Consider the following 144,179-nt stretch of genomic DNA (forward strand, 5'->3'; position numbering starts at 1 on the left):
GCGCGGCCGGGGCGGGGAGGGCGCGGCCTGGGCATGGGCGAGCTCGGTAGGCGCGGGCAGGGGCTGCCGGGCATGGAGAAGATGGCCGGCAACGAGGAAGGAGATGGCCGAAGAAGGGGAAGCTAGGCACAGAGCTGCAGCGTGCGGGAGAGGAAGAGGAACCTGGCAACTGATACCATGTTGGATAAGTGAGCAACTGTCTATTACTGAGGGCCAGTGGCCAGTACATATACAGACCAGATGTGGTAAAGAGCAGAAAAGCCCCTTATACAATGGGAATGTACACAATGAACTATACACATCTAACAGCAACGACATGTGGTGCAGCTGATGCGTGGGTGTGCTTAGGCGGGAAAGGAAATAGTCCCTCCGTCCCATAATATAAGAGCATTTTTGGCACTAGTGTGCCAAAAATGCTCTTATATTATGGGACGGAGGGAGTAACAACCTTGAAAACACGTTCAAGGGCCGCTGCATCAGGTGGGTTGTACCCATTGTAGATATCACCCATTGTCGTCTTCAGAGATTGCCTCTGTTGAGCTTCTTCTTGGAAGCTTCAGAATTTTGCTTTTGTGTGTGGATTAACAACTTGGTTTTTCAAAGAAAGCATGACAAACTCGAGAACCTTTGTACATTTTACATTTACTCGCTACTGAGTTCTCCGTGATGATAATTTGCTCGCCTAATCAATTGCACATTGTTGATGCACAAATTACAGTGTCAAAAATGTAGTGTTTTGCCATAGGAATTATTTTTACCAGAGTTTGTAAGTTGTATATATGATAGGATCAAGGTAAGGTGGACAAGGATTAGGTTTTCTCCAAAAAAAAATCAAACATAGTTATTACAAGACCTGAAGAAAACTGAAAGAGAAATCTGGTGTAAATTAACATATGCTTTTAAATCAACTATGTTGGTCTTATTCCATTCATCGAGTATGGACATTGTAACCGGCCAGAGTGTGATTCACGTATGAAATTGTCATCTATCATACATTGCTGCTGCTCATACTGGTATTGTACATGATTTTTGCCCATAGGATACATGGTTGCTGCCCCAGACGCAAGTAAGTACAAAGTGTTCAGGGTTGTAACAGCTTCACATGTGAATTGGTGTAGACTGAATTGAGATATTCAATGTATGTTGTTGAAGAATGCATGAACAAGAGAAAAAGTAATCTTCAAGGGCAGGACACAACATTGTCAATATGGTTTCTGTGTACTGCAAGGAAATGGAGGAGAGCCTGATGCAATGGTGAACCACTGCGTCAAAGAAAACCAAAACTGTGATAAAAAACTGAAAATTCACTGCCAAACATTTCGATTTTAGCAGCAGCAACCTAAGGCAGCATTTTCCTTATGCGCACGTGCCCCAGGCGATAAGCCGCAGCTGGAAGATCAACATCACCATGGCAGACACATCAGCAGGAAGAGTTCACACGATTAACCCCGACAGGTTCCACTACATGGAGGAGCATCAACCACGTTACATGCCACAACATATATATAACTGAAGAACCTACATACTGCGTAACAGGATAATTTGAGCGCCGACCACATCAAAATAGAAGAAGTTCCCCACACTAAATAGCCATGCCTGCCTCTCAGCAACCCGAATTTAACACTTAATACCTGCAGAACAATCAATGTCATCTCAGTCAAACATTTGTAATTCTCACCCACAGAATAGCAAAATTTGTCTGATCCCCCCAAAAAAAACATTAACTCTGCCGTAGTCCAAATTATACGGAAAAAAATCCAAAGCTCAATCATCCCAGTATTATTAGACAAAATAATACAAACAGAAAACAACAATAAGAGAGCATTTAGTTTGTACTGGTACCCATTTGATGACATATTTTAGAGATTCTTGCTATATAAACTACATATGATCGCTGTAGAAACTGAATGATCAGTGTGACTAGGTGCTTATGATCTGAGGCAAAAAACAGAACTTCGAGATTGTCAACTCAGCCCGGATTTACTTTGTGTGCCAAGCGCATATGAGAAGCTCAGAATACAATGCAAAAATGTCTGGTATCTCTACTGAAAGGTATGCTTTAGAAATATAAGAATAGACCATATGCAGCATGTAAACTGAGTAACCAAGTTAATAAAAGATATACAAAAATATAAAATTACCTAAGTAGAGCACATTAGCAGATCTTGTGTGATCACAGTTCCAGATCCACTGCTTTCCACCCAACTCCCCTGACTACAACCGAAAGAAGCCCAGAAACAAATGAAAATAAAGATAAGTTGAGTCAACGAAGAAGGCATGCATATGTGCAAACCACTAGATACTCATCTAACTAGAGTATGGGAAACTAGCTTTTGTGCCAAGGATAGTAAACGAAGCCACGTCTATTGCAAGGTCCGGAAAAATAAATGGTGGGACTTTTATGAGGGAGCATGTACCAGTTATGACCAAACGAAACAAAATATGCACGGATTGAGAAACCTGACTTACCAAACAAACATTATATAGTTATGTGCGAAACTAATGAACTAGTCTACGTTTGGATAAAAATTAAAGTGCATGTATAACAAATTGATGATTATCACCCACCAAAAAAAAATGAATTGACAATTAGTATCAAGATCGCTCAAGATAAATTAAATCTTGCAAGGAAACATAGTGAATGAGAATCCCTAACAAGCTTTAAGCTTCTAGATGTGCCAGGTGATAAACTATTCACATAGCAAATGGTTTCACTATATATGTTCTCTTACTACAGTTGTTGCCAGTTTCCAATTGTTAGAAACCCTCGGAGGAAAATATCATTACAAGCACAAAATCATAGTTAGCATTTAGCTTGTGCAATGTAGACAGGGAGCCATTACCTTTTTTCGATAAAGGACTTTTCATTGAATAGATATATCGAGGTGATACAATCGTATTGAAAGAAAGCCCGGCCTCTGCATAGGTAGATGCACACAGCCAAAAAGTCCAGAGCACCCTAAAACTAAAATAATTCGATACAATGCCAAGCAATAAAACGTGTCCATCCTAAGAAACGGTAGATCCTATCCGTAAATCACACCGCCATCCATGTGGGTAGAAAACCTCCCTGGCCGTACGCTCCAGCCGTGTAGACGCCATCATAAAAAGGTCCCTGTCCTCCGGCTTCTGCAGGAAAGACCACGTATGGAGCCATCGTGTACAAATATGGATAACCTGCATAGGAGATAAGAAACATTTATTGTTAAAAACCACATCATTCCTGGTAAGCCACATTGCCCAGCATAAGGCCGCCGCTCCCGCAAGAATATGTGCAGAAAATTGTTTATCAATACCCCACAACCAGTTGCCGAACATATTTCGTGCACTACGTGGTGGGTATAAATTGGAAGCTACTTGGACCATGGCCCAAACTGCCCGAGCGAACTTGCACTCAAAAAATAAGTGTTTGATAGTCTCGTCATGTTGGCAAAAGACACATGTCTTGGACCCGTGCCAGTTTCGTCGTGTGAGGTTATCTCTAGTTAGAATGACTCCTTTGTTTAGAAACCAAAGGAATATCTTCACTCTTAGAGGGATTTTTAGCTTCCATAATTTTCTATTATCAACTGGAACATCACAATGGACTATTGCATCATACATGGATTTGACCGAAAATTTGCCATTCTGATGCAAATTCCATCGAAAAGTGTCCGGCTCATCTGACAATTGAATGTCCTCCAGACGAGTGAGTAATTCATTCCATGCTGTCAGGCGAGTGCCCAAAAGATCCCTACGAAAAGAAATGTCGGGGTTTTCTTGTCCTAAGACTTGTTTGATCGTGACGAATTTATGTCTAACAATCTGGTACAAGCTCGGATATTGCACCATTAGTGAGTTGTTCCCTAGCCAGGTATCTTCCCAGAAACGAACCTGAGAACCGTCCCTAACCGAGAAGGTCCCAAATTGAAAGAAGAATTCCTTGGCCTTCATGACACCACTCCAAAAATGTGAATCCCCAGGTTTCCAATGTAGTTGAGAAATGGCATTGGATCCCACATACTTATTGCGAATGATTTCCTGCCATACTCCATTCTCAGTGAGTAGTTTATAAACCCACTTACTGAGAAGAGAGATATTTTTAATCTCAAGGTCTTGGATTCCCAGGCCCCCCTAACTTTTAGGTCTGCATAATACGCTCCACCTAGCAAGTCGATATTTCTTTGTTTCGTTATCACACTGCCAAAAAAATCTGGATCTAAAGTAATCTAGCCGCTGTAGAACCCCTTTCGGCAGGTGGAAGAATGACAACATATATAAAACCATGTTGCTTAGGACGGAATAGATCAAGATCAGTCGGCCCCCATAAGACAAGAGTTTGGCCTTCCAACTGGCTAATCGTTTCTCAAGTCTCTCTTCCACATGCCTCCACACTCAGCGATAGTTAACCGCCGATAGTGTATGGAAATATCCAGATACCGAATCGGAAACTGCCCAAGCTGGCATCCAAAAATCTCGGCATATTCGGGTGCTGATTCTGCAGCATTGCCAAAGCAAAAAAGTTCGCTTTATGAAAATTAATTTTGAAGCCTGAAAGTTCCTCAAAAGCACATAAGAGCTGTTGGGTTTCGTAGTAATTTCAAAATTTCCTACGCTCACGCAAGATCATGTGATGCATAGCAACGAGGGGGAGAGTGTTGTCTACGTACCCAACGCAGACCGACTGCGGAAGCGATGACACGACGTAGAGGAAGTAGTCGTAGGTCTTCACGATCCAACCGATCAAGCACCGAAACTACGGCACCTCCGAGTTCGAGCACACGTTCAGCTCGATGACGATCCCCGGACTCCGATCCAGCAAAGTGTCGGGGAAGAGTTCCGTCAGCACGACGGCGTGGTGACGATCTTGATGAACTACAGCAGCAGGGCTTCGCCTAAACTCCGCTACAGTATTATCGAGGTATATGGTGGCAGGGGGCACCGCACACAGCTAAGGAATAGATCACGTGGATCAACTTGTGTGTCTAGAGGTGTCCCCTGCCTCCGTATATAAAGGAGGAGAGGAGGGGAGGCTGGCCGGCCAAGGGAGGAGGCGCAGGAGAGTCCTACTCCCTCTGGGAGTAGGATTCCCCCTCCAATCCTAGTCCAACTAGGATTCCTCGGAGGGGAAGGGAGAGAGGGGGGGCCGGCCACCTTCTCCTAGTCCTAATAGGACTAGGGGAGGGGGAAGAGGCGCAGCCACCTTGGGCTGCCCCTTTCTCCTTTCCACTAAGGCCCATGAAGGCCCATATGGCTCCCGGGGGGTTCCGGTAACCCTCCCGGTAACCCGGTAAAATCCCGATTTCACCCGGAACACTTCCAATGTCCAAACATAGGCTTCCAATATATCAATCTTTACGTCTCGACCATTTCGAGACTCCTCGTCATGTCCGTGATCACATCCGGGACTCCGAACAACCTTCGGTACATCAAAATGCATAAACTCATAATATAACTGTCATCGTAACCTTAAGCGTGCGGACCCTACGGGTTCGAGAACAATGTAGACATGACCGAGACACGTCTCCGGTCAATAACCAATAGCGGGACCTGGATGCCCATATTGGCTCCTACATATTCTACGAAGATCTTTATCGGTCAGACCGCATAAGAACATACGTTGTTCCCTTTGTCATCGGTATGTTACTTGCCCGAGATTCGATCGTCGGTATCCAATACCTAGTTCAATCTCGTTACCGGCAAGTCTCTTTACTCGTTCTGTAATACATCATCTCACAACTAACATATTAGTTGCAATGCTTGCAAGGCTTATGTGATGTGTATTGCCGAGAGGGCCCAGAGATACCTCTCCGACAATCGGAGTGACAAATCCTAATCTCAAAATACGCCAACCCAACATCTACCTTTGGAGACACCTGTAATGCTCCTTTATAATCACTCAGTTACGTTGTGACGTTTGGTAGCACCCAAAGTGTTCCTCAGGCAAACGGGAGTTGCATAATCTCATAGTCATAGGAACATGTATAAGTCATGAAGAAAGCAGTAGCAACATACTAAACGATCGTGTGCTAAGCTAATGGAATAGGTCATGTCAATCAGATCATTCAACTAATGATGTGACCTCGTTAATCAAATAACAACTCATTGTTCATGGTTAGGAAACATAACCATCTTTGATTAACGAGCTAGTCAAGTAGAGGCATACTAGTGACACTTTGTTTGTCTATGTATTCACACATGTATTATGTTTCCGGTTAATACAATTCTAGCATGAATAATAAACATTTATCATGATTATAAGGAAATAAATAATAACTTTATTATTGCCTCTAGGGCATATTTCCTTCAGTCTCCCACTTGCACTAGAGTCAATAATCTAGATTACACTATAATGATTCTAACACCCATGGAGCTTTGGTGCTGATCATGTTTTGCTCGTGGAAGAGGCTTAGTCAACGGGTCTGCAACATTCAGATCCGTATGTATCTTGCAAATCTCTATGTCTCCCACCTGGACTAGATCCCGGATGGAGTTGAAGCGTCTCTTGATGTGTTTGGTCCTTTTGTGAAATCTGGATTCCTTTGCCAAGGCAATTGCACCAGTATTGTCACAAAAGATTTTCATCGGACCCGATGCATTAGGTATGACACCTAGATCGGATATGAACTCCTTCATCCAGACTCCTTCGTTTGCTGCTTCCGAAGCAGCTATGTACTCCGCTTCACATGTAGATCCCGCTACGACGCTTTGTTTAGAACTGCACCAACTGACAGCTCCACCGTTTAATGTAAACACGTATCCGGTTTGCGATTTAGAATCGTCCGGATCAGTGTCAAAGCTTGCATCAACGTAACCTTTTACGGTGAGCTCTTTGTCACCTCCATATACGAGAAACATATCCTTAGTCCTTTTCAGGTATCTAAGGATGTTCTTGACCGCTGTCCAGTGATCCACTCCTGGATTACTTTGGTACCTCCCTGCTAAACTTATAGCAAGGCACACATCAGGTCTGGTACACAGCATTGCATACATGATAGATCCTATGGCTGATGCATAGGGAACATCTTTCATATTCTCTCTATCTTCTGCAGTGGTCGGGCATTGAGTCTTACTCAACTTCACACCTTGTAACACAGGCAAGAACCCTTTCTTTGCTTGATCCATTTTGAACTTCTTCAAAATTTTGTCAAGGTATGTGCTTTGTGAAAGTCCAATTAAGCGTCTTGATCTATCTCTATAGATCTTAATGCCTAATATGTAAGCAGCTTCACAGAGGTCTTTCATTGAAAAACTTTTATTCAAGTATCCCTTTATGCTATCCAGAAATTCTATATCATTTCCAATCAGCAATATGTCATCCACATATAATATCAGAAATGCTACAAAGCTCCCACTCACTTTCTTGTAAATACAGGCTTCTCCGAAAGTCTGTATAAAACCAAATGCTTTGATCACACTATCAAAGCGTTTATTCCAACTCCGAGAGGCTTGCACCAGTCCATAAATGGATCGCTGGAGCTTGCACACTTTGTTAGCTCCCTTTGGATCGACAAAACCTTCCGGTTGCATCATATACAACTCTTCTTCCAGAAATCCATTCAGGAATGCAGTTTTGACATCCATCTGCCAAATTTCATAATCATAAAATGCGGCAATCGCTAACATGATTCGGACGGACTTAAGCATCGCTACGGGTGAGAAGGTCTCATCGTAGTCAATCCCTTGAACTTGCCGAAAACCTTTTGCGACAAGTCGAGCTTTGTAGACAGTAACATTACCATCAGCGTCAGTCTTCTTCTTAAAGATCCATTTATTTTCAATTGCTTGCCGATCATCGGGCAAGTCAACCAAAGTCCATACTTTGTTCTCATACATGGATCCCATCTCAGATTTCATGGTTTCAAGCCACTTTGCGGAATCTGGGCTCACCATCGCTTCTTCATAGTTCGTAGGTTCATCATGATCTAGTAGCATGACTTCCAGAACAGGATTACCGTACCACTCTGGTGCGGATCTTACTCTGGTTGATCTACGAAGTTCAGTAGTTTCTTGATCTGAAGTTTCATGATCATTATCACTAGTTTCCTCACTGACTGGTGTAGGTGTCACTGAAACAGTTTTCTGTGATGAACTACTTTCCAGTAAGGGAGTAGGTACAGTTACCTCGTCAAGTTCTACTTTCCTCCCACTCACTTCTTTCGAGAGAAACTCCTTCTCTAGAAAGGATCCATTCTTAGCAACGAATGTCTTGCCTTCGGATCTGTGATAGAAGGTGTACCCAACAGTTTCCTTTGGGTATCCTATGAAGACACATTTCTCCAATTTGGGTTCGAGCTTATCAGGTTGAAGCTTTTTCACATAAGCATCGCAGCCCCAAACTTTAAGAAACGACAACTTTGGTTTCTTGCCAAACCACAGTTCATAAGGCGTCGTCTCAACGGATTTTGATGGTGCCCTATTTAACGTGAATGCGGCCGTCTCTAGAGCATAACCCCAAAACGATAGCGGTAAATCAGTAAGAGACATCATAGATCGCACCATATCTAGTAAAGTACGATTACGACGTTCGGACACACCATTACGCTGTGGTGTTCCGGGTGGCGTGAGTTGCGGAACTATTCCACAGTTTTTCAAATGTACACCAAACTCGTAACTCAAATATTCTCCTCCACGATCAGATCGTAGAAACTTTATTTTCTTGTTACGGTGATTTTCAACTTCACTCTGAAATTCTTTGAACTTTTCAAATGTTTCAGACTTATGTTTCATTAAGTAGACATACCCATATCTGCTTAAATCATCTGTGAAGGTGAGAAAATAACGATATCCGCCACGAGCCTCAATATTCATCGGACCGCACACATCGGTATGTATGATTTCCAACAAATCTGTTGCTCTCTCCATAGTCCCGGAGAACGGTGTTTTGGTCATCTTGCCCATGAGGCACGGTTCGCAAGTACCAAGCGATTCATAATCAAGTGGTTCCAAAAGTCCATCAGTATGGAGTTTCTTCATGCGCTTTACACCGATATGACCTAAACGACAGTGCCACAAATAAGTTGCACTTTCATTATAAACTCTGCATCTTTTGGTTTCAACATTATGAATATGTGTATTACTACTATCGAGATCCAATAAGAATAGACCACTCTTCAAGGGTGCATGACCATAAAAGATATTACTCATATAAATAGAACAACCATTATTCTCTGATTTAAATGAATAACCGTCTCGCATTAAACAAGATCCAGATATAATGTTCATGCTCAACGCTGGCACCAAATAACAATTATTTAGGTCTAATATTAATCCCGAAGGTAGATGTAGAGGTAGCGTGCCGACTGCGATCACATCGACTTTGGAACCGTTTCTCACGCGCATCGTCACCTCGTCCTTTGCCAGTGCCCGCTTATTCCGTAGTCCCTGTTTCGAGTTGCAAATATTAGCAACAGAACCAGTATCAAATACACAGGTGCTACTGCGAGCTCTAGTAAGGTACACATCAATAACATGTATATCACATATACCTTTGTTCACCTTGCCATCCTTCTTATCCGCCAAATACTTGGGGCAGTTCCGCTTCCAATGACCAGTCTGCTTGCAGTAGAAGCACTCAGTTTCAGGCTTAGGTCCATACTTGGGTTTCTTCTCTTGAGCAGCAACTTGCTTGTCGTTCTTCTTGAAGTTCCCTTCTTCTTCCCTTTGCCCCTTTTCTTGAAACTAGTGGTTTTGTTAACCATCAACACTTGACGCTCCTTCTTGATTTCTACCTCCGCAGCTTTCAGCATTGCGAAGAGCTCGGGAATAGTCTTGTTCATCCCTTGCATATTATAGTTCATCACGAAGCTCTTGTAGCTTGGTGGCAGTGATTGGAGAATTCTGTCGATGACGCAATCATCCGGAAGATTAACTCCCAATTGAATCAAGTGATTATTATACCCAGACATTTTGAGTATATGCTCACTGACAGAACTGTTCTCCTCCATCTTGCAGCTATAGAACTTATTGGAGACTTCATATCTCTCAATCCGGGCATTTGCTTGAAATATTAACTTCAACTCCTGGAACATCTCATATGCTCCATGACGTTCAAAACGTCGTTGAAGTCCCGATTCTAAGCCGTAAAGCATGGCACACTGAACTATCGAGTAGTCATCAGCTTTGCTCTGCCAGACGTTCATAACATCTGGCGTTGCTCCAGCAGCAGGCCTGGCACCCAGTGGTGCTTCCAGGACGTAATTCTTCTGAGCAGCAATGAGGATAATCCTCAAGTTACGGACCCAGTCCGTGTAATTGCTACCATCATCTTTCAACTTTGCTTTCTCAAGGAACGCATTAAAATTCAACGGAACAACAGCACGAGCCATCTATCTACAATCAATATAAACAAGCAAGATACTATCAGGTACTAAGTTCATGATAAATTTAAGTTCAATTAATCATATTACTTAAGAACTCCCACTTAGATAGACATCCCTCTAATCTTCTAAGTGATTACGTGATCCAAATCAACTAAACCATGACCGATCATCACATGAGATGGAGTAGTTTTCAATGGTGAACATCGTTTATGTTGATCATATCTACTATATGATTCACGCTCGACCTTTCGGTCTCCGTGTTCCGAGGCCATATCTGCATATGCTAGGCTCGTCAAGTTTAACCTGAGTATTCTGCGTGTGCAAAAACTGGCTTGCACCCGTTGTAGATGGACGTAGAGCTTATCACACCCGATCATCACGTGGTGTCTGGGCACGACGAACTTTGGCAACGGTGCATACTCAGGGAGAACACTTCTTGATAATTTAGTGAGAGATCATCTTATAATGCTACCGTCAATCAAAGCAAGATAAGATGCATAAAAAGATAAACATCACATGCAATCAATATAAGTGATATGATATGGCCATCATCATCTTGTGCTTGTGATCTCCATCTCCGAAGCACCGTCATGATCACCATCGTCACCGGCGCGACACCTTGATCTCCATCGTAGCATCGTTGTCGTCTTGCCAATCTTATGCTTCCACGACTATCACTACCGTTTAGTAATATTACATCGCGATTGCATTGCATACAATAAAACGACAACCATATGGCTCCTACTAGTTGCCGATAACTTGGTTACAAAACATGATCATCTCATACAATAAAATTCAGCATCATGCCTTGACCATATCACATCACAACATGCCCTGCAAAAACAAGTTAGACGTCCTCTACTTTGTTGTTGCATGTTTTACGTGGCTGCTACGGGCTTAAGTAAGAACCAATCTCACCTACGCATCAAAACCACAACGATAGTTTGTCAAATAGACTCCGTTTTAACCTTCTCAAGGACCGGGCGTAGCCATACTTGGTTCAACTAAAGTTGGAGAGACAGTCGCCCGCAAGCCATCTATGTGCAAAGCACGTCGAGGGAACCGGTCTCGCGTAAGCATACGCGTAAGGTTGGTCCGGGTCGTCTCGTCCAACAATACCGCCGAACCAAAGTATGACATGCTGGTAGGCAGTATGACTTGTATCGTCCACAACTCACTTGTGTTCTACTCGTGCATATAACATCAACATAAATAACCTAGGCTCGGATGCCACTGTTGGGTTTCGTAGTAATTTCAAAATTTCCTACGCTCACGCAAGATCATGTGATGCATAGCAACGAGGGGGAGAGTGTTGTCTACGTACCCAACGCAGACCGACTGCGGAAGCGATGACACGACGTAGAGGAAGTAGTCGTACGTCTTCACGATCCAACCGATCAAGCACCGAAACTACGGCACCTCCGAGTTCGAGCACACGTTCAGCTCAATGACGATCCCCGGACTCCGATCCAGCAAAGTGTCGGGGAAGAGTTCCGTCAGCACGACGGCGTGGTGACGATCTTGATGAACTACAGCAGCAGGGCTTCGCCTAAACTCCGCTACAGTATTATCGAGGTATATGGTGGCAGGGGGCACCTCACACGGTTAAGGAATAGATCACGTGGATCAACTTGTGTGTCTAGAGGTGTCCCCTGCCTCCGTATATAAAGGAGGAGAGGAGGGGAGGCTGGCCGGCCAAGGGAGGAGGCGCAGGAGAGTCCTACTCCCTTTGGGAGTAGGATTCCCCCTCCAATCCTAGTCCAACTAGGATTCCTCGGAGGGGAAGGGAGAGAGGGGGGGCCGGCCACCTTCTCCTAGTCCTAATAGGACTAGGGGAGGGGGAAGAGGCGCAGCCACCTTGGGCTGCCCCTTTCTCCTTTCCACTAAGGCCCATGAAGGCCCATATGGCTCCCGGGGGGTTCCGGTAACCCGGTAAAATCCTGATTTCACCCGGAACACTTCCGATGTCCAAACATAGGCTTCCAATATATCAATCTTTACGTCTCGACCATTTCGAGACTCCTCGTCATGTCCGTGATCACATCCGGGACTCCGAACAACCTTCGGTACATCAAAATGCATAAACTCATAATATAACTGTCATCGTAACCTTAAGCGTGCGGACCCTACGGGTTCGAGAACAATGTAGACATGACCGAGACACATCTCCGGTCAATAACCAATAGCGGGACCTGGATGCCCATATTGGCTCCTACATATTCTACGAAGATCTTTATCGGTCAGACCGCATAACAACATACGTTGTTCCCTTTGTCATCGGTATGTTACTTGCCCGAGATTCGATCGTCGGTATCCAATACCTAGTTCAATCTCGTTACCGGCAAGTCTCTTTACTCGTTCTGTAATACATCATCTCACAACTAACATATTAGTTGCAATGCTTGCAAGGCTTATGTGATGTGTATTACCGAGAGGGCCCAGAGATACCTCTCCGACAATCGGAGTGACAAATCCTAATCTCGAAATACGCCAACCCAACATCTACCTTTGGAGACACCTGTAATGCTCCTTTATAATCACTCAGTTACGTTGTGACGTTTGGTAGCACCCAAAGTGTTCCTCAGGCAAACGGGAGTTGCATAATCTCATAGTCATAGGAACATGTATAAGTCATGAAGAAAGCAGTAGCAACATACTAAACGATCGTGTGCTAAGCTAATGGAATGGGTCATGTCAATCAGATCATTCAACTAATGATTTGACCTCGTTAATCAAATAACAACTCATTGTTCATGGTTAGGAAACATAACCATCTTTGATTAACGAGCTAGTCAAGTAGAGGCATACTAGTGACACTTTGTTTGTCTATGTATTCACACATGTATTATGTTTCCGGTTAATACAATTCTAGCATGAATAATAAACATTTATCATGATTATAAGGAAATAAATAATAACTTTATTATTGCCTCTAGGGCATATTTCCTTCAAGAGCAGCTTGAGATTTCGTGCCTTATCTAAATCATGATCCAAGAATAGTATCGTGTCATCCGCATATTGTAGAATGGATAGACCATCTTCTACCAAGTGTGGAATGACTCCACTAATTTGACCATCCAGCTTAGCCCGCTCAACAAGGGTAGCTAGCATGTGAGCGACTATGTTAAACATAATGGGAGATGCGGGGTCACCTTGACGAAGCCCCTTACGTGTTTGAAAGTAGTTGCCAACGTCGTCGTTAACTTTTATGGCCACACTACCTCCAGAGACAAAGCTCTCTACCCAGTGACATCATTTTTGTGAAAACCCCTTCATGCGCAAGGTTTGCAACAGGAAGGGCCACTTAACTTTGTCGTAGGCTTTCTCAAAATCAATTTTAAGAATGACACCATTCAACTTTTTCCGGTGCAGTTTATGAACAGTTTCGTGCAGGACGACCACTCCATCTAATATGTTTCGTCCTTGCATAAATGATGTTTGAGTGGGTTTTATGACATGATCAGCTACACCATTCAATCGATTAGTCGCTACCTTCGTAAAAAATTTAAAACTTACATTCGGGAGACAAATTGATCCATATTGTTGAATATGACTAGCCTCCTTAATCTTAGGCAATAGGATAATTTTCCCAAAGTTTAAACGAGAGATATCAAAGTCCTCAGAATGCAGTTGGTTAAACAACTGAACCAAATCTGCCTTAATCACATCCCAAAAGCATTGATAGAACTCTGTGAGAAAGCCATCCGGTCCCGGTGCCTTGTTGTGTTCCATCTGAAACACAGCAGCTCGAATTTCCTCCTCAGAAAACGGAGAGGTTAGGAATTCATTTTCCGCTTCTGTTACTTGAGTAATGTCATGAGTAACAGATTCTTCTAACTGAAAATTAGTTTCAGCTGAAGGCCCAAAAAGGTCTTTGTAAAACTTAGTAATAAAATTTCTAAGTGGTACTTCCCCCTCTATTCGGCCTTCCTCCTGGTCAAGGGTGAATATACGCTTCTTTCTATGCCTGCCATTGGCTAGCATTTGAAAGTATTTCGTATTATCATCACCTTGCACCAGCGAGTCCGCCTTACTACGTTGGTACTATTTAATCTCTTCCTCGCGTAGTAAGCGGGCAATCTTCTCGTTAAGACTACTTTTTTGTTCAATCTCAACAGCAGACAGAGGCCTCACCTCCGCAATTTTATCAAGGGTATCAATTAAGGTAGACAATTGCATTTTTTCTTTTTTGTAAATACCAACAGTATGTTTGGCCCATCCTCGAAGGAATCGATACAAGGCCCGGATTCGATAATTCCATCGTTGAATGGGTGTGTTACCGCGAGGCTGGCGCGCCCACACCTTCTTAACCAGCTCATGAAATCCCTCTCTAGTGAGCCATCCCAGTTCAAATTTAAACTGATGACGATTAGAACATGGGATTGGTTGTCCAAAATCGGTTAGCAATGGAGTGTGATCCGATAAGGCCTCAATTCTTTCTAGTGCCCGAACCGAGGCTAGGGGATATTTATATTCCCAATCAGTGGTAACTAGCACCCGGTCTAGTTTTTCAAAGGTTGGCACCGATCGGTTATTGGCCCAGGTATACTGACGACCAGACATCGTGATCTCCCTTAGATCCAGGCTGTCAATAACAGCATTAAAGAGGAAAGGCCACCTAGTGTCAAACCGATCATTGTTTTTTTCCTGTTGATATCGAAGGATATTAAAATCCCCCCTGATTAACATGGGATGGGGATTGTCTCGACAGGTGTTGACTAATTCTTTTAGAAATGCAGACTTAAATTCCTCTTGAGCGGCGCCATATACAGCCACCAGGCTCCAGATGAAGTTGTCGGACTTATTTCGAAGGTGAAATTTAATATGATACTCCCCCTTAGACGTGGACAATATTTGTAAGTATGTAGAGTTAATACCTAGCAAAATTCCCCCAGACCTCCCTGTCGGCGGTAAGACGTGCCATTCGTAATCAAAACCACAGGAAAAGTGGTCCAGATCTCGTGTTGGAAAATCACGTTTACCCGACTCAGTGATAGCCACAAAGTCCAATGAATGATCCTTTACACAATCAGCAATGTGTTTGTGTTTAGCCAAGTCGCCAAGACCTCTGCTATTCAAGAACATGCCTCTCATGTTGAACCAACTTTATGTTTAGAGACCTTTACTTTCTTAGAAGGGCGCCCTCTTTTCTTTGCTGAGTTAGACTTGTTCTTGTGCACCGTCGCGACAAGCTCAAAAAGCGTAGTGTCACGTACAGTGTCGTCAAGGTCTACTTCAGTCGTGTCTTTAATCAAATGAGAGAGGAGCTTGCCTTCATGGCTGGCATTAGCATCCTCCACCTCCTCATCTGACACTAGAGGGTCGACAAAGCTCGATAACTTTGGAGCAACCGTAAGCCGGTCGAACTCCACTTGTTTTAGAGCCTTGACCGAAAAATCTATCTCATTGTCATTAAGTCCTAGTGACACCCCAAGTCTAGTAATATTTGAAGATACTTTGGAATTATCAAAAGACATAAAAGATTTACGAGAGGGGGTACCTTCGAAGTCGAGGTTACGTGCAGCAGTCCTACGCATGGCCTTCACCATAGTGTCCTCGTCGGTGGCTGCTGATCCGTCAGCCCCTACCTGATGACGCCCGCTGCGCCTCAGCGGTGAAGGAGTGACATCGGTCTCGGAGCCCATCACCTCGACTCCGCAAGGCGTGGTGGGCTGCTGCAGCGATGAAGAAGATAGAGAAGGCTGCTCCTCAGCCTCCTCAAGCCCGGGAGCCGGCACCCCTCCTGCAGTATAGAAATTTGTGTAGGAATAAAAGGTGGCGAAACATAAGGTGTTTCTCTTAACAATACGTTTGATCTTCATAGAGTCAACTTCGAGTGTGAAATTTCCAGTCGTCATAACCGACGAAAAATAAAGAATGCATTATCCTTGGAAATATCCCCTCAAGTGGAATGGTTTTCTGCAGCAGCACCCATTCGACAACACCATCACAGTTAGATTTCCTCACCCATAATTGGATGGTCAGGTCCAACAAAATGGCGAGGCCAAGTCCACCATCCTCCATTCGTAAGAGTTGAAAACACCCATCAGAAATATAGTTGCATGCCGGCTTCTCGATGAAATTGAGGCTCTGAATTTCGAAATCAAACACAAGGATATCACCTCTAGAAATCAACCAGCAAAGTTCATTCCGAACTAGGATGCTGGGCCTTAACAGAGAAAATTATATGTGATATCGCGGTCGAGAAAACACCTCCCCAAACACCAGATGCCGAGTCATAGACAGAACAAAATGCCTGTGTATTGTATCCACCGCATCAGACCAAAACCAATTTAAACGGGCTTGAGAAGCAATCTCCATGCACATGCCCGTCAACGACATCAGCGCACAACACCGCGCCATGCCACATACGGAAACTCTCTGTAAAGGTGTCGTCTAGTCCTGGTGGAAAAGCCACGTTGTGTTGTTGGCTAGTGAGGGGGTCCCACACGACGGCCTGGCGCACCTGCATGTTGATTACAACAGCAAGGCCGTGGCGGCAGCCCATGTATTCTCCATGGTTGCTGTATGGTGTGCTTCTCTTGGGCAGGGAGAAGCAGGCCGCAGTGATACGGTCGGGCGAGTCCATGATGGAAGTGAAGCGTTCAGCATACCCTTCAAAGAAGCCGAGCAGAGGAGGCGGTGGTGCTTGCGGAAGTGTTTGCGGAACTGGGGATCCGAGAGGATGCTGCCCCAGCGCTTGCATACGGTAGACGCACGGGGGAGCGAGGACGGATTCGGAGGGAGGCGGAGGAGGAACTCGATGAGGAGGTTGTGGTCACCAAGCACCTCGGACACAGGGCCGACTTGTAGCACGGAACGCCGCAGCCTCCTGCCGTCTACCCATGGCGGTCTCGTATTGGGATCAACCCTGAAACAGCAACAGACACCAACAAATGCAATCAATGGACTGGTTTCTTCTGTAAGGGCAGTTGCAAACATCCAACACACATATAAACAACAGCATTGCTATACGGACGAAAAAATTCAGACGACTCCTGACGACAGTGCTAAGCCGGCCGCACACATGCATGTCCAGAGCAGAGCAACGGCCGCTGGATTTGTAGTCCTCCACACGTCGTCCACGTTTTGTCGTTTGTAGAGCAGTTTCGTATGAACAATCATGGTCTATACAGCATTGCATGGCATACAACAAGTAATCAATGGACGCATATGCACATCCATCGAGCCAGCATATATAGCGCAAAAACAAAGAGGGAGAGGATCTGGATGGGGAATCTTACCCTTGGCCTTGGGGAATCTCAGCATCCTCTCTCCTCTCTCCCCACTGCTGCTGGTAGCAGGGGAGGAATGTTAGGGTTTTATTTGGACGGGGAAATCTGGCTGGCTAGGGTTTACTAACAAGCGAAAATTAAGAAGAAACGAAAAAGGAATAGCTACTGCGTAGATTGGATGGAGAAGGAGAGGAAGAAGAAAGGGGTGGCCTGATTTGTAAGCACAGCCTGCCCTGTAACATTGGCCCATCCAAGCCCAGCCTAATCTGTTGCTAAACTGAAAAAGAGTCCATGGTTCTAACTGCTGCTGTGGTGAGAGCGTCAAACCAAAGCCCGTGTACTCATCATAGTTTCATAATTCGTCTTCTGAAAAATTGAAACAGTATCACCTTCGTTCTGCTAAAAAAGACAATTCACTTCGTGTGTTGCTCAAAAAGAGAACAAAAAGGAAATATGTGTGCTTTTAAAATTTTGCATGGATTTTTGTGTGCTAGTAATAAATAAACTGTCTGGATGGATGTACGTACGTTTGGTTGACAAAGACAGCAAAGCAATCAAGAATTTATCAACGGTGAAAGCAGGTCTTAATTCCGATGTTCGGTTCAAACGCTGTGGCTTTTTAAAATTTTTAAAATCCAAGTTAAATGCGTTCACACTTGTTCGCGTGTGTGCTTTTCGCAAATTTTTTAAACACGTTGTATGGCCTTTGTCTTTTTCTTGCCAGAGGACACAATATTTTTATACTTTGTTTGATTAGGACAAAAACACACTAAAAAGGGAAGGCTGCCATGTAGTGCTACCGAGCCAACGGCTGCTCGGTAGACACGTCCAAAAGACAAAGCCCATGTACTCGTAATTTCATACTTCGTCGTCTCAAAATAAAAACAGTTTCATCTTCGTTCTACTATTGTCTCAAAAAATTAAAAACAGTTTAGTAATAAAGCTTGTGTAGCTGATTCTGTATTGGCCGATTTAGCCCAGACTGTTTCGTAATAAAGCTTGATGCTTGCCCTAAGAAAAAAAATCACATTCGTTCTACAATTGTATCAAAAAAAACTCCGTTCTACTAAAAAAATATTCCACTTCATGTTTTATTCAAAAGGGAACAAAAAGGAAATATGTGTTTTTTTTATTTTGCTGCTGATGATCTTTGTGTGCTAGTAATAAATAAAGTGTAATAAATTGTCTGGATGGAATGTATGTATGTTTGGTTAACAAAGACGGCAAAGCAGTCGATAATTTATTCCGGATTTGGAAGCAGCAGCAGTTCAACAAGGCTTCACTTTGATCATCAGCAGCAGAAATCCGAATTGATCTAAATGCAGCCATGGGTATTGGCCATCAATCAGTAGCGGAAATCTGAAGCCGGAATACACAAAAAATGCCATGGGTATTGGCCTTTGCATGACCGAATAAGCTTGCTAAGAACATAAAGCAAATGAATCACATGCAGCATAGCAATTAACTGAAAGATTCCAAAGCAACTAGCAAGACACTAACCAAACTGATAACTTGACTACTGGCTGCACAACTAAATCCTACTAGCCCACTTCACAGGCCACGGCCGTACAAGATACTACAGAGAGGGTTAATTTCAGCGTAGAACCTACAGCAGATAGTTAATTCCACGTCTTAGCAACTCCAAGAGAACTGCTGATGCCTGCACAAAAATCGATATCATCAATCAACACGAATGTGAGCAAGGCACTCACTGAAAAGCCGATCAAGTCATATCTCACGATTGTGCATGATTTGCAACTGTTAGAAGTATAATTATATTTAAGTTAGAGATTAGGAGTTAGAGATAGAATAGGATTAAATCGTGTACGACTTGCTCTCTACTCCAAGTCTCTCTCCCTCATATTATACTCTATATATACCCCACACTTGGGTCAGATCAATACAACAGAAACAACACAATATTCATCCATCTCATATTTTCAACATGGTATTAGAGCGGTTAGTCTCACGATGCCAATCCTAGGACCTTCCACCACTTTCACAGCACGCCGCCCCCGGGGAGATTAATCTCCTCTCCTCGGGGATGCGGCACCCGATTGATCGAAAGATTATATCGGTTCCATAGATTAGATCACTTTTATAGATTAGGTCAATTCCAATTTTCGATATTCAGTTAGATTTATTTCTTTTTTCAGTAGCCAGATAAATTTGTATTAAATTGATCCTGTTCGACAAAGAAAATCCCGCAGATCCGTGCGGCGGCGACGGCGGCGACGCCAACCTACTTCGGCAGCCGACACATCGCCGAGCCATACAAGTCTACAGCCACCCACGAGCCGTCCGAGCGAACTACATCGAGCGCCCGAGTCTTCTCCGAGCCGGCCCCGCAAGCTTCGTCGAGCAGACCAAAATCGCGTGGCTTCTCCACGGCGGCACGTGCATGATCCAGCAGGCGCGCACCAAGCCTAGGCGCTGGAGAGCCGGCTTCAATCAGCGACGCCATGCGGCGGCACGGGTCTCCTTCCAGCTCAGGCGCAAGTCAGCTTCGACCCGGCAGATGCAATCCTTGAACTCGCTGCACCTCCAACCGGCCTCCTGCGCACACGGACTCCATCAACTCCAGGCGGCGAGCCGCCCGCGTTAGGCGCAAACGTTACGAGCACCAGACTCCATCGAGAGTTATGTTCCACGAGACTACGATGCAAGAGTTTGTCTCGGATCACGGGAGGGCACTATGCCAGCATCAGCCGCGGGCGCCCCAAGCATGCTACATCGACACGCCATCTGCACAGTTATTCTTCGTCGAGCCCAACATCAACACCGAGTTGTACGACCACATCGTCATATAGAACTTCGTCGAGTACATCTACGAGACGCGACATCAACATGCATCATCCACATGCCAGGCTGGTGTGGAAAGCGACGCAATTATTCATCGACTTCTTCGGCACGACACGACATCGACACTTGGTCGCCGCGAGGGACGCCTTCAAGCGACTCATCATCGTCGATATGCCGCTGCAACGTCATCGCCGACACTTCATCGCCAAGGTCTTAATCAACGTGGTCTTCATCAACACGTTCGTCAGCACACCACCGCTGCCTCGCCCACAAGATGGACACCTAGCGTTCTCTGACAGATTGTTCTGCAAGACGCGACCTTGACGACGGCAATAATCGCGTCACGATGACGGCATCGACCGCGTCATCCACGATGACACGACTGCATCGACACGGCGTCACTATAGTGACGACCCCTACATGGCCACACGGTTCTGACAAAACCGATGTGTGCCCGATGGGATTTCTCCGGTCTTGGCAAAACCGCTAGACTCATCGCCGACGGCACCCGCTGACATCCGCAAGGTGCATTGTCCACGTCTGCAGCTCCGTCATAGCGCATTTTTTTTGCGCCTCTGGCTTTGTGTGGCTTCATCATTCACGACGACTACACCATCAACCACAACAATATCGACCACGGCTACATCAGCATGATCGGCTACTACGACACCGATATTAATGGTTTGGTCTACAGCAACATATCGGCAACAACTTCAGTCAACAGCGTCTGCGTCGTCACTAGCGTCCACGCCACTCCCGTTGTAACTGCGGGAGGAAAGAGAGGAGAGACAAAGAAGGCACCAGAAGGGGACGCAGTCACCGCCCTAGGTGCCGACCCATTAGAGACGCAGTTGATGATGGCGCAGCGGAGAAGATGACAAAAACACAAGACTTCAAATTCAGTCGTACTCGTCCGCTTCACTCCCGCTACGACTGAGGGGAAATGTTAGAAGTATAATTATGTTTAAGTTAGAGATTAGGAGTTAGAGATAGAATAGGATTAAATCGTGTACGACTTGCCCTCTACTCCAAGTCTCTCTCCCTCATATTGTACTCTATATATACCCCACACTTGAGTCAGATCAATACAACAGAAACAACACAATATTCATCCATCTCATATTTTCAACAGCAACAATAAACATCAACTCATTTTTCCAGACATATACAATAATATCCCAAGATGAATCATCTCAGCATCATTACGAAAAGTTTCCCCAAACACCAAAAGCCGAGTCGTAGACAACACCAATTGCATGCGTGCAGCAGGCGCAGACCAAAACCGATTTGAACGGACTCGAGAAGCAATCACCGTGCACATGTCCAGCTTCGGCGTCAACGCACAGTGCCGTGCTATGCCATTGCAACCATCTTTCGGGACATAGCACCTTTGGAAAAGGCATGTGGCGCTGTTGGCCTTGCTCACCGTTCTTCCCGGAGGAGCCGTGCCAGAAGGCCGCCGTCGGTGCCCGGGAGGAGCTCGGGGTAGGGCTGAACGGTGGAGCGCGGAGGGAGGTTGGGGCTGGGACGAACTACGGAGGCCGGGAAGATGGCGGCGAGCGGGCACGATGCGGTGCCGGTTGTATGGGCGGCCGCCAGCGCTGGGTGCCGTCGGGGAACGCACAGGCTGATACTAAAGGACAAAGTGTATCTGTTCTTTTTCTCCCTTTCCTTTTCCTTTTTTGCCCTTCCATGTGGCTTCTACTTGAGAAATTGCTTGCTGCTATGTACAAGGACACCAATGTCTTTTTTACTTTATTTCTTTGACAAAGGGTGGATGCACACAGCCAAATCAACCCACACACATGCAAAAACATGCCGACAAAACAGCAAAGTCATATAAGATCAAAGTTATGCATAGGCGAGGAAAAAAAATCAAAGTGTTCAGATCTGCGATTGACAAGCAAAACAATGACCATATCTGCACCAAGTCGAGATCCCCTTAGGCAATGATCAGCTAGGATTCCCCCTAATGGGTGTGTGTGTGGGGGGAGGGGGGGGGATCACCCAGGAATGTAGACCAGACTCAAGTGGGAAGGGAGCTTTGAAGATTAGAGGGGCCCCCATCTCTCAGCGTCAAGATGGCAGCCAGAACCAAGGGGAACTAAAGGGGCTGTTTGGTTTTCAGCCACATATTGCCACACTTTGCCACACCTCACCTTACGCAACTTTGGCCAAGTTACGTGGGTGTTTGGTTTTAGCCACACCTAAGGCAAGAATTTTTTTATGGGCAGTGAACCCCACATGTGGCAAGATTCCCTTAGGCAAGGCAAAGTATGGCTAACAATTTGAGCAACTCAAATTAGGCAACTGTGACAAAAATAATGTGGCAACATAAGGCAAACATGGGTGTTGTGCGGGCAGCCGTGGCTGGCTAGCTACATGCATGGCGGGTCGTATAGAGCTGGCCGTGTGGACGTTGGAGGTTGCGCAACGGCCACATAAGCATCGATGAGTTTGTTAGCAGCCAAATCCTGCGGTCGTTGTGGAGAGATTGCATGGGTGGTGTACGTGCGCCTGCATGTAGGTAGATTAGTTGGGTTAGTGGCCAGGCATGGCGGCTGGCTAGTGTGTGCGTTGAGTCTTGTACTTGGCTATATAAATTGAGCAAATGAATGAGAAAGGCAGCCGAGAGGGCTGGGCAAAAATGTAGTGTTTGTGTGACCAAGGAGGAGAGCTCTCGGCAAAGCTGGTGCTGATGTCTTCCTTGGCGTGTGCGTGTGTATGTGTTGAGTTTTCTCATCATATGTGTTCTTGAGAGAAATTACAAGTAAGAGTTGTGTGAGGAAAAAGAAAAAGCGGCGCTGCGAGGAGGCGGCGCCAACAATAAGTATTAACTTTGCCGTAGTGCAGATTATACGATAAGGGAACATTTAGTTTGTACTGCCACCTATATGCTGACATGTTTTCAAGATTCTTACCATATAACTAATACTACAAACGGAGAACAACAATAAGGGAACATTTAGTTTGTACTGCCACCTATATGCTGACATGTTTTCAAGATTTTTACCATATAACTACTCCCTTCGTCCATGAATAAGTGTACATCTAGCTTTTATCTTAAATCAAAATTTTAAAACTTTGACCACCTTTCTAGAAAAAAGTAAAAGTATTTATGACATCAAATTAGTACCACTAGATTCGTTTTGAAATATACTTTGATAATATATCAATTTGATGTCATATATGTTACTATTATTTTCTATAAAATTGGTTGAAATTTTAAAACTTCGACTTAGAACAAAAGTTAGATGTACACTTATTCACGAATGGAGGGAGTATGTATGATCGCAGTAGAAATTACGAGATCGATGACTCACCGCCTATCATCCGAGGCAAAAAAAACTAAACTTTTAAGATTGTTAGCTCATTCCAGATTTATTTTTGTGTGCCAAGCCATATGTGAGGTTCAGGGTACAAATGGAAAATGGCACGGCTTGGAAAACTAGAGTTCCATAACAAGTATTACATAGTACTACGTGAAATTAATGAACTAGTACTACTCTTTGATAAAAATTAGACCACATGGTATTATGAATTGACGATTTCTATGAAGATCAATCAAGTTAAATTTTAAACTTGCAAGGAAAAAATAGTGAATAAGAAAACATAACAAGCTTTAAGCCGCTTCTGATGTTCCAATTTCTTAATTACTTCAGATGGTTTCACCACTGCAGCTATTGCCACTTTCCAATTTTTAGAACACCTCTGATGAAAAGATCATTACAAGCACATAACTGTATTTAGCCTTTCAATGGCCAGGCATCAAAGCAATATTTATATTCCTGTTCTAGCTTTAATGGAGCTCTATAATAACAAGAAATTAGATAACCATAAGATGATCAGATCAACGGAGGAACAAATAAGACAACATATTTTTATGTATCTAGCTCAATCCTAATAATAGGAACAATGTTACCGCAATAACGTACCAAAAGTAACTAGAACAAATACGAGCGAAACAAACTAAATTGACTTTTTTGCTTGTGCAATGTAGATAGGGCATATTACCTGCAGTATAGAAATTCCTGTAGGGATAAAAGGTGTCAAGACATATGTTGTTTCTTTTAACAATATGTTTGATCTGCATCGAGTCAACTTGGAGTGTGAAGTTGCCGGTTATAGTAGTGAGAACAATCACATTTGCATCCTCATCATACCCGACGAAAAGTGCAGAATCCATTCTCCTTGGAACCATACCCTCGAGTGGAATGGTTTTCTGCAGCAGCACCCATTCGAAAACACCATCGCAGTTAGATTTCCTCTCCCATAATTTGATAGTCAGGTCCAACAAAATAGCAAGACCTAGTCCATCATTCTCCATCCGTAAGAGCTGAAAATACCAGTCGTCGGTACCATGGTTTTCTACCGGCTTTTCGATCAGACCAAGACTTTGCATTTCGAAATCAAACACAAGGACATCACCTCAAGAAATCAACAAGCAAAGTGCATTCCTGACAAGGGTGCTGGGCCTTCTTAACCTAGACATTCCAGCTGTTATCGTCATCGTTGAGAATATATCTCCCCAAACATCAAACGACGAGTCATAGACAGAACAAACTGCCGGTGTATTGTACTCAGCGCAGACCAAAACCAATTTAAACGGGCTCGAGAAACAATCTCCATGGACATGCCCATCTTCAGCATTGACGCACAATACAGTGCCATGCCAGCCACTGTAACTCCACATTAAGGTACTGTTGAACCCTGGTGGAAAAGCCACGATGCGCTCTTCACCGGTGAGGGGATCCCACACGACGGTCTCGCGCTTATGCATGTTGATTAAGAGAGAGAGGCCATGGCGGCAGCCCATGTATGCTTCATCGGTGTGGTAGGGTATGCTGCTCTTGGGCAGGGAGAAGCGGGCAGCAGGGATGCTGCCCCAACGCCTGCATACGACAGACGCATGGGGGAGCGAGGACGGCTTCGGAGGGAGGCGGACAAGGATCTCGGTGAGGAGGTTGTCGTCGCCAAGCACCTTGGACACCGGGCCGGCCAGCGACATAGAACGGCGCCGCCTGTTCCGGTCCACACGCGGCGAGCTGGGAATGGGATCGCCCATGGTATGAAAAGAAATGTAATCAATGGACACACATATGCACATCAGGGAAGTTGCAAATTAAACATCCAACATACATATGCACATCCATGATCAATAGAATAGCATAGCATACAACGAGTACTAATGAATCAACTGGTTTCTCCCATTATCCCACACACATATGCACATCCATCGAGCATATATAATAGCGTACACAAAGTAATGCAGAGGGAAAGGAACTGGATTGGGAATCTTACCCTTGGCCTTGGGGAACCTCAGAAGCAGCATCCATTAGAAGCACCTATCTCCCCACAGCTGCAGCAGGGGAGGATTGTTAGGGTTTGATTAGGAGGGGGAAATCTAGCTAGGGTTTACTTTTACAACTAGGGAAAATTAAGAAGAGAAAAGAAGAACGGAGTTACTAGTTTAGATGGAGAGGGAGAGGAACGAGTAGATTGGGTTGACAGACCTCGAATCGCCGGTGGGTGGCTGTCGGAGACGGGGCGGTGGGGTGAGGTCGCCGGCGGCTCCGCTCCTCCTTTCTCCGCTCCGCAGCTCTTTTTTTTAGAAACTTCTCCGGTCCACAGCTGAGAGTGGGAGTGGGGAACGACCACTATAGTAAGCATAATTTTTTTTTATTTTGTGAGATTATTTCATTTTTGGAAACCATGGTTTTTAGGAAAATCATGATGTTTGTTGAAGCATAAATATTTTCTTTCCATTTTTTCTTGTGATACCAGATTTTAAAAAAACATGAATATCCTTATATTTCTAAATTTTCATTTTTTTATTTTACTACACTTTCTTGTAATATATTTCAACGAGTTGTTTTTGCACAGTTTATATTTCTCAAAAATACCCCCCCCCCCATTTCTTTCAATTTTGTAAAATTTATAAATCCCATTTTGATCATTGTTTGACCAAATAACTTGACTTTGAGAACTATTTTTTAGTTTCTTCATTTATTTATTTTTTAACACAAGAAGGCGCCAAGAGCCAAGATATCATTCATCTCAAAAGCATAGTACAACGTGTATTACATATCCTTGGACCTGAAAGTTATGAAGATGAAGCAAAGTTGGGCAACAAGAATTGCTTTGAGAGGAATGAGTACAACTAAGGACAGATTATAATCTTGAGTTGAGAACCTGATGAGCACAATCATGAGCTATTCCATTGATGTTCCTGTTAATATGGTAAACAGCAAGAAGTGTCCTGAAGAAAATTGCTAATTGGAGTGCGACACCTCCAGTTGATCGAGTCGTCATTGATGTTCCTGTAAGCAGCCATCTTGGCCAACAAGAGATTATCCGTGAAGAAAGTATTCTTTATATGCCAAGCATGTTATTATGCTTCTTCCAATTGATCTACCACCAACACAGCAAGATTCACAAACTACTTAACCAGTACAGAGTTTCAACTACCTTAATTTTTTTTGTGTAATATTATGTTGTAATGAACTAATTGACCAATACACAGTAGTACTATGAGTGATTGATCTCTTCTTTTTTTTGCGATGGTTACTGAATTGAGGTATTCAACGTATGCTGTTGAAGACTGCATGAACAAGAAAAAAAAAAGCTACAAGGTCAGGTCGAGTGCAGGCTACGACATTGTGAATGTCATGTGTCAAGATGGCAATGGGGCCCCGAAACCCGCGTCCCCGTGGGTTTTTACTCTATTAGGGGACGGGGATGAGCATCTTTTCATCCCCGCGGGGCTGTTGTTGGGCACATTATACAACCCGACACATTTCGAGGGTTTACACCCGTTTCAGTAGTCCCCGAACCCGAAACCCGGCAATACCCATGAAATTACATTATTTTTTTACCACCATAGTCATCTTACCCCCAAAATCTTAGAGGCCTTGATGTGTTCACAAGATTGGATAAGAAACAAATATAAATGTGTGTCTTTCTTTACATATCATCATAAAGTTTATCATTATCTTGCTGCAATGTTTCATAAGATGTTCATTACTACTTATTTGATTCTCATAGATGCTGACAATGAATAAGGACAAAGCTTTTGGAGTTGTCTTCAAGAAATTCAAGAGGGAATGCAGGTGAAGTACAGGTACTTGCAAATTTCATATACTAATCTGCATATTTTTCTCATGTTTAACTTTAGCTTGAGCAAATTTTGATCTTCCCTAGGACTAGGCACTTTGATTTGGCATTGGAAGATTTGAAGATAGTCGTTTGGAGGCTTGGAGATGTGAAAGATGCCATGATGATTTCAACTTTAAAGTGATTTGTGAACTATAAGTTCTATATCAGAACTTATATAGCTGTTGAACCATCTACTATTGTTTTTTGTTGAAATTTACTCAAGTTATGCTGCTGAAATGTGCTTGTTTTGCTGTTGAAATGTTATTCTTTGTCGCCACTATGTTTGTTTAAATATTTTGATTTTATCGTGGGTTCCCCGTGGGTTCCCCGAAACCCGATGGGTTTAGGGGACGGGTAGAAAACTAGCCCCTCACACGGTGATGGGGACGGGGACGAGTTTATGATTTTCTCGTGGGGATGGGTTTGGGAAGGCAAAACCCGATGTGTTTCGTCCCCGTTGCCATCTTGAGTCATGTCTGTACTGCAAGGAAATGGAGCATGGAGCAGGCCAGCAGGGCATGGCTCAAAGGTCAAAACGTATAGAACTGAAACTGTGCTAAAAAAAACTGAACATCACGACCAAACATTTTAATTTTGACAGTAGCAACGATCGAAGGCAGCATTTTTCTTTATGCGCGCGTAGCCATAGCCCCAGAGGCCAAGTCATAAAACTCTTTGAAGTTCAAACAAAAACTGACAACATTTTTTTTTTGATTTGTCTCCTCCAAGAAAGAGCCAAGTCAGTCTAACCCAATTAGGCAAACATCTCCTCTGAGTTCAAACAAAAACTCTTTGAAGTTCAAACAAAAACTGACAACATTTTTTTTTGATTTGTCAGCATTTTCCTTGCAATCCAGAAATCCAACTAAAGTTAATAACAATGACAAGTTATCGGTGGCGAATATCCAGACACCGGAATATAAAAGTGTATATGCATCAAGCAGGGGATACTTTTGAAAGTACTGAAAACATCATAGCAGGGGATACTTTTGAAAGTACTAAACGGTCATATTGTAACCCAATAATGAAGGTTGAAGTAGGCAACTGGGGCAGGGGATACAAGCAACGAGCAGGAGCAGCCCAGTCCGTTAACTAAAAAGAGCCCATGGTTCTATCTATATCTGCACTTTGATCATCAGCAGCCCAACATGCAGCACGCAACTGTGCCAGGCTTCAGTTTGATCATCATCAGCAGAAATCTAAGTTCTGTGTCTGAAATCTACATCCAGGCCCCTCCCTCCAAAACAAAAAGATCTACATTCAGCTACGGTCATCGGCCGGCAGAAATCTAAAGCCGAAATACACGAACGACATCAGAAAGAAAGATGCACACAGAAAAATGCAAACAATGGTCAAGTTGTTGGGCTTTGCTTGACCAAAAAGCTTGCTCGGAAGACATAAAGGAAACGAACCACACATACTAACTAACCGAAAGATTCCAAAGCAACTACCCTACAGATATTAGGAAATAATAGTACTCAGCTAAAACCTACAAGTCCACTTCACAGGCAACCAACACACTACATAGAGGCTTAATTTCAGCGTCGGCCATGTCAGCCGCCACAGCAAACAAACATGGTAGAACCTACAGCAGAATGCCGTTTCCACGTCTCGGCTCTCAAAAACCCACGGCACCTGCACAACAGTCAACATCGTCAGTCAAAAACCAATGTGTACTAGACATCCTCGCTGAGAAGCCAATCAAGTCATATATCACAATTGTGCATGATTGCAACAATAAACATCGACTCATTTACCCGCTGGACATATACAGCAATATACAAAGATGAATCGTCTCAGCATCATTAGGAAAAGCTAAAATCAGCCCAGCAATAGAAGAGCAATCAATTTGTAGTTTGTACTGCACACTACACATCATCAAATAGCCGACATGTTCTGAAGCTTTCTGCTACATAAGTACAGACGATCGCAGTGCAAACTAAAAGTTCATTGACTCAATGCCTCCATCAGAGGCAAATACTGATCTTCCTAATTATCTAGTCATCCAAAGTTTACTTCATGTATCAAGTGCATATGAGAACATCATGAACTACAAAGAGAAAGATCACGTATCTAACTCATCAGTATGCTTTTCTGGAATACAAACAACAGTTAGAAATTTACCAAATTCATGCTGTAGAGACCTCAAACAAGAGAGATCACACGTCATCTTATTAAATACCGAACAAAAGGATATAAACAGAGCAACAAAAAGAGATAAAGTTACATCACCTGTTCATCAACCAACAAAGCCATAATAAGAATGGTAAGATTGTTTACATGTTAAAAAATGCATTTAGTGAGTTTGTACGAATTATGACCATAAGGCCAAAACAAAATATGCACAGACTGGAAAACCTAAGTTCCAAAACAAAGCATTACATAGAACTGTGTGGAATTAATGAACTAGTACTACTACTCTATAAAACTAGAGTACATGGTACTATGAATTGACGATTATTATCAAGATCGATCAATATAGATTTTAAACTTACAATGCAAACTAGTGAATGAGAAAACATAACAAGCTTTAAGCTTCTAGATGCGCCAATTGGTTAACTATTTCACATAGCAGATGGTTTCATTCCAATTGGATGAAAAGATCATTACAACATAATTGTAGTTAGCACTTAGCAATGGCCAGGTATCAAAGTAATAGTTATATTCACGTTCTAGCTATAATGTAGCCTAGTACAAATAAGAGTTTAGATCACCGTAAGTTCACTAGATCATCAAAAAACAAACAACACAATGTATTCTTATATATCAAGTTCAGACCTTACTCATAGGAACAATATTACTGCAACCACATGCCAAAAGCAGCTGCATTGAATACGAGCGAAACTAACTAACAGAACTATTTTGCTTGTGCAATGTAGACAGGGAGGTATTACCTGCAGTATAGAAATTCGTGCAGGGATAACAGGTGCTGCACCATATGCTGTTATCACTTTCAATATGTTTGCTCTGCATCGGGTCAAGCTGGAGCGTGAAGTGGCCAATCATCGTATAGAGAACAATCACATTTGTGTCCTCATCATACCCAACTAAAAATACAGAATTTATTTTCCTTGGTAACATCCCCTCCAGTGGAATGGTTTTCCGCAGCAACACCCATTCGACAATATCATCAGAGTTAGATTTCCTCTCCCACAATTGGATGGTCAGGTTCAACAAAACAGCAAGGCCAAGTCCACCATCCTCCATCCGTAAGAGCTGAATTAGTCCATCTGTATCAGGGCAATCTACCGGCTTATCGATCACATCAAGGCTCTGAATTTTGACGTCAAACACAAGGATACCACCTTGAGAAATCAACCAGCAAAGTGCATTCCCGACTAGGATGCTGGCCCTTAACACAGAAATATTATTTGTTATCACGGTCGAGTAAACATCTCCCCAAACACGAGATGCTGAGTCATAGACAGAACAAAATGCCTGTCTATTGTATCCACCGGAGCAGAGCAAAACCAAATTAAATAGGCTCGAGAAGCAATCTCCGTGGACATGCCCATCTTCGGCATCAGCACACAACACCGCACCATGCCAGGTACATAAATGCCCCGGTAAGGCGTCGTCAAGCCCTCGTGGAAAAGCCACGATGTGTTGTTTCCCGGTGAGGGGGTCCCACCGACGATCTCGCGCACCCGGGCGTTGATTAGGACAGCGAGGCCGTGGCGGCATCCCATGAAGGCCCCGTAGTCATTGTCGGGTGTGCCGCTTTTGGGCAGCGACAAGCGGGCGGCAGGGATGCGGTCCGGCGAATCCATGATGGGAGTGAAGCGCTTAGTATACCCGTCAAAGAAGCCGAGCAGAGGAGGCTTCCAGTGGTGCGTGCGGAAGCGTTTGTGGAACAAAGGGTCAGACCGTCAGAGAGGATGCTGGCCCAGCGCTTGCATACGGCAGACGTGCGGGGCAGGGAGGACGGCTTGGGAGGGAGGCGGGCGAGGATCTCGATTAGGAGGTTGTCGTCGCCAAGCACCTTGGACATGGAGCCGGCCGGCTGCACGGAAAGCGGCAGCCTCCTACCGTCCACACACAGTTCAAGATGGCAATGGGGCCCCGAAACCCGCGTCCCCGTGGGTTTTTACCCTATTAGGGGACGGGGATGGGCATCTTTTCATCCCCGCGGGGCTGTTGTTGGGCACATTATACAACCCGACACGTTTCGTGGGTTTACACCCGTTTCGGTAGTCCCCGAACCCGAAACCCGGCAATACCCATGAAATTACATTATTTTTTTACCACCATAGTCATCTTACCCCCGAAATCTTAGAGGCCTTGATGTGTTCACAAGATTGGATAAGAAACAAATATAAATGTGTGTCTTTCTTTACATATCATCATAAATTTTATCAATATCTTGCTGCGATGTTTCATAAGATGTTTATTACTACTTATTTGATTCTCATAGATGCTGACAATGAATAAGGACAAAGCTTTTGGAGTTGTCTTCAAGACATTCAAGACATTCAAGACATTCTCACAGGGAATGCAGGTGAAGTACAGGTACTTGCAAATTTCATATACTAATCTGCATATTTTTCTCATGTTTAACTTTAGCTTGAGAGAATTTTGATCTTCCCTAGGACTTGGCACTTTGATTTGGCATTGGAAGATTTGAAGATAGTCGTTTGGAGGCTTGGAGATGTGAAAGATGCCATGATGATTTCAACTTTAAAGTGATTTGTGAACTATAAGTTCTATATCAGAACTTATATAGCTGTTGAACCATCTACTATTTTTTTTGTTGAAATTTACTCAAGTTATGCTGCTGAAATGTGCTTGTTTTGCTGCTGAAATGTTATTCTTTGTCGCCACTATGTTTGTTTAAATATTTTGATTTTATCGTGGGTTCCCCGTGGGTTCCCGAAACCCGATGGGTTTAGTGGACGGGCAGAAAACTAGCCCCTCACATGGTGATGGGGACGGGGACGGGTTTATGATTTTCTCGTGGGGATGGGTTTGGGAAGGCAAAACCCGATGGGTTTCGTCCCCGTTGCCATCTTGACACACAGTTGTCCAGCAATGGGGTCGACCCTGAAACAGCAATGAACATATCAAGTCAATGGACTGATTTCTTCAATAAGGGAAGTTGCAAATTAAACTTTCAACACACTGAACATATGTATATCCATGATCCATACAGCATATATAGCATACAACAAATAATCAACCGGCTGAGATGTCTCCCATTATCCAACACACACACATATGTACACCCATCCAGCATATATAGCATACACAAAGTAATGAGGAGGGAGAGGAAGTGGATGGGGAATCATCATCTCAGCAGCGGGATCCATCATCATCACTAGTAGAGTCGCATATCGGGTCGATCGGCATAATAACTACTTAACCAGCACAGAGTTTGAACTTTACTTAAATTCTTGTTTTTGTGCAGAATTATGTTGTAATGAACAAAATGAACTATCCACATTAGTACTATGACCGAACTATTCTCTTTTTTTTCCAATGGAAACTGAATTGAAGTATTCAACGTATGTGTTGAAGGAATGCATGAACAGGAGAAGTAATCTACAGGGGCAGGCCAAAACGTATAGAAGCACTGTGTCAATGAAAACTGAAACTGTGCTAAAAAAAGAGAGAAACATCACGGCCAATATTCGGCCAGAAGATCAACATCGCCGTAGTGGTCACCGGTTGGCTGTCTCGCCCGGCCGCTGCAGTCCCTATTTTTCCTGGAGGACCGACTTATTGGACAAATGTGGGAAATGGCAAGTCCAAGATCTGGAAGATATCTTCAGTTTACACTGGACAAGAAAAATCTCTATGACAGATCCAGAATAGGATTAGCATTTAAGAAAAATCAGTAATTTTCTCCAGTCAAACAAAAGTTAAAAAAAACTCAAACGCTCATTTTGATTCGTCTCCTCGAAGAAAGAGCAGGTGAGTCTCAATCAACTAGAACCAGGCAAACATCTCCTTTGTGTATCTTGGCCTTGCAATCCAGAAATCCAACTACAGTAAATAAGCATGACAAGTTATCGGTGACAAAAATTCAGACACCGAACCATATAAATTTGTATCGGTTTTATCGACCGTCGAGAAGGACCCCCGCTTCGCCCTCCTCTGGCGACACGGGGGGCGATTCCCAGCGACACCACCGCCCTCCCCTTCTCCTCCCTCGTCGCGCGGCCGCCTGAGGCGCCGCCCAGGGGCGGACCTAGAAAAAAACTTGAGAGGGGGCAAGAATGTATGGCGATATACCAACAAAATATGCACCCATATGAACTACCACATATGCCGCTATCATACAATGCAACACAATGCAATGTCCTCTGCCTCATTGTACTGCAACCAATTACCACGTATTGATCATGCTAATCGCCATTAAAATGTTGATTGATCTTCCAACCCATCACGTTATAGGATGAGGCTCGTGAGTGGCGACCCCCTACATTAAGTATTTTCTTCTTATATCATCATACTGATTGGGATTGTAATATGCAATCCTTTTCCTTTTAAACGGAACTCTAGAAAGATTGTTTTTTTAGAGAAAAGCCATACCCGGCTTTATAAATAAAGCAACTCTAGAAAGATTGTTCAAATCAACTAATTCATGTATCTTGGTAGTTGTTAGATTTTGAAAGGAAAAAACTCACTATGGCTGTGCCAAAAAGTGAAATGTTAAATGAATTCCTAAAATTACCACACATCATACATGAAGTTGAATCGTCTTAGGGACTACGAAATATTAATAGATCATCCCAATTGAATTGCAGTTGCTCTGGCCGGACTAGCCTATTTTACTCGTCACTAAAATGTTGTTTATACAAAATTTGTATGTTTCAAGAAAAATGTTCCAACTGGTTATTCACCCTAATCAGTAAATTATACATATGAATTGGTGAGACTAACATGATTTCTAAGATAGAAATCGCACAAACAAAAAAATGAAAAGAGAAGAACCTACGTGACGTATACGGCTTACCTTGATGTCAATTAAAATTAGGGAATTGCATATTCAAGATTTAGGGATGGAAGATGTGCTGCGGCGCCTTCATGCAAGACCAGGAAGGATGAAGGACGACAAGTCGGCAATTATCGGCGGCAAGCTGACGGTCGCGTGAACGGCTAGGTGGGCGGCAGTCAGGTTTCCGCCTCCTGCGTGGCGGCGGCGTGCGTGTGTATACAAGTTAGGGATGCAATGAGTCTAATGAAAATCTGCGATCGAGAAGGCAATGTGTGAAACGTGTACAAGCTGTGGGCTGTAGCAATTCTTATTCTTTGGTGGGATGATTCCTCAGAGTTTAGTTAGAATCCGTGGGCTCCTAAAAATACACGAGAAAATGGGCTGAGTGGGGGCAGGGTACTGGCCCAAGTGGGGGCAGACAAGTACACGCACGATCAAGTAAACGTGGATGAGAAAATCGAGTGGGGGCAGCTGCCCCCACAACCTCTAACGTGCGTCCGCCCCTGGCGCCGCCGCCTCCAGTGATGGCGGCGGCGGGGCGTTTCCCCTAGGTCTTTTCTTCCCTCTTATCTTGGGAGCATCTAGCGGCTGGAGGAGGGCCGAGGGAGCTTCGATCTGGACTTGCGGGCGCGGCGACCTAGGGGTACGGGGCTCCGTGTGTAACGCCCTCGATGCGGCTATATCTCCCACGTGTCGAAGCACGACTTAGAGGCATAACCGCATTGAAAGCAATGTCGCAAGAGAGGTAATCTTCACACAATCCATGTAATACATAAGGAAAAGAGATACATAGTTGGCTTACAATCGCCACTTCACACAATACATGAATAAAGCATCACTAGTAGAAAACGGGCCATTAGCACCGGTTCGTAAGGCCCTTTAGTGCCGGTTTCAGAACCGGCACTAACATTTCGGCACTAAAGGCCCCCCCCCCCATTTAGTACCGGTTCAGCACGAACCGGTGCTAAACGGCAACCACGTGGCACGAGCCAGCTCCGGGGGCCGGGAGCCCTTTAGTACCGGTTAGTAACACCAACCGGTACTAAAATGTTTGGGGGATTTTTGGTTTTATGATTTCTTTTTCATTTAATTTTGTGTTTTCCATTTTAATTCTTTTTCGTTTGCTGGTATTTTACGGTACTACACATTGTACACGTTATGCATATATATATATAAATAGAATTTCTAGTAGAACCAATCATATATATATATTATCAATGTCTCACAAACCACCATATTAATTTACACATACACACATGTATAGCTATATACAATTTCTCCTACATATGCATGTTGCCTTCGGAGCCAGTGGCATTAGCCTAATTGGTGCCTTCGGAGCACGATGACAATTGGAAGTGGTTCATGACATGTTCGATGGGGGCGGTAGCGGGTAATAGTATTCTCCCTTCGGATTTATGACCTGGTCGAGCAAAAATCCCGCTATTTCCTCTTTAAGTGCTTCTACGCGCTCCGTTTCTAGGAGCTTGTCCCGCACCTCTTTGAACTGTTAAGAAGGAGATCAATATGCATGTGTATTAGTTGTGTGACTAGATATCGATAATGGTGTAAAAATTGTGAATAGTGTTCTGACAAGCGTACCCATTCCTGTCTTTGAGATCTGCTCCTTTCGGATGCCATCATGCGAATATTCTCGCAAACGCAGTATGCACACAGATTAGTCCCCTGCGCCTGCTTCAGGGCCTTTATTACGAGAATGGAATTTAATTTGATCAGATAATAATTAATCAAGCATGATAATTAAAGAGATGGCAGCTAGCTAGCTAGCTAGTACTACTTAATTACTTACCTTGGATCGAAATCATTTCAGCTGTGGTTTCCATTCGCCTTCCGTGACGCTGATGAACCTTGCCCAAGCCCTGCCCGCCGACAAAGAAAATGAATAAAGGGGTTATTAAATAGTTCATATCATGAAATGACGAACTAAATAGGCCGAGATATATAGTTAATAATGATTGAAATTACCTGTTGACTATCCCATACAAGATGTTGTAGTCACTATTTGCTTTGAGTAGCGAGTCCAGTATTTCAACTGTTCCGGCGTCAACTTTAATGATACACAAGATCCAGTGAAATCTGCATGCACACACGTTTGCATGTCTTAATTAAGCGGGCATATGTAAGCAAAAATATGTAGCTAGCTAGTAGGCAAAAACAGAGAATTTGTAGTACAAGAAAGTGTGACTCACTCGAAGTTGTAAGGAAGTAGTATATCTTCATTGTATTTGAGTCCCTTCAAGAACTCTAGCATGCTGTCCTCTACCTGCTTTTCATAATACTTTCTCATTTTCCATGTGTATTGATTAACGGTGTTTGGGTCAATGAACCCAATGCCATAGCGTCCACCTTTTCTCATTTCATACATCTTCATCCTGCATAATACCACAGAAAAGAATATAGTGAGGATAATTACAGGTAATGATTGATCAAAAGGATCACTACAGCTAGCTTGAGACTTAAATTAATTACAGAAAGAAATCACTTACAGACAATAGCAACTGACGATAGATTTTTCGAGTGCGTCTTGATTGTATAACTGAAACAGTTCAGAATACTCAACGGCCACAGATTTCTCATGGTAGTAATGATCCTTCTTGACATACACCATGAGGGACTCTCGATCGGATCTCTTGGTAATGTCCATGTACCATTGATGCAATTCATACATTCTCGTTGGGAGCCTCTTGACATCTTCTGGCTTGACCAAAGGTTGGCCCCGGACATATTTCCATTTTATTTCCTCCTCTGTAATCATAGGCATGTCCTCGATCTCGAGGAGTTGTCCAACAGTGATCTTGAGTTCTTCAGCCTGCATTATATGCTCCTGGGTTATTACCACATCGCCCACCTCGGGAACGTAAACTGTTTGGCCACAATAATATTGGGCGCGCGTACTGTCACGTGTTGTCGGCACAACAAGTGGGGGGGTCGATTGCGCCGCCTGTTCTCCCAGCTGGGCAACGGTTTTCCCGCATTTTTCGACAGCTGCTTGTTGTTTGCTCGAGCTCGAGCTCGCCTCCTTCTGTAGACGTTGTCGATGTAACTTCCTGATGTGGCGCTCATAGTCTGTGTCAACAGGCTTAGGAGCTGGTGGTTGAGCCATACGAATGAAGTGGTCAACTACTTTCACAGGCACTTTCTCCCTTGGCGGCGGTGGCGGTTTCGGTCCAAAATGGGCGTCGACTTCTGCCCGCACTATGGCATTGGTTTGCTCCTCGGTCATGTCGTAAGCCCTCACAGGAAGAGGAGTAGTGAGGTTTGGACCATATTTATATCGCTTGCCTCCGCCTGTACTTCCTGTACTATGACCTCGACTGGTACCGCTACGCACCATAGCTGCGGGGTGTCTCTTCTGCGATTGCTGAGGCGGCGGAGACGGCTGACGGGGCTGAGTTGGACGAGGAGGAGTGGCCTGAAACTGTGCCGGACTTGGAGGAGGAGTGGCTTGACACTTTGCCGGACTTGGAGGAGGAGGAGTGGCCTCACGCGTTGGTGGACTTGGAGGAGCGGGAGTCTGCTGACTCGGTGGCGGACTTCGACGAGGAGTCGGGTGACGCGGTGTCGGTGGCCTTCGAAAAATGATGCAATCCTTTCTCCATAGGATGATACGATGTTTGGCATCTCCGAGTGTGTGCTCCTCATCACCTCCAGGAATGTCAAGCTCTAGCCCCGAATATTGGTCCACCACCTCATCAACCAAGACACGAGCATAGCCCGCTGGAATCGGGTTGCAATGGAAGGTTGCCTCGGGGGAATTTGAAAAAGCAACGGCGTCCGCCACCTTCATGGATATGTTCTTCATTTTGAAGTGTATCTCGCAGTTAGTGTTCTCCGTGATGTCATCCACAGGGTATCTATCCAGCACTACTGCGTCGCCCGGGGCGGAACCCACGCTGCTTCTCGGCATGGATGGGGCGGTGGTATCCAATGCTGGATCATCCGCTAGCTGCTGCAGCTGCTGAGACCCCCTTTGCTGGCTAAGTGAGTCGATCTGCTCCTGCTGCCGCTAGAATTTAGCTGCCAATCCCGCTTGACTTGCTTCTAGGCCTTGAAGGCGTTCATAGTCGAGCTTCCTTTGCTCCTCCTCCATCTTCCTCTTCTTCTCCTCCGCAATCTTCTTTCTCGCACGGGTTCTGTAGTCGGCGTTCCAGTCCGAAAACACCTCATACCACGGAATAGCACCCTTGCCTCGTGTTCTTCCCGGGTGTTCAGGATTTCCCAGGGCACGCGTAAGCTCGTCGTTCTCTCTGTTGGGCTGGAACACCCCCGATCGAGCCTCTTCTATTGCAACAAGTAGCGCATCGTCGGCTCCATTCAGACATGCCTTCGTCGAAACATTGTCTGTCTTCGGGTCCAACTCCCCCCCATGCGCATAGAACCAAGTCCTGCACCTGGGGGGCCAGCTCTTACTAACCGGAGTGACACCTGCATCCTCCATCTCTTTCTCAGACTTATCCCACTTAGGCATTGCCACCGCGTAGCCACCTAGCCCCAGCTTATGAAACTTATCCTTTTTTTCGGCATTCTTCTTGTTTATTCTTGACCGTTCCTTAGCTAATTCTGAATCCTTGAATTTCACAAAATCGTCCCAATGAGCACTTTGATTCTCTAGTATCCCCTCGAATACCGAAGTCTTCCTTCCTCCCTTGACGTACTTCTCCCACGTCATTCTCTTGTGGTTCTTGAATGCAACCGCCATCTTCCTAAAAGCAGCGTCCTTGACTTTCCGCACGTTTGCTTCTGTGAAATTATCTGGTAAGGTGAAATGTTCCATGAGAGTATCCCAAAGCAGATTTTTTTTGCTTCTCGTCGACAAAAGTAACATCTGGACGTGGATTTGCTGGCTTTCTCCATTCTTGAAGGGAGATCGGGAGTTGGTCCTTCACAATAACTCCGCACTGACGAACGAACTTGTCCGCAATCTTCTTAGGCGCTAATGGTTCGCCATTAGGTCTGATTGCCTCGATATTGTACTTTATGCCCTCCTTCAACTTTTTGTTCGGGCCTCGTTCCGTCCTTTTGCCTGAAGATTTGCTCGATCCGGATGGCTGAAAGAAGAAAGATCGATTCGTTAATATATCTTCAACTCATTTAAAACATGCGATGATCACCAGATTCCTGCTTATATAAATATATATACCTCGCCGGTGTTTGTTGTTTCAGGATCAACATGTTCTTCGTCGTAGTTCATGACTTCATCTTCTCGGTCGTCGCGATCGAATATCATATCACCCTCTCCGGTGTTGTTTAGAAATTCGGAGCCGTCAAAATCTTCTTCATTTTGATCATCATCTGGCCCGCGTATGATATCGAGCATGGTCTGTTCTCTATCTCTGTCGGTATTGTCCGCCATAGCTTTTATTTAACTATGCCAAAAGAAATATAAAACAATTTAGTATAATCTCGAATAATAGATATAATCTCGAATACATCGTCTTGAATAATAGATATAATCTCGAATACATCATCTCGAATAATAGATATAATATTGAATACATCACTAGCTAGCTAGCTAGCAAGCTAATAAAGATTGAATGGTACAGAGTAATCTAGGCCACTCGCGGTTCCTGAGGTGCGGGCGGTGGACACCCAAAGAGAAGGAACCATCACTGGATCATAGCTCGGGTGATCTCCCCAAAGAACCTGCCAGGTATTGGAGAACCTGACGTCCATAGCAGTCATGTAGCGATGGATGTGCTCGTCCTCCTCCCTGACACGGCGACGTACCACCTCCGGCGGGGCCGGCTCCCTCCGCACCGAAAGTGGCCCACGTGAATGCCACCAAAGGAGATGAGGGTCGACGACGGGACCCGGGGCTGGGTTCCTCACCAAGCGTCGCGCCCCTGAAGGTAGCACCTCCCAGTGCCAGCCCGGCGGAGCCCAGTCCCGGACATGGGTCCTCTGAAGCAGGACGTCGTCGCGGACGTGTCGACGGCAAGGATGCGGGCCGGGCATCGTCGACAACAAAATACTATATGCCGCAAAAGTAAAGTAACATTTTTTAAATGATGGATTGTGATGATTTCATATATGCAAATTCTAAATTTTATAACTAAAAATATAAGAAACTAAAAAAACATCGATCATCGTCTAACAATTTGAAATTAATCTAATTCATCTAGCTAGCTAAAACTAACATTTCCAAAATTTCTAACATTTCTATATAACTAACATTTCTATAACATTTGACATTATACATATTATAACTAACATTTCTACATACTATTTGACATTAATCTAATCTAATTAATTAATTCATCTAAAACTTTGTATGAAAACAGAAAAACAGAAAAAACTAAAAGCTAAAAACAGAAAAATTGTGTGTGTGCGCGTCTAGTGTGTGTGTAGTGTGTGTGTGTGTGTGTGCATGTAGTGTGTGTGCGCGCGCGCGCGTGTGTGTGCGCACGGTCGGCGCCGGCGCCGGCGCCGGTGTGCGCTACGATCGATTGGAGGGAGGAGAGGGGCCGGGGGAGGGGCTCACAGCGCGCGCGGGCAAGGTCGAGGCGACGGCGATGGCGAGGGCGAGGTCGATCCAAAGGCGACGGCGACGGCGAAGCGAGGGGATCGGCGACCGGGACGGCGACGGGGGTGCCGCGGAGTCGACGGGGACGACGCAACGAGGACGGGGGCGTCGCGGAGTCGACGGGGACGGCGCGACGGGGGCGGCGACGGCGCGGGACGGGGCGGCGGCAGAGAGAAGTGGGAGATGAGAAACTGAAAAATTTCGAAGTGTTTCTTATATAGGGGACACCTTTAGTACCGGTTGGAGCCACCAACCGGTACTAAAGGCCTGTTTTGGCCAGGCCAAGCGGGGGGGAGCACCCCCCTTTAGTACCAGTTCCTGGCTCCAACCGGTACTAAAGGCTCCCCCTTTAGTACCGGTTGGTGCCACGACCCGGTACTAAAGGGGGTGCGCTGCCAGGCGAGGGGCGCAGAAGTTTAGTCCCACCTCGCTAGCCGAAGGGCGCTCACACCTGCTTATAAGCCCCGCCGCCGCTGCTGTCTCGAGCTCCTCTCTAAAACAGGCCTTCTGGGCCTACCTCTGCTACTCTGCCCTATGGGGCCTTTTGGGCTTGCGGGCCTGCATCCTGGCCCAACAACAGGTTGGGTTTCTAGTCGTATGCAGGCCGCTGTAGCCCGGTAGGTGGGCTTTTTTCATTTAGTTTTTTCTTTTCTGCTTTATTTATTTTTTTTTTAGTTGTTTTTTGCTGTATTTAGAGTTTCTTTGTGAATATTTTTGATAGTTTTTAGAAACTTTCAGTTAGTGCCGGTAGTTTTTAAATTTAAATAATTTAAATTTTGAATTATTTGAAATTTGTGTGAATCACTAGTTTGTGAATAACTTAACTTTAAAAATACATTTTCCAGTGATTCTTTTTTATTATGTTTAATATTAGTGTGTTTTATCATTATATTCAATTTGGTAATGCTTAAGTTATTTAAAAATGAAATGCCTTTGTAACGGATGAGTTTTCGTCCGAAACCCTGATACTTCGAAACAGATTGTCCATTTTGTACACGAAGTGTATCCAGTTTTTGCGGTAACCCTCTCTACTTTTTTGCACATGCTATATGGGTGAAATTATGATACCATGCCAACTTTCATACTTTTCTGAGTTAATTTGAAATGCTTTTCAATTTCAGGGTCATTTAGCTAAAAAAATCAATAAATGCATGAAAGAATTTGCTTGCACATAAAATTTCTTCGCGTTTCAAATGCCAAAACACATAACTAGCTACCCTAACTATTACAGAGATTCCCTCCTGGGTGTGAAACACAGAAGAAAGTGATGATAGCTAAGCCGATCACATCCCAGATCTTTGGGTGTGAAACTTTTTCTTCGCGTGTGTCCCTTTGCGTCGTAGCCATGGAAAATCTTCATCATTTAAGCAATTTCATCAAACTTTTCATAATCTTCTGACTTGTCTGTCTTGTCATCCACTCCCACGATATTTCTCTTCCCAGAAAGAACTATGTGCCACTTTGACTCATCGTACGATGCATTCGCTTCCTTATCTTTTCTTTTTCTTGGCTTGGTAGACATGTCCTTCACATAGAAAACCTGTGCCACATCATTGGCTAGGACGAATGGTTCGTCTGCATACGCAAGATTGTTGAGATCCACTGTTGTCATTCTGTACTGCGGGTCTTCCGTTACCCCGCCTCGTGTCATATTGACCCATTTGCACCGAAACAAAGGGACCTTCAAACCACGTCGATAGTCAAGTTCCCATATGTCCTGTATATAACCATAATATGTTTCCTTTCCCATCTTGGTTTCTGCATCAAAGCGGACACCACTGTTTTGGTTGGTGCTTTTCTTATCTTGGGCGATCGTGTAAAATGTATTACCATTTATCTCGTACCCTTTGAAAGTCACTATATTCGAAGATGGTAACTGGGACAGCAAGTACAGGTCATCTTCAATAGAGGTGTCATGCATGGTACGTGCTTGCAACCAGCTGGCGAAACTCCTGGTTTGTTCACGTGTAATCCAGTCATCAGACCGCTCCGGATGTTTGGAGCGTAGCAAATTCTTGTGTTCATCCATATACGGAGCCACCAAGGCGGAATTCTGTAGAACTGTGTAGTGTGCTTCAGTGAGAGAATGTCCGTCCATACATATTATTTGTTCCCCTCCTAGCGTGCCTTTTCCATCCAGTCTGCCCTTATGCCGCGATTCAGGAACACCAATCGGCTTAAGGTCAGGAATAAAGTCAATACAAAACTCAATGACCTCCTCATTTTGACGGCCCTTGGAGATGCTTCCTTCTGGCCTAGCACGGTTATGAACATATTTCTTTAAGACTCCCATGAACCTCTCAAAGGGGAACATATTGTGTAGAAATACAGGACCCAAAACGTTAATCTCTTCGCATAGGTGAACTAGGACGTGCGTCATGATGTTGAAGAAGGATGGTGGGAACACCAACTCGAAACTGACAAGACATTGCACCAAATCATTCTGTAACCTTGGTATGATTTCTGGATCGATTACCTTCTGAGAGATTGCATTGAGAAATGCACATAGCTTCACAATGGCTAATCGAACGTTTTCCGGTAGAAGCCCCCTCAATGCAACCGGAAGCAGTTGCGTCATAATCACGTGGCAGTCATGAGACTTTAGGTTCTGGAACTTTTTCTCTGCCATGTTTATTATTCCCTTTATATTCGACGAGAAGCCAGACGGTACCTTAATACTGAGCAGGCATTCAAAGAAGATTTCCTTCTCTTCTTTGGTAAGAGCGTAGCTTGCATGACCCTGATGTATGCCGTCTTTTCCGTGCATACGTTGCTGGTCCTCCCGTGCCTCAGGTGTATCTTTTGTCTTCCCATACACGCCCAAGAAGCCAAGCAGGGTCACACAAAGATTCTTCGTCACGTGCATCACATCGATTGCGGAGCGGACCTCGAGGTCTTTCCAATAGGGCAGGTCCCAAAATATAGATTTCTTCTTCCACATGGGTGCGCGTCCGTCAGCGTCATTCGGAACAGGTTGTCCACCAGGACCCTTTCCAAAGACCACCTTCAAATCCTTGGCCATATCATGTACATCAGCACCAGTACGGTGGCGAGGCTTCGTCCGGTGATCTGCCTCACCTTTGAAATGCTTGCCTTTCTTTCTTACGGGATGCCTGCTCGAAAGAAATCGACGATGTCCCAGGTACACATTCTTCTTACAATTAGCCAAATATATACTGTCGGTATCGTCAAAACAGTGTGTGCATGCGCGGTATCCCTTATTTGTCTGTACTGAAAGGTTACTGACAGCAGGCCAATCATTGATGGTCACGAACAACAACGCCTTTAGGTCAAATTCTTCCCCCATGTGCTCATCCCACGCACGTACACCTGTTCCATTCCACAGTTGTAAGAGTTCTTCAAATAATGGCCTTAGGTACACATCAATGTCGTTGCCGGGTTGCTTAGGGCCTTGGATGAGCATTGGCATCATAATGAACTTCCGCTTCATGCACAACCAAGGAGGAAGGTTATACAAACATAGAGTCACAGGCCAGGTGCTATGGTTGCTGCTCTGCTCCCCAAAAGGATTAATGCCATCTGCGCTTAGACCAAACCATACGCTCCTTGCGTCATCTGCAAACTCCTTCCCGTACTTTCTTTCGATTTTTCTCCACTGCGACCCGTCAGCGGGTACTCTCAACTTTCCGTCTTTCTTACGGTCTTCTCTGTGCCATCGCATCGCCTTGGCATGCTCTTTGTTTTGGAACAAACGTTTCAACCGTGGTATTATAGGAGCATACCACATCACCTTGGCAGGAATCTTCTTCCTGGGGCGCTGGCCCTCGACATCACCAGGGTCATCGCGGCAGATCTTATAGCGCAATGCACCACATACCGGGCAAGCGTTCAAATCCTCGTACTCACCGCGGTAGAGGATGCAATCATTAGGTCATGCATGTATCTTCTGCACCTCTAACCCTAGAGGGCAGACAACCTTCTTTGCTTCATACGTACTCTCGAGCAATTCGTTGTCCTCTGGAAGCATATCCTTTATCATTACCAGCAACTTTCCAAATCCCTTGTCAGATACACCATTCTCTGCCTTCCATTGCAGCAATTCCAGTGTGGTGCCCAGCTTTTTCTTGTCACCTACGCAATTCGGGTACAACAATTTTTTGTGATCCTCTAACATGCGCTGCAACTTCTTCTTCTCCAAATCACTTGCGCAGTTTCTCTTTGCATCGGCAATGGCCCGACCTAGATCATCAACGGGCTCATCTGATGCCTCTTCTTCAGCTTCTTCCCGCATTGCCGGCTCAGCTTCTTCCCGCATTACCGGCTCAGCTTCTTCCCCCATTGTTGTATCATCGTATTCAGGGAACCATGGCCAGGATAGCTGTCGTCGTCCTCTTCTTCTTCATTGTCTTCCATCATAACCCCTCTTTCTCCGTGCTTGGTCCAAACATTATAATGGGGCATGAAACCGGTCTTAAACAGGTGGAGGTGAATGGTTCTTGACATAGAGTAATTGTGACCATTCTTACAGCGAGCACATGGACAAGGCATAAAACCATCCGCCCGCTTGTTTGCCTCAGCCGCAAGCAGAAAAGTACGCACGCCCTCAACGAACTGGGGAGAGCATCGGTCATCGTACATCCATTGCCGGCTCATCTTCATTACACAACATCGAATAGACCAAATTAATACAAGTTCATACATAAAGTTCATACAACACTTAAATGCAACAAACAAATAACTCTCTAGCTAAAGCATTTAAATGCAACAACAAATACGATCAAGATCGCAACTAAGGTAACAATGGATCCAACAGCATAATGATACCAAGCCTCACTATCGATGGCATATTTTCTAATCTTTCTAATCTTCAAGCGCATTTTCTCCATCTTGATCTTGTGATCATCGACGACATCGGCAACATGCAACTCCAATTCCATCTTCTCCCCCTCAATTCTTTTCAATTTTTCTTTCAAGTACTCGTTTTCTCTTTCAACTAAATTTAACCTCTCGGCAATAGGGTCGGTTGGAATTTCATGTTCAGATACCTCCTAGAAAAAATTTCTATGTCAACTTGATGGGCATAATTTGTCATAAACACGAAATGCAACTAGTTTTAAAAGAGAATATACATACCACATCCGAATCATAACAAGGACTAGGGCCGATGGGGACGGATATCAAAACCATGGCACTATATGTATAACAAACAACGTACGGGTAAGATAATTATACGAGTAACTATATATCCAAATCACAAACATCAATTTTTATATAAAATTTCATGAACAAGAGGCTCACCACAAGGTGGTGCCGGCGACGGGACGGTGCGGGCGATCGACGGTGCCTACGATGGAGATTTAGAAGGCACTAAGTAAACCACACCTACATATGCAAACTAAGTGTTATTTTTGACCTTAAATTGCATATAAATCAAATACTAGCACATATATATATATATATATATATATCCTCCCAAATTACTAAACTCACAAATTAATCACTATATAAACCAATGCAAGAGCTAATCTAGCAATGAGAGATGAAAGGACAAAGTTGCTAACCTTTGTGATCATTTGAATGGATGAGGGCCTTCAAATCTTGACAAATTTTGGGCAAATTTTGTGATGAACTCGAGAGGAAGAAGGGAAGAACAGAGGAGAGGGCCGGAGAGGGGAAAGGGGGAAGAACAGAGTGCTGGTGGACGAAGGGTTTATATAGGACGACCTTTAGTACCGGTTCATGGCACGAACCGGTACTAAAGGTGCTGGAGGGGCCCCACTCTGGCAACATCCTGCCACCACTCTCATTAGTACCCGTTCGTGGCACGAACCGGTGCTAAAGGTTCGCCACGAACCGGTACTAATGAAAGCGGCCCGGCTAGCCGTTGGAACCGGCACTAATGTATACATTAGTGCCGGCTCAAATACAAATCGGCACTAATGTGCTTCACGATTGACCCTTTTTCTACTAGTGCATTACAACATCCGTATACAAACAAGGTCCGACTACGGAACCAAAATAAAAGAAGAACCCCAAATGCGACAAAGGTCCCCGATCGACCCCAACTGGGCTCCACTACTGATCAACTAGAACGAAGCAACACAAAGGACAAGATCTTCATCGAGCTCCTCCTGAGCTTGGTTGCGTCATCTGCACGGTCTCACCGGCACCTGCAAGCTGGTTTTGGAAGTATCTGTGAGCCACAGGGACTCAGCAATCTCGCACCCTCGCGATCAAGACTATTTAAGCTTATGGGTAAGGTAAAGGTATGAGGTGGAGCTGCAGCAAGCGACTAGCATATATGGTGGCTAACATACGCAAATGAGAGCGAGAAGAGAAAGCAAAGCACGGTCGATAAAAGTATGATCAAGAAGTGATCCTAAAACAACCTACGTCAAGCATAACTCCAACACCGTGTTCACTTCCCGGACTCCGCCGGAAAGAGACCATCACGGTTACACACGCGGTTGATGTATTTTAATTAAGGTCAACTTCAGGTTTTCTACAACCGGACGTTAACAAATTCTCATCTGCCCATAACCGCGGGCACAGCTTTCGAAAGTTCAAATCCCTGCAGGGGTGTCCCAACTTAGCCCATGACAAGCTCTCACGGTCAACGAAGGAATAGACCTCCTCCCGAGACATTCCGATCAGACTCGGTATCCCGGTTCTACAAGATATCCTCGACAATGGTAAAACAAGTCCAGCAAGACCACCCGATGCACCGACATCCCGATAGGAGCTGCACATATCTCGTTCTCAGGGCAACACCGGATAAGCAATCCGTACAACTAAAACCAGCCCTCGAGTTTCCCCGAGGTGGCGCTGCAAGGGGCTCTAGTTTGGACCAACACTTAGACAAGCACTGGCCCGGGGGGTTTAAAATAAGATGACCCTTGGGATGCGCGACTCCCAAGGGAAAAAGGCTAGGTGGCGAATGGTAAAACCAAGGTTGGGCCTTGCTAGAGGAGTTTTATTCAAAGCGAACTGTCAAGGGGTTCCCATTTTAACCCAAGCGCGTAAGGAACGCAAAATCCGGGAACATAACACCGATATGACGGAAACTAGGACGGCAAGAGTGGAACAAAACACCAGGCATAAGGCCGAGCCTTCCACCCTTTACCATGTATATAGATGCATTAATTAAATAAGATATATTGTGATATCCCAACAAGTAAACATGTTCCAACAAGGAACAACATTTCCATGTTCCAACAAGGAACGAACTTCAATCTTCACCTGCAACTAACAACGCTATAAGAGGGGCTGAGCAAAGCGGTAACATAGCCAAACAACGGTTTGCTAGGACAAGGTGGGTTAGAGGCTTGGTTCAATAATATAGGAGGCATGATAAGCACGTGGTAGGTATCGCAGCATAGGCATAGCAAAAGAGCGAGCAACTAGCAAGCAAAGATAGAAGTGATTTCGAGGGTATGATCATCTTGCCTGAGATCCCGCAAGGAAGAAGAACGAGTCCAAGAAGAAGACAAACGGACGTAGATGAACGGGTCCTCGCAATACGACGTTATCGGAACCAACCCGAAGAAGCAACACCGGAAAAGGAGCAAACAACATAGTAAACAACCAACACATGAACATGGCATGATGCACAATCAAGTATGATGCATGTCCGGTTCAATGAAGCATGGCATGGCTATATGCACAAATAATACTACAAATTAAGTGGAGCTCAATATGCAACTCCGTTCCATATTGACGAAACACCACGTGACTTATTTGGTTCGAACTTGTTTATATACCCAACAATATTAAATGTTGTTAAACATGGCAAGAGGGTGAAACATAATAAAACTACCTATCTAGGCAAGCTTAAATGAGGCCGGAAGCAACGAACAACAATTCCGGTAAATCCTCATATGCATATATTAGGTTTGGAACTGTTCTGCCCTAAACACAATTTTAGAGTTATTAAACATGCAAAGTAAATCCACCATGTTAAACTAGACATTTTTCTACCCCATTTACATATAAAGTTTGTTACAAACCGAGTTACGGTTATTTAGTTATGAAATAAATCATTTTAGCAAGTTATTAAGCAAATTTAAACAAACAACATTTTAAACATGTTAAACATGGATGAGAGTGACATATTATGAAACTAGATGAATTTCTAAGCAAGTTTCATATATAAATTGTTTTAATCCGATGCACGGTTGGTGAGTAATTATATGCATGAACTAGAGGGACTAATCTGTAAAACAGCAGTTTTCTGGAAAATAGCTAAATGCAGCAGTAGGAAAAAACACGCAACGGGCTGAATCTGGTTGGCCCAACAATGCGCAGGGGCTGGAGGGGGGCTGCTCACTTCGGGCTGAGGCCCAGTCGGGGAAGGGCTTGGCAGGCCGGATCTGCAGCGCTGGGCCACGAAGCGAGACGCGCCAGGAGGGCGCTGGACTTGGGATCGGGACGAGGCCCAACTGGATCCACGCGACGAGGAGTCAACGCGGGGCGCAGCTTCGTCGTCCTCCTCTCGAACGGAGGCAGCGCGGGACTTGGGATCGAGCGCTCGCGAGGCAGGGGCCGAAGACGAAGCGGCACGGGTGGACGGCGGCAAGGCAGCAGCAGAAGGCGGCGTCTGGCGCGATGCAGGGGACAGCAAGGGGGACTTGGGCTCCGGGAAGACGCCGGTGGGACGTCAGAAGCAGCAGAAGAGGTCGGGGATGAAAAATCCATGGCGGAGGCGGCGAGATCCGGCAGTTCCCGGCAGGGTCTGACGCGAAACTGCGGCGGTGGTGGACTCTGGTAGAGCATAGGCGTCCATGGCGTCGGTCCCTGTGAAGAGAAACGAGAGAGATGAGAGAAAATTGAGAGAGAGCTTGAAGAGATGGGAAAAGGCAGGGAAAGGGAGAGGCGACGGGGTCCTGGAACGATCGAGATGGGAAAGGGCGGCCGGCGATGCTGCCCCTGTGGGCGCGCTGTCGCGAGGAACGACGGGCGCTGGACGCGTCCGGGGACGCAGAAGTGAGGGGATCGAGGAACGGGGTGCGGTGGTTGGTCGGGCACTGAAATTGGGGAGAAAGTGGGCGGCGGCGCTAGGGTAGGATCCCTAGAAATTAGGGTTGTCCAAAATAGACTAGGGATAGACTACATATATAGTAGGTGGGTTGACTTAGGGGTATACCGTCCTCCGATCACAATCGAACGATCGCGAATAAAATAGCTAGGAAGTCCAAATAAGAAAACAGTGACGTTTTGTAGACGTTTGAGGATGATCCGGATCCAACGGTGACGACTGCCCGGGTCGGGTCCGGGACAATTTCGGACGCGCACGTGAGGGGTCCGATGCACTGCGCAGAGAGGGTTAGGCTGGGTCTGGCGGATTGTGAAGAGCGGGTTGGTCTGAGAGAAGAGGGGAGAGATGCAGCCCGGCACGGTTTCCGGAGACCGAAAACGTCCGACGTTAGACCGACTCTAATGTCGCTATAGTTATCTGTTGGGCTATCAAACGAACTCCGAATGCGATGAAATTTGGCAGACGACCTACCTACAACATAACAACACCACATGCCAACTTTCAACCCATTCCGAGAACATTTTCCGGCCATTTATAAAATAATAATACGGACATGCCGCGAGCGTGTGCAAGTGTGTCTGGGCTCAGAACGGACAACGGAGAGAACGAGGAGACCGGGACAGATGCAAGTTTTGAAAACATGACGATGCAATGCGGATGATGACATGGCAAGATGCAACACGCAAGAAAAATACAAGGCAACAACATCGAATAACTGGAAGACACCTGGCGCATCGGTCTCGGGGCGTTACACCGTGGCGGGCACTGGACGGGGGCTGGCGGCGTTTGGATGCTCCGGCGCGTGGCTAGATGCTGCGGTGGAGGTTGACTCCTCTTCCCAGATCTTGCCGGGGCCTGGTCGCGGCCGGCGGCATCCCGGTCCGATGCGCATCAGGCGTGCGGCGGCAGGACTCGGCGACCAGCGAGGGCTGGATCCCGGGGCGGCGGCCCCGGACGTCGGAGGACTGTGTCGGCGGCTGTGGACTCGCGACGGTCGACGCGGCGGCCCCGGACGTCGGAGGACTGTGTCGGCGGTTGTGGACTCGCGACGGGCGATGCGGCGACGCGGCAGCTGTGGTGGTGGACGATCCGTGCACAAGACGCTTGATGGAGGCCATTGGAACAAATCTGGGTGAACACCTGCTCGTGGCTGCTGCCGAGGCCGGCGATGGCGGCACTATTCGGTGTCGTTCCCTTGTTGAAGGCATCGCTGTTGAGAAGTTCCAGGCCACTATCTGCTACCTCCGGGGAAAACCCTAGATCAGTAGATCGGATAACGGCGGCATTATTGTGTCATTTACCTCTTGTGGCGTCATTCTTGGAGGTGTACACGGGCTTGAGGGACCAGTGGACGGAATAATTGGTGGAGCGGTGATTCATCCTGCACATTAATGGTGGCGATTCTCGGCGGCGTGGCGCAGTGGAGACTCGGAGCCCGATGTGTGGCATGGGACTCGCGCAGGACGGTGACATTATCCGGCGTCGTGATGGCGTCGATGAAAGAGAGGCCGGGCTTCATCATCGCTATCTTCACCTTCTGCGCCTTCATCACCAATATCTCCCCCTTCTCCACCTCCATCGATACATTCCCCGTCTACGTCTCCAGTGATTCCACCTCTTCCCTCCTTTCCTTTTCATTATACTCGTCGTCCACGTATTGTGGATGAGTCTACTGATGTGCCCACTACTTTTGGTGTGTCATCTTCCTCCTCTCAACCGACTTATGGTCTTCGTTCTCAGCCTTGTCCGCCCCCTGACCGATATTCTCCTTCTCGCTATGGTCTTTCGATCGTTCTTGAGCCGACTTCTTATCGAGATGCTATTGTGCATCCTGAATGGCAGTTTGCGATGGCAGAGGAGATTGCTGCCCTTGAGCGCACCGGCACATGGGATCTGGTTTCTCTTCCCCTCGGTGTTCGTCCCATCACTTGTAAGTGGGTCTATAAGACAAAGACTCGCTCTGATGGTTCTCTTGAGCGTTATAAAGCTCGTCTTGTGCGCTCAAACCAGGCACAGGGGGCTTGCTTAAGGCCATAAAGAGAGCGACGAAGACGATAAACCATGCCATCAGGAACAGAATACCCAGGTGGTGGTTGCATATAAACCTCCTCACGCAACTCACCATTTAGAAAGGCATTCTTCACATCAAGCTGAGACACGGACCAATGGCGAACAGAGGCCACGGCGAGAAGTGTACGAACAGTGGTCATATGGGCCACGGGAGCAAAAGTCTCATCGTAATCACGACCATGCTCTTGTTGGAAGCCACGAGCCACAAGACGAGCTTTAAAACGCTCAAGAGAACCATCAGAGCGAGTCTTTATCTTATAGACCCACTTAAAAGTGATGGGACGAACACTGGGAGGAAGGGAAACCAGATCCCATGTGCCGGTGCGCTCAAGGGCAGCAATCTCCTCTGCCATCGCAAACTGCCATTCAGGATGCACAATAGCATCTCAATAAGAAGTCGGCTCAAGAACGGTCGAAAGACCATAGCGAGAAGGAGAATATCGGTCAGGGGCGGACAAGGCTGAGAACGAAGACCATAAGTCAGTTGAGAGGAGGAAGATGACACACCAGAAGTAGTGGGCACATCAGTAGACTCATCCACAATACGTGGACGGCGAGTATAATGAAAAGGAAAGGAGGGAAGAGGTGGAATCACTGGAGACGTAGACGGGGAATGTATCGATGAAGGTGGAGAAGGGGGAGATACTGGTGATGAAGGTGCAGAAGGTGAAGATAGCGATGATGAAGGTGGCGAGTCATGTGATGAGGGAGGAGAAGAAACCGTAGGAGAGGACGGCGTCGAATCTGCAACAGCGGGACGAAGAGTAGGAATACTGGGCACAGATGGAGGTGTATCCGGAAACGTAAGAAAAGAGATATTCTCTGTGGAAAAGGCCGAGGAGGATGAACGCGGGTAGAAGGGACGAGACTCATCAAAGGTCACATCCCGAGAAATACGCATCCGACGACCGATGGGATCCCAACACCGATAGCCCTTATGCTCATCACTGTATCCGAGAAAGACACACTCAACAGACTGAGCAGTCAGTTTGGTGCGTTCACGAGGGGCAAGCAAAACATAGCAAATGCAACCAAACAAGCGAAGCACCGAATAATCAGGAGAACGACCAGAAAGGCGCTCGAGAGGAATTCCGCCCCGTAAAGCAGCAGATGGCTGAATGTTAATGAGATACGTGGAAGTGGTAACAGCCTCAGCTCAGAAGTGAGGCGGAAGAGAGGCAGCGATCATCATCGCGCGTGCCGTCTCAAGAAGGTGACGATGCTTGCGCTCAGCCACACCATTCTAAGCATGAGCACCAGGGCAAGAGAACTGAGGAAGAGTACCTTGCTCAGTAAGGAATCCTCGCAGTGCATGGGAGATATACTCAGCAGCTGAATCTGCGCGAAAAACACGAATAGGAGTGAAAAACTGGGTTTGAACCATGGCAGCAAATTTTTTGTATATAGATAAGACCTCACTACGAGAAGATATGAAATAGATCCAAGTGTACCGTGAGAAATCGTCTATAGAGATAACCTAAATTCTAAAAAGTACAGCTGTGCTGTATAGACGTTCCGAGCACACACCTTACGCGTCGTTCGATCCAAATCGCAGCCTCCAGGTGTTGCGTGGTCGGTGCCGGAACAAACGACCCCACGACCTCACCTTCCTCAACACCCCAGCGAGATCCGCTTCGCTCCGCCTCCATCGACCTGGCCCGCCTCCAGCAATCCGAATCCTGCGTCGGAGCTCCTCCTTCCCCAACCTTCTTCTTCGACGATGTACCCCACACACCGACCGGCATCGAAGCATCCTGCGCGAGCGGACGCGCTCCCCCGCCCCAGACCGTCACCGTCGCGGCCCCGTGCCCCGCTTCTCCCTCCCGTTGTCATCCTGCGCGCCGCCGCGCCGATCCCTCGCCGGGTCGATGCATCCCGCGGCTGCGTCCTTCGATTCATGTCGGACGCAGGCCCTTGACGAAGCCGGAGCAATTGCACAGCCATCTCCTTCGCCCCTTTTCTATCTACAGGATTGAAGCGACCACCGGAGCAAGTTCTTGGGCGGGCACCTGCAGGTAGTTCGCCTCCCTCCGGGTCAGTCGATCCAGGAGGCTGGGAGTGGAGGGAATGCGCACGACGGCTATATTCGTGGCTCAAGGTCGAGGACGGGGCCAGGAGGACGGAGCGGCCGGCGGCAACTTCATCGTGGACAGGTGTGGCGGCCCGATCGAGCAGAGCAAACATCAGATCAATCATCCGGCAACGACTTCATAATCTCCATCGAGCAGAACAAAGACCGGCACGTCTAGTTAGGTCGCTGCTGCTGTAGGTGCGTGTGGCGTCTAGCCCGCTACTGCTGCTGCTGTTGTATGTGTGCGTCGCATTTGAGTTGATTCTGCTTGCGTGCTACATGCAACACATGTGTGAGGTACCATCTCTCTCTGCCTCCAGCATTCATGGATCTTTGTGAAATTGACGTGTGTTTGTGCGTGGTTGATGTACATGTGTGAGACAGTCTTCTCTACTGAGATTCGACAAACTTTGGTCATTTGTCTTCTGTATTTACCTTGACACTTTCTCTAACAGTGAAACTAATTCTAGGCGGCCCATTAACACGGTACCCTCCTGTACGAACAATAATATGCAGATTAATGGTACAGGCATTTCAAGTCTGAGATCACATTGTTGGGATTTTAGTGGTGCACGGAAGCAACTTCCTTGCATAATTTGTACTAATATATAAATTTGTCTAACATTCTCCTCACTTTGCATACTTTAGTACACAATTTGGCTCTCCATGGCACCAAATTTACTTCAGAAAAATAAAGTTCATCAAAAGCAACTTCATAGATGACACTAATCAACTTGGCGGTCATGATAGCCAAGTACTGGACAACATTGAGTTGATAGGTAGTCATGATAGAGAACCTGACAACAATGTTTTTCATGTAGCATCAAAGTTGATAGATAGTCATGATAGGCAACTTCACGGACGTGATAGCCAACTTTATAATATCATTGATTTGATAGATGGTCATGATAGACAACCCGACAACAAGATTTTTCATGTAGCATCAAATTTGATAGGTTGTCATTGTAGGCAACTTACAGGTAATGCTACGCAACTTGGTGGTCATCGTAGCCAACTCAAAAGAACATCGGGTTGATAAATGACCAAGATACATAGCCTAACCGAAAGTTGCCTATTCTAGTAAATTGATAGATAGTCATGGTAAATGACCATGAAAAACATGATAGCCAACTTTATAACATCACCGGTTTGATAGGTAGTCATGATAGACAGCCTAACAACAAGGTTTTTCATGTAGTATCAAAGTTGATACATAGTCATGGTAGGCAACTTAGAGGTGATGCTAGGCAACTTGGTGGCCATCATATGCAACTCAGAAGAATATCGGAATGATAGATGACCATGATGCACAGCCTAACCGAAATTTGTCTACTCTAGTACAAAAAGTTGCCTCTATGTGGCACCGAAGTTGCCCAAGAAAAACAAGTTCGCCGAAAGCAACTTCATAGGTGACGCTAGGCAACTTGACAAACATGCTAGCCAACATTATAACATCACTGGTTAGATAGGTCGTCATGATAGACAACCTAACACAAGGTTTTTCATGTAGTATCAAAGTTGATATATAGTCATGGTAGGCAACTTAGAGGTGATGCTATGCAACTTGGTGGTCATCCTAGACAACTTAGAAGAATATCAGAATGGTAGATGACGACCATGATACACAACCTAATCGGAAGTTGTCTACTCTAGTGCAAAAAGTCGCCTCTATGTGGCACCAAAGTTGCCCAAGAAAAAGAAGTTCGCCGAAAGCAACTTCATAGGTGACGCTAGGCAACTTGACAAACATGCTAGCCAACATTATAACATCACTGGTTTGATAGGTCGTCATGATAGACAACCTAACCCAAGGTTTTTCATGTAGTATCAAAGTTGATACATAGTCATGGTAGGCAACTTAGAGGTATGCTAGGCAACTTGGTGGTCATCGTAGCCAACTTAGAAGAAAATTGGAATGATAGATGATGACCATGATACATAGCCTAATCCAAAGTTGTCTACTCTACTGCAAAAAGTTGCCTCTATGTGGCACCAAAGTTGCTCAAGAAAAAAAAAGTTCGCCGAAAGCAACTTCATAGATGACGCTAGGCATCTTGACAAACATGATAGCCAACTTTATAAAATTACTGGTTTGATAGGTAGTCATGATAGACAACCTAACAACAAGGTTTTTCATGTAGCATCAAAGTTGACAAATAATCATGGTAGGCAACTTACAGGTGATGCTAGGCAACTTGGTGGTCATCATAGCCAACTCAAAAGAACATCGGGATTATAGGTGACCGTGATGCACAGCCTAACTGAAAGTTGCCTACTGTAGTATAAAAGTTGCCTCTCCGTGGCACCAAAGTTGCCTAAGAAAAAAAAGTGTGTCGAAACATATCCATATGGGATCTTGTTTTGAAGAGTTTGTCGCCAAAATCCTAACAGTGAAAACGGATCTTAATTTCGATGCTCAGTTTAAAAGTTATGACTTTTTTAAACTTTGAACACACAAAATAATTGCACATGGGACAAGATCTTTCCTTTCTTGAAATGGATTTGGTATCATATCATTAGGACAAAATCTTACCTTTTTTAGCTGTGTGCTTTGAAACGCTAGGGAGCACACGTGTGCTCCCTAGTTGCGTAATATAGTAGCAGTGACCCCCTTTTGAAGCAAAGGGAGCCGGACCCCAAACATCAGAGTGGACAAGGTCAAAAGGGCGCTCGGACATCGACTCACTATGAGGATACGATAGTTGAATCTACTTACCAAGCCTACAACCCATACAATCCAACGAAGCGTTACCGGACGCAAACCCCAGAACACCGCGCTGAACCAAAGATGAGAGACGAGAACCACATAAATGTCCAAGACGATGATGCCACTGCTGAAAAGAGCTAGTAGATGCAGCGACAGGGGCTATGGGACTGGCAGCGGTGGCAGCGGAAGGAAGACGTAGCCAGTCAAGCTCCCAGAGACCATCAGAGCGTCGAGGGCCAGCACCAAGTAGAGCGCCCGTGCGATGATCCTGGACAGAACACGAATCAAAGTCGAGGATAACCCTACAACTAGAGTCAACAATCTGACCACCAGATATGAGTTGCATGGTAAGTCGAGGAACATGAGCGACAGAGGGAACATGAAATGAAGAAGTGGTAAGAGTGCCTCGACTAGCTACTTGGAGGGGAGTGCCATCAGCCGTAAGAACGCGAACAGGAGACTCAACAAGTTGAACGGAAGTCAAAGTGGAAGAATCATATGTCATATGAAAAGATGCTCCGGTATCAAGAATCCATGGGGATGTACCTGAATGAGTAGAAGTGGTTTCTCAATGCCAGAAGAGTCAGCCACGGAACATGCAGAACTTGTCGGTGAAGAATCCCAAGTAGCAAGCAGAGATTTCAGCTGCGCAATCCCACACGAAGACAAGGACACGGCGGAAGAGGTCGAGGTAGAAACACCTGCCGATAATAAGCGGTCTCCACCACCCATAGAAGCCGCATGTAGAGTCGACCGAGAGTGGCGAGTCGACGTAGAGCCATACGTGGAAACCACTTGGTGAGTCGACACAGAGCGATCCCCACCGTGCGCGGAAGCCGCGGGAGGAGTCGATGTAGAGTGGCCAACAACACCGGTGGAAGTCGCAAAATGTGTCGAAGTAGAGCGACAACCACCATCTTCAAACGGGCGAGCACCAAGCACCGAGAGAAGGCGCATGTGCGAGACAGGATCAATGTACGGAACACCGTCAAAAAACATCGAGCGGCGATGAAGAGGTGTACACGACAAAAGCATTTTACCAGTTTTTTTACTTTTTTTCTCTCTTTTTTTTACTCAAAACTCCAATCCAACAGACCACGTCTGAAACTGGGCCAAAGTGTCAACAGCAGCAAAGGCCCGAAACGTGTCCCGAGTTGCCACGCACAGCATAACACACGAAGCGGCCTCGACACGAATGGAGGCGGCGGTTGACTGGTGTTCACGGACGGGCGGGCGGAAGAGGCAGATGCGAAGCCTGCAGGGGTCGCCGGCGGCACTGAAGAACCAGCACGCGAAAAACGGGCGGGTCCGATGGGCGAGATGGAGCGAAGCCGGCGGCGGCCGGATAGGCAGCGGACGGCGGCCTGATCACCGGCGACGGCGGAGGGCCTTCTCGGGGGCGGCCTGGCAGGGAGGAAGGGCCGGCGCCCTGGGCGGGGTGAGCCGGATGAGGTGCTGTTTGTGCAGGGAATCAAATACCCCCGATCTCCCTAGTACTCCCAATCTTCCCTTGACCCTTGATCTCTTCTTCTCTCCCTTCGATCTGGTTGTGGCGTGGTGAAGAGAAGTGGCTAGATGTGGTAGCGTGAGAAGTGGTGGTGTTGGGGCTGGATCGAGCAGGTTGGTGCACCAGCGGACAGCCATGGGGAAGGAGGAGTGGCTGCCGGCAGGGAAGAAGACAGCGACGGCCAAGAGTACCTGTGGACGCAAGATGGGATCGGAGGGAGCACGAGTTGCGCGTGCGGAAAAAACCTAAATCTCTAATACCATGTTAGGGAAATATGCAACTTGATATTATTAGGAGGCCAAAGGCATCATATATACATGTACAAGAGAATGCCAAGAGGCTAGAATACAAAAGGCCAAGGGCCATGCTCAATATAACTCTAATAGTGCAGCAGTACAACATTGAAGATAGATTGGTGGCAGGTGGCTGCGGCGACCTCATACCCGGCAGGCATCCTGGTTGAGGAGTGCGTCGGACTGGTAGGTGCTCCATACCCGGCAGGCGTCCTGGTTGGGACCTTAGGTCTTAGATGTTTAGGTATGTCTGCGATGTCTGTTTGCTATTAGGCCTAGACTGTCATCACCCCTTCATCAATTGGATATGAGTATCGACAGTTGTTGCTTAGATGGTGGCTTTAATCTTACTGTTGTATGACTTTGTAAGGTCTTGTGAGAATAATTAATAAAGTGGCCATATGCATCGTCCAGATGCAGAGGCCGGGGGTCCTCCTCCTTTTATAAAAAAAAATTATAAATGCATAAGCATCAAGCAGGAGACACAAATGACTGAAACACCAGACGTTTTAAATGGTCATGTAGCAAACCCAATGTTGGGGATATCTCTTATCAGAACTTATCGGTCGACCAATGATAAGGGGTAAATCGGCCAGTTTATCGGCATATCAGCCGATTTATCGTCCGATTTATCTTATCGGTCAGACAAGGTGAACGATAAATCGGCCGATTTATCGGAATATCGGAAGATATCTTGAACAATGATGCAAACCAACAATGAAGTTATATAAGTATAGTTTTTGTTAAGATCATTACAGACTATTGTATTTTAGAAAGATTTTGTTTTTATTGCATAGCGTGCTTGTTTTAATGATGCTATGGATTATATTGGGGTTATAAGTCATCAAAAAGTTAGAATACAATAGGTATTATGTAAGAATAAAATATGAATGAGTTTACAACAATACCTAAAGTTTATGATTTGTCTATTATACTAACGGATTTAACAAGGGCGATTTGTATTGAAAAGAGGTTACCCATGGTATAATTTCTGTGACATATAATTTATATTTACTAGTTAAATATATGGTCAGACTTTAACCTAAAATAAGTGGCGTGGTTCTGAAGATTCGAAAACTACTTCAAGGGATTATGAGAAACCGCGAGAGTAGCAAAACTCAGGGATCTTTCTCTAAGAATTTAAGGTGTTGTATTATTGTTATGATGCTTCTTCCACCACCTCCACCCTGCAACTCATGAGATGTTGAATACTTAAAAGGCTTCGAACTGCAGCACATTCATGAGTGATGTAACACTAAATTCTTGTTTCTTGTACAGGATTATGAAGTAATGGCTGAACTGAAGCATGAATGGTTGGCCAGAAATTGGTTTTGTTTTCCCTGAAGAATCTCTTGGTGACTTGTAGCTGCAATTGGTAAATCCGAAACAGGAAACAGAATTCGATATAATTCAAATCAAGAGAAATTTCAACTAGACTGTAAGCAGTACTGATGCATCAGGGAAGGAGCAAGCTACTACTGTTGCTGAAATGCCTGAAGAAGTTCAGATAGCAGGGGGCGTAGCTGAATTGGAGTCAAGTACTAGTCAGCAGGCAACAAGTTGAATGGGCTTGCAGGCTGTGAATGGGTTTTGTGAACCTTGTAATCATCTTTTCCTTTATCCCATCTGCTGGCTGTAGCAGGGGATTCATCGACCAACTATGTAACATGCTAAGATAATAGTTCTTCCTGCCCATCCACCTTACATCACAGAGTCAAGCATCAGCCCAAGCAAATCCACGAGTCGCTAACCAGGCATGCAACTTGACTAATGTCTGCTGGTCCCAGATAAAAATATACAAGACTTCACACGACAAGTCTCAGCATCAACCACATTGCATGCCACCGGCATACATAATAGAAGAAACTACATACAAGAGCAATCTCAGCATCAACCACATCGCATGCCACCGGCATACATAAAATAGAAGAAACTACAGACACACAGTTTGAAGAACTTCAGTACACCAACTAGCCATGGCTGCATCTCAGCAACATAGAAGACCTTCCCTACGCCAACTAGCCATGGCTGCATCTCAGCAACCCGACTTTAACTCTTAATACCTGCAGAACAATCAATGTCATCCCAGTCAAACAAATTTGTAATGCTCTCTCACAACAAAATAAATTTGGTATGATCCCCAAAAATAAGCATTAACTTTGCCGTACTGCAGATTAAACAGAAAATGTCCAAAGCTGAATCATCCCAGTACACAAGCTAATACTACAAACGGAGAACAACAATAAGGGAACATTTAGTTTGTACTGGCACCTATATGCTTACATGTTTTCAAGATTCTTGCTACATAACTACGTACAATCACAGTTCAAACTAAGAGATCGGTGACTCACCGCCTATCATCTGAGGCAAAAAAACTGAACTTCCAAGATTGTCAAGTAATTCCAGATTTACTTTTGTGTGCAAGCCATATGTAATGCTCAGACAAAGGACAAATGGCTTGTATCTCTACCCAAAGGCATGCTTCGTGAAAATGTATCAAGGATAGTAAATGAAGCCAAATATACCGCTAGGTCCAAAAAAGAATGGTAAAATTGTTTACATGTTCAGAGAAAATGCATTTATCCAGAATTATTGTCGAGTGAGTTTTGTGCCAGTTATGACCATAAAGCCAAAATAAAATATGCACGGCTTGGAAAACCAGAGTTCCATAACAAGTATTACATAGTACTACGTGAAATTAATGAACTAGTACTACTCGTTGATAAAAATTAGAACATGGTATTATGAATTGATGATTTCTATGAAGATCAATCAAGTTAAATTTTAAACTTGCAAGGAAAAAAATAATGAATAAGAAAACATAACAAGCTTTAAGCCGCCTCCAGACGTTCCGATTTCTTAATTACTTCAGATGGTTTCACTACTGCAGCTATTGCCACTTTCCAATTTTTGGTACACCTCTGATGAAAAGATCATTACAAACACATAATTGTATTTAGCCTTTAGCAATGGCCAGGGATCAAAGCAATATTTGTATTCCTTGTTCTAGCTTTAATGGAGCTCTATAATAACAAGAAATTAGATAACCATAAGATGATCAGATCAACAGAGGAACAAATAAGACAACATATTTTTATGTATCTAGCTCAATCCTAATAAAAGGAACAACGTTACCGCAATAGCGTACCAAAAGTAACTGGAACGAATACGAGCAAAACAAACTAAATGGACTTTTTTGCTTGTGCAATGTAGATAGGGCGTATTACCTGCAGTATAGAAATTCCTGTAGGGATAAAAGGTGTCAAGACATATGTTGTTTCTTTTAACAATATGTTTGATCTGCATCGAGTCAACTTGGAGTGTGAAGTTGCCGGTTATAGTAGTGAGAACAATCACATTTGCGTCCTCATCATACCCGACGAAAAGTGCAGAATCCATTCTCCTTGGAACCGTACCCTCGAGTGGAATGGTTTTCTGCAGCAGCACCCATTCGAAAACACCATAGCTGTTAGATTTCCTCTCCCATAATTTGATAGTCAGGTCCAACAAAATAGCAAGGCCTAGTCCATCATTCTCCATCCGTAAGAGCTGAAAATACCAGTCGTCGGTACCATGGTTTTCTACCGGCTTTTCGATCAGACAAAGACTTTGCATTTTGAAATCAAACACAAGGACATCACCTCCAGAAATCAACAAGCAAAGTGCATTCCCGACAAGGGTGCTGGGCCTTCTTAACCTAGACACTCCAGCTGTTATCGTCATCGTCGAGAAAATATCTCCCCAAACACCAGACGCCGAGTCGTAGACAGAACAAAATGCCGGTGTATTGTACTCAGCGCAAACCAAAACCAATTTAAACGGGCTCGAGAAACAATCTCCGTGGACATGCCCATCTTCGGCATCGACGCACAATACAGTGCCATGCCAGCCACAGTAACTCCCCATTGAGGCACTGTTGAACCCTGGTGGAAAAGCCATGATGCGCTCTTCACCGGTGAGGGGATCCCACACGACAGTCTCGCCCTTATGCATGCTGATTAGGAGAGAGAGGCCATGGCGGCAGCCCATGTATGCTTCATCTTCCTGGTAGGGTATTCTGCTCTTGGGCAGGGAGAAGCGGGCAGCAGGGATGCGGTCAGGTGAGTCCATGGCAGGAATGAAGTTTTTAGCATACCCTCTGAAGAAGCCGAGCAGAGGAGGTTTCTGGTGGTGCTTGCGGAAGCGTTTGCGGAAGTGGGGGTCGGAGAGGATGCTGCCCCAGCGCTTGCATACGGCGGACGCGCGGGGCAGCAAGGACGGCTTGGGAGGGAGGCGGACGAGGATCTCGATTAGGAGGTTGTCATCGCGGAGCACCTCGGACACCGGGCCGGCCAGCAGTACAGAACGGCGCAGGCTACTGACATCCACATGCGGCGAGCTGGGAATGGGATCAGCCCTGGCATGAAAGGAAATGTAATCAATGGACACACATATGCACATCGGGGCAGTTGCAAATTAAACATCCAACACACATATGCACATCCATCCTGCATATATAGCATGGCATAAGGCAAGTAATAATGAATCTGGTGGTTTCTCCCATTATCTTATCCCACACAAATATGCACATCCATCCTGCATATATAGCATACACAAAGCGAGAGGAATTGGATTGGGAATCTTACTCTTGGCCTTGGGGAACCTCAGCAGCAGCATCCATCAGAAGCACCTATCTCTCCACAGCTGCAGCAGGGGAGGATTGTTAGGGTTTGATTAGGAGGGGGAAATCTAGCTAGGGTTTACTTTTACTACTAGGGAAAAATTAAGAAGAGAAAAGAAGAACGGAGTTACTAGTTTAGATGGAGAGGGAGAGGAACGAGTAGATTGGGTTGCCAGACCTCGAATCGCCAGTGGGTGGCTGTCGGAGACGGGGCGGTGGGGTGAGGTCGCCGGCGGCTCCGCTCCTCCTTTCTCCGCTCCGCAGCTTTTTTTTTTAGAAACTTCTCCGGTCCGCAGCTGAGAGTGAGAGTGGGGAACGACCACTATAGTAAGCATAATTTCTTTTTTTTTATTTTGTGAGATTATTTCATTTTTGGAAACCATGGTTTTAGGAAAATCATGATGTTTGTTGAAGCATAAATATTTTTCTTTCCATTTTTTATTTTGTGATACCCGATTTTAAAAAAACATGAATATCCTTATATTTCTAAATGTTCATTTTTTTTATTTTACTACACTTTCTTGTGATATATTTCAAAGAGTTGTTTTTTGCACAGTTTATATTTCTAAAAAATAACACCCCCCCCCCCCCCCCCCGCGCGCGCTTCTTTCAATCCTATTTTGATCATTGTTTGACCAAATAACTTGACTTTAAGAACTATTTTTTAGTTTCTTCATTTATTTTTATTTTTTTAACACAAGAAGGCGCCAAGCGCCAAGATATAATTCATCTCAAAAGCATAGTACAACGTGTATTACATATCCCTGGAGTTGAAAGTTATGAAGATAAAGCAAAGTTGGGCAAAGAGAATTGCTTTGAGAGGAATGAGTACAGCACTACAGCTAAGGACAGAGTCTACTCTTGAGTTGAGAACCTGATGAGCACAATCATGAGCTATTCCATTGATGTTCCTGTCAATATGGTAAACAACAGTCTGGACAGAAGAAGTTTCCTGAAGAAAATTGCTAATTGGAGTGCGACACCTCCAGTTGATCGAGTCGTCATTGATGTTCCTGTAAGCAGCCATATTCTTTATATGCCAAGCATGTTATTATGATTCTTCCAATTGATCTACCACCAACACAGCAAGATTCACAAACTACTTAACCAGTACAGAGTTTCAATTACTTTACTTAAATTCTTGTTTTTTGTGTAGTATTATGTTGTAATGAACTAATTGACCAATACACAGCAGTACTATGAGTGAATTGATCTCTTTTCTATTTTGCGATGGAGACTGAATTGAGCTATTCAACTTATGCCGTTGAGGACTGCATGAACAAGAAAAAAAAGCAATCTACAAGGTCAGGTCGAGTGCAGGACACAGCATTGTGAATGTGATGTCTGTGTACTGCAAGGAAATTGATCATGGAGCAGGGCCTGATTCAAAGGTCAAAACGTATAGAACCACACTGTGTCAAAGAGAACTGAAACCGTGCTAAAAATGCTAAACATCACGGCCAAACATTTTGATTTTGACAGCAGCAACGATCTAAGGCAGCATTTTCCTTATGCGCACGTAGCCCCAGGTGAGAAGATGAACGTCGCCATGGCAGTCACGAGTTAGCTCTCTCGCCAGGCCGCTGCTTTTCCTGGAGGACCGACTTATTGGACACATGTCGGAAATGGCAAGTCCATGATCTGGAAGATATCTTCAGTTTACACTGGACAAGAAGAATCTCTATTGACAGATCCAGAATAGGACTAGCATTTAAGAAAAAAATCAGTAATTTTCTTCAGTCAAACAAAGTTCAGGCAAAAACTCAAATGCTCATTTTGACTTGCCTCCTCCAAGAAAGAGCCAAGTGAGTCTCAATCAACCAGGCAAACATCTCCTCTGTGTATCTTGGCCTTGCAACCAAGAAATCCAACTAAAGTTAATAAGCATGAAAACAAGTTATTGGTGACAAATATACAGACACCGACCGAACCATATAAGTGCATAAGCATCAAGCAGGAGACACAAATTACTGAAGCATCAGAGGTTTTAAACATTCTTAGTTTCTTTTAAGTAGGCACTGGGGCTATGGGTGTTCTCTACTAGGCAGTAAAACTGGGCATATACAAGCATGGTCTGCCTCTGCTGCAAGAGGTGATGTGACTTGTGAGAAAGCATTATCACAGTTAGATCACTACCAAGACTCACGGTTAGGGGACTTCACAAAGAAACTCTGTAAAGTTAATCCAGAAAATCAATTGAAGTTAACAAGCATAACAAGTTATCGGTGACGAATATCCAGACACGGAAATATATGTGTATAAGCATCAAGCAGGAGATACTTTTCAAAATACAGAAACATAAGAGGGGCTACTGGGTCATATAGCAAACCAACAATGAAGGTTAAACAATCTTAGTTTATCTGAAACTAGGCAGTAAAACTGGGCATATATAAGCACTGTCTGCCTCTGCTGCAAGTGGTGATGTGAGAAAGCATTACCACAGTTAGATCACTAGCAGGACTCACAAGGTCAACTGCAGATAGTTTTAGGGACTTCACAAAGAAACTGTTTAAAGTGCCAGAGCCCACTGCTTCTTGTCCATCCACCTTGCTGGTACCTCACATCACAGAGCCAAGCACTAATCGAACCAACTCCACAAGTCACTGGTCAGGCACGCAAATTGACTGATGTCTGCTGATCTTAGACAATATACAAGAGTAAGAGTTCGCACGGTTAAATCCGACAAATTCCCCTTAATAGGCCACACCACATAATAAAAGTAGAACAACCTACATACTACACAGAGGAGATATCTCATCCTCTACCACTTCACATGACACAGCTTACATAGCGGAAGAACCTACATACTACATAGCAGGATGTTTTGAGCGTCGACTGCATTAAAACAGAAGAACTTCCAATGTTATACAAGTAAAACAAATTGCTAATACTCTCCGACAGAAAAGCCAAATTTTGTATGATCCCCCAAAATAAACATTGACTTTCCCGTAGGTCAAATTATACAAAAAAATATATCCAAAAGAGAATCATCCAGTGTGTTTTTCTTTTGACCTGCTCATCCAGTGTTATTAGACAAACTAACCCTACAACCGGAGAACAGCAAAAGAGAATATTTAGTTTGTACTGGCACCCATTTGTTGACATATTTTAAAGATTCTTGCTATGTAAGTATATAACTACATATGATCGAGTTAGAAACTAAAAGATCAGTGACTTGATGCCTATCATCTGAGGTAAAAAAACTGAACTTCCAAGATTTTCAACGCAGTCCAGATTTACTTTCTGTGCCAAACCCATGTGAGAGGCTCAGAGTACAAAGCAAAACTTTCTGGTATCTCTACTCAAAGGTATGCTTTTTTTTCAAATATAAAAATCAACAATGCACAGAATTCCTTGACATTCAATCACTGAATATGGCCTTCCACCTCCCCTTATTAATGCAGGAGGTCCGAGAGATTCAGAACAACACTGCCACACAGCAACTCAACGAAGATGATAGTGGCCAATTAATGGATATATTTTTGGGGGCTCCAAATACACCTCACAAAAATACTACCAATTCTATTTCAAAGATGTCGAGGCCCACTGCACCTTCAAGTGGATCTGCAATTCCAAATGTCTTTGCTTGGCTGCTCTTGTCTGATCGATTGAACACATACAACATGCGAAGCAGATGCCACTACATCACTTGACCAGGTGTTGAAAAAAAATGTTAACTGCATCATCTGCGAGCTTCAGACTGAAGAAACCCTTGTGCATCTATTTTCTCATATCCTTCTGCCAGACAATGTTGGGCCTCTCTGAATATCAACTGGGTGCCTGATGGAGATAGATTTAACTGGTTAACTGCTGCCAAACAGGCCTGGGGCAGACCCATGTTCATGGAGGTGTTTACTGTAGCTGTTTGGTCTTTGTGGAAATACCAAAACAAAATGGTCTCCTAAAGAATTCCCCACTCTCACAGATCATGGCTGTCTAGATTTAATCAAGACTTTTGCATTGTTGAGATATAGAGCGAAGCCTGAGCTTGAGGATTTCATAACCTCCCTAGTGCAGCAAATTACCTAAAAACCTTGCATTAGTATCTTCTCTTTTGGTTAGGGTCAAAGACCCTGTACCTTGTACATATCATGTAACTTTAATTTTGTTTTATTAATATAAGACTGTAGGAACCTCTCCTACAGTCCTTTTACAGTTCAAAAATGAATAGACAATGCAGCATTACGTAAATTAAGTAGCCAAGCAAAAAATATATACCAAAAGATAAATTTACCTAAGTTTTTCGACCAAGATAGCACGTTAGAGATCTTGTGTGATCACTGTTTCAGATCCACTCCTTTCCACCCAACTCCCTTGACTACAAGCAAAAGAAGCCCAGAAACAAATGAAAATAAAGAGAAGTTGAGTCAAGGAACAAGGCATATGTGCAAACTACTATATACTCATGTAACTAGAGTATGGGAAACTAGCTTTTGTGGCAAGGATAGTAAACAAAGCCACATCTATTGCCAGGTCCAGAAAATAAATGGTGGGACTTATACCAGTTATTGACCAATATGCCAAAACAATATATGCACGGATTGGGAAACATGAGTTACAAAACAAGCATTGCATAGTACTATGTGAAGTTAATGAATTAGTACTACGTTTGGATAAAAATTAAAGTGCATGTATTACTAATTGATGATTATCACTCACCAAAGAAACTAATTGATGATTAGTATATCAAGATAAATTTTTAATCTTGCAAGGAAACATAGTGAACGAGACAACCTAACAAGCTTTAAGCTTCTAGATGTGCCAAGTGGTAAACCATTCACATAGCAAATGGTTTCACTATATTCTCTTACTGCAGTTGTTGCCGGTTTCCAATTGTTAGAAACCCTCTGATGAAAATATCATTATGAGCACAAAATCATAGTTAGCATTAAGCTTGTGCAATGTAGACAGGGAGATATTACCTGCAGTAAAGAAATTTGTGTTTCTCTTAACAATATGTTTAATCTGCATGGAGTCAAGTCTGAGAGTGAAATTTCCTGCCGGCATAGTGAGAACAATCATATTTGTGTCCTCATCGTAACCGACGAAAAATAAAGAATGCATTCTCCTTGGAAACACCCCCTCCAGTGGAATGGTTTTCTCCAGCAACACCCATTCGGCAACGCCATCACAGTTAGATTTCCTGCCCCATAATTGGATGGTCAGGTCCAACAAAACGGCGAGGCCAAGTCCACCATCCTCCATACGTAAGAGCTGAAAACACCCGTCGGTAATATTGTAGTATGCCGGCTTCTCAATGAAATTGAGGTTCTGAATTTCGAAATCAAACACAAGGATATCACCTCTAGAAATCAACCAGCAAAGTGCATTCCCGACTAAGATGCTGGGCCTTAACACAGAAATTATACGTGATATCACGGTTGAGAAAACACCTCCCAAAACACCAGACGCCGAGTCGTAGACAGAATAGAATGCCTGTGTGTTGTATCCACCGCAGTAGACCAAAACCAACTTAAACGGGCTCAAGAAGCAATCTCCATGCACATGCCCATCTTCGGCATCAGCACACAACACAGCGCCATGCCACATACAGAAACTCTCCATAAAGGCGTCGTCAAGTCCTGGTGGAAAAGCCACAATGTGATGTCGGCCGGTGAGTGGGTCCCACACAACGGTCTTGCGCTCATGCTTATTGATTACGACAGCGAGGCCATGCCGGCAGCCCATGTATTCTCCGTGGTCGCTGCGGGGTGTGCTGCTCCTGGGCAGGGAGAAGCTCGCGGCAGGGACACGGTTCGGCGGGTCCATAACGGGAGCAAAGCGGTTGGCATAGCCTTGGAAGAAGCCGAGCAGAGGAGGCTTCATGTGGTGCTTAAGGAAGCGTTTGCGGAAGTGGGGGTCGGAGAGGATGCTGCCCCAGCGCTTGCACCATGGACGCACGGGGGAGCGAGGACGGCTTGGGAGGGAGGCGGGCGAGGATCTCGATTAGGAGGTTGTCGTCATCGAGCACCTTGTGCACGGGGCCGGCCAGCGGCACAGAACGGCGCAGCCCCCTGCCGTCCACACGCAGCGAGCTGGGAATGGGATCGGCCCTGTCATGAAAAAGAAGTGCAATCAATGGACACACACATGCACATCAGGGCAGTTGCAAGTAAAACATCCATGATCGATACAATAGCATAGCCTACGACAAGTAATAATGAATCAACTGGTTTCTCCCATTATCTTATCCCACACATCCATCCATAACTGGATTGGGAATCTTACCCTTGGCCTTGGGGAACCTCTGCAGAGGGATCCATCAGCTGCATCAGAGGAGGATTGTTAGGGTTTGATTAGGAGGGGAGAAATTAAGAAGAAGAAAAAAGGAACAGCTGGTAGTAGATAAGATGGAGAAGGGCTAACCTCGGATCGGATCGCCGGGGCGGCAGGGTGAGGTCGCCGGCGGCTCCGGTCCGCGGCTGAGAGTGGAGACGGACTGTAGGAAGCACGGTTGCAGCAGCCTAGCCTGCCCTGTAACGTTGGCCCATCCAAGCCCAGCCCAATCTGTCAATCAATTAGAAAATTTCTTACTCTTGTCTAAAACAAGATAATCTTCTTACTCTTGCCACCCCTCAAAAAAAAGTCTTGCCTAAAAAAAAACAATCTTCTTACACACACTAAGTACTCCCTCCGTCCCAAAATTCTTGTCTTAAATTTGTCTAGATACGGTCAAGTCACATTTTAGTATTAGATACATCCGTATCTAGACAAATCTAAGACAAGAATTTCAGAACGGAGGGAGTAATAAGTACCCCAAGAAAAAGATGCCTCACAAAAAACCACTGAGAATTTGTTTTGGAAAAAGACCGATGACTATCTGAAGGTCCCTGAAAAAAATCCAAGAGTCAGACCATTTTCTCCTCGACAGTGTCGTTATGGAAAACCATGGTTTTTTAGGAAAGACATTTTTATATGAGATAGTTTATTTATTTTATTTTGTGAGATAATTTCATTTTTGAACACCATGGTTTTTAGGAAAATCATGATGTTCGGTAAAGCAAAAGCAAAAATATTTTCTTTCCAATTTTTTAATATTTTGTGATACATCCTTGTAATTCTGAAAAGAAAAATCATGCACATCCTTATATTTTCTAAATTTATGTTTTCTCTTGTTTTGCTACACTCTCTCGTAATATATTTCAAGGCGTTGTTTTTACACAATTTATATTTCTCAAAATTACCCCTCCCCCTGTTTCTTTCAATTTTGCCAAATTTATAAATCCTATTTTCATTGTTGATTCACCAAATAACTTGACTTTCGGAACCATTCTTTAATTTCTTTATATCTGCCAAGCATGTTATAATGCTTCTTCCAGTTCATCTACCATCAACACAGCAAGTTCTTGTTTTCTGTGCAGAGCTAACTACTTAACCAGTACAGAGTTTCAACTACTTTACTTAACTTCTTGTTTTCTGTGCAGTAATGAACTAATCGACCAATACACAGTAGTACTATGAGTGAACTGATTATTATTTTTCCTTTTTGCGATGGAGACTGAACTGAGCTACTCAACATATGCTCATGAACAAGAAAAAAAGTAATCCACAAGGTCAGGTCAAGTGCAGGACACAACATTGTGAGTGATTTCTATGTACTGCAAGCAAATGGAGCATGGAGCAAGGCCTGATTCAAAGGTTAAAATGTATAGAACTGAAACTGTGCACAACACTCTTTCGATTAAGAGCCAAGCCACAAAACTCTTTGAAGTTCAAACAAAAACTGACAACATTTTTCTGATTTGCCTCCAAGAAAGAGCCGAGTCAGTCTCACCCAACTAGGCAAACATCTCCTCTCTGTGTCTCAGCCTTGCAATCCAGAAACCCAATTAAAGTTAATAACAATGACAAGTTACCGGTGGCGAATATGAGTGTCATATCAGTGGATACTTTTGAAATTACTGAAAACAAGAGAGGTGCTTAAGGGTCATGTAGCAACCCAACAATGAAGGTTAAACATTCTTCAATTCTTTCATTGAAGTATAGGCAACTGGGGCACATACAAGCATTGTCTGCCTCTGTTGCAAGTGGTGATGTGAGCAGCATTATTGCAGTTAGATCACTAGCAAGACTCGCAGTTAGGGACTTCACAAAGAAACTCTGTAAAGTGCCAGAGCCTACTGCTCATTGTCCATCCACCTTGCTAGTACCTCGCATCACAGAGCAAAGCATTAACCGGACCAACTACACGAGTCACTAACCAGGCACACGAATCGACTAATGTCTGCTGATCTTAGATACTAATATATATCAGAGTTCAGATGATTAGACCCGATAGGTTCACGTCACAGCCTGCGGTACCTAAAAGTAGAACAACCTACAGACTACAGAGGAGACATCTCAGCATCGACCAACTCACATGCCACAGCATACATAGTACATAGATGAGCCAACAGACTACATAGCAGGACAGTTTAAGCGTGAACCGCATCATACAAAATAGAAGAACTTCACTACACAACTGGCCATGTCTGCATCTCAGCAAAATAGAAGAACTTCCGTACGCCAACTAGCCATGGCTGCGTCTCAGCAACCCGAATTTAACTCTAAATACCTGCAAAACAAACAATGTCATCTCAGTAAGAACAAATTGGTAATGCTCTCTCAGAGAAAAGCCAAATTATGTATGATCCCCAACAATAAACATTAACTTTGCCATAGTGCAAATTATATGAAAAATATCCAGAGCTGAATCATCCCAGCGCTATTAGACAAATTGATACTCCCTCCGTCCCAAAACTCTTGTCTTAGATTTGTCTACATACGGATGTATCTATTCACATTTTAGTGTTAGATACATCCGTATCTAGATATATCTAAGACAAGAATTTTGGGATGGAGGGAGTACTACAAATGGAGAGCAGCAATAAGAGAACATTTACTTTGTGTTCTACATAACTACGTACAATTGCAGTAGAACATAAAAGATCAGTGACAAGATGCCTATCATCTGAGGCAAAAAAATGTCTGGAATCTCTACTCAAAAGGCATGCTTTTTGGAAATCTAAGAATTGCCACGGCACCATCTTGTAAATTGGGAAAGCAGGAAAAAAACATATACAGGAAGATAAAATTACCTAAATTGTTCGACCAAGATAGCATGTTAGCAGATCTGGTCCGATCACAATTAGTTCCAGATTCACCCCTTCCCGACCGACTGCCCTGCCTTGCTACAAGCAAAAGAAGCCCAAACCAAACAAAAATTGAAAGAAAAGTTGAGCCAAGGATGGTAAATGTTGCTGGGTCAAAAAAAGAATGGTTTGTTTACATGTTCAGAAAAAAAAATCATTTATCCAGAATTATTTTCGAGCGAGTTTGTACCAGTTATGATCATAATGCCAAAATAAAATATGCGCAGATTGGAAAACCTAAGTTCCAAAACAAGCATTACATGGTACTATGTGAAATTAATGAACTATACTACTCCTTGATAAAAACTAGAGTACATGGTTCTATGAATTGACAATAACTATCAAGATTGATCAAGATAAATTTTAATCTTACAAGGCAAAACAATGACTGAGAAAACTTAACAAGCTTTAAGCTTCTAGATGTACCAATTGGTTAACTCAGAGCAGATGGTTTCATTTCAATTGTTTGAGACCCGAAAAGATCATTGCAAGCACATAATCATAGTTAGGATTTAGCAATGGCCAGGCATCAAAGCAATAGTTATATTCCTGTTCTAGCTTTAATGTAGCCTAGTAATAATAAGAATTTAGATCACCATAAAATCACCAGACCAAAACAAAACAAGCAGCACAATGTATTTATATATATCCTTACTCAAAGGAACAATATTACCGCAACCAAGTGCCTAAAGCAACTGCATTGAATCTGAGTGAAACATACTAATTGGGCTTTCTTATTTGTACAATGTAAACAGGGAGGTATTACCTGCAGTATAGAAATTTGTGTAGGGATAAAACGGGTCGTAACATATGTTGCTTCTTTTAACAATATGTTTGAGCTGCATCGAGTCAAGTTGGAGCGTGAAGTTGCCGGTCATCGAAGTGAGAACAATCACATTTGTGTCCTCATCATACCCGACGATACGTACAGAATTCATTCTCCTTGGAAACATCCCCTCCAGTGGAATGGTTTTCTTCAGCAACACCCATCCGACGACACCATCAGAGTTAGATTTCCTCTCCCACAATTGGATGGTCAAGTCCAACAAAACAGCAAGGCCAAGTCCACCACCCTCCATCCGTAAGATCTGAAAACACCCGTCGGTAACATAGTAGAATGCCGGCTTCTCGATCACATCAAGGCTCTGACATTCCAAATCAAACACAAGGATATCACCTCCAGAAATCAGCCAGCAAAGTGCATTACCAACCAGGATGCTGGGCCTTAACAGAGAAATTATACGTGATACCGCGGTCGAGAAAACACCTCCCCAAACACCAGACACCGAGTCATAGACAGAACAAAATGCCTGTGTATTGTATCCACCGCAGCAGAGCAAAACCAATTTAAACGGGCTCAAGAAGCAGTCTCCATGGACATGCCCATCTTCGGCATCAGCACACAACACTGCGGCACGCCACATACAGAAATTCCCCGTGAAGGCATCATCGAGCCCGGGTGGAAAATCCACGCTGTGCTGTCGGCCAGTGAGGGGGTCCCACACGAAGGTCTTGCGATCCTGCTTGTTGACCAGAACAGCGAGGCCGTGGCGGCAGCCCATGTATTCTCGATGGTCGTTGTAGGGCGTGCTGCTCTTGGGCATGGAGAAGCAGGAGGCAGTGATACGGTCCGGTGAGTCCATGACGGGAGCAAAGCGGTTGGCATACCCTTCAAAGAAGCCGAGGAGAGGAGGCTTTCGGTGGTGCTTGCGGAAGCGTTTGAGGAACTCGGGGTCAGAGAGGATGCCACGCCAGCGCTTGCACACGACGGATGTGCGGGGGAGCGAGGACGGCTTGGGAGGGAGGCGGACGAGGATCTCAGCGAGGAGATTGTCGTTACCGAGCACCTTGGACACAGCACGCCACTGCTTCCTACCGTACACACGCAGCGAGCTGGAAACGGGGTCGGCCCTAAGACGGAAATAAAATAAAATGTACTCAATCTTCTGGTTTCTCAAATTATCAACACACAAAGCAGACATATGTACATCCATTCATCCAGCACAGCATAAACAAAGTAAGTAGTGCACTGTGCAAAATGAAGGAACATCGGCGGGATCTTACCATTGGACTTGGGGAACCTCAGCGGGATCCATCAGCCCTCCTCTCTCTGCACTGCTGCAATGCAGAAATCCAACTAAGGTTAATAAGCATGACAACAAGTTATCAATCACGAATATCCAGAAACCAAAATATGCAAGCGTATAAGCATCAAGCAGGAGATACTTTCCAAAACACTGAAAACATTCTTAGTTCCTTTGATTGAAGTAGGCGACTCGGGCTAGGTGCGTTCTCTACTAGGCAGTAAAACAGGGTATATATATATACAAGCATTGCGTCCTTGGTTATCGGCGACGAATATCCAGACACCGAAACATCAAGCATGAGATGCTTTTCAAATCAGGTTACTAAAAAAACACGAGAGACGCTAAAGGGTCATGTGGCAAGCAGCAGCAAACCAACAATGAAAGGTTAAGACATCGTCGGCCTCTGCCGCAAGCCGCAAGCATTAACCGGAGGCTAGATCACTAGCAAGACCAGACAAAGAAACTGCATAAAAGTGCCGGAGCCCACTGCTTCTTGTCCATCCACCTCACGTCACAGAGCCAAGAATCAACCGAACCAACTCCAGGAGCCACTCATCAGGCACGCAAATTGAAGGAGGGGGAGGGCGTCGGCGGAATCTTACCCTCGGCCTTGGGGAGCCTCGGCGGCGGGGCCCGTCAGAAGCAGCCTCTCCTCGCTCTGCATTGCTGCTGCGGCAGGGGAGGAGTGTTAGGGTTCGATGAGGAGGTGAGGAATCTGGCTGGCTAGGGTTTGGGGAAATCAAGATGAGGAGAAAAGGAATATCCGGATTAGATGGAGGAGGAGGGGTGGGCTAACCTCGATCGGGTCGCCGGCGACGGCGACGGCGGCGGGGCGGCGGGGTGAGGTCGCCGGCGGCTCTGCTCCGCCCCTCCTGTCCGTCCGGCAGCTGCTGAGGGGAGTGGAGAGTGGGGACTGAGGAGTGAGGCAGGGGAGAGGTTTTTTTTTTTTGAGATCCAGGGGAGAGCTGAGACTGTGAACTAAGGGTGCAGCCCAATCCAAGCCCAGCCCAATCTGCCGATGCGAAAAAAGCCCTATCACCAATCTTCTTCCTTCTGCTAAAAAAAAGAAAAACTTCTTCCAAACTACTGTAGCGCAAACATACACAAAAAAACTAGTCGCTTTAGAGAAATCACACACGCGGCCTGAAGATCGCGAGACGCGAGAATTACTGACGGCTCGTGACTACAGTCTACAGACCAGCCAGATAATTTAACAGTCAATTCGCGAACAATGGCAAACAGCAGGTCCGATTTTAGTTTTTGAAATTTCGCGTGCACTTTTCCATTTTGTGAAATCAATGGACAATTTTATGAAAACAGAACATTTTTTAATTCTGATTTTTTTTAAACATGGGCGGTTTTTGAATGTGTGCAAAAAAAATGAAATATATTTAGTAACATTATTATGAACAAAATTTTAAACCGTGATAATTTTTTGAAATTACCAAAAGTTTTTCTAAAATTGAAAAACTTTGATAAACTTTAACATTTTTTTAAATCCTAACAAAATTATGAAACCGCAAATATTTATTGAATTCCTGGAGATCTTTTGGACAAACTTATAAAACCGCAAACGCACGCCTCAGCCACTGTATGGGCCGGCGCATCTGGGTTATTCCTCACTGGTTTTGGCAGTGTTCTAGAACCTTCCCTGAATTGGTTTTTATGTTTTTCTTCTGGGTTTCCCTTCTTTTTTATTTTCATATTTTTTCTTTTTCGTTTTTTCTTTTCTTTTTCGTTTTTTCTTTTCTTTTCCGTATTTCCGTTTTTCAAATTCGCAAACCTTTTTTAAAAGTGACAGATAATTTTTGAATTCACAAACTTTCTGGAAAATTATGAACATTTTTAAAAGATGTGAGTTTTATTTTAAATTCTGAAAATTGTTTTCAAACTCAAGAATATTTTTTCGACAGCAGATCCAGCATTGGACTAGCATTTAAGACTAGATCAAGATTTTTGTTGCAAATTAAATACGCTTTTTTTCAATTTGATACATCAGATGCCACATCATATAAAATGGAATAACCAACATGGGGACAATTTTTGCAATGACCACATCACATGCCCAGCATAAAAAGATGCCGAACAGCCATTTATCTGTCCCTAGTTCAGCTCTAGATAACTGCAGAGTAATAAACGGCATCGGTCAAACAAGTTTACAAATTGTCCCTATGACCAACTTTGCTAGGCATGCTTTTCTGAAAGTGCAAGAACTAGAGAGTTCACAAACTAATCAAGTTCATGCACTAGAAACTGAAAGATGATAGATCATGGATTATCCTAAAACTTGCATAATAACCAAGGAAAAGAATATAATGAGCAAAGCAAGAAGATATATTTACCAAGGGACCAGTTCTGAAACCGCTGGCCTAGTCAGCCTACGAACTAAGACCAACTTCAGCAAGTAGAAACCATGGGTTAAATTATAGTCCTGCACATTTTCTACAAGAGATTTCCATGACATGCATGAGTGTTTACCATGCCAAACGGAATGAAATCCTGGAGATATTATCAGAGAGAAGAAAAAACTATAGCCACAGCAAAGCCTTTCTTTTATCAGAGAAGAAAAAACTATGTTTTCTCAACAGTCAAATTGTTCTCCAATCTCTTCTTTTTCCCTGAAGAACCTATTGACTTAATGGTCTGCCAGAAATGGCAAATCCAAAACCACAAACAGATTTTTTGTTTTATCGGAAACGAGAAAAATTCCGGATGGCAGATCCGGAATTGGAGTAGCTTCTGAAAACATATAAATCAAGACTTTTCTCAGGTTAAACGTTCTGCACGATTAAAAGGTAAGAGGGCATGAGTGTAACATGGGCCTATGTATGCACCCATTTCTGGAATCCAACTAAAAAACATAAGCATGATAAATTATCCTAACTAATACAGAGGCATCAGAACACTCTGTTTCTTGAGTTGAACAGTTTTGACATGTCTCCTTTTCTCCTTCATTGCACTTCTAATGACCAACATAACTTTTATCCAAGAAAGCAAATATATCCTCTGTGTGTCTTGTTATTGCATTCCTGGAATCCAATTTTAAGAATAATGAGCACGAGAAATTATCGGCGATCAATTTATAGATACAGAAATACAGCAACACATTTGGAACACCAAGCAAGAGTTACGTTTCAAGTTGCTGAACCTTTTCATATAAGCTTGCAGAAGAGTTAAATGATCATACAGAAAATGAAAAAACGAAGGTCAGACTGCTTCTTACAAACATGACTAAGTTTCTTAGAGTAGGCAATCGGGTTAAGAAGGCAGCCGCGACAAACTGTCATAGGGCGATAAGGAAGACGAGGGGTCAGGCTGCTATACGGCTCCGTCTTCATCAGCACTACCATCACAGCCAAGAGTGAGTGTTGAAGCCTAGCATGGCACACACCAGCTTCAGAAGCTTCATCCACCCCATTGTTAAGTACACCCTCTGTTCCTAAATATAAGACCTTGGCAGTTCAATTTAAACTGCCAAAACGTCTTATATTCAATAACAGAGGTAGTGATAGCAGACTATATTCCTAGGTGACATGTTTCCAAGATTCTTCTACATAACTACGTATGAGTGCAGTAGAAACTTCCAAGATTGTCAAGTCATTCCAGATTTACCGTGTGTCAAGTGTATATGAGAGGCTCAGAGAACAAAGCAAAAAACATCAGGTATCACTATTCAAAGGCATGCTTTATGGAATTGCAAGAATAGAGCATGCATCATCTTATCAATTCCGTAACCAAGCAAAACACACGGCAAAAGAGATAGGTTTACCTCGCTTGTTCAGATCTCAGGTGTTCGCACTTTCAGATCCAACCGTTTCAACCCAACTGCCCTGCCTACAAGCAAAATAAGCCGAATAAACCAATGAAAACTCAAAAGGAAGTTGATTTAATGAGAAGGCACATGTGCAAGTCATTTATACATTCATGTAACTTAATCAGGAGAAAGTAGCTTTTGTGACAAGGATAGTAAACGAAGCCATATCTATTGCCCAGTGAAAAAATGATAATAGTCCTTACCACGACATTATGACAACAGAACTTGTACCATTTATTGGCCAGAACAAATTACACAAACTAAGGTTGAGAAGCAAGAAACTGAGCATTACTTACTATTTTTTGAATTTAATAAAATAATACTATCTTCTGACAATAACCAAATAAATACAAGCTATTGTAAATTGCTGAACAATATGAAGAGACATCAGGATAAATTTTATATTGCAAGGGAAAAATTGAATGAAAAAGCATGACTAGCTTTAAGCTTCTGGATGTGTAAATCTAATTACTATTTCAGATATAATATGGTTTCACTATAATCTTTTTAGTGCAATTGTTGCCGGTTTCCAGTTGTTAGAAAACTCGTGTTGAAAAGATGAACAGAAAGGCAGGGAGGCAGCAAAGTAATAGTTATATTCTTGTTCTAGCTGCAATGTAGCCCAGTAATAACTAAGAGATTACATCACTATGTGATTGCTGGTGCTACAAACAAACAAACAACTCAACGTATCCTTATATATCTGGTTGATCCTCAATCACATGAACAATATTACAGAAATCAAGTACTCTACCAAAAGTATAGATAGGGAGGCATTACCCGCGGTATAGAAATTTCTGTAGGGATAATAAGCATGGCAACGTCTGCCATTTCTTTTAATAATATGGTTGATCTCGCCCGTGTCAACTTGGAACGTGAAGTCGCCAATCGCCGTAGACAAAATAATCGCATTTGTGTCCTCATCATACCCCGTCATCCTTGCCCATTCGAAGTCACTAAACGTTCCCTGTGGAAAGAGCTCCTCCAGCTGAAAGGATTGCAGAAGCACCCATCTGGAAATACCGTCACGGTTTGATCCCAGCACCCATAATTTCATGGTGTGCGCCAACAAATGCGCGAACCCAAGCCCACCATCCTCTGTCCGGAAGAGCTGAATCATTCCGTAGCGCAAGTCGGTCAAAGGGGAAAGTATCGGCTTCTTGATCACACCAAGGCTCTGGGTTCCAAGACCAAATGTAAGGGCATCGCCACCAGAAAGACACCAGCAAAGTGCATCCCCAACAAGGATGGCGGGCTTTATGTCAAAAAACTGAGGTGTAATCTTTGTAGAGACAATGTCTCCCCATAAACCGGTGGCCGATTCATAGACGCAGGCGCATGCTTGCCTGCTTATGACGACAACCCAGACCAAGACCAGTTTGATCGGGCTCGAGAAGCAGTCGCCGTGCACGTGCCCTTCTCCGGCATCGGCGCACAGCACCGCGGCCTGCCGATATATCACCCAAGGGACGGAGCCGAGCCCGGGCGGAAAGGCCACGCGGCGCTGTCGGCCGGTGAGCGGATCCCACACGGCGATCACGCGCCGCGGCACGTTGGCTAGGACGGCGAGGCTGTGGCGACAGCCGAGCACGTCCCAGCGGTCATGAGCTGTCCTGGGCACGGCGAAGCGCTTGGGAGGGATGCGGTCGGGCGGGTCCAGAGCGGGACTGAAGGCGCTGGCACCCGGAGAGGATTCGGGGCTGAACAGGCCCAGGAGCGGGGGTTTCCGGTGGTGCTTGCGGAAGCGGCGGAGGAATTCGGGGTCGGAGACAATGCTGCGCCAGCGCTTGCATACGATTGACGCGCGGGGAAGCGATGATGGACTCGGAGGGAGGCGGAGGAGGATCTCCTCCAGCAGGTCCTCGTCCTCCAGCGGCCGGCGGATCATACCTGAGTCTGGAGCTAGGGTTCCTGACAGCGATGAGAGGAACGGAGCCGTCAACAAGTTTCCAGATTTAAATCGGGAGAGCAAGGATGTCGGAGGGAAGCAGCAAAGATCAGGGTTACTCACCGTTTCTCCGAGGGCCGGGCCGGAGCGCCGCCGTCGTCGGTCGCCTGGAGGAGCTAGGGCGAGGGAACTCGCCGGAGGTCGGGGGAGACGCGTCGTTCTTTTCTCTTTTTTTCGAAAATAAGCGTTTAATTTTTTCCAGCTAATTTTGAAAAAAAAACTGAGATGTTTTGAGAAAAGTCAACTAGTTTTTGAAATATTTTCATGTAAAATCGAAAGAACTCTAACATACTTTAGGATTTTTTTTAAACCGTAGGTTAATAACACATAGAAATAACGTTTCAACGACATGAGGACAAAAAACATCATCACCCGCTCTTTTAGTTTTCCTGAGGACTTGCTTTCAAAAATTAGGGGAATGAATATATCCACACAAAGCGCATGACCAGATACAAGTGATGTTGGGTGACAAAACGACGGCTACCCGACTCAAGATGGCAACGGGGACGAAATCCACCGGGTTTTGCTTGCTCAAACCCATCCCCACGAGAAAATGCAAACCCGTCCCCGTCCCCATCAACATGCGTGGGGTTAAATTTTTGCCCATCCCCTAAACCCATTGGATTTTCAAAACCCACGGGGAACCCGTCCCCACGAGCAGTCAATGAAAACAACAACATTTGGAAGAAAAACAGGAGCATATTACAGCAGCAGGCGATGGCTGGGGACCTAAGTTTAGGTTTAGATGTCGTGTTGTGCGGGAGAGAGAGTCCTAAAGAGCGAGCAACACTGCATCGACCGAGTGAGGGGTTGATTTGTACTCCAGGGCCTCGATGTTGTGGGGCTCGGCTCCTCAAGCACTGTGGCTTTGGGCCACTTGAGTCAAGATGGATCGGTGCGTGCTAAATAATGTATTTTGACGGGTTTTGTCGGATTTTGGGTTCGGATAGTACTCAAACGGGTTTAAACCCGTGAAACATGCCGGGTTTAATAATGTGCCCACGAGCAGCTCCGCGGGGATAGAAAGTCGCCCATCCCCATCCTCTAATAGGGTAAAAACCCGCGGGGACGCGGGTTTCGAGGCCCTATTGCCATCTTGATACCCGACTAACCGTAGATGCGCAACGATTGATGGCACTGATGTCAGGTGGAGAGAAAGAGTGAGGAAAAGTGGCCAAGATATGGATACTACCGTCGAAGAAGAAAGCAAGTGTGAAATAAAGTAATAAATAAATAAATAGTATTTTTTTGCAATTTATATCTATGCTTTACTTTTCTTCGTCTCGGTAATCAGTGAAAAGGTATAACTTGCATCACAAAATGACAAAAAAAAATCTTATGGTTTGCTTTTTTTAATTCGGCTCACTTGTCGAAACTAAAGCTGATGAACCACTTCCTCTCCCTATCTAACCATCCCAAAAGGCACAAGCTCAACTAAAAGATTGTGGATGTCGCCTAGAGGGGGAGGGGGGTGAATAGGCGTTCTAAAATAATTACGGTTTAGGCTTGAACAAATGCGGAATAAACCTAGCGATTAATTTGTCAAGCATAAAACCTAAAACAACTAGGCTCACCTATGTGCACCGACAACTTAAGCTAAGCAAGATAAGCAACTATGTGATAGCAAGATATATGACAAGAAACAATATGGCTATCACAAATTAAAGTGCATAAGTAAAGGGTTCGGGTAAGAGATAACCGAGGCACGCGGAGACGACGATGTATCCCAAAGTTCACACCATTACGGATGCTAATCTCCGTTTGGAGCGGTGTGGAGGCACAATGCTTCTCAAGAAGTCACTAGGACCACCGTAATCTCCTCACGCCCTCGCACAATGCAAGATGCCGTGATTCCATTAAGTGACCCTTGAGGGCGGTCACCGAACCCGTACAAATGGCACCCCTTGGGGGCGGTCACCGAACCCGTACATGTTGGCGACCCTTGGGGGCGGTCACCGGTACCCGTCAAATTGCTCGGGGCGATCTCCACAACCTAATTGAAGACCCCGACGCTTGCCCGGAGGTTTGCACCATAATGATTGAGCTCCGAACACCACCAACCGTCTAGGGCGCCCAAGCACCCAAGAGGAACAAGCTCAAGGGTACCAAGCACCCAAGAGTAATAAGCTTCTCAACTTGTAACTTTCACATATCACCGTCGAGAACTCAAACCGATGCACCAAATGCAATGGCAAGGGCACACGAAATGCCCAAGTCCTTCTCTCTCAAATCCCACTGAAGCAACTAATGCTAGGGAGGAAAATGAGAGGAAGAACAAGAAGGAGAACACCAAGAACTCCAAGATGTAGATCTAAGGGGTTCCCCTCACATAGAGGAGAAAGTTATTGGTGGAAATGTGGATCTAGATCTCCTCTCTCTTTTCCCTCAAAAACTAGCAAGAATCCATGGAGGGATTGAGAGTTGGCAAGCTCGAAGAAGGTCAACAATGGGGAAAAACACGAGCTCAAAGGATAAGGTTGAATGGGGAAGAAGACCCCCTTTTATAGGAGCTCCCGAATCCAACCGTTATGTGCTCAGTCCGCGCGCGAGCGGTACTACCGCTCAGGGGAGCGGTACTACCGCCCGGGCGGTAGAGCACGGAGAGCGGAGCGAAACAGAGTGCGAGGAAGAGCCGTATGAGCGGCACTACCGCTGGAGCCAGCGGTATTACCGTTGGCCGCAGTGGTACTGCCGCTTGGCCCAGCGGTAGTACCGCTGGGACAGCGCACATCGCCTACCACGAGCACAGGGAGAAGGAACAGAGAGGATGGCCATTGAGCGGCACTAGGGGTGGTGGTAGCCGCGGTACTACCGCACATGAGCGGTACTACCGCTCCTACTGCCGCCGAACCCGACACGAGAAAACCACGTCTCGAGTCGAGGCGGTACCAGCGCGGAACCGGAGCCGAACTACCGCTTATGGCCATGGCCGGTACTACCACTGTGGGACAGCGGTACTACCGCTTGTGGTGATACGTGGTACTGCCGCTCTGGCCCAGCGGTACTACCGTTGGCGCCATCCTAAAGCCACTTCCACAAAAACAAGTATACTCCAAGGAAAACCAGAACTGCCAAAACTTCTGCATATGAGCTCTGAATTGAGCAAACTCAAGCTTGTTGGAAACAAGACGACGAGTAGCATCAAAACAGCGAAGTGAAATCTCCAACCTAGAAGAACCGGCAAAACCTCCAACATCGAAAACATCATAGAAGAAGCATATGAACTCCGTTTTCGATGAACTCGAGCTTGTCATCAAGATGACCAAAAGCTGTAAGACTCACAAAGAGAACCAAACAAGAACCAACAAAGATGATGCAAGGATGCAATGGATTGAGCTCTCTACGAACGATACGATCAAGCTACTCATCGAGAGCCCCCCTTGATAGTACGGCAATCGATCCTATAACCCGGTCTCCCAACCACCACTATGAGACCGGTAAAATAGAAAACCTATCAAGGGCAAATCTTTGTCTTGCACATAGTCCACTTGATCTAGATGATGACGATCTTGACTTCCTCAAGTTGGACCACCTTTCTTGATTGTGCTGGCTCGATGAAGACTAGTTGATTGCTCCCCCATACTCCACTATGGGTGAGCCACTCTTCGGCACATCTTCATAACTCCATTGTTACCATAATGGACGGCAAGCTTCAAGCATTTTGATCTCTTCGTGATGCTCCACTTGAACTTGCACATTGCAACCTAACCCCACAAAGAACTCTCACAAAAACCATGGGTTAGCAAACAAAGCGTAATGGACAATGCTTACCATTCCATGGGATCACTTGATCCCTCAGTACATCTTCTATGCTTTGTGTGTTGATCAACTTGATTCATTCTTGACTTAATCTTGATCAACCTTGAATCTTTCTAATTCTCTTCATTTGGATGATGTCTTGAAGGTAGACATGAATGATCACACAATCTTCTTCTTCAAGACATGCTTGCAATAAGCTCAACACTCACATGACCAATCTTTGGATAATTCCTTGAATAGCACCTTGGTCGACACCAACTCTCCTTGAAACCAACACATGTACTCCAAGAAAAGCCTATGGACAAAACTTTCAAATATAACTCAAGGCAACCATTAGTCCATAGAGATTGTCATCAATTACCAAAACCAAACATGGGGCACCGCATGTTCTTTCATCAACGACTATGGTTTAGGTCTCCTCTCAGCAACTCTCTTCGCCGTTGAGTTTATACTTCCAAGCGACCCCTCATCGCCAGACTCCATCCAATCTCGCATCGCTACATCCCGTCGGTTGCCCTCTACTCCCTTGACTGACCCCTCACTAGGTCTGGATCGATGTCGACGGTGTCTGATGCGTAATCTTCTACCGACATCGGTTCCCAAGGGGGCACTTCAACAATCTTGGGTAACTTCTCTGAGAAGCTAGATCTCCACGATGAGGAATTTGATGATGTTAACATGGATGAAGAAGAACATGTTCTTCTGGAAGGTGTTCATTGGCTCGTGCTAGATAGGGACAAACGACTAAGAACTTCCATCAGTCGGCCTTCTACCGTGAGATGATGCCGGCTTGGAACCTTGCACAATTCTTCCGCTTTAGGGCTATCAAATTCAACCTCTTTGTGGTGCAGGTCTTTTGCTTAGGGGACTGGGAGTGATTTGTGTTGTTGGGTCCATGGTTGTTCCCTACTGTGCGGCCACTTCTTAGGATAATTTTGGCCCTTCCCCCGCGCGGGCTCTCTCCCTCGTTCGCTCGTCGGCGCTACCCCTACCGCGCTCCTTGCCTCAGGCGACAACGCCACATTGCTAGCCGACACCCCGACATCCCCGCCGACCTCCAGTTGTTAAATTCCGGCGCAAAGCTGACGATTTGGGTTTCTTTATTTTTTTCATCTTTTTCGCCGTCTTTGGCCATAGCGGGGACCTCCTCGTCATCCCTAGCCCGGCGTCGCTCCTCCCATCGTTCCGAACCAGGAGCAAAGTTGGAACAAACTCGGAGGACACATACACAGAGAAAAAGTTCAATGTACAAGAAGGAAAATATAGGAAGAGTGGATGCATGTCGCCATTGCCGATTCCGATGAATCCTTACGTTCCCGGGCGGTGCCATAACACCACTGGGAGAAGGGTGAGGGACTGAGGGGAAGAACCCATTCATATGAGGAAGCGCCCAAGCCATGGCCCGCGGAGGATGAATTTCAACTACTTTGGTTACTGCTTCGTCACAAGCTTACGTGTCGCGCACGATGAGGCTACCTTTGTGAAACATCCATCCTAGGTACTAGGTAGCTCATGGAAACCCTCTAATGCCGAAAAGTCATAGTTGGCCGTGTGAAAGGAAGAAGAAAAAAAATAAGAAAGAAAGAGGGTTTTATATGGGATATAGTTCGTTTGAAGAGTTAAGTTTAAGAGTTTCAGTTATGTTTGTGTTTTTCTTAATTCCTCAAATATAAGAGTTAAGATATAAGGGTCCATTTCAGGGGCTAAATTAGAAGGGACGGCTGAGATGCACTCAGCTAATCATGGCTACGTCGGCGTTGCTCGTGACCGTTCTGCCTGGTGGGCCTTCCCAATCGTCTCTCCTCCCTCTCCGCTCTTGCATGGCTGAAGCATTCAAACTTGCGTGGTGCGTGCATGCATGGCCATGGCTAAAAACAGGAGCTCGATCGTGATGCGGCCGTGCAGAAATGGCGCCGAGGCTTGCTCCCCGCCTCTCCTCCATCTTCGTCTTCCCCGATCGATCAACCCCCTAGCTATTAATATTCCCACGCCTCGCGCTCGCCTCTCGATCGACCTTTCCTCCTCCCTCGCCCTCGCTCCAGCAACCTTCTTCCTAGCTTCTTGCTTGATTGATCCATCAGCCCCCGGTCAGAGCTCGATCGCCGGCCGGCCGGAGCAGGCGCAGCAATGGGGTTCACGGCGCGACCCGCGGTGTGCATCGTCGGCGTCCTCCTCCTCGCCGCCGCCCTCCTGGCGGCGGCGGAGGGCGAGTGGGACGCGCCGGAGTCGTGCGCGACCCCGGTGAGCGTGGAGGCGGCGTGCCGGGGGGCCTCGGACACGCACCACGGCGTGGACTACGACCACTGCGTGCGGTCCCTGAACGCGGACGCGCGCAGCGCCGACGCCTCCGCGTCCGCCGGGATCCACGGCCTGGCGGTGCTGGCCACGAGGATCGCCGTGGACCACGCCGCCAGCACGGAGGCCAAGATCGAGGACCTGGCGGAGCTCGAGGCCGAGGCCGGCGCCGACCGCGCCCGGTTCGACCACTGCCTGGAGCAGTACGGCGGCGCCGCCGACCTGCTCCGCGACGCGCTGGACAACCTGCAGGCCAACGTGTACGGCCTGGCCATGCAGCAGCTCATGGCGGCGCTGGGCGCGTCCCGGAGCTGCGAGGACGCCTGGAGGGGCGCCCCCGCGCGCGCCGTCCCCGTCGCCGCCCACGACCGCGAGTACGAGCGCCTCGCCCACATCGCCATCGGCTTCACCCACGCCGCCGCCAAATGATCATGCATCGTCGCCTCGCCTCCATGGATCGGATCGTCGTCGTCGTCTTCTTCTTGCATGGATTGGATTGGATTTCATCGTCACCATCACTCATCGTTCATTATTGATTATTACCATTATTAATTATATATAATCAGGTGTAGTTGAACCCCATTTTCTTTTTCTTCTCTTCACATCTTCGATCGATTGTCCATAAAAGCAAATATTGTAGACCATGTTTCACTCATCATCAGATAATAAATAAAGCAATTATAATAACAAGATGGATTCACTCATCACCTCTGTTTTCTCTCTGTACAAAGATGAACTTGTGTACTGTGTATCTCATTCAAGTTTTGGTTACCAGTCGAAATTTCAAGATTTCCCATGGTTATCGCGTATTTCCGTGCCCCTCGATTAATCACCATACCAAGCAAAAAATATCATTTTTTTAATTTTTTGAATTTAAACACTCGATTTACAGTAAAGTATGTAGGATCTAATTAATGCAATGAGAGTTGGTTATGGCATGTTGGTAGCAACCTAGTTTCTGTTTTGAGAGGTCTCTGTTTTGAATATTCGTTCATTCACTTATTTGAATTCAAAATTCAACTATAAAATTTGCTCGAAATATTCTCGGTATTTGTCGGTATTTCTCGATAACCGTGGTAACCACATTTATCAGTCCCTCTCAGTTAAATTGCCTCATTTGGTAACCAAAACCTTGATCTCATTCAGTGGGGAATTTTTTTTACTACTACTTCTGATTTGATTGGTGAAACCAGAATGTGTGTCAGCGCGCAGACCGTTATACGGATCATACTTCTTCGCAGGGAAATCTTCAATGATTGAGTTCGTCGAAAAAATCCTGACCTCTAGAAACAAATCCTGACAAAGAGATTCAGATGATTTGCCTTGGGAATATCTGAATTTGACAGGAAGAGTAGCATAACGGACTAGCCTTTGGTTTCAGTTGCAAGCCACAGCCTCAAACCTGCAACTCCGTCTTCCTCACACGCTTCACCAACCATTTCCTCCTTCAACTTGATTCCTCCACCCCTGTCTCTTCCTCCCTCTCTCTTCTCTTCCTCTCACTATATGTATAGCAGAAAACAATGTGGCCGCTACCCCCGAGTAGAGGCGGCGAAGCCAAGATGTCGTCGCTGCCTAGCTGCATCTTCCTCCTCACCTCCGTCGCCCTCTCCTTCCTGCCGCACCCGGCGATGTCCTCCACCGTCGCCATCATCCGACTCCCTTACGGCGACGATATCATCGCCGAGACCTGCCAGAGATGCGGCGAGAACAACCATAACGTGGACTACGCCCTCTGCGTCGCTTCCCTCTCGGCAGACCCCTCCAGCCGCGACGCCAGCCTCCACGGGCTCGCCCTCATCTCGGCCAAGCTGGTGCAGGCAGGGGTGGAGGGCATGGACTCCGGCATTGCAGCACTCCGGGCCAAGGAGGCAACGCAGTCGACAAGGTGGTCCTGCCTCAACGCCTGCATGGACGTGTTCCGCGACGCCATGGCCGACCTCGACGACGCCATCGCCGCCATCGAGGACGGGAGGTTCACCGAAGCCAAGACGAAGATGACCGCCACCACCGACGCACCTGTGACCTGCAACGACGAGTTCAAGGAGCAGGGATTGCAGCCGCCCATGGAAGGGGAGAGTCGGCGCCTGTTCCAGCACGCCGTCATCTCCCTCGCCATCATCTCATTACTCTGAATAACAAATTATTAAGCAAATGTCACTAGTACATATTGCTCTATTCAGCATACATTGCTCTATTCAAGTATGTAATGTGACTCTTTTATCATCTGTGTTGCAAGCGACAGAGGATTTATGCAGTATGTATACACATATCAAGTTACCTGTTACACAGTCGTGGAAACAAACATGCCAATGTAACTGACATGTTACTTAATCTTCATATCAGGGCAGCTACAGAACTAATTTCGCATCTCAAATATATACAACAAAAAAATGCCAAGATGTCTCAGGCAAACTTTTTTATACACATTCAGCCTTCAAGAATCACGCCGGACCGGTTCACCTCAGACGCTCCAATCACCCTTCGAGATCAACGGTCCACAAATCGTGTTACAAGTCATTCTTTGGTTAATTTCAGGCGTGGTACAACGTTCATCGATTGCAGTTCCTGAAAAAGATGGCCAGACGACACAATGAGATGGGGTTCACCATATACGACAGGACTCAAGCGTGCAGTAACACTGGTTCTAGAAATAATGTTTCAGAATCTAATAAGGTTTCAGAACTACTCCCTCCGTAAAGAAATATAAGAGCGTATAGAGGTATGTATGGGCAACGAAAATTTCTGCAGGTAGATTTACAAATAAGGTTTTTCAGAGGTGCACAAGCAACTTAAAAGGAGATGAGGGTTATCAGAGCAACAAAAATTAGGCAAACGGTCCAGCTTCATGCCCTTAACTAGGAGAGGGTAAGTAAAATCACAAGAAAACACTTAATAATGGTCACGAAAAGAACCATTCTCGCTTCCCTCTTCGCAGTACCTGAAACAAAAGCTTGCAGGCATATGGCATGGTCACTTGGGCCATATTTTCCCCATTTTTGCAGAATGAACAAAATGATATCTTGAGTTTATGGTTGTAGTAGCCCAACAAACCGCATGTTCCGCAGACCTGGAGAACATGAGCAACCACAAATAAGACAGTCGACAATCTTTCAGAGTTCTCAGACGCAATTATTCTTTGCTTTTAATGCCAGATTAGCCAATCAACCATGAGTAAGACTACGGATGCGACAACACCAACAGCAATAGTATGCATACTTATGCTCCTTGCATGCTACCAGTGGTCAAGCCTACTTAATGTATCACAATCTACTTCAAAGATTACCTGCACTTTATATGGGTCACTGCATAGTAGGAGACGCTCAAATATTAGCATGCTGGCACCATGCGCAATTAAACAATCACGCTCCATCTCACCAACACGCAGGCCTATGAATAAAAAAAACATATTTTAAGACGAGGAGCAAAATTCTCAATAGGGAACAGTAAGCTTCATACTCATTTAACCACGGCATATATAAAGGAAGATGTAAAACCTCCATTATGGCTTCGCCCTTCAGTAGGCTGCCTGGTTAGCGTAATTCGTGGTCCACTAGCTCGAGCATGCATCTTATCAAGAACCTGCAGAATTCATATACATGCGTATTTACAGAGCTATACAAGAAGTTACAAATGAGATCTCCCGCAAGCTGAAAGGGCAGTAGTATGACCCATTAGCTTGAATAGACCCACAAACTATAAGATTAGGGAATTGCCAAGCATAGTTCAGGCCTGCTAACACCTTTAAGAAATAATTAATATATCATGCAATGTTCTGACCATGATGCACTAGAATGCTGTTACTAATCTACACTATGAACTATTAAACTAAGGCACTGTGCGCACCCTGGGGAATAGATCCAGGCTCATTTTGCAATATCCATAGCGTCTCCTAAGAAGCAAAATAGAGCGGAACAAAGAAAAGTATGCCTACCATGTGCTTCAGCTTCTGATAGTAGATTGGCCCCATGAAGATATAAGTCTCAAGAGGATGGCCTAAAATGCCTGAAAATGGGGGAAAAGATCAACTCTTAGGAACCCTGGCAGGGCCAGGCCGCAGGTGGTGCACACGAATAGCAATTTTGCATGATCAACTATCATGGTTTCTAGTTCAGTTAAATCTAGTCGACGCAGAATTGGAGTAAAATAAAAATATATAGTTCATCAGAACTTGATATAAGAAACACACCTGAGTACAATAAATCTTTTCCATGATAGTTGAAGCCGTGCTTGACAAGAATATAGCTAGTACACAGTGGAAACAATGTTAAAGAATGATTAAAAAACCATTCAAGAAGAATAATCATGGCAACCAAAACAATGCTATTACCTCATGTCTTCAACTTTATCAGCATTACCACTTGGTTCACCAAATGCACTGCCATAATGAAATCGACCACACAAAACGCCAGCCTTCCCCCCAACAAGTTCAAGCATTTTGCCTATTGTCATACGACTAGTGAACAAACAAAGAGTCAGTCCGGCTTGAGAATATTTCCACACTAACCAGCAAAACAATATAGCTAAACAAGTGTCACAATACCTAGAACAAGGAATAACTATGCAAATTGATTTATTTCTAGGTATCAAAATAATAACTCCACAAGTCAAGATCCCGTCGCATGAGTATCTTCCAACTTTATGTTCTAGAATACACATTTAAATGCATGTAGCTTTGTATCAGAAGACAAAATGCGCATGATGTCTCCAGCTAAACCCACAAACATGACTTCTGAATTGTTTCCACATTAAAAAAGTGTAATCTCAACAAAAGAAGAGTCAAGTTTTCGTATTAGTTACATAAGACATGAACAGAAAACACCCAACTCAATGGTTGCAGTTCTAGAGTCACAAACAAGAGCTAATAGATTTAAAATAAATCAATAAAAAAAGGAACCGTGTATACAATATAACCAAGCCAAATATATAACCTTGGAAATCCATGGGGATTCATAATTAAGTAAGGGCATATTCCTCTCTCAGAGAAGGGGAAGTCTTCCTGCTGAATAATGGTACCACAAACACCTTTCTGTCCATGTCTGCTACTAAATTTGTCACCGACCTGGGTCACAAACAGGAAAGCAAAATTTATATTCATCGTTCCATACATGAAATTGAAGGGATTCAGCGAATAGGGCCTACCTCTGGCCGCCTAGTGTGTCTGATCATACATTTAATGGTCAATTGGTCATTTGTATCTGATGAAAGTATTACACGATCTACTACAGTAGTTTCGCCATCATCACCTCGGTAAACAGCAGGTGAGTCCTTGTAATCCCTGGGTGAATAATGTTTGAAGCGACTGAGAACATATAACATTCTTGAACAGCAAAACTTCGGAGCCAAAAAATAGATGGAGCATGCTAAAAAGAAGCACAAAAAAATAACAATTGTCACCTGTCTGTTAATCTAACGGCAGGACTGTTTGCAGTATCATCGGGAATAATCTTGGGAGTTTTCTTATTCACATAGATGTCATGATTGCGGATTATTTGACCTGGTGCCGCAAATCCATCTTCATCCAATGCCTGTCACAAAACCCTGGCTTTTAGGAACTATAGTGAAAAATGTATATCGAGTAGACAGATTAGAGGATGCGAATAATTTTAGCCAGTTTGGGCCTGGCAAGCCCCTATCAACCAGATCATCCATTACAAATGCATACATAGAATAATAAAAAAGACAGACAAAAACTGTTGGAAACAAAACTCATAAAATACTTAAACTACCTAGTCAAAAGTCAAAATATCAAGAGGTGTAACTAAATAGCAATGCCATTTTGATGACAGTCCATATACAACCCAATTTGAATTAAAAATTATATGGGTGGGGATGAGATACAGAAATAATGTATGTTGAGAAATGAGAACAGCTGATGTAAAACTATGGAAGTCTTTGGAAAGAAGGTCAAGAAATTAATCCATAAATTTATCTGAATTTTGAGGTAACTATTTGGAAAAAATATCTCAACCTTCGACAGGCTGTTTCTATGGGGTTCTGCTTTCTTTCATTTCCGGAAAATTTAGATAGCTCAATATGAATGAATATTAAAAAAACCTCTTTTCCCTCGCATCTCAAGGTGGACTGTAGTATTATTCCTTCAAATTCAGCTAATATGAATGGTCGGTGCTTTTCGTACCTGCATATTCTTTTTCATCAAAACACCATCTTTATCCCTCTCTGGTTTAACATTCTTTTCTGATATATTATTTCCATACTTCTGCATAGTGACCTTGTACCTTTAGGATAAGAACCAAAGATTCACTATAAGAAGCAAAACAGAGTAAAAGGAAGAGCAGCTGTATTTGAAGCATAACATTACTTATTGATTGCTATGCAGCGACCAAAACCATGATCAAGGGATGATTTATTCATTACAATTGCATCTTCAATATCATATCCACTGTAACTCATGACAGCAACAGTTGCATTCTGCCCAGCCCCAAGCTTATCATATCCCACCTGAAAAGAAATGCAGTACAATATGTTATACATACAAAATTTAAAATGAGGATGGGAGAGAACGGAGCAGGTACGAACCAACTCGATTGTTTTCGTTGTAAGCAGGGGACGCTGCGCATACACCAACAAATATAGTAGAGGATCTGCCCGGAACAACTGTAGCACATTCCAAAGAAACATTATTTCACGTTAGTAGGGGAAGCAGCTTATAACAAGGGCCAGAGTATAACAACATTGTAAATTATTTGATGGGAATATAATTAATTTATCCAGGCATGTGAGTTAGATCCTTTTCAATGGTCGAATGTGTACGCAGGTTGCAACCAACCAGGCCACTTCATGCTGCATTCTTGTGAGTGCAATGAAGCAAAAACTAATGCGGCATTAAATTGTAAAAAACAGCTCAAGCTGCTTCTTACCTGATTATATGCAATATTGCCCATTGCTTGCTTACCCATTGCGCACTGCAGATTAGAAAATGTAAGCGTGGGATTGAATGAATCATCACGTATAGCAGTAATTCAAATCCTTGCCTGATAAGTGTTACGTGGAGATTGGTTATGGTGTGGATAAGGAATAAGTCCAGCCACAACTCCTAGTATAGTCAAGGGCTCTATTTCAATGTGTGTGATTCTGCTTCTCTGAACATCATCTTGATTCTCATGCTCATACAATGCAATCTGTTTGAATGATATTAAACACATTATCACAAATTAAACAAACTACAAAAGAATTTAGAAGAATCATGTTATACCAATGCATTATTCTCTTCATTGACATCAAGATATTCAATCAACCCATCACGCAGAAAATCATCAAATGAGAGTATACCATCCTAGAAAGAAAGAAAATCAATTGAGGTCTAGATTACAAATACACAACAAATAAATCAGAAAACATGTGAATTGCTAACCCTCAGTTGTTTCATATGATGCTCTTGGACACTTGATCTCCCCTTATCAGCGATTATAAGTGGGCGACAAACACGGCCACCATCAGAGGCAATGTGAATGCAATGCTAGAAATGGCAAAAACAAGTTAGATCCAAAACATCCTTTACAAGAAAAATAGATGCAGATCACAAACAAAATACTACCAATACAAACTCAGGGAGGAGCCTACCACAAGGTGCGTTATTTATACCATTTTGCAATTTCAGGTACAACCACAGAAAGAGCACTGTACTCATTGACTAAGACACCTAGATTGTGGGACTGAAAAATATAACCACTGTTTGCTATATGTGAGGAACCTAAATTATAAGATGAAGAGAATTATCTTCAACAATATACAGTTAGAAAGGTTGTTACAACGTACAACTTCTGGAGGGAGAAATTAACTACAAAATGATCACACGGGTACTACTGAGTACTGATATTTTCATAATATTTGTGTCGCATGCCACAATCACTGTATAGCCATCAAATTGATTCCAGAAGGGAAAAACAACGCCAACACAAACTCATTTTCTCCACACTTGTTATGTAATGAGAATGTTTTTATCAAGCTGCTAATGATTATATATCTTAAAGATCTTACCTCTTGTTTGACCTGAAGTTCTTGTGTGTTGAAACTAGCTTGCAACAGTAATTTCATTCCTTGGTGCATAAGTCAGCGTAACAAGCTTAAACTAATAAATTATAACTAGTACCATCATAAATAGAGATGAACAACATGAGTTTGAAGCTTCTTTCATAACTCCCAGCTCACATACCACATTAATGTGCGGACATCCCTAAGATGGAATAAGTCCGCTAATATAACTAATGTACCCACATCAGTATGATGAGAAGCTATTACCCCAGGTCTGGAGATGAAGTAGTGACTTACATTAATGAATTAGGTTTGATTTATTTAGTAGTTTTCCCAGGAAGTGGCCCGTATTAAGTAGAGTCAATTTCTGTTTTTGTTATTTGATATTCTCAAAACACACTATTATCCTAGGAATACAAAATTCATGAGCGTAATGCTAGTACTCATGGTAAGCTAGTAGAAATCAAGAGAAAACAAACAATACCTGCTTCTCATTTACAAAAATTCTTACAAACTCCCCAATGTAGCCTGACCGACGCAATGTTCTCATAGCATTAGCAAATATCTGAAAAGCATCATGGATGGCTTAACGAAAACTCTAAAAAGAAATGAGAAAAAGTATATGTAAGGTTTATAAGGAATTGGACCTGAGGTTGCCTATGTTTCCCCAGTATTAATCCATTGAACATGACCAAATATGAACCTGGTGCATGAATTTCTTCTCCTGATAGAATTGATAAATCTTCCACACCTAGACTATAACACTAGTACATAATGAACAAAAGTGGAAGATATAAGATTGCTCACAACTCATAGAACTTTTCATACAATGGATGTCAAGAAAGCAAGTGAAAATGAATGAAGAAAAAATTGCAGTGGGTTGCGCCTCAACAAACCAGATTTATGAGTGGGCCATCCTCTTGATCTGTTGTAACATGAGCCAACAAAGCTAAATTTTTTGTCAATCCACAAAGTTCCCCTTCAGGGGTATCGCATGGGCAAAGCATACCCCACTGTCACAAAAATAGTTACATAAGCAAATGTAAACAGTTTTTAGGTTTCTGATCTTCACGTATATTCCTGTTTTTTTTATGAAGTAGAAACATAGGTAGTAACATCTATCCTCACCTGGCTAGGTTGCAACGCACGAGGTCCACTTGTTTTCCGAGTCTTCTCAAATTGCGGTGATATGCGCGTCATGTAGCCTACAGATGCAATGTAGGATAACCTAGAAAGAGACTGCACAGAAGCAAAAGAGAAACTTAAATCCCAAAATATCTATAGATCAGAGAAGAGGGATCGAAAGGATTGAATAACTAGAACCTGTGATACTCCCTTTCTACTCATCCCAAATCGGCTTATGTCCCAATTTCCTGTGTTAATAGCCCTCTCTAAACCAGAGGTTATGGTAATATTCTTCTCTATTATCTGCAAATAAGGAAGTTATACATCTAAGATACTACGTATGTCTGAGCACCCCAAAGGGATTTTTTACATGGTTAGTGATGTTACAGCACATTTCTCAGTGTTAGAACAGCTAAACACATTCCAATATAATGTGCAGAGCAAGAATAAAAGAGTAATGAATTTTTCCGGTGTATTTTCATATTATGTTGGCATGTCATTTATCAGATAATATGGTACGGAGTAGTGGCATTTCAAGGATGCAAACTTTCAACGTCAAATATAAGGGAGAAGATTACTTTAAGCTTTAAGCAACATAATACTATTATGGAAGGACTGAATTACACCAGCACATAATAAGTATTGATTTGCGGTTTTCGAAAAGGCCAACTAATTGTGGGGTCTAAGTTTTGCTTGCAAGGTCAAATAAAAAAAATGTGTGTCCAAAAAACATCTAATTTAACTACATGCAAAATCGATGGGTAAGCCTCCCACCTTACGAGCAGACAGCTGATCCATTTCATATTTTCACTCAAGATGATAAAAACTCTGTGGATCTGCTTAACAAGCTTTGTAGTTTCAAAAGCATTTTCATGAGTCGAGTTTATGAGCTTTGAAAAAGTACTCCCTCCGTCCGGAAATACTTGTCATTAAAATGAATAAAAGGGGATGTATTTAGATGTATTTTAGTTCCAGATACATCCTTTCCTATCCATTTTGATGACAAGTATTTTCAAACGGAGGGAGTAGCAAGGAAAGATACTTCTTCACTTAGTAAGTTATAATCAAGGCAAACGCTAGCAGCAATATAATTAGATTGCATATAGACTACAATTCAGAGAAATAGTGCAACAAGAATTGAGCGCAACGTCAAACTGTTGCGGTACAGTAGCATCACTGGCTCGCTGCAATAAAATGCAAAAAGGGGGCACAAGTGATCATCCAAAAATATATACCTGCTTAAAACTATCTGTTTGGGCTTTACTATTTTGTGCGCTCATCCTCTTCACAGCATTAGAATTCATTGTTTTGAACAAATCCTTCACAGAGAAATGCCACAAGTAAGAAAATCACATAATGCAACCATCAAATGAAATGATTAGATAAAATAAACACCTCGAATAGCAGTGATAGTAGTTGACCAGACAGTTCCGGCCTCTTATTTCCTACGTAATCCTGCAACCGTGCAAATTTGATTCATTAAATGATTCACATGTGTATAAATTTGCGAAGACAGTTTCGTGTGCTTGAAGAACCCTTCCAGACAGAGATGCCAAAGGCTGGAGATATGGCCCCACGTATCAAACAATGATTTTGGTAGAGGGGAGGTGGGATGATAAATGAACTATCGCCACCAAATACAATATATATACGAGTCAATCATTGTACAGAAGCTTCCCTAGGATTTCATAACATTACCCTGCATTACATTGAAACAATAAATGTACAGTCTTGGTCATGCAGACTATGAATAGGAGGTAACACAAAACAAACTGATTTGGCGGATGATGGGTAGAGACCAAAACAGAGTTAACATGCAGTAAGTTGTCCCAGATCACAATTTATTATGACCATTGGAGTTTTCAAACTGACAGTGTTTCACTATAGAGATTCCAATACCAGCAAGATCACTCTGCACAGTCAGGTTTAGCAAGGATCAGCCAGCCACCATGTGTGTTAAGCTATAATTATATAGTAGTAACTAGTAAGAATCGGTCATGTTTGGTTGTGCGAGCCCCAGCTGAAATTTACAGGGATTTCATTTATTATGAAACATTGCTGAAGGCAGGGAAACTAACTTTTGATAGATGACTTCTTCTAGGACCCATTCACTAAAGTGATACAGGGGGGGGGGGGGGGGCTTGAACTTGCCTTATCATCAAAAGTGTCAGCATTCAAGATTGCATCCATCATGCGCCTTAACATTACGCTAGTGTAAATGCACTTTTCTCTGAAGTTCCCATTATTGACCTACAGGTGAAATTGCCGTGAGTGGACTGGACTGACTGCAAAGCATAGGCATTAGAGTTCCAATTATTTATCTCACCGGCACATGCGCAAGAAAAACATCACGGAGTATTGATTTTGACCGACTTTCCTGTGAGTGCCAAAAAGGGCGAGATGAAGTAACCTAATGCCAATAAGAATACAACTTTGTAGCTCTATTAGCTAGTCTACACCAATTAGTTTAAGAAGCAAAAAGTGGAAACTTATAGTTAACAGTATATGTCCTGAACCATACATAGAAATTAAGAGTATATGAGCTTTAGGTCATACCTTCAGATTTCCTGAATCCGGATACTTCAACTGCAAAGATAAGACGCATTCAGTATGTACTGGCAACTAAAAACAGATAAAACTTTGGTAATGGTAAAAAGTAGTAGTGCCTATAGCGCCCCCCCCCCCCCCCCCCCCAACTGGCCATGAAAAATATAGGACAAGTACAACTTTTTTACGAACTACGTAAAATATTTATTCCGTAGTTGAACTAATGTAATTCTTCAAGAATGGTAGGAAGCCCCTCTAGAAATGAGAACATGGTAGAAATGTACACAGCTCTTATTAGAATGAAATGTAAAATCCATAATACTACCGCAGTGGACACTGAAGAAAATGCATGACCGGGTAGTGAAGGGATCTACTCTTGCAAATCTTAGAATGCACTTCAGGAGCTATTTATTGCTCCGCAAATTGATCGGCATAATTCAAACTATGACGAAAGGTTCAAATCAAGGATGATAGTAAGACGCGCTTATCAGTTTGAAGTTTCACCTTGCCATCCATGTACTGAAGAGCTTGCTCTTGTGTATATATTCTCTCTGAGGCACATTCCTAAGAAAGTAAAAAACTGTTTAGATAGCCTAAAATATAAAGACATAACCTCTTGAAGAAAAGAACAAGGAAAGGGTACATACAAATATAAGATTGTAAATCTCAAGGACAAGAGAAATATTTGAACACTTGACAAAAGATTAAATGATTATGTAGTCCTTGAGAGATCTCATTTAACTCAACAAACACATTACCTGAATAGATAAAAACAGGAGGTCCCCATATCTTGGATCTCGTCCAATCATTTGTAGAATCTCTTGATCACTTTCCATCCCCATGGCTTTCATAACAACCATTATAGGAATCTGCAGAATTCAAAGCTTAGAAACTGAGATTAATCCTTCCATATCAATATAGGAATCAATGGTCTTATGCACATTTGTTAAGAAGCCATCGGGTCTATAGCCAATGAAGAAGAGAAGGCTACTCAGTGTACTAGGTCTTGCTCTATTTAAAAGATGTGATTGCTTAAATTCAGGAAGATTAGCTCAGTACGTCGGAAAGATATATAAACTGGAAAGTAACACTGATATGACCACTGACAGATGGGACGGTGGGCCACATGCCAGTGGCATGCCGATGTTACTTTTCAACTGGCACTATCTTGTTGTGCTCCTAAATTTCTGTCAGTAGTGATTCTACTGTGGTTGGCTTGATCATAAATGATTTGTTTGGCCCAATTCTATCTATGAAGTGAAAGGACTAGAGCAAGTAAGCAAGCCTAGAAGATTTCAGCTCTACTAGTCAAGAGCTATTGATCCCTCATAAAAGCTGCCTATCTAGCTGTCTCCTTCCACAACCTAGCAATCCCTTCCACCATGACTATAATAGAGTGAAACCATGGCAAAACCCAAGGGGCCATACCACTAGGGCACTAGCCAACAAGTTATCGGTACAACATATTTAAAAATAATTAACACAGAAGTGACTCATTAAATACAACCTTTATTTTGTTGTGATCCTATAATAAACAAGGGGTTAAGATGAAAAAAGTCTCATATTTAAATGGAAGGAATAGTTAACACACTAACAAGATACCAAATGCGTACCAGCTTAGTAAATTGATTCAACTGTAGATAAATCTTCTCCTTCTCCATAACAACAATGGTCTTGCTTTTTTTTTGGTGTGTGCTGCTCGCAACAGATGCAGTCACCCTAATCGATAGAAAACAAAAATCACATTGTTATAATAGTCGAAGCAGAATGTGTTTAATATTTCAACCGTAGTGTATTTCATACAGCGAACAAAGTGTGTAGAACCCACATGAACACAAAATGAAATATCATGCGGATAAGCTGATAATCACACAGAAAGAAGCAACTTCAGAAATGGCTGGTTGGTTAGACAAGTTATTTTGCTTCAACATTCAACGAGACAATGAACCAAGTTCAAAGATGGTGATTCGGGAGAAACAAGGTATATCACATACTAAGGCAGTTGCACTAGGTGACAATACCTTTTAAATGGAGACAGCATGAAACCAATGTAACAGCATAAGCCATCGACACACTACCTTTTACTGCCACATAATTCAAGAACATATACACTATAAATTACTATTAGTATCCTCCCCCCTTTACCATTGGTTCTCTCTTTTTATCTTCACAGCAAAAATCATATGAATGTGCAGTATCTATTTATAACAGCTGTCTATCCATCAAAATGTTTTACTTAAAGTAAACTACCCAACCAAGCGCACTACATTATGTCGAGAATAGCCATAGACACAGGTAATTGACAAAAGATGTCTTCACTGACAGTTTTCAAACCCTAGAAATACAAGGAACTGCTGGATGCTGATACAAAATTCTAAATAGTAAACAAAGGACACAGTAAGTTACTCAGCAAAGATTATGACCTTCCTTTAATGTCGGTCTCAATAATAATACGATTCTTTGATAGTTGTTCTTGTATAATAAGGACCTGGACATGGAAACATATAGTGAGGCATTAATAAACACAAAACCAGTTAGAAACTTCTGTGTCAAAATAGGCAGTTGGCACTGTTACTATTGCCATCCAATAGGTAGTAGCGACGTGGAATATTATTCAAGATCAAGAAAGCAAGACAACTTGGAAAATGGCATCGATGTTTTTAGCTACCTTCTCATTTCCTTTCACAATGAAGTAACCACCAGGATCAAGAGGGCACTCACCTATAGACGCAATAGCAAAACCATCAAATAACCAAAAAGATAATATGGTAACTCTGTCCAAGAAAGAATTGCATTTTCCCACAAGAGCAACAAGAGGCTAACCATATCTTGCTAGTTCATCTTCATCCTTTCCATTCAAAACACAGGCACCACTTCTAAGCATAATAGGCATGTACCCAATGATGGCACTTCCCTGGAGAAAATAAGGAGGGGGCTAAGTTTCTTAGGCACCAAGACTGAAAGGAGGTACTTAAGACTAGGCTGGACATTTCAACCAGGCATTAGATGGGTTACCTGCTGTGGATATGATGTTGTCCCTCGAACTTTTGTGGTGTATTCAATAGCAACGGTTACAGGAGCGGAGTAACTGAAGGAGAAAGGAAAATCTTAGGGAAGCACGCATTACAGTTGAACATAGGTAATGGAGAACTTGTACTAATAGCACAAAGACAGGAATTAAAACAATAGTGCCACAAGATGCACAAACTTACGTGCGATCAATAAGGCGGCAAACTTGTGGTGTGAGAGCCTCAGTGCTAAAGTCTGAGCGTATCGAGGGCACACCGACACGTATTCCAGTGTACCTGCATGAAAGCAAACAATAGAGCACATATAAGACAAGACTGGAAACACATAAAGGAAACAGTGGCTGCATATAATATATAACTGGAAAGCAGCTTCATGCCTAAGCCAAATGGATGGGTCTTCGAGCGCCTCGATACGGTCATTTGCCTTCACGATGTTCTCCATTCCTTTGGTGATGAAGTAGTTGAAGGACTCAATGTGCTCCTTCACGAGACCTCTGACCTATGGGTTCAATCAACCGGACATACACAGGTGTCAAAGAAAACAAATCAACATGAACTAGGCATAAATCAAATGACACACATGTCAAACCAAACAAACTGACGTGAATTGAGGCATAGATCAGATTACACACATGTCAAAGCAAAGGAATCGACGCAAATTGAGGCATAAATCAGATGACACACATGTAGAAGCAAACAAATTGACGCGAATTGAGGCATAAATTAAATGACACACGTGTCGAAGCAGACGAACTGATGTGATTTGAGGCATAAATCAAATGAGTAACCCCGTTGAAAGGGAAGACGACAAGGAGAGCACAACAAAAAGGAATCCAAGCCTATTTAGCATTTTCTCAGTTCAATCTCGCGCCACATGCATATTAGTACAGGGCAAAAGAGCTTTGTTTAGGGGAAGAAACAGAGAGGCAAAGGAATTTCTGCAGATCATATGATCCATTTGACTTATTATACTAACACTAGCATTTGACATATCTAATCCTGACTAACTGAGCTATGATTCACTTTTGTATTGTGTTGTTCATGCAAATACACAGGCCGGGTGCGGCATTGTCGTGATTTGGTTTATGCCTCAATCAAACAATCAAGAGCAAATGTTTACCTAAAGACTAGACCAAAGACTCCAAAAACATTGTACCATGGTGGATGCGGTTTATGCAACTCCCAGTCAAATAAATCAAGGGCAAATGTGGCCACAGCCACTGGACACGCGAAATAAAGAACAAGAGTGGCGCACTTGAGTTGGGATCGAAGGAATAGCATACGACACAGATTTGCACTGAAATGAGAACAAGAGTGGCGCACTTGACTGAAGAGAAACCCAACAATGTTTAGCTTTTGCACAGTTGAATGAATTGGATCACCCGCCACATGCAGATCAATACAAATTCAGAACAGGAAGGACTAAACTGAATATTCCAAAAAACATGGTGCCATGACCGATACAGTTGATGCATTTTGCCTGATCAAACAACCAAGAACAAATGCGGCGCGCTTGTAAGGGGATCACAGCAATACATAACATCCGAAACAGCTCTCCCGCTAAACCGGGAACTGGGCGCACTGCCGTTGGTTCAGCAAGAGGGAAATGATTTGACCTGAGACGCATAGCAAGTCCCCTTTCCGTGGACACAATTAAACAGCTACTGGACACGCAAAATCAAGAGGAAATGTGGCGTGTTCGGGTGGGGATCACAGCAGTGGTACACGACACGGATTTTCCACTGGACCGAGAGCAGGGCGCGCTGCCAATTTTGGCGAGGTGGGGAACAGTTTAACCTAAATTGCATGTGTACGGACGGAGTGGGTTAACGTTGAACGTATGCCGCGGGCACGAGCGCCGGGGCGGGTCGCGGGGTACCTGGAGGAAGGCGGGGAGGAGCGCGAACTTGTCGACGGGGCTGGCGACGGGCGCGGCCAGCGACCGGTAGGTCGGCTGCGGCGGCGGCGGCGACGAGGAAACAAATTGCACGGTTAGTTCGAGGCGGGGGGTCGTCGGTCAACCTTTTCAAGTCCGCAACTTTCTTTTCAAAATCCACAACCATTTCTTCTAATCCATTAACATTTTTTCAAAATTGATGAACTGTTTTTAAATCTGTTAACTTTTTTCTCAAAATCCGCAATCTTTTTTCAAAAATCATGAATTTTTTCCAAGATCAATGTGCTCTTTCCAAATCTGTGAACTTTTTTCAAATCCTTGGGAAATTAAATCAATGTCGTGAACTAAAAAAATACAGATCCGTGAACTTTTTCTAAATTCAAGATTTTTTTGAATTCATGAACCTTTTCCTATTTTTGCGGTTTTTTGGACTTTTCTTTTACTATTTTCCCACAAGTCAATGGTTGACCAGTTGCGCCCTGGTGAGCGACCGCATCACCGCTTGATGGGCCGGTCCATATCTGCGAGCGCGTAGGTGCCAGAACCCCGAACCGGCGTAGAAGGCGCCAATTAGGAGGTCTCTCAATCGAGCCGTGTGTTTCATTTTTAAAAGAACATGCCAAGGGCTTCGTTGTCTTAATATATGCATGCGCTGGTTGTTGGACGTAAGCCGAGCGTTGGAATTCAAATAAATTGATTTTTTAGCATATCAACTTTTTTTTGTGGATTGAAATCTCGACCGATCAAAGTATCAATGGCATCAAAAGAAAAGTTGATGTGGTGTGGTGAGATCAATGGCATCAAAATGATGTGGATCAACTTTTTTCTATTTGCGGCGAGCAGCGATGTTGGTGTGGTGTTGACCATCTGGTTGGGCGGTTGACGGATCTCCGGTGGACTGGGGCATGGTATGGCTGACAGCGCCAGATCTGGCCATTGGCCTTCTTCCCTGCTTGTGTGCTTCTCTCTCGCCGAGTCCTGGCTGCGCCAGCAAGGCTAGTTGGTCCCCGGCACGCGAGCAAAGTTGGTGGTGAGGATCCAGTTTGGGGGAAAGCCCTTGCCGGCTTCGGCCCGTCGCGACGACGCCGACGCCCGAGGGTCTCGGTCAAGGTCTGCTCTTCCACTCCCCACATCCCTGAAAACGTTAACTTTGTTGGGTGGCGGCGGCGTCCTTGACACTGTGACCTTCCTGAAGGCGTCACCTTAAGAGCTGAGTGGTGGTGAGCACTGTTTGGGTTCGTTGACAACAGTCGATGGCGTGTCCTTATTCCTTCAATCCTTTGCTTTTCCTTGGACGTGTTCTGGCCATGGGCTGTGTAGCGCGCTCTGCTATGGGGTTTGGTTTGAGATGTATAAATTAAACGGTGTCTAACCAAAATCTCTGTAGATGAATATACGTCGAAATAATCTTGCCCCGACGTAAGATTTTTAACTAGAAAACTCTATCTCGTTCTCCGTCTGGCGGTGGCCATAGATGTAGGGTAATGACGGCGGCGTCTCACAGAGATCCTCTTCTCATATCACACCCCAATTGTTCCTCCTCCATTCGCTCGTCTCTCTCACCATCTGCTCTACAATAGCACGATGGCGGTGGGTACAGGCACAATGCAACAACCCGTGGGCGCACTGGCTCTAGGGGCTTGAGAGCTGGGTCGGCATCCCGACGGTGAACAGGGATGGTGGCGTGCGGAAGTGGGCAGGATGGTCATGTTTGTTGTCTTGATCCTATGTAGAAGCAATGTCGGTCCATGGGGAATAAGATACAAGGAGAGTGACCACTGAGTCAATGTTGCTGACTGTATGCAAGGCAAAATGCACCTTGAGGTGCTCTCGTTGTATTGAGCTCAATATATAGTGGCCGTACATGTACAGGGCGCACACAGCGCAAGAGAGAGAGAGAAGGTGAGAGGCGACGTGCGGGAGGTGGAGGACGTGCATGACGAGCATGGCCATGCAGCCCCATGCAGCCTAGACTAGCAACTGCTAACACCCCGCCGCAGCTGATGCATCAGGTGGCCTGATGCATAAGCTGGACCGGAAGTCTTGGAACGCCGGCGTCGGGAGCCCCTTGGTCAGTACATCCGCGAACTGATGTTTGGTTGGCACATGCAGGACCCGGAGATGACCGAGGGCGACCTTCTCTCGGACAAAATGGATGTCGAGCTCGATATGCTTCGTACGTTGATGGTGAACGGGGTTGGCAGCCATGTAGACGGACGAAATGTTGTCACAGAAGACGACTGTGGCCTTGGGCAGGGAGACACGCAGCTCACCTAGAAGCTGGCGAAGCCAGCAGCACTCCGCGACGGTGTTGGCGACGGCACGATACTCCGCTTCTGCACTGGAGCGGGAGACCGTGCCTTGGCGCTTGGAGGACCAAGAGACCAACGAGTCACCGAGGTAGACAGCGTAGCCGGAGGTAGAGCGCCTCGTGTCTGGGCAGCCCTCCCAGTCCGCGTCCGAGTACGCGGTGAGCGCGAGCGGCGGCGACGGGTGCAGCTGGAGTCCGTGCTCGGCGGTGCCGCGGAGGTAACGCAAGATACGTTTGACCAGCGCGAGATGCGGGGTGCGTGGATCGTGCATGACCAGACAGCACTGTTGTACGGCATGGGCGATGTCGGGCCGTGTCATGGTCATGTACTGGAGCGCGCCCGCCAAGCTGCGGTACTCAGAGGCGTCGGCGACCGGTGCACCGTCAGTAGCGGAGAGCTTGGAGTGGGTGTCGACCGGCGTGGACGCCGGCTTGCAGTTCGTCATGTTGGCTCGTTCCAGCAGCTCCTCGGCATACTTGCGTTGGGAGAGGAAGAAGCCGTCCGCCGTCCTGGTCACGGCGATGCCGAGGAAGTAGTGAAGCGGGCCGAGGTCCTTCATCGAGAATTCCGCGAAGAGGAGTTGCTAGAGTCGGTGAAGGAGCGCGGGCGTGGACGCAGCGAGCACAATGTCGTCGACGTAGAGAAGGAGGTACGTTGTGCCCGAGCCGCCGTGGAGGATGAAGAGGGACGGGTCCGAGCGAGAGTCGATGAAGCCGATCCCGCGAACAAAGGCAGCAAAGCACGCAAACCAGGCACGTGGTGCCTGCTTCAAGCCATAGAGGGACTTGTCGAGGAGGCACACGTGGTCGGGGCGGCTGGCGTCGACGAACCCGACCGGCTGTTGGCAGTAGACACGCTCGGCGAGGCGTCCATGGAGGAACGCATTGTTCACGTCCATCTGGTGAACTGGCCACTTGCGAGCAGCGGCGATGGTGAGCACGACGCGGATGGTGGCTGCCTTGACGACGGGCGAGAATGTCTCGTCGAAGTCGACACCGGGCCGTTGCGAGAAGCCACGCACGACCCAGCGTGCCTTGTACCGCTCCAGCATGCCGTCGGCCTTGAGTTTGTGGCGGAAGAGCCACTTGCCAGTGACTATGTTGGCGCCCGGCGGGCGCGGGACGAGAGTCCACGTCCGGTTCTCCATCAAGGCCCTGTACTCCACCTGCATTGCAGCTAGCCAATGGGGGTTACGCAACGCCGCACGCACGGTCTTGGGGACAGGTGAGATGGTGAGATCGGTTGTGGAGGTGGTGAGGGCTTGGTTGTATTTGGGGTTGGGGAAAATTTTGCCGGCTTGGGCTCGGGTGACCATGGTGTGGGTGGGGGCGGTGGCTGGACGCCGGTGAGGGGGGTCATGGGGTGGTGTGGGGATAGGCGACGGGTCGGACGGCATGGGTGAGGAACACCGACGAGCTGGTGTGTCAGATGTCCGAGGAGCCGCCACGGCAGGCGTGTCAGGCCTGGGCGGAGTTGCTGCGGGGACAGCAGGTTCGGCCGCGGGGTCTGCAGCGGTGTGAACGGGCGCGGCCATCACAGAGTTGCGTGTGGTGGTGGTGTATGGCACTTGAACTTGTTGTGTTATGGGTGGCTGGTAGTCAAGCTCGGTGAGATCAGGGATGGGTGTGGGCATGTTGTGAGCGAAGGGGAAGTGTTGTTCGTCGAACACGACGTGCCGTGAAATGATCACTTTGCCCGTGTCACGGTTCAGGCACCGATACCCTTTGTGCTGTGGTGAGTACCCAAGGAACACACAAGCAGCTGATCATGGGGCTAGTTTATGTTGAGTGGTGGCGCTGAGGTTTGGATAACAGAGACAGCCAAATACCCTAAGCGCAGTGTAGTTTGGTTCACTGCCATAGAGAAGGAAAAATGGGCTGTGGTTTTGGCGTGGGCGACATGGGCGTCTATTGAGGAGGAATGTGGCCGTTTGAAGGGCTTCTGCCCAATATGTGTAGGGCATGGATGCGTGTATAAGGAGGGAGCGAGTGATGTCGTTGAGTGTGCGGAGCGCACGTTCAGCACGCCCGTTTTGCGGTGAAGTGTAAGGGCACGACATGCGTAGGGCAATCCCTAGAGAGGAGAAGAGCTCACGTGATGCGAGGTTGTCGAACTCCTTGCCGTTGTCTGTCTGAATGGCGAGGATGGGGAGGTGAAACTGGGTGCTAACGAAGGCGGTAAACGTGCGTAGGGTGGGGAGCACTTCAAATTTGTGGCGTAGAGGATATGTCCAAATGAAGTGACTGTAATCATCGACGACAACTAGATAGTATTGACAACCGGAAACACTCATAACAGGCGAGGTCCAAACATCACAGTGTACAAGCTGGAAAGGGAAATAAGATACATGATCGGATGTACTAAACGGCACTCGCACACTTTTTCCTAATTGACAAGCATTGCAGGTAGGACGCGAGACGTCAGACGGGCGGATGTGGGTGCTCTTGAGGGTGTGATCTTAATTAATGCGTGACGGCAAGCGTTGATCCATCGCCAACAGTAATGCCGGGAGAGAAACAGGGCTGGGATGAGGAGAGAATACCTGGCGAAGCTGCCATATGGGTGGTGGCACCGGTGTCTAAGTACCACTCCGCGCCCGACGCAGCCGACTGCCCCTGCTGGATCTGCAGATTGTTGAGGGCGTGGATCAATGCAGTCTGATCCCACGTAGCGTTGTTGGAGTTGGGGACGCCGCCAGCAGCAGGACCACCAGCAAGGGTGCCGGTGGGGGCACCAGCGGGAGCACCGTAGAGTGGGTGTGCGGGGACGACGCCGGGGTGCCAGACGACAGGTGCAGCAGAGCTGGGCACCCCGCCGTAGTGGATGCTGTGCCGGCGAACGGTTGGGCACCACCCGGGCGCGGACCAAGTATGCCCGAGCCAGGGGCGTGCGGATGCCAACGCATCGGCCATGCATGGACCATTCCGGTCCAGGGTGCCGGAGCCGGTGCAGGAGGCCGAGGCGCGGCGGCGCCCCCACCGGAGTGAGCGTTCCCCGAGCCGTTGGTCCTGCCCTTTCCCTTGCCGCGGCCACCGTGGTTGTTGTTGCGGTGTCCGTTGGTGTGGCTGCCCCCGCCGTGGTGAGGCTGACCGGCCCCGCCATGGTGAGGCTGCACCGACGCCCGGGCCACGTGGAGAGCGGTCTCAGTGGGGTGCTGTTCCGCCTGACGGCTCTCCTCAAGCATGAAGAAGGCGCGGCACCGGAGGAAGGTGGGGAATGGCGTCTGCATTGTGAAGATAGGTATGGCATAGCGGAACCGCGGATGCAGCCCGAGGAACATGTTCAGCACCTTGTCTCGGTCGTCGACGGCCGCGCCGAGGTCGGCGAGACGATCCGCGCAGTCCTTGAGACGCGCGAAATAGTCGATGATGGAGGAAGAGCCTTGCTCGATGCGTGGGTAGTCGGTGGAGAGGAAGACGATCTGGTGCTCCGCGTTCTCGAGGAAGAGAGTGCAGATGGCGGACCAGACCTCGGCGGCAGTGGCGCCTCGGCGATGGATGAGGCCAAAGATCTCGGCGCTCACGCGGTTGTAGAGCCATGAGACGATGTGAGCATCGTCTTGGGCCCAGCCTGGATCGGCAGTGCGCGGCGGCCCGACGAGATGCGCCTGGACGGCGTACTTCTGGAACATAACCTCAAATAGAGTGCGCCATTGGGAGAAGTTGGGAGGGTTGAAGGAGAGCACCAGCGGCACATGTTGGTTGATGAACACCGCCGCGAGGGGAGACTGCAGCGGCGGCGCCGTGGAGGACGAAGCGCCGGGGCCTGGGACAAAGAGGGGATGCCCGACGGTGCCGCGAGAGAACACAGACGGAGTGAGAAGGGACTGGCTCATTGGTACAGGGCAAACCGGAGTAGCGGGCGGGGCCGGCGAGCCACCGGCCGTGTGGCCATGTGGGGGAGGGGGAGGTGGGGGAGGTGGTGGAGGTGGGGGAGTGGGGTTCACCATGGAGGTGCGGTTAGAGAGGTGCAGCGGAAGGGATGGCTAGACAACGTCTGATACCATGTATGCGAGGCAAAATGCATCTTGAGGTGCTCTTGTTGTATTGAGCTCAATATATAGTGGCAGTACATGTACAGGGCGCACACAGCGCAAGAGAGAGAAGGTGAGAGGCGACGTGCGGGAGGTGGAGGACGTGCATGACGAGCATGGCCATGCAGCCCCATGCAGCCTAGACTAGCAACTGCTAACACTGACTATCGAGAACGACAACCATAACCATTTTGGTGTCATCGATTTATTGGAGCTGATGTTGCCACCTCCTTGCCCGTTAGCCTCAGAGGTTGCGATGGCCAGGTCAGCGACATGGCCACGTAGTATGCCTCCTTTTCTCCTACTGCTTTGTTTATTTTTTCTCATGTGGTTTCTCTTTTGTTTCTGTTAGCAATAATTACAGCTCAATGAAGCAAGGGAAACCTTGATAACAGAAGTGTGTTTATACTCAAAGGCTTAGCTACCAATGGCAGTTATTGACTCCCTACACAATATTTTAGGGTGAAGAAGTGCTTATGTATATTTTCTAAAAAAATATGTGGCGCAATCACTGTATCATGGTGTTATATGAGCTAGAAAATTTCAGAAGTGCATCAATTAAGAATTACACATATTTATGCCTCGAACAGGGAAGCAATTAATGTATTTGATATTTCCTACTGAGATTCAGTGTTTCCTATCGAAGGTCTAAATTTTCATATGCGGGACTTTGAGTTAGATGGTGTGTATTATAATAATTTTTTATTGGATGTTGTGCTATGGCAAATTTTAACATGCTCCCTCTTACCCTCTCTTTTTACATATGAGGTAAGAAGGTAAGAGTTAATCCAATCACTAATTAATGTGATCAACGGCTCAGATCTACTACATACTCTTACCTCTCATGTGAAAAGAGAGGATAAGAGGGAGCATGCTAAAACTACTCGTTGTGCTATATACCTGGGTCTATCACTAGAATTGTGGTTTCATATAAAATACTCCCTCCACCCAAAAATATTTGTCATCAAAATGGCAAAAAGGGATGTATCTAGAACTAAAATACATCTAGATACATCTCCTTTTATTCATTTTGATGATAAGTATTTCCAGACGGAGGGAGTAGTTGTTAGGCAATTGCATAATGCAATTAAGGTTCTGGTTGCAGCATCTTGGAAATATTTGTTTAAGGGAAACCCCGCACTGTTCCACTCAATGATGCCCCGGGCGACCTGGTCGGTGCGCTACCGGATTTAGGCGTTCGTGGCTGCCATCCCCACCCTGTTCCTTGCTTCGCCAGCTACCCGGAGCATCACCCATCTGCCGGATAATCGAAGGTGAGGAATTGCGCCAACCCCCCACCCGCTCCACCATCAATCATCATTGCCATAGGTCCCGATTATTCTCAGTTTGACAATCTTAATGTCAGCGACGCAATTAGGTTTTCTAATACATTTTGTGCCCACTATTCATTTGTAGATATGCTCATTATCTGTCAAGGATTGGTTGTTCTTGGGTGCCTGACTTGCATTCCGTGAATTGCCCGCCATCATCACATGTGCCCCCACACACAGATTATTCTCAATTCGATCGTTCTGGTAACCATGTTTTGTAAGCATCAGATTTGTCCTTCGGCATTCCAGTTTGTTTGCATCGATGGACGAAATTGGTTTATAGATCATAAAATGATCGATGCACACACATGTTTTTTTAGACGATGCATGCACATGTTGGTAACATTCATTGCAAGTTTCGAGTTACAAAATTACGTGCTTCCACTGATATGATTTTTTTTCAGATGATAACAAATTGATGCTTCTTAATATTCATGCTCCCTAACTTTATTTGATGTTTCCTTCAGTCCAGATAGTTTGGGGCAATAGAAACATATTTCTACTCTTTTTTGTAATTGCCATTCCATTCTCAAAAGAACTCTTTGTATCTAACATTGACATCATGCTTCCTATATTTCATATATATGCTGATGGGGTGGACTGAAATTTGTCCTTTTTCCTTGTTGAATGATGCCAAATCAAATCCAAGAAATCCAGGAAGAGTACATGCTTCTTTGCATGCAGTTATTTGATTCTTCAATATAGTACCATATATCTTCGTCATACCAGTTGTTGCTTCATAACTTCTATACTTACGGACCATGTCTAATGGATGTATAATTCAAGCAGTTGTGTGCTGGTTTTGGAGCCGGTGGGCGCAGCCGGAGACATATATGGAGGCGACCATTGCGTGCACCAAGAAGTGTGATGACAGCTGGATCGTCCCTAAAATAAGGACAACCGCAAGCGAAGAAAGCGAGTCTGCAGTCTATAGGAGACATACAACAAGAACGTAGGAAGCATTGTAAGTACATGCTATTGGTCACTTGAAGGAAATAAACGTGTATCATGTCTGAAACTTATTGTATGAACAAACGAGGTAGCAAATAAACTTATGTTAGGTTAAAAGCAAATTAATTTTACCATGCATACACTTCTGTATTAGATGGAAGCAAAGTTTGCTTTTATGCTCTGTAAATTGTTTCTCCTACTTCATATCTCTAGCTGCTGCCGATTATGAGACAAAACTGTATGGTGTGTATTGCCAAAGATATCAGGTATATATACCTGATATCTTTGGTATATCATGTAGAAAAAAGATATCAGGTATATATTGTTAGAGTAAACCTATGTGCACACACTGCTTCTTAACGTTCCATTGGGGATTTTATCTTCCCTTGTACTCTCTTTGAACTAATATAAGAGCGTTTAGATAACTAAAATAGTGATCTAAATGCTTCTATAATAGTTTACGGAGGGAGTAGTAGTTTTTACGTTCCACACAAATAACGTAAAATTGCATGAGCCCACAACTCCATGTGTGCGGTACCGGCGTAGTAGGCGTATCGGATGTTGTTGCCAGCTCGATTTCATGGTATGGGATGGCGCGACTAGATCGGATCAGGGCTCGATATTAGTGTTTTCTCTTTGCCATTCTTTTGAATAAAAGGAGAAAAGAACTGTAGAAAAGTTGCAAGATTTGTGCAGCACAAAACACCAAAATCTTCTTCAACCTCCTAGACAATATGTCGTCTAGATCACGTGTCAGGAAATCACTTTTACCCCACTCGGTAATGGCCATAAAGCCTAACGCATGATCCGCTATAAAATCGACAATGTCTTTGTGCTTAACCAAGTCATCAAGACTTCCGCTATTCCAAAACATACAATAGTAGAGCAACATCAGTGATGGCGGTCTCCCACCCTGTCGTAGCGGCGAAGCCGTCATGGTAGAGTAGGCCGCAACCCCACCACATGCCATAGGTAGTGGTGCAGGTGGCTGTGCGGTCGAAACAGGGGACTTTGGAAGCGGGCGAGGCAGGTCGAGAGGGCACCGACCTCGGCAAGGAACCGATGTGGTAATTGCCGTAGTCGATAGGGACGGACTGTGCGTGATAACGACATCGCACATCGAGTAAAATGAAAACCGTGTTTCCAAAAATCGATTTGTTTCTCCCTTCAAAAGAAAAAGTATCTTAATTAGTATACAAAAGTGGATGGGTGAAGAATGAATCCTCCTCTACAGAAAAATCAAACAAAAGAAACGGATGAAATGAAGAAAAGAAGCTTGGAGGTCCCAAATTTCCTTAGAATGTTCCAAATTAGTCACAGTAGTATACAAATTTGGGACCTCCGGAATCGATTTGTTCCAAATTTGGGACCCGCGGAATCGAACCCCGTGCCTCTCGCATGCAAAGCAAGCGCTCTACCATATGAGCTACACCCCCAAGGCGTGCGTTTGGATGCTTAAACAGGATTGATATTTTAATTAGTCACAGTAGTATGTATACTAATGCATGTACACATGGAGCACCTGATTAACGTGTGTGTGTGTTTTGTGGATCGATGGGATGGCGCGGCATACTTACCCAATCTATCTACGCAGGTAAACATCATGGAGTATGCATGTATTTCATATGCAGTGACACAAGTAAAAAAAGAGAAAAGGGAACCGACCAAAAAGATTGGGCGGTTCGGCATTGGTGGTGGCTAGTTTTCTCCTCTCCAAACCGACGGGCAGACGGTGAGGGCACGACATGCACCCTCAATTCTCTCCTCTCCACGCCGACGGGCATGCAGCGAGACACACACACACGCACACACAGAGACGTGGTGGCATTGAAGACGATGGGAAGAGAAAGGAGAGAAGAGGCTCATTGTTGATTGAGCAATGTGTGGGCCCATAGACAATGCGCGTGCATGGGAGACGATCGACATAGTTTCTACTCGATCGCCCGGAAGGAATCGTTAATCAAGCCTATTGGACACATTGTGCGATAAATAGTCAACAGTTCACACAAACTAAGGTAAAAAAATGTTCATGTTTTTCGTAACATTTCAAAAATATTTCGGAAGATTATGAAACATGTTGATTTTTTTCAAATTTCAAACATAACCTTTAAAAATTGTTCGAAGTTTCAAAAAAAGGTTTGTACGTTTTTATATAAAAATTCCTCCTTAGAATGTTGGATTTAGAAAACAAAAATAGTTTTAAAATATCTTCGTTTTTTAAAATTGCTTCTAGAAAATATTCATGAAATTTTAAAAATTATTTGTGTTGTTTTTTTTCCAAAAAATGCTCAAAATTTTAAAATCATTCACAAAATAGGAAAAGAGTTATTTTCTAAGAATAGATGTATAAAATTTCTGAAAATGTTTGTGACATATAAAAATATTCGCACATTTAAAACTAATATGTTTCTGACATTTTAAGAAAAAATTAGCATAATTTCATAAATGTTCACATCATTTTAGAAAATGTTCACGTGTTTCAAAAAAATATACATGACTTTAAAAACATAGTACAGACACAGGCGCTCATATACACGCGCATACACTCACCCGTATGAACGCACACACTCACACCCTATTCCTATGAGCACCTCCGAAAGAGTGAGCCGGCATATCATCATGAAATTTATGAAGTCACCGTAGGCACCTTGTCGTCGACGGGAATGTCTCCTCCCACTAAATGCGCATCTCCAGAAATCCTGAAATAAATCCAGGAATAAATGCGAGCACCGGGACTTGAACCCTGGTGGGCTGGGGATACCACAGTCCCTCTAACCATCCAACCACAGGTTGTTCGCAAAACTTTTGATACAATGTAAAAAATTGTCCGTGTATTATATATTAAAAATGTTTTGTACCATTCAAAAAATATGTTTAATATTTATTTTAAAATGATTAATATGAAAAAAAAATTCAAATATGTATTTTAAAAATTCAACATGTATCAAAAATAGGTTCCATGTATATACGGAAAATAGATATTTATATATAAAAATGAAATTTAAAAAAGGACAGATAAAAATATAAACATAAATAAGAAAATGGATGAAAACCGTAAATAAAACTAAAGAAAAGTAAAATAAGAAAACCCTGTGGAACCTTCTACCGGCTTACCTTCCCCGCCATAGCTAGTGGAAGGTTCCACAAACTGCCTCTTCTGACCCTTCCAAAAGCGCTTGATTGGCTGGCGCACCATATTGGAATATGCGTGTAATGTATACCCGTTAATTTTGGCTGTACTGTATAGATGGAAGCTTGAGAAGAGATTTAGCATATAGTAGTTCATCCAAATTAATCATAAGTAATACTACTAATCTTGAACTTTGTACACCCATTTCTACAAATCTGACGCCATCATTGCGGCCCACTAAGGCGGCACATCAGCGAGCTTCAGAGGCCAGGCGTGGCTACGTCTTGCAGTAAGCGAGATATAGCCCTCGCGAACCGACGACCTCCCTTCTCAATGGGTGGACCTTTTACCAGAAAAAATATACGGAGAAGACTAATTTCCCTGCTGCATTGGCCGTGGGCTTTCGACCTATCTATCTGTATATATATAAAGAAAACAAATAAGAAAAGTAGCCCTCTTTGACGGGTGCTAATCCTGCTCAATGACCATTTTAAAAAAAGAAATATACTACTACAAACATAGATGCTCACAGTACACACACCCTCACATTTATGAACACGCACACACCCTACCCCAATGAAAAATTGAGCAAAGTAATGGAGGAGAAACATTGTCCGGTCTCAGTTTCAAAATGCGGGAATTTTAGGGCTTCTCTAGTTCAGGATTTGAAAAACACGGAAATTTGAAAAACGCACATCATCTTTGTTTGAATCATTATATGGTAACTAGAAACACATGAATGAGTAATAGACGGTGTTTGGTTGCTATCTTCGGGATTTCATTTGCTAAGCCAACCGCAACCAAGGCACGGCAAACAACTATATATCTTGTGCCAACCATTGATCACTACCGAGGGCTATCTTAAATAGCCAGTGATCAAATCCAGTTCATGTAACATTACAGATATATACGTGTCTGTACACACGCTGATTACTCCAAACATGTTACAACATGACATGATACACCAGGACATGTTACAACTAATAATTCCGACAACACAAGTTGGATCAACCTGCTCACTTTCATCCGTGCTCGAAAGGCGCAACGGAGAGGGTGACTTGTCCTGCAGCCTCCTGCTGCATGGCCAACTCCAACAACAGAGGGAACGCAAAACCTTGGCGCCTCCATCCACGCATAGATAGAAAAAAAATGAGTTTCTGTAGACTGGATGAGGTTGGAACCCGTGGCCACGTTCCAAAACTCCAGCAACAGTGCTTTAGCATATGCTGCACAATCAAAATGGGCATAATATCATCAACATTTCATTTTTCATAAGTACCAGCAGGAGGCAGCGTGGAACAGTGTCAGTGCGATACTGAAGTTGTTCGGTGCCTTAGGCTTTTGCAGCGAGATATGGAGTAGATCGCAATTGTAATGAGAAAGAGCTGCAATGAAATTGCTCATTTCACCGGTCTCAAATTAGATGATCACAAGCCCGGCAAAAAATTTCAGCCTAGCCGGCATGACTGCTAATTTGGTGGCTGCTAGAAATTCCGGCAATCTTATAACTAGCCTAGAAATTTCCATATTGCTCAGAAGAACGGAAAACATGTACACCGTTTGTTTCAGTGGGTTCCAGTTGTTTATAGTATGCATTGGACAAACTGTGGTATAATATGCATTGGACATGTGTTCCCTACTTATTTCCTAAAACAGTACTCCCTCTGTAAACTAATATAAGAGCGTTTAGATTACTAAAGTAGTCATCTAAACATTCTTATATTAGTTTACGGAGGGAGTAACTAATAACCAGCCAGATACCAAGTGTGGTTTCTAAAGACATTTCCAGAATTGTTTCTCTGTCACAACTAAGAATGAATCCTCGCCAAAAAGAGCACTGTTTACGAATGACATTAAGAAGAAAATAGGTGCATTTCAGTTAACTGACCGAATAAGCATAACATTATGTAGGATGGGAACTTGACTCTAATATATGTAAACTAGCCATGAGGCTAATTTAAAGCATTTGAGTTTAATCCCGACGGCAATGCTTGAAAAGATAAGGTATACACTCAAAAGAGATAAATGATCTCCACTAGTCGGATTAATGAAATATGCATCATTAGAGTCAACTAACGAATACAAATTGTTTTCTAAAATATAAATAATCGTGGTGTACTGTTGTGTCATAGCCATGCAATAGTTATGTGGAACTTGAAGCTAGCTACTTTAAAAAAGTAACGGAAAGTAGTGAATGTATGTCCTATCTCAGAAATGTGCTAAGATGGAATCTGACTGAACACAAAAAGGGCACATGAACATGCAAAGGGTCAACATAACTGACAAGTTCCTCACCTTGCAGAAGGGGGCACCAAACTGTTCCCAGCAGTGGACAGCTCGGGTGCAGCCGGAGGGGGTTCTGAAACTATTATTTTCTTCATAGCTGAACTGAGTTTGCTCATTGAACTTGATTGGACTGAACGGATTATGCATTCATTCTGTGACATATTTTGCGCTAACTGAACTTGATTGAACTCGACGGAGGATGCCTTCTCACGTATTGGTCCGTCTGTCGCCACATATTTCACAGTGGACTTGGTTTCGCTTGGATCAATCCTTTTGAGAAACAGAAGCAAGGGAGTTAGGGCATCTCCAGCCGTTGGTCCCCCAGGGGGCGACAAAAAGCGCCGCCTGAGGGTGAGCCGGCGCAAAAAATGGCCCTGGGGGCGAGTCGGTCCCAGCCGTCGGCCCTCAGGACCGCCCCCAGGCGCGTATTAAAAAAAAAGAAGGACCCTTCGGCGAAGTTGTGATAAAAACTAGTTAAATTTCGGCCAAACATGGCAAATTTCAGCGAAATTCACGCATTTTCATTACATTAACCTAATCTAAAAAAAAAGAAAGGGGCTGAAGTCGTCGCCGCCGTCGCCGCCATCGTCGTCGTCGGCCTTCTCCTCCTTGACGCGGGCGCCCCTGCTGGACCCTTGCCTGGCGTCGCCATGGCGAACTGGTGGCGGCGCGTCGTCGTCGTCGTCACTGTCGCATAAGACGACAACCCCGCCTTCATAGCGGCCGCGTCGGCGCTCCTCGAAGCGGCGTAGGGCGGCGCACTGGCGGTCCTTCTCCTTCTCCCGGCGCGCCTTCTCCATCGCAATGGAGTCCTGGCGCGCCCATTCTAGGGCCGCGTCGTCGTCCTCGAACTCCGCCTTCACCGGCGCCAGCCCCGGCTTCGTCTTTGGCTTGACGAAGCGCGGAGGAGCCGACGAGGGGGAGGCGCGCCGGCCGCCCTCGTTGATGACGATGCCGGCGCTGCGAGTGCGCCGGCCGAGCGGCGTCTCCGCCGCGGGCTCGGCCTTGACACCGAGCAGGTCCGGAGTGCCGGAGGAGTGCGACGAGGATCGGGAGGAGGAAGAGGAGGAGGAGGACCCGAACCTCCTTGGCGCCCACGGCCCGGCGTGTCGGTGCTGCGTCGGGGCGGCCACCCTCGCCGGGGGGTGCGCCAACGGCGGGTCGTTGCCGCCCTCGAGGTACGTGAGCACGCCCTCGAGTGTGCGGCCGGGGACGGCCCACCACAGGTGGCGCCCCTCGCTGTTGTGCCGGCCGCCGACCACCGGCGCGCCGTTGGTGGATGCCAAGCGCTGCTGCTGGCGGCGCTCGAAATACGCCGCCCATGCCGTGTGGTTGTCGGCGGCGTACTGGGGGAGGGAGAGTTGTGCGTCGGTGAGGGAGGCGCGCACGACCTCGACTTCCTCGGCGAAGCACTTCGGCTTCGCCGCATCGTCGGGCAACGGGGGAATGGGCACTCCCCCGGCACTGAGTCTCCACCCCGTCGGCCCGGCACGCATGTCCGGCGGCGCCGGGATGTTCACCTGGAACGGGAGCCAGGACTTCTGTTCACGGAGCGAACGGCGGCCGAAGCCGTTGCCCGCCGCCTCGTCTCCGGGGAAGCGTTCTGCCATGGCGACGGCGGGGCTGGGCGGGCTCGGGAGAGGTAGAGGGAGGGGCTGGGCGGCGGCGCTCGGGAGAGGTAGGGAGAGGGAGGGACTGGACGGCGGCGAGGGGCGGGGCTGGTGTGGGCACAGGCGAGTGGAGGTCACCGGCTTTTATAGCCGTGCCGCGCCCGTGTGTACGCGTGCGAGGGAGGGGAGGCGTCGGCGCGCCGTCCCGTGACGCGCCGCCCGTGAGGAATCAATGGCAAGGCTGACCGGCGGCAGCCTTGCCATTGATTCCCCACGGGAACCGAGGCCGTTGGGGGAAGACGAGGCGCCGAGTCGCTGACGCGGCTAGCCCGCGGCTTTTTCGCGCCAAAACAGCTCGCCCCGGCGCCCCCGGGCGCCCCCCAGCGCGCCGGGTTCGGCCTGGGTCCGTCGGCGCTGTTTTCGGTTCAAGCCGGCGAAAATCGGGCTCCTGAGGACGCGACTGGGCCGTTTTTTCGACGCCGGCGCGGAAAAATCGCTTGGGGAGGCCTTCCTGAAGGCGCGGCTGGAGATGCCCTTAACGAGGGAGTTGAACACAGCCGCACGAGAAGCATCAAAACGGTTGTTATTCTTCTCGTGGGGAAGCGGATGAGATTAAAGTCCCCAAGCACCAGCCTGGGGCCGGTGATCCCCAACGGGACCGACCGGAGGTCCTCCACGGAATCCACCGTCAAGGCATGATCAGAGAGGGCGTAAACGTTAGTGATCGTGAAGGAGAAAAGTCCTGAACATCCTAGTGGCGCCGCTGCTATGGAGAAAAGTCCGCAGAAGCTAAGAGCATCTCTAGCGTATCCTTAGGCCGAGCTCCAAAATAGACGTCAGTTTTACATGGAAAAAACGTCGTGAACAGACACCATAAACATCCTTGACTCTTAAATTTTTTTCAAGAGACACGGTAAATTGCTCCTCTCGACTCGCAAGTACACAGGTTCCCTCCGCCCCGTCGGAGCCCTACATAGTGAGAAAACAGTTGGCGGGAGAGATATTTCAGCCCACGCGCGTTCCCTCCCTCCATTCCGCAGCCAACCGTCGTGGTCGCCGCCGCCTCGGATCCGCCACGCCCAGCCGCTCTCGGGTCGCTGCCGCCCCAGATCGACCGCCGCCGAGTCACTGCCTGCCTTGGATCCGCCAGCGAGTGCTTTTCTACCCCTTGTAATTTGATTTAGCGAACGATTTTCATTCATTCGAGCTCCGTTGTGATTTGTAGATGGATTTGAGCTCTTGCGAGGAATTTTTGCTCGATGATTCATCCTTGCCCGACGACTCAAACATAGAGACACTGCTCGAAAATAATAGGCAGCAGATGGTGGTGTTGCCGTGAAGGAGCTCGAGGATAGGAATAATAGGCACGAGAGGGCACCTCCTGCACCCATGGGCATGCATATGCACCCACCTTTCAAACAAATGCACTTTAAGCACATTTTCAAAAATCAAAAAATTCAAGACAAAATTTCACACATACATGTTCGTAAATGTGTGTCCGCAGCACAAAGTTTTGTGAAAAAAATATCTTTTTGTTTTGTCTCTGTAAAAAAGACAAATTTCAATGCTTCTAAATAGCGTTTCACGACATAATCTTTTGTATTTTTTGCATAAGCCAAAAAAGTTATTTTTCCGTGAAACTTTATGCACACACATAAAACATGAAGACGTACCCGTGCAGCCATTTTTAGTTTTTTTAGCATTTAGAAATATGTTTTCTGAAATGAGTTTATATGTACCCGGATTCATTCATGCACTTCTTCGATAGACACATGTTCAAGTCTTGTAGATTGGGATCCCCATACCACAATACTCATTCTTCATGCAAATAGACTGCCAGTTAGCTAAACGGATTTTGTGAACACTATCATTGTCACTCCATAGGCAGTTAGCTAATTGAGAATTAATCAAAGATAGCTCTATCTTTGATTAATTCTCAATTAGCTAACTGCCTATCTTTGATTAATTCTCAATTAGCTAACTGCCTATGGAGTGACAGCAAGTAAATGGGTATACTAGCCAACCATGATTTAACTAATGTAACTCTGTCTAATAGAGAAAGTAATTTGCCTCTCCACCCGCCATTCTGGCCAGCAATGTATCTATCAGAGGTTGAAAGTACTCTCTCCTAAGTTTATCAAAGTGTAAAGGGATCCCTAAGTAGAGATCTCGACCGGCTTGGATGGTTCATTCTTTTATATTGTTTTTTTAACACAACATATACTGTACACAAATACGCACGTGTACTCATCTCTATTAACACACATGCACGCTCTATGCAATAAGATTGATGGACGTCTCGTAACCGATAAAAAAGTCTCATTTCAGTGAACATGCATCACCAAAAATCTAGGAAGAAATCTAGAAACAAATGCCATCATCGGGACTTGAACCCTGGTGGCCAGGGTGTCCTGTGCTCCTACGTCCGCATTCATTATTGATGGCAGGGGTTAGTAATTTTTTTTGGCAAATTTGACAATTTTGATCTGTCGATAAGATTATTTCACAAAATAAACTGTTTCTAAAAAAATTTCACTCAACCGACTTTTTTGAGTAGTGCCCGACACGAAGGCGTCACACTACACTGTGCAACGCCTGACTGACAGGCGCTACACGCCTGGCCGGTGTCGCACCCTGGACTGCCTAAAAATTACTAAGTCAATGTGCAGAGTCTAAGAGTTAGGCGTCACACTATACAGTGTAGCGCCTAGCTTCTAGGCGTTGCACTATAAAATGAAGCAACCACTAGTGCAACGCCTAGAAGTTAGACGCTACACTATATAGTGTGGCGCCTAGCTCTCAGGCGCTGCACACCGACTTAGTAATTTTCGGATCACACGGGTGGGACGCCGGCTAGGCGTGCAACGCCTGTCAGTCAGATGCTGCACAGTGTAGTGTAGCGCCTTCGTGTCGGGCGCCACTCAAAAAGGTCATCTGAGTGAATTTTTTTTTAGAGACAGTTCATTTTGTGAAATGATTTCATTCACAGGTCAAAATTGTCAAATTTGCCAAAAATTTGGTGGTAGGGTAGGAGTACTATGTTGTGCTGTTGACACGTGAGTATGCATCTTTATGAGCTCCACTAAAAAAAGGACCCGTACTGCTTCCGGGGGAGAGACACGGGCGAGGCAGCGACACCTGTCGTGGTTCTAAGTCTGACAGTAGTGTAGGGGGGTAAGTATGGATAGGCAAGATCTTAGCTGTGGAGAAGTTGTAAGCACGCAAGGTTTACGAGTTCAGGCCCTTCTCGGAGGAAGTAATAGCCCTACGTCTCGGAGCCCGGAGGCGGTCGACCGGATTATATGAATATGGGTTACAGAGGTGCGAACCCTTGTCTCGGAGGGGGGTGGCTTATATAGAGTGCGCCAGGACCCCGGCCAGCCCACGTTACAAAGGGTTCAATGTACATTAAGGCTGGGCGTTACTAGTAACGCTAGTAATAAAGTGCTATGATGACCATAAAAGCTACTTAATGACCGACCGTTAGCGTGCGGAGTGACTTCAGGTCTCCTGGCCGTCGAGTGGTTGGATCTTGGTCGAGTGATTGCTTCTTGGTCGAGCGTCTTCGAGTCTGTCGAGTGGAACACCTCCAAATCGATTGAAAGGTGGTTTCTTCTAGAGATGTCCTTGGGTAGGGCAGTTAGGACAGGTCCATGATCCTACCCTAGGTACATAGCTTCATCATTAGCCCCCGAATGGATCGAGGTTTGAGTGGGGAAGGAGTTGAGAACTTCTCTGACTCGTTTTTCATGCCGTGAGCATATCTTGTTTCAGATCAACAGACCTGAGTGACGACAGCAACTTCCTTTTCAGTCGCCTTGATCCATTCTTAATTCTTTGTCGAGTGGGTTTCTTTACTTGCAAGGCTCCGAGTGACGGTGCGGAGGAGATCTTTGGTCTGACCAGTTGTTTGCTGCGCGCAGATTTCGCGGGATCCGAATTTTGGGAAGCGCATGTCGTGGTTCTAAGTCTGACAGTAATGTAGGGGGTAAGTATGGAGAGGCGAGGTCTTAGCTATGGAGAGGTTGTAAGGACGCAGGGTTTATGAGTTCAGGCCCTTCTCGGAGGAAGTAAAAGCCCTACGTCTCGGAGCCCGGAGGCGGTCGACTGGATTATGTGTGTGTGAGTTACAGAGGTCCGAACCCTTGTCTCGGGGGAGGGGGGTGGCTTATATAGAGTGCGCCAGGACCCCGGCCAGCCCACGTTACGAAGGGTTCAATGTACATTAAGGCAGGGCGTTTCTGGTAACGCTAGTAATAAAGTGCTATGATGACCATAAAAGCTACTTAATGACCGACTGTTAGCGTGCGGGGCGCCTTTAGGTCTCCTGGCCGTCGAGTGGTTGGGTCTTGGTCGAGTGATTGCTTCTTGGTCGAGTGTCTTTGAGTCTGTCGAGTGGGACACCTTCAAGTCGATTGAAAGGCGATTTCTTCTAGAGATGTCCTTGGGTAGGGCAGTTAGGGCAGGTCCATGACCCTACCCTAGGTTCATAGCTTCATCATTAGCCCCCGAATGGATCGAGGTTTGAGTGGGGAAGGAGTTGAGGACCTCTCCGACTCGTTTTTCATGCCGTGAGCATATCTTGCTTCGGGTCAATGGACCCGAGTGATGACAGCAACTTCCTTTTCAGTCGCCTTGATCCATTCTTAATTCTTCGTCGAGTGAGTTTCTTTACCTGTAAGGTTCCGAGTGACGGTGCGGAGGAGATCTTTTAGTCTGACAAGTTTGTTTGCTGCCCGCGGATTTAGTGGGATACGAATTTCGGGAAGCGCGCGGGACGGGGGAGGCCGCAGTAATCGGATGGGATGGAGCGGAGCCGCCTCGATCCCCGCGCCACCTTTTTCGCCACGTATCGCTCGCGCGGTCGTTACGGGATTTGACGGAGCCATCTGGGCCTACCTGTCAGCCACTCGGAAGCGGCCTCATATAAGGCGTTGGACCGGAGTCCCCCGAACAGTGCGCCCCATTACTTCTTCTCCTCCTCACGCCTCTCTGCTGTGCTCGCTCTCGCCCCAGCACCACCGCACCACGCGCGTCTCGTCGGCGACAATGGTGAAGGACATGACAGCGGCTCTAGAGCGGGCGAAGAAGGCGACGGCGAAATCGAAGGGGAAGGCGACGAGCCGGGGCGGATCTTCCTCGCGGACTGGCCTGCCGAGGGGTTGGATCCAGGGCGACTGGATCCACTCGAGGATCTCCCAAGAAGACCTCGACGACCTGGCTGAGGGAGGGCTGATCCCTTATGACTTGGCGCGGCTTCCGGGGAAGGAATCTGAGCCGCAGCCCCGGGAGGGTGAGCGCGTTCTTCTTGCCACCCACGTCGACCGTGGGTTTTCCTTGCCTCCTCATCCTTTCTTCCGAGGGTTTCTGAACTTCTTCGGGGCTCAACTCCACCACTTTAACCCCAACTCAATCGTTTATCTTGCCGCGTTCATTTCTTTGTGTGAGAACTTCTTGGGTTGTCGACCTCACTGGGGTCTTTTCAAGCATATTTTCACTTGTCGCTCCCAGTGTTGGAAATATGCCCTAGAGGCAATAATAAAAGGATTATTATTATATTTCCTTGTTCATGATAATTGTCTTTTATTCATGCTATAATTGTGTTATCCGGAAATCGTAATACATGTGTGAATACATAGACACCAACATGTCCCTAGTAAGCCTCTAGTTGACTAGCTCGTTGATCAACAGATAGTCTTGGTTTCCTAACTATGGACATTGGATGTCATTGATAACGAGATCACATCATTAGGAGAATGATGTGATGGACAAGACCCAATCCTAAACATAGCACAAGATCGTATAGTTCGTTTGCTAGAGTTTTTCCGATGTCAAGTATCTTTTCCTTAGACCATGAGATCGTGTAACTCCCGGATACCGTAGGAGTGCTTTGGGTGTACCAAACGTCACAACGTAACTGGGTGACTATAAAGGTATACTACGGGTATCTCCGAAAGTGTCTGTTAGGTTGACACGGATCAAGACTGGGATTTGTCACTCTGTATGATGGAGAGGTATCTCTGGGCCCACTCGGTAATGCATCATCACAATGAGCTCAAAGTGACCAAGTGTCTGGTCACGGGATCATGCATTACGGTACGAGTAAAGTGACTTACCGGTAACGAGATTGAACGAGGTATTGGGATACTGACGATCGAATCTCGGGCAAGTAACGTACCGATTGACAAAGGGAATTGTATACAGGGTTGCTTGAATCCTCGACATCGTGGTTCATCCGATGAGATCATCGAGGAGCATGTGGGAGCCAACATGGGTATCCAGATCCCGCTGTTGGTTATTGACCGGAGAGCCATCTCGGTCATGTCTACATGTCTCCCGAACCCGTAGGGTCTACACACTTAAGGTTCGGTGACGCTAGGGTTGTAGAGATATGTATATGCAGTAACCCGAAAGTTGTTAGGAGTCCCGGATGAGATCCCGGACATCACGAGGAGTTCCGGAATGGTCCGGAGGTAAAGAATTATATATAGGAAGTGCTATTTCGGCCATCGGGACAAGTTTCGGGGTCACCGGTATTGTACCGGGACCACCGGAAGGGTCCCGGGGGTCCACCGGGTGGGGCCACCTATCCCAGAGAGCCCCATGGGCTGAACTGGGAGGGGAACCAGCCCCTAGTGGGCTGGTGCGCCCCCCTTGGGCCTTCCCCTGCGCCTAGGGTTGGGAACCCTAGGGTGGGGGCGCCCCACTTGCCTTGGGGGGCACTCCACCCCCCCTTGGCCGGCGCCCCCCCTGGGGACCCTATATATAGAGGGGGGGAGGGAGGGCAGCCGCACCCCATGCCCCTGGCGCCTCCCTCTCCCCTCCAAGACCTCCTCCTCCTCCGTAGAGAACGGCGAAGCCCTGTTGCGGTGACTGCTGCATCCACCACCATGCCGTCATGCTGCTGGATCTTCATCAACCTCTCCTTCCCCCTTGCTGGATCAAGAAGGAGGAGACGTCACGCTGACCGTACGTGTGTTGAACGCGGAGGTGCCGTCTGTTCGGCGTTAGGATCTCCGGTGATTTGGATCACGTCGAGTACGACTTCCTCATCCCCGTTCTTTGAACGCTTCCGCGCGTGATCTACAAAGGTATGTAGATGCAATCCGATCACTCGTTGCTAGATGAACTCATAGATGGATCTTGGTGAAACCGTAGGAAATTTTTTGTTTTCTGCAACGTTCCCCAATAGTGGCATCATGAGCTAGGTCTATGCGTAGTTCTCTTTGCACGAGTAGAACACAATTTGTTGTGGGCGTAGATGTTGTCAACTTTCTTGCCGCTACTAGTCTTATTTTGCTTCAGTGGTATTGTGGGATGAAGCGGCCCGGACCAACCTTACACGTACACTTACGTGAGACTGGTTCCACCGACTGACATGCATTAGTTGCATAAGGTGGCTGGCGGGTGTCTGTCTCTCCCACTTTAGTTGGAGCGGATTCGATGAAAAGGGTCCTTATGAAGGGTAAATAGAAGTTGACAAATCACGTTGTGGCTTTCACGTAGGTAAGAAAATGTTCTTGCTAGAACCCTATTGCAGCCACGTAAAACTTGCAACAATAATTAGAGGATGTCTAACTTGTTTTTGCAGCAAGTGCTTTGTGATGTGATATGGCCAAAGTTGTGATGAATGATGAATGATATATATGTGATGTATGAAATCATGTTCTTGTAATAGGAATCACGACTTGCATGTCGATGAGTATGACAACCGGCAGGAGCCATAGGAGTTGTCTTTATTTTTTGTATGACCTGCGTGTCATTGAGAAACGCCATGTAAATTACTTTACTTTATTGCTAAACGTGTTAGCCATAGTAGTAGAAGTAATAGTTGGCGAGCAACTTCATGGAGACACGATGATGGAGATCATGGTGTCATGCCGGTGACAAGATGATCATGGAGCCCCAAGATGGAGATCAAAGGAGCTATGTGATATTGGCGATATCATGTCACTATTATTATTTGATTGCATGTGATGTTTATCATGTTTTTGCATCTTGTTTACTTAGAACGACGGTAGTAAATAAGATGATCCCTCATAATAATTTCAATAAAGTGTTTCCCCTAACTGTGCACCGTTGCGACAGTTCGTTGTTTCGAAGCACCACGTGATGATCGGGTGTGATAGATTCCAACGTTCACATACAACGGGTGTAAGACAGATTTACACATGCAAACACTTAGGTTGACTTGACGAGCCTAGCATGTACAGATATGGCCTCGGAACACAGAAGACCGAAAGGTCGAGCATGAGTCGTATAGAAGATACGATCAACATGAAGATGTTCACCGATGTTGACTAGCCCGTCTCACGTGATGATCGGACACGGCCTAGTTAACTCGGATCATGTTATACTTAGATGACTGGAGGGATGTCTATCTGAGTGGGAGTTCATTATATAATTTGATTAGATGAACTTAATTATCATGAACTTAGTCTAAAATCTTTACAATATGTCTTGTAGATCAAATGGCCCACGTTGTCCTCAACTTCAACACGTTCCTAGAGAAACCAAGCTGAAAGATGATGGCAGCAATTATACGGACTGGGTCCAGAACCTGAGGATCATCCTCATAGCTGCCAAGAAAGATTATGTCCTAGAAGCACCGCTAGGTGACGCACCCGTCCCATAGAACCAAGACGTTATGAACGCTTGGCAGACACGTGCTGATGACTACTCCCTCGTTCAGTGCGGCATGCTTTACAGCTTAGAACCGGGGCTCCAAAAGCATTTTGAGAGACACGGAGTATATGAGATGTTCGAAGAGCTGAAAATGGTTTTTCAAGCTCATGCCCGGGTCGAGGGATATGAAGTCTCCGACAAGTTCTTCAGCTGTAAGATGGAGGAAAATAGTTCTGTCAGTGAGCACATACTCACTATGTCTGGATTACATAACCGCTTAACTCAGCTGGGAGTTAATCTCCCGGATGACGCGGTCATTGACAGAATCCTTCAGTCGCTTCCACCGAGCTACAAGAGCTTTGTGATGAACTTCAATATGCAGGGGATGGAGAAGACCATTCCTGAGGTATTTTCAATGCTGAAATCAGCAGAGGTAGAAGTCAAAAAGGAACATCAAGTGTTGATGGTCAATAAAACCACCAAGATCAAGAAAGGCAAGGGTAAAAAGAACTTCAAGAAGGACGGCAAGGGAGTTGCCGCGCCCGGTAAGCAAGCTGCCGGGAAGAAGCCAAAGAATGGACCCAAGCCCGAGACTGAGTGCTTTTATTGTAAGGGAAGTGGTCACTGGAAGCGGAACTGCACCAAATACTTAGCGGACAAGAAGGCCAGCAACACAAAAGGTATATGTGATATACATGTAATTGATGTGTACCTTACCAGTATTCGTAGTAGCTCCTGGGTATTTGATACCGGTGCGGTTGCTCACATTTGTAACTCAAAGCAGGAGCTGCGGAATAAACGGAGACTGGCGAAGAATGAGGTGACGATGCGCGTCGGGAATGGTTCCAAGGTTGATGTGATCGCCGTCGGCACGCTACCTCTACATTTACCTACGGGATTAGTTTTGAACCTCAATAATTGTTATTTAGTGCCAAGTTTGAGCATGAACATTGTATCAGGATCTTGTTTAATTCGAGATGGCTACTCATTTAAATCCGAGAATAATGGTTGTTCTATTTATATGCGAGATATGTTTTATGGTCATGCTCCGATGGTGAATGGTTTATTCTTAATGAATCTCGAGCGTAATGCTACACATATTCATAGTGTGAATACCAAAAGATGTAAGGTTGATAATGATAGTCCCACATACTTGTGGCACTGCCGCCTTGGTCACATAGGTGTCAAACGCATGAAGAAGCTCCATGCAGATGGACTTTTAGAGTCTCTTGATTACGAATCATTTGACATGTGCGAACCATGCCTCATGGGTAAAATGACCAAGACTCTGTTGTCAGGAACAATGGAGCGAGCAACCAACTTGTTGGAAATCATACATACTGATGTGTGCGGTCCAATGAGTGTTGAGGCTCGCGATGGTTATCGTTATGTTTTCACCCTCACTGATGACTTGAGTAGATATGGGTATGTCTACTTAATGAAACACAAGTCTGAAACCTTTGAAAAGTTCAAGGAATTTCAGAGTGAGGTTGAGAATCAACATGACAGAAAAATCAAGTTTTTGCGATCAGATCGTGGAGGAGAATACTTGAGTCACGAATTTGGCACACACTTAAGAAAATGTGGAATAGTTTCACAACTCACGCCGCCTGGAACACCTCAGCGTAATGGTGTGTCCGAACGTCGTAATCTCACTCTATTGGATATGGTGCGATCTATGATGTCTCTTATCGATTTACCACTGTCATTTTGGGGCTATGCTTTAGAGACTGCCGCATTCACTTTAAATAGGCTCCGTCGAAATCCGTTGAGACGACACCGTATGAATTATGGTTTGGGAAGAAGCCTAATCTATCGTTTCTAAAAGTTTGGGGATGCGATGCTTATGTCAAGAAACTTCAACCTGAAAAGCTCGAACCCAAGTCGGAAAAATGCGTCTTCATAGGATACCCTAAAGAAACTATTGGGTATACCTTCTACCTCAGATTCAAAGGCAAGATCTTTGTTGCCAAGAATGGATCCTTTCTAGAGAAAGAGTTTCTCTCGAAAGAAATACGTGGGAGGAAAGTGGAACTTGATGAAGTATTACCTCTTGAACCGGTAAGTAGCGCAGCTCAAGAAAATGTTCCTGAGGTGCCTGCACCAACTAGAGCGGAAGTTAGTGATGATGATCATGAAACTTCAGATCAAGTTGCTACTGAACTTCGTAGGTCCACAAGGACACGTTCCGCACCAGAGTGGTACGGCAACCTGTCTTAGAAATCATGTTGTTGGACAACAGTGAACCTTCGAACTATGAAGAAGCGATGGTGGGCCCCGATTCCAACAAATGGCTTGAAGCAATGCAATCCGAGATAGGATCCATGTATGAAAACAAAGTATGGACTTTGACTGACTTGCCCGATGATCGGCGAGCCATAGAAAATAAATGGATCTTTAAGAAGAAGACAGACGCGGATGGTAATGTGACCATCTATAAAGCTAGGCTTGTAGCTAAGGGTTATCGACAAGTTCAAGGGGTTGACTACGATGAGACTTTCTCTCCCGTAGCAAAGCTGAAGTCCGTCCGAATCATGTTAGCAATTGCCGCATACTATGATTATGAGATATGGCAAATGGAAGTCAAAACGGCATTCCTTAACGGTTATCTTAAGGAAGAACTGTATATGATGCAGCCAGAAGGTTTTGTCGACCCTGAGAATGCTAACAAGGTATGCAAGCTCCAGCGATCCATTTATGGGCTGGTGCAAGCATCTCGGAGTTGGAACATTCGCTTTGATGAGATGATCAAAGCGTTTGGGTTTATGCAGACTTATGGAGAAGCCTGCATTTACAAGAAAGTGAGTGGGAGCTCTGTAGCATTTCTCATATTATATGTAGATGACATACTTTTGATGGGAAATGATATAGAACTTTTGGACAACATTAAGGCCTACTTGAATAAGAGTTTTTCAATGAAGGACCTTGGAGAAGCTGCTTATATATTAGGCATCAAGATCTATAGAGATAGATCAAGATGCCTCATAGGTCTTTCGCAAAACACATACCTTGATAAGATATTGAAGAAGTTCAATATGGATCAGTCTAAGAAGGGGTTCTTGCCTGTGTTGCAAGGTATGAAATTGAGCTCAGCTCAATGTCCGACCACGGCAGAAGATATAGAAGAGATGAGTGTCATCCCCTATGCCTCAGCCATAGGTTCTATTATGTATGCCATGCTGTGTACCAGACCTGATGTAAACCTTGCCGTAAGTTTGGTAGGTAGGTACCAAAGTAATCCCGGCAAGGAACACTGGACAGCGGTCAAGAATATCCTGAAGTACCTGAAAAGGACTAAGGAAATGTTTCTCGTTTATAGAGGTGACGAAGAGCTCGTCGTAAAGGGTTACGTCGACGCTAGCTTCGACACAGATCTGGATGACTCTAAGTCACAAACCGGATAAGTGTATATTTTGAATGGTGGGGCAGTAAGCTGGTGCAGTTGCAAGCAAAGCGTTGTGGCGGGATCTACATGTGAAGCGGAGTACATGGCGGCCTCGGAGGCAGCACACGAAGCAGTCTGGGTGAAGGAGTTCATTACCGACCTAGGAGTCATACCCAATGTGTCGGGCCCGATGACTCTCTTCTATGACAACACCGGAGCTATTGCCCTTGCCAAGGAGCCCAGGTTTCACAGGAAGACCGGGCATATCAAGCGTCGCTTCAACTCCATTCGTGAAAGTGTTCAAACTAGAGACATAGAGATTTGTAAAGTACATACGGACCTGAATGTAGCAGATCCGTTGACTAAACCTCTCCCTAGAGCAAAACATGATCAACACCAGAATTCCATGGGTGTTCGATTCATCACAATGTAATTAGATTATTGACTCTAGTGCAAGTGGGAGACTGTTGGAAATATGATAATTGTCTTTTATTCATGCTATAATTGTGTTATCCGGAAATCGTAATACATGTGTGAATACATAGACACCAACATGTCCCTAGTAAGCCTCTAGTTGACTAGCTCGTTGATCAACAGATAGTCTTGGTTTCCTGACTATGGACATTGGATGTCATTGATAACGAGATCACATCATTAGGAGAATGATGTGATGGACAAGACCCAATCCTAAACATAGCACAAGATCGTATAGTTCGTTTGCTAGTGTTTTTCTGATGTCAAGTATCTTTTCCTTAGACCATGAGATCGTGTAACTCCCGGATACCGTAGGAGTGCTTTGGGTGTACCAAACGTCACAACGTAACTGGGTGACTATAAAGGTATACTACGGGTATCTCCGAAAGTGTCTGTTGGGTTGACACGGATCAAGACTGGGATTTGTCACTCCGTATGACGGAGAGGTATCTCTGGGCCCACTCGGTAATGCATCATCACAATGAGCTCAAAGTGACCAAGTGTCTGGTCACGGGATCATGCATTACGGTACGAGTAAAGTGACTTACCGGTAACGAGATTGAACGAGGTATTGGGATACCGACGATCGAATCTCGGGCAAGTAACGTACCGATTGACAAAGGAAATTGTATACGGGGTTGCTTGAATCCTCGACATCGTGGTTCATCCGATGAGATCATCGAGGAGCACTACTAGAAAAAGGGCTATAGATGGGATTAACACTAATGGCGCACCAGACAAGCGGTGCGCCATTAGTATATACTAATGGCGCACCACCTTCTGATACGCCATTAGAGCTGAAACTACTAATGGCGCACCTGGCCCAGGGTGCGCCATTAGTATCAATTTTTTTTGAACTAGTGTGCCTGTCCAAACATACTAATGGCGCATCCAGACACAGTGCGCCATTACTAGTTGTAACTAGTAATGGCGCACCTGTCGGAAAGTGCGCCACTAATGTTGTTTTTTTATTATATTTTTTATTCCCTTTTTTGCAAAACTACTAATGGCGCACTGTTCGACCGTGCGCCATTACTAGTTTAAACTAGTAATGGCGCACTGTGGAACAGTGCGCCATTAGTATGTTTTTTTTGCAAAACTACTAATGGCGCACCACCAGAAGGTGCGCCATTAGTAACCTGGATTACTAATGGCGCATTTAGAGTTGGTGCTCCATTAGTAAGTCGGCAGCAACAAGATATTTTGGACAGCCTCTCCTACCCACACTCACTTTCTCCCCACTTCATTCTCCCCACCTCCTCCTTGTCTCGGGTGCCTCCTCTTTTTCACCTCATTTCCACCATAGATTCATTCAATTTAAGTGGTTAAATTACCTTGTTTTGATAGGTAAGTAAGGGGGGAAGCTATATTTATGTTGTTCTCCCTACAACAATGTGCACATGCACTTTTTATGGCCTAGCTAGATCTATGTATGTTTGTGGTGTTGCATATGTTTGTGGTGTTGCATATGTGTTTGTGTTTGGAGGTGTACCGGTATTTGAAATGCGATAGTTGCCAATATTTTGCCGGAATGTTGATTCATTTCCGTTTCGGCGAGAATTTTGGCATTAAGCATTCTTTTTGGTCCTATTTTTAGGGAAAGTCATGCCAAATTTTTTCTTGGTTCTAAAATATCGTTTTGCTCTACCCCGCAGGCGACCATGGTCCGCACGATGACCGAAGGCATCGTGAATAGGTTTTTGAGGTCCGCGAAGGCCGAGATGCTTCAAAAGAACGAGACGGAGATAAGATGTCCGTGTCGAAGATGCAAGCTGAAGAGCCTTATTGCGGACCCGGAATCCGGGCAGGTGCGGGACCACCTGCTCTTGCGTGGTTTCATGGATGGCTATCGGTGGCAAGGTGATGAAGATTACTACGAAGTCGTCCATGGGGGCCGGGCAAGAAATGAGGAAGGGCAGCAAGACAACCACCGCGGCTCGGGCGGGCGAGAAGACGAAGAATCCCCAGGAGATGATCACGACGGTGATGCTGTACACAGTCATCATGTAGAAGATGCAGGACATGATGATGAGGAAGATGCCGGAGCAGACGACGGGCATGATCATGAAGATGATGATGCCGGCGGAGCAGACGACGCTGGACCATCGATGGGCTGGGTGCAGGACCCTCATATTCAAGAGCTGCTTCTCAAGCAGACGGATAACGCAAGAGCTGCCGCCCGAGAGAAAGCCAAGATGGATCAACTTGAGTTAGACACGGTTACTCCATTGTATGAAGGATGCAGGCCCGAGGATACCCGCCTGAAAGGAACGCTCATGGCTCTGGAGATGAAGGTAAAACACAAAATGACCGACGCATGCTTCGACGAGAACATGTCATTCTGGCACGAACGTCTTCCCAAGGGGAACAAGTGCCCGACCAGTTTGGAGGAGGCGAAGAAAATCATGTGTCCTCTGGATTTACCGCACGTGAAATACCATGTGTGCATGAACAATTGCATCATTTATCGGGACAAGCACGCGGAGTCTACCATATGTCCGGTGTGCGGCGTCACTCGATACAGGAAGAGGAAGAAAGCTCCTCGAAAAGTGGTGTGGTACTTTCCGATCACTCCTCGTCTGCAGCGGTATTTCGCGGACCCTAAGGTAGCAAAGCTCCTGCGTTGGCACGCAGATAGGGAGGAGAAGAAGCGAGAAGATGACGCAAATGATCCGGAGATAGATAAAAAAGACAAGATGCTAAGTCACCCTAAGGATGCGAGCTAGTGGCAAGCGTTGAACTTCGAAGACCCAAAATTTGGGAACGATCCAAGGAACATCGTGCTGGGCGCGAGCACCGATGGAGTCAATCCGTTTGGCAGCCAGAGAAGCACACATAGCACCTGGCCTGTGTTTGTGTGGATGTACAACCTTCCCCCCTGGTTGTGCATGAAGAGGAAGTACATTCACATGAGTATGCTAATTGAAGGACCGAAACAACCAGGGAACGACATCAATCTGTATCTGGGGCTGCTGAAAGAGGAGCTTGACACGCTGTGGAAAACGCCAGCCAATACGTGGGACGCCGCAGAGAAAGAATATTTCCCTATGAGAGCCGCGCTGCTCACGACGGTGCACGACTATCTCGGTTACGGATATGTCGCGGGGCAGGTGGTCCACGGATTTTCTGGATGCGTCAGGTGCATGGATGACACAACGTATCGCCAGCTAGATAGAGATCCCGGGTCTTCGAAAACCGTGTTCATGGGACATCGAAGGTGGCTTCGCGACGATGACCCGTGGAGAAAACGCAAGGATCTGTTCGATGGTGAAACCGAACCCCGAGGACGCCCGCGTACGAGGGGCGGCGAGGAAATAGACGAGCTGTTGAAAAATTGGAAAGACTGCCCACTGCCGGGAAAGAAGCAAAAGGCGCCAGAGCCAGGAAAGAAGCGAAAGGCGCCAGAGCCGCTGCTGAAGGTATGGAAAACGAGGTCTGTTTTCTGGGACTTGCCGCACTGGAAGATCCACCGTGTGTCTCACAGCCTTGATGTCATGCATATCACGAAGAACGTGTGCGAGAGTCTGCTTGGTACCCTGCTCAACATGCCAGAGAGGACCAAAGATGGGCCGAAAGCAAGGGCAGACTTGAAATCAATGGGCATCAGGCAGGAGCTTCACGCTATATATGATGATGATGATGATGATGAGGCGAAGCAGGACACGGAAAGTCGTTGCAAAGGCAAAAAGGCCAAGAAGACCGGAAATGACTACCCTCCCGCGTGCTTCACTCTAAGTCAGGAGGAGATCGAGCATTTTTTCACCTGCCTCGTAGGAGTAAAACTTCCTTACGGTTACGCGGGGAAGATAAGCAGATACCTAGACCTAGCGAAGCTGAAGTTCAGCGGGATGAAGTCTCACAACTGTCACGTGCTGATGACGCAGATACTTCCAATTGCAATCCGTGGGATCATGGACGCGCACGTCCGTGAAACCCTATTTGGCCTATGCAACTTTTTCGACATCATCTCTCGGAAGTCTGTTGGCGTGAGGCAACTCAGAAGGCTACAGGAAGAGATCGTGGTGATACTATGCGAGCTTGAGATGTACTTCCCGTCCGCATTCTTCGAAAGGATGAACGGTGTCATCAAAGGATACGTTCGCAACATGTCACGTCCAGAGGGAAGCATAGCCAGGGGCTTTCTGACCGAAGAGTGCATCTCCTACTGCACGAATTATTTAGGCATCGAGAACCCCGTTGGTCTGGCCGTCAACAGGCACCTCGGCAGGCTCGCTGGATGGGGTCACCGTGAGGGTCGCCGCGAAATGCATGTCGACTTCGAGGGTCGACTCACCGACTTTGAAAGAGCAAACCTAGTCGCGCTACAACACATAGACGTGGTCGATCCTTGGGTGGTAGAGCACAAAACCTTTATTAAGAAGACATACAATGACCGAGGCCAACAGAGGACGGACGGAGATATACTCAAAGAGCACAACTCATGTTTCACGCGTTGGTTCAAGCAGAAGCTTCTGTCGTACCCTTTACATGAGGATTCTTCCATGGAAGAAGAACTCATATTCGCCTTGTCACAGGGCACCGAGCACAACCTGATGACCTATGAGGCATACGATATCAACGGCTACACATTCTACACCGAGGCCAAGGACATGAAGAGTGATGGTTATCAGAACTCCGAGGTAACGATGGAATCCTACACCGGTAATGACAAGGACAGATACTACGGAAGGATCGAGGAGATCTGGGAGCTGAGCTACGCTGGAGAGAAGGTCCCGATGTTCCGTGTCAGATGGGCCAAGAGCGTCCTAAAAGAAGACCGGTATTTCACCACCATGGTTATACCCGAAGCCAAATCCAAGACCGCGGGCGCAAACGTCACCGCGAAAAATGAGCCATGGGTACTGGCTTCGCAAGTGGACCAATGCTTCTTCATTACCGACCCGTCAAAGCCCAGTCGTGTTGTCGTGAGGAGAGGCAAAAGGAAGATCATCGGAATGGATGGAGTAGCCAATGAGCAAGACTTCGACAAGTACGGCGACCCGAGGATCGAACATGACGACGATGATGAAGTAGCAGCATACACCACAAGAAGAAGCAGGACCACCCTACCTAAAGGACGTCCGTTCCACAGAAGAACTCCATTTGCGAAAAACAAGGGCAAGAAGATTGTGAACAGATAGCTAGCTAAGATCGATTGTATTTAAATCGTAGCCTTCATTTCTCGATTGTATTTCATGGGCACTTTTTGAACTATCATGAATATTTTTAAATTTCATGGACACTCGATCTCGATCCCCCTCCATCTCGATCGCTATCCCACCTCGCCAGATCCGGTCCCCCTCGCCGCCGAGCACCCCCCGGTCCACCGGCCGCCGCCGCCGACCCCCCGCACCCTCGATTCCCCTACTCAACCACCGCCGCCGACCCCCCGCACCCCTCCCCTACTCAACCGCCGCCGCCGACCCCCCGCACCCTCCCCCGCTCCACCGGCATTATTGTTTGATGATATTTCTTAAAAAATTATTACTGTCTTATAAAAAAATATTACTGTTATGATTTAAACAAGTTTGAATATATTTAAACACGAATAAGTATCAAACAGCATTTTAAATGCATAAAAAAAATTTGTGGAGCCTGGGAATCAAACCCAGGACCTCCTGGTGTGAGAACTGGCTGCTGACCAGTCGAGCTAGTAGAGGGAACTTGGTGTGGATCAGGTTAGGTGGAAGATAACCTGTTGGCTCGAGCAGAAAAATAAATAAATACTAATGGCGCACCAGGGTGAGGTGCGCCATTAGTATGGATGTACTTATGGCGCACCGAGGGGTGGTGCGCCATTAGTATTGTGCCGCCCCCATCCATATTTCCACCCCAGCCCAAACCTATCCCCTCTCTCTCCCTTGCCCTCACCCTCGATCCCCTTCCCCTCTCCTCTCCCGACGCCGCTGCCCCGCCGCCTCGACGCTGCCCCGCCGCCTCGACGCCGCCCCGACGCCACCTCGACCCCGTCGCGACGTCTCCAACCACCGCCGCTTGAGGCCCCGACATCGGCGCCGCTCTCCCCGTCGCCCCACCTCGTTGGACGCCATCGCCCCGCCGCCCTCGTCGCCGGCGGCCTGGACGCCGCCCCGTCCACACCACCGTCGCCGGAGCACCACCACCACCCAGACCTCGTCGCCTCCTCCCCTGCGTCGTCGTCGTCCCCGACATCCTCCCCGCGCCCCACTGCCCTATCCCTACGGCCCCCGTGAGCTCCCCCTCCTCCTCTCCCCCTCTCCCCCTCTCGCGCACATGAATGTATTGTATGGATGTGCTGTGCTGTGCTGTGCATTCATGCAAGGCAGAATTGAATGGATCTTTTGTGGTCTTGTTCATACAGCAAATGTGAATTATCTAGGGATAGCATTACCATACAGTAATGAGTTTCTTGATGGCTGTTATTTCCAAAAAAAGAGATCCATGGGCATTAGCACCCTGGACATATTTTTATAGAAGAAGCCCACCCGAGTGAGGCGTCAGAAATTCGTTCCGGACGGGATTCAGACTCTGGACGCAAGGTGCACCACTGTGAACCTTGGCACTAGGCTACTGCCTAGTTGTCAATTCGCTGTTATTTCTCATAGTGATGATTTGGATCATGTCAATGTGTTCTGCTTTGCTTAAATTGGGCTGAAGATTCAGATAGATTTACTATGTCTAGTAGGGTTAATTATACGTGTGAGTTCTTCAGATATATTATATAGATGAGTTGACGATGCACCTTTTCACAAGCTGTTGAGAGTTGTCACATGTCAGTCATGCTTCTACTGAATGGTACTAAAGAAGTAAACAACCTATAAATAGAAATTAAGAATGTACAGTTTGACCTGTTAGTTTCTCAAGTAATAACGGTTTAGAGTTTCATTGCCATGGGGTGCATGCCTATTTTGAATGGTACTGTAGTTGTATAGCAGAATTGGTTGCGCACAGCTTCTAGAATCTACATTAATTTATATCATGATATGAACAGTAGTAATCAACATATCCTAAAGGCGCCTATCTACCACATGGCTAGTGGCACATGTTCATATCTGGAAAGAGAACTAGAGTGGAAAACAGCACCACACATGCAAGGTAAAATTAGTAACATGAGCATACTGGACAGACACACAATGCCATACATGGGAATTGAACTCATATCCTTAGGAAATGGTGTGAAACAGAATATTGCCATTTTAGTCGTATCCTTAGGAAATGGTGTAGGTTGTTTCCTAAGTTATGCCTATCGACACAATAGTTGTTCTAATGGCGTAGTGGGTGATTTGGGGATCTTTGCAAACCTGCCTCTGAACTGATTTTATTTGTTCATCATGCTTTTGTACTATTGGAGCTTCAGTTGGGTGGCTGCTGTGATATGGGGTTTTAGTTTTCTTGGAATTGGGGATTGATATTTGGATATACAGATAGGATTGCAAATGTTGTTAGTAGGACTGACTACTGATAGGCACTGTGATATGTGATTATTTTCCAGCTTCTTACCTAGGTGCTTCTGTATTGTGATTATTTTGTTTCGAGGGACTATAAAAATGCTTCCATTTATCAACAGAATTCCGGTTCTGTTTTGAAAGTTGGCGACACAGAAGATGCATCAGCGTCTTGCTGCCATGCTTAGTTTGATGTTGTGATGGAGGCCTTTTTTGCCTTGTCCACCCGAGAGGCCCTTGAGTTTGCTGGAATGTCGATTAACTTCCGTTCCGGCAAATTCGGGTACTCCATATGTCCTATTTTCAGCAAAGGTCATGCTGAAATTTTCCGTGAATTTTAGCATGACTTTGCTAAAAATAGGACATATGGGGTACTTGTGACTAATGCATGGGCCGGGGTATCTTAGTAGTTAATTAAGTAGGATCAAGTGCCCCGGCATACTTGTGACTAATGCATGGCTTTTAGGGTGCCTCGGTGTCGATAAAAACCGAAATGATGAAAGCTTAGGCTTTTAGGGTGCCTCGGCGTCGAAAAACCCTCAATGATAAAAGCTTAGCTTTTAGGATGCCTCGGTGTCGACAAACCCTAAATGATGAGACCATGATCTTGTTCGTTGAAAATAACCAACTTTTTGACCAAACTTTGTTCCTATTTAGAGAGAAACATGGCCAACAACGATGAGGCCGGGGGTTCGGGCGTCAAGGCATTCTGGGAGCTGTCCCAGGAGATGGAGGAACAACCTCACTTGTATGGGGACGCCGCGTTTCCCACCGATCCTGAGACCACTGATGGTACCGCCGAGGATGACCCCACTGATGCCACCACTGATGGTGCCGCCGAGGATGCCACCACTGATGATGGCGGCGCACGCACAGATGGCAGCCAACCGAAGAGGCAACGGAAGGACCGGCGCCCGACTGTGCTCCGCACCCTCAAGGAGGAAGTTACTGAAGTGGACTCCGACGGGAATCCAACGGCGCCCGAACGAATAGTCAAGGGGTACTCGCTTCAGCTCGGGTGCATTCTCCGGAGCACCGTCTCGATCAACACCGAGAACCTGAGGCATCCTGACCGAGGGAATTTGCGCAACCTCCTCTTCATGAAGCTGCACGAACGATACAAGTTCCCCGCTGAATTTGAAAACACAAGCCTCAAAGGGAATAAAGTGAACAATGCTGCCCTCACGAAGATGAGCAAGGCCCTGTCTACTTGGAAAAGGAATGTGAAGAGAATGATCGAGAAAGGTGATAGTTATGAGAAGATCAAGGAGAAAAATCCTTCGATCACCGAAGATGACTACAACGACTTCAAGATCAATTGCTCGAGCACCGCAAACTCCGAATCAAGTAAGTGGGGGAAAGAAATGCGGGAGCTGAACTTAGGGGAACACACACTCGGTCCCGACGGTTATAGAGTGGCGGAGCCTATATGGGACAAAGAGGAGGCGGACCGTGCCGAGCAAGGCCTACCGCCCCTCTTCGATAAATACGGTGACAAGCAGACCAGGAACTTTGTCAGGGCCCGGTACAAGAAGGACCCGAAAACAAAGGAGCTTACCACGGATCCGAAGACCAGGGCGCTTGAGCTTGTTCTGGTAAGGAATACACCCCTGTGTAATTAGCTCCATATGGTTGCATTCTAATTAGTGAAGCCAAATTTCTAAATGGTTCACATTCCTTCCGCAGGCGACTGAAAGCAGTAGCGCGGGGTCGACTAAGAGCAACCCTTGGGACACCACTCTAAATAGGGCGTTGAATGTAATGAAGAACAAGGATAAGCTCAGTAAGCCGACGTCGGCTGGTCGTGTGGCCGGCAAAGGCTTGTCGACAAAATGGTCGTCATACTATAACACTGGTGGGCGAAAGGAGAAAAAGACCAGCTCGGAAAGCCAGGCGCGCGAGGTTCAAGAACTCAGGGCACAGGTGGCGCGGATTCCGGAGATTGTCCAAGAGTAAGTGGAACAACAACTCGGAAGGACGATCACCGCCATTGTGCCTACCTTGATCCAGGGGATTAGTGCGTGGATTGCGGGCGGCCAACAGGGGCTGCCCCCGATTCCTAGCTTCATGGCCAGCAACTCGCAGAACGCGATGGCGGGGCCATTGGTGTCTCTGACGCCGGCACGGGAGCTTAATGCACCCGGGTGTATGCCGGCCGGCACCTCTGCAGCAAGCGGCCCCTCCGTCAACTGCACGCCCGCCGTTGGCGGTGCCTCGACATTAGCCGAGCTCGACGCCATCATCACGGTAACTAATTAAGCCTCTCTCGGCCGAGGACTTCATCTCCTTGCCTTTGACTGGGCATCCCTGACGCCCTACATGTTTTCGCAGGGCACCGCCGACGTTCCGTGCACTCTCCTGCACTTCATGAACAACGAGTTGGTCGATGTCGCCAAGGGCAAAATCGTTCAACCGGGCAACCCCTTGTTCCAAGGTACCTAGATGCCACCCAACTTGTTTAGGGTTCAACTGGTTCGGGTGCTGCCAGGCTGCGACGAGTTGTTACCTCCGATTCGACCCGTCGGGGCCGACGATGATGACGTGATGACCCTCAGCGCCTGCCTGAGCTGGCCCCTGCTTTGGCCGAAGAGCCAGATTTGTTTGGGGGCGGGGGACACCACCCCAAAGACAACACCGCCAGTCGTGCCAGCGCCAAGTTGGCCCCATGGCAAGACCGTCGCAACGGTGCCGGACATCCCTATGCCACTGGATCCAAACATGCATATGGCACAGGATCAGAACGACGACGACGACGATACATTTGCCAACGTCGATCAGTACTTTGCTGATCATGGGTACGGTGGTGACTTCATGGGTCCTCCTTCTCAAGAACCCAACCCAACAAAAGACGTGCGCGATCTAGCTGGTACCGCGGAGAAGCCAAGTTGCAACAGGCGTCGTCTGCAGTTCAGCTCTCAGGAGACGCCTCCAGCTGCCGACTTCACCGAGCCTCAGATAGGCGAGGTGCGAAATATTATCAGCCCCAACACACTCAAGAAGGCGGTCTGTGAGCAGAACTCGGTCCCATTACAGGAGAAGAAGAAGGCACGCAAAAGAAAGACTAACAAGGGTGCGGGCCAGCCGGCACCGAGTACGATCCGTGCTCAGGACGGGCCACCTTCACCTGAGGATTTAATGAGGAGGCTGCATGTGGCGGGTAGGCCGATGCTACCGAGAAATATGCTCGATGCTGCAACCGGTGCTATGCGGAGTCTGCATGACAGTGTTCTTTCTTTGGAGAAGCGGCGTCTCAGAGAGAAGGATGTGGCATACCCGGTTTTCGCGGCCAAGGTGCCAGAGGGCAAGGGCTTTGTGGATAACTCCATCGGGGGTACGATCGTCCTGCGGTTTGATGACATCCACGCTATGTTGAACCTTCATCCGCTGCACTACACCTTCGTTCGGCTATTTTTGCTGAGTATGGAGATGCGGATCATTCGCGACAAGACCCCGGACATCGTGATAGTCGACCCCTTCTACATGCGTGCCAAGATCTTGGGCAGCGCTGGGGACCGGCAAGTCGCGAGTTCTTACCTCGAAGGCGTCATTCTGGCAAACCAAGATAAGGATAACTTCCTCGTGCCTTACTTTCCCGAGTAAGTCCTCCCCTCAACCGCCCCGTAACATATGAATTCTTAGATTTTGATCGTTTTTCTTTTAACATTCCGTGTTTTCTGCAGTGACACACATTGCACGCTCATCCTCCTAAGCCCCAAATATTCCATGGCCACGTATTTCGACCCGGACCGTCATTCGAACGTAGACTACACAAATGTCAAGAAGGTTCTTGATGATGTTCTCCCCGGCTACGCCAAATCTGGAGGCACCTTCACCAGGCCTATTAGTAAGTACGGCAAGCACGTGTTCTCCCACAATACGACTTCTCCTGCGTCGAGCAGCCGCCTGGCGGTCAGAAGGGTGCCTACTACGCCATCCATCACATGCGGGCGATCGTACGGGACCATCATCAACTTCTGCTACCGAGTAAACTCAGAGATTGGGCCGCGAGCGTGTCGGCAATCCAGGACGCGGACATCAGACAAGAATTCTTTCGCATCCAGTCGGAGTTTGCGGAAATCATCCATCAAGATGTCCTTCGTACCTCGGGGCAGTTCTACCTCAGAAATCAACCGTCCAACAGTGACATCGACACAATGCTACAAATGTAGGCTGACAACGATCGTTATTTCATGACTCCCACGATAGACGGCGGCTTCATCCACTCTCCGGTCCCTTGAGTCGAGTCGAAAGCAGTGATGCTGTGTCTAGTTCTGAAACATCGATTGGCTCATGTTGTAATTAAACTTTAATGAACTTGTAGTATGTCTCTTTGGTTTCGAGAGTCGTTCAACTTAGATGTAATCGATGCTATTAATGTCTTGCTTTTCTCTTCCGATCGTTCTATTGCATACTTATATATTGCTTATGTCTTGTCTGTGAATTGGTACTAACGTTTCGTTTGGCTAGTGCATAGCGATGCCGTCGTATGTCGTGTACAAGGGTAAGGTTCCCGGAGTCTACGACGACTGGGAGGAGTGTCGGAGACAGGTTCACCGATTCAGCGGTAACAGTTACAAAGGGTACACCACTAGGGCCGAGGCCGAATCTAGATACGCCCGCTATCTAGCGGGGGAGGGGAGGGAGCGCTGGAGGAACCGGATGAAGACGAGTTTCATCGTGATGATGCTCATCGTGATGACCGCAGCTCTCTTCTATGTGATGGTAGTTTAGATGATCGATATCGACTTGTAATGTGAAGACAAACTCGCTACTCGCGGTCTCGAGACTTGTAATATAATGTTCTATCTTTCTTCGGTCTTTTCAATTCGGAGACTAATATGATGAATTGTATTCAGAGACTAATCTTCTATTGTATTCGATGAATCTGTTGTTGATGTGTGCTGTCTATATTTTGTCCAATTATACATTTTGTAACCTGTGCAAAAAACAGAAAATAAAAAAAAATAAAAAAAACCTAATATTCATACTAATGGCGCATCACATCACAGTGCGCCATTAGTATGCCAAAGGATACTAATGGCGCATCATTAAACAGTGCGCCATTAGTATGCCGAAGTTACTAATGGCGCATCTTGTTGTTGTGCGCCATTAGTATGCCAAAGGATACTAATGGCGCATCATTAAACAGTGCGCCATTAGTATGCCGAAGTTACTAATGGCGCATCTTGTTGTTGTGCGCCATTAGTATGCCAAAGCACCTGGGTATACATGGCCCCCTGGGAGGCATACTAATGGCGCACTATTGTATATACTAATGGCGCACCTCAGATGCGCCATTAGTATACCAGATACTAATGGCGCACCTGTGGTGCGCCATTAGTAAAATATACTAATGGCGTGGCACTAATGGCGCACCACTAATGCGCCATCAATGGCGAAATTAGGTGCGCCATTAGTAGGCCTTTTCCTAGTAGTGGAGCATGTGGGAGCCAACATGGGTATCCAGATCCCGCTGTTGGTTATTGACCGGAGAGCCATCTCGGTCATGTCTACATGTCTCCCGAACCCGTAGGGTCTACACACTTAAGGTTCGGTGACGCTAGGGTTGTAGAGATATGTATATGCAGTAACCCGAAAGTTGTTCGGAGTCCCGGATGAGATCCCGGACGTCACGAGGAGTTCCGGAATGGTCCGGAGGTAAAGAATTATATATAGGAAGTGCTATTTCGGCCATCGGGACAAGTTTTGGGGTCACC

At 45.7% G+C, this 144,179-nt stretch overlaps 7 protein-coding genes, 3 long non-coding RNA genes and 4 pseudogenes across 14 annotated transcripts; 2 read left to right on the forward strand and 12 right to left on the reverse strand.

Moving 5' to 3' along the window:
- Positions 1 to 15,391: 15,391 nt before the first annotated feature.
- Positions 15,392 to 17,243, reverse strand: LOC125531108 (uncharacterized; annotated as a pseudogene).
- Positions 17,244 to 24,232: 6,989 nt separating this feature from the next.
- On the reverse strand, positions 24,233 to 25,403 carry LOC125514030 (uncharacterized; annotated as a pseudogene).
- Positions 25,404 to 60,354: 34,951 nt separating this feature from the next.
- LOC125514034 (putative F-box/kelch-repeat protein At3g17540) lies at positions 60,355 to 63,567 on the reverse strand. Its single transcript, XM_087527502.1, has 4 exons — positions 63,453 to 63,567; positions 63,240 to 63,297; positions 61,842 to 63,010; positions 60,355 to 60,677 (listed from the first exon to the last, which is right to left on the reverse strand). Exons 2-4 carry the CDS (start codon positions 63,272 to 63,274, stop codon positions 60,664 to 60,666), a joined length of 1,218 nt encoding a protein of 405 aa, XP_087383628.1. The 5' UTR covers positions 63,275 to 63,297; positions 63,453 to 63,567; the 3' UTR covers positions 60,355 to 60,663.
- Positions 63,568 to 68,110: 4,543 nt separating this feature from the next.
- LOC125516324 (F-box protein At5g03970-like) lies at positions 68,111 to 69,537 on the reverse strand (annotated as a pseudogene).
- Positions 69,538 to 71,485: 1,948 nt separating this feature from the next.
- On the reverse strand, positions 71,486 to 75,429 carry LOC125513774 (uncharacterized). Of its 5 annotated transcripts, none has more exons than XM_048678962.2 (6): positions 75,289 to 75,429; positions 75,095 to 75,158; positions 74,470 to 74,520; positions 73,172 to 74,316; positions 72,352 to 72,444; positions 71,486 to 71,828 (listed from the first exon to the last, which is right to left on the reverse strand). In XM_048678962.2, the coding sequence occupies exons 2-6, from the start codon at positions 75,154 to 75,156 to the stop codon at positions 71,821 to 71,823; spliced, it is 1,359 nt and encodes a 452-aa protein (XP_048534919.2). In that variant the 5' UTR covers positions 75,157 to 75,158; positions 75,289 to 75,429; the 3' UTR covers positions 71,486 to 71,820. The 5 variants fall into 5 exon arrangements, with proteins under 5 accessions (XP_048534919.2, XP_087383797.1, XP_048534918.2 ...); XM_087527671.1 differs by having other exon boundaries at positions 72,352 to 72,440; positions 74,470 to 74,523; XM_048678961.2 differs by having other exon boundaries at positions 74,470 to 74,523.
- Positions 75,430 to 79,024: 3,595 nt separating this feature from the next.
- Positions 79,025 to 80,640, reverse strand: LOC125516325 (F-box/kelch-repeat protein At3g61590-like). The gene is made up of 2 exons (XM_048681804.2): positions 80,318 to 80,640; positions 79,025 to 80,217 (listed from the first exon to the last, which is right to left on the reverse strand). Exon 2 carries the CDS (start codon positions 80,192 to 80,194, stop codon positions 79,025 to 79,027), a length of 1,170 nt encoding a protein of 389 aa, XP_048537761.2. The 5' UTR covers positions 80,195 to 80,217; positions 80,318 to 80,640.
- A 5,357-nt stretch (positions 80,641 to 85,997) lies between these two features.
- Positions 85,998 to 86,746, forward strand: LOC125516326 (putative invertase inhibitor). The gene has a single exon (XM_048681805.2). It carries the CDS (start codon positions 86,141 to 86,143, stop codon positions 86,735 to 86,737), a length of 597 nt encoding a protein of 198 aa, XP_048537762.1. The 5' UTR covers positions 85,998 to 86,140; the 3' UTR covers positions 86,738 to 86,746.
- Positions 86,747 to 87,831: 1,085 nt separating this feature from the next.
- On the forward strand, positions 87,832 to 88,455 carry LOC125513032 (putative invertase inhibitor). Its single transcript, XM_048678073.2, has one exon. The coding sequence runs from the start codon at positions 87,832 to 87,834 to the stop codon at positions 88,441 to 88,443; it is 612 nt and encodes a 203-aa protein (XP_048534030.2). The 3' UTR covers positions 88,444 to 88,455.
- Positions 88,456 to 89,592: 1,137 nt separating this feature from the next.
- Positions 89,593 to 92,534, reverse strand: LOC147963067 (DNA-directed RNA polymerase III subunit 2-like). The gene is made up of 8 exons (XM_087529459.1): positions 92,448 to 92,534; positions 91,706 to 91,836; positions 91,523 to 91,586; positions 91,240 to 91,370; positions 90,639 to 90,764; positions 90,498 to 90,553; positions 90,243 to 90,313; positions 89,593 to 89,698 (listed from the first exon to the last, which is right to left on the reverse strand). Exons 1-8 carry the CDS (start codon positions 92,532 to 92,534, stop codon positions 89,663 to 89,665), a joined length of 702 nt encoding a protein of 233 aa, XP_087385585.1. The 3' UTR covers positions 89,593 to 89,662.
- A 99-nt stretch (positions 92,535 to 92,633) lies between these two features.
- Positions 92,634 to 93,281, reverse strand: LOC147963068 (uncharacterized). Its single transcript, XR_015607635.1, has 3 exons — positions 93,190 to 93,281; positions 92,849 to 92,926; positions 92,634 to 92,770 (listed from the first exon to the last, which is right to left on the reverse strand). It is a non-coding gene; the product is annotated as an uncharacterized LOC147963068 (long non-coding RNA).
- A 28-nt stretch (positions 93,282 to 93,309) lies between these two features.
- Positions 93,310 to 93,784, reverse strand: LOC147963069 (uncharacterized). Its single transcript, XR_015607633.1, has 3 exons — positions 93,684 to 93,784; positions 93,525 to 93,605; positions 93,310 to 93,450 (listed from the first exon to the last, which is right to left on the reverse strand). It is a non-coding gene; the product is annotated as an uncharacterized LOC147963069 (long non-coding RNA).
- Positions 93,785 to 94,787: 1,003 nt separating this feature from the next.
- Positions 94,788 to 95,313, reverse strand: LOC147963070 (uncharacterized). Its single transcript, XR_015607634.1, has 3 exons — positions 95,200 to 95,313; positions 94,951 to 95,067; positions 94,788 to 94,868 (listed from the first exon to the last, which is right to left on the reverse strand). It is a non-coding gene; the product is annotated as an uncharacterized LOC147963070 (long non-coding RNA).
- Positions 95,314 to 95,392: 79 nt separating this feature from the next.
- Positions 95,393 to 102,073, reverse strand: LOC125516329 (DNA-directed RNA polymerase III subunit 2-like). Its single transcript, XM_087529460.1, has 16 exons — positions 102,056 to 102,073; positions 101,364 to 101,503; positions 101,188 to 101,280; positions 100,991 to 101,063; positions 100,799 to 100,889; positions 100,644 to 100,696; positions 100,399 to 100,463; positions 99,589 to 99,694; positions 98,734 to 98,844; positions 98,480 to 98,539; positions 97,985 to 98,014; positions 97,755 to 97,805; positions 97,580 to 97,678; positions 96,664 to 96,747; positions 95,627 to 95,731; positions 95,393 to 95,542 (listed from the first exon to the last, which is right to left on the reverse strand). The coding sequence occupies exons 1-16, from the start codon at positions 102,071 to 102,073 to the stop codon at positions 95,393 to 95,395; spliced, it is 1,329 nt and encodes a 442-aa protein (XP_087385586.1).
- A 5,452-nt stretch (positions 102,074 to 107,525) lies between these two features.
- LOC147963071 (uncharacterized) lies at positions 107,526 to 109,162 on the reverse strand (annotated as a pseudogene).
- Positions 109,163 to 144,179: the final 35,017 nt, after the last annotated feature.

This window comes from Triticum urartu, chromosome 6A (genome assembly GCF_056163025.1).
Source record: "Triticum urartu cultivar PI428250 chromosome 6A, HENAU_Tu73, whole genome shotgun sequence".
NCBI classification, from domain to species: Eukaryota; Viridiplantae; Streptophyta; class Magnoliopsida; order Poales; family Poaceae; genus Triticum; species Triticum urartu.

Coding starts and splice junctions, on each gene's coding strand:
- LOC147963067 (XM_087529459.1), bottom strand. CDS start 92,534: ATGCAGAAGTATGGAAATAATATATCAGAAAAGAATGTTAAACCAGAG. Junction 91,587..91,705: donor GCCGTTAGATTAACAGACAG/GTGACAATTGTT, acceptor TTATTCACCCAG/GGATTACAAGGACTCACCTG. Junction 89,699..90,242: donor ATCAGAAGCTGAAGCACATG/GTAGGCATACTT, acceptor TTTTATTCATAG/GCCTGCGTGTTGGTGAGATG.
- LOC125513774 (XM_048678961.2), bottom strand. CDS start 75,156: ATGCAGAGCGAGGAGAGGCTGCTTCTGACGGGCCCCGCCGCCGAGGCT. Junction 74,524..75,094: donor GAGGCTCCCCAAGGCCGAGG/GTAAGATTCCGC, acceptor TCTGCATTGCAG/CAGTGCAGAGAGAGGAGGGC. Junction 74,317..74,469: donor GAGGTTCCCCAAGTCCAATG/GTAAGATCCCGC, acceptor TTTCCGTCTTAG/GGCCGACCCCGTTTCCAGCT.
- LOC125516329 (XM_087529460.1), bottom strand. Junction 98,015..98,479: donor TTCAGTACATGGATGGCAAG/GTGAAACTTCAA, acceptor TTATCTTTGCAG/TTGAAGTATCCGGATTCAGG. Junction 95,732..96,663: donor AAACAGATAGTTTTAAGCAG/GTATATATTTTT, acceptor CCTTATTTGCAG/ATAATAGAGAAGAATATTAC.
- LOC125514034 (XM_087527502.1), bottom strand. CDS start 63,274: ATGGATGCTGCTGCTGAGGTTCCCCAAGGCCAAGA. Junction 63,011..63,239: donor GAGGTTCCCCAAGGCCAAGA/GTAAGATTCCCA, acceptor CTTTCATGCCAG/GGCTGATCCCATTCCCAGCT.
- LOC125513032 (XM_048678073.2), top strand. CDS start 87,832: ATGTGGCCGCTACCCCCGAGTAGAGGCGGCGAAGCCAAGATGTCGTCG.
- LOC125516325 (XM_048681804.2), bottom strand. CDS start 80,194: ATGATCCGCCGGCCGCTGGAGGACGAGGACCTGCTGGAGGAGATCCTC.
- LOC125516326 (XM_048681805.2), top strand. CDS start 86,141: ATGGGGTTCACGGCGCGACCCGCGGTGTGCATCGTCGGCGTCCTCCTC.